This window comes from Ictidomys tridecemlineatus, chromosome 3, assembly GCF_052094955.1.
Source record: "Ictidomys tridecemlineatus isolate mIctTri1 chromosome 3, mIctTri1.hap1, whole genome shotgun sequence".
In the NCBI taxonomy this organism is placed as follows: Eukaryota; Metazoa; Chordata; class Mammalia; order Rodentia; family Sciuridae; genus Ictidomys; species Ictidomys tridecemlineatus.
The window spans coordinates 85,430,116-85,574,294 of NC_135479.1; the positions used below are offsets into that span (position 1 = coordinate 85,430,116).

Below are 144,179 nucleotides of genomic sequence, written 5' to 3' on the forward strand. Positions count from 1 at the left end.
ACTGCAGGTGGGGAAGAATGGTTGGACCATTGAGAGTTCTGAGAGTTCTGAGAGTTCTCTGTGAGTTGGGGCTACCTGCTCCTTATGGCTGCACAGCCATGCTGCTGAACTTTAGGCAAGAATGAGGATGGCTTCCCGGTTCCCTGAAGATGGAGAGGACACATCTAAAACATTCAGTCTAGACTTTCATGGATACAGGCTTCTGCATCTGGGGCAGCTGGCTTTCAAGGTAAGGCCTGCTGCCTGGAGCACCAAGGACTACCTTTGGTTCTAATCCCTAGCTCAAGTTTCTCACCACCAAGTGGGCACTGTCTAAAGAACCTTCATGCAGGGGGGTAGTTGTTTGTTTGTTTTTCTTATATAATATATGAAAAGATGTTACATTTATATATATTTATTTTTAAAATTAAATTAAAAAAATTTTAAACTACATGATAGCAGTGGAAAGCATTACAATTCTTATTACACATATAGGGCACAATTTTTCATATCTCTATATATAAAGTATGTTCATGCCAATTTGTGCCTTTTTACTTGTACTTTTTTTTGCATTATAATTATTTTGTTTTAAAGATAAGAGTGAGAGAGGAAGAGAGAGAGGGAGAGAGAGAGAGAGAGAGAGAGAGAGAGAGAGAGAGAGAGAGAATTTTAATATTTTTTTTTTAGTTTTTGGTGGACACAACATCTTTGTATGTGGTGCTGAGGATCGAACCTGGGCCACAAGCATGCCAGGCGATCGCGCTACTGCTTGAGCCACATCCCCAGCCCCTTTGCATTATAATTCTTAATACACATATATACCACAATTTTTGTATCTCTGTTTGTATATAAAGTATGTTGACACCCAATTCAAGTCTTCATACATGTACTTTGTATAATGATGTTATATATATATTTTTAATATCATGTTTTTAAATTCCTTTTTAAAATTTATTGGTTCCAATAAATAAATAAAAAGGAGGGAAGTTTTAGATGTCTAGCTGCCATAAAGTCCAGAGGAATGGAGGGAGAAGGGCAGAGTTCTGTGTTTTGTATTATTGGCCTTTTAAAGAAGATTTTCTGTGTCAAAATAACAAGATAGGATGTGTGTGTGTGTGTTAAAACTTTCAGATAGTAAACAATACACAGCTTGATATGTTTTTACATGTAATGCACCATATAACTGCCATCTAGATCAAGATATGGAATATTTTTGTCATCTCAGGTGGTGCTCTAGTATCTTTCCTGCCCACTGTGTGTCCTCAAAGATAACCCATCTTCTGATTTCTATCATCATAAACTAATGTTGCCTGCTTTGAACTTTATATAAAGGAGTCATATAGCATCTGCTCTTTAGTGTCCAGTTTCTTTTTTCTTTTTGGTACCAGGGATTGAACCCAGGTGCCTTAACCACTGGAACACATCCCAGCCCTTTTTATTTTTATTATTATTATTTTATTTTTTTTAGAGAGAGAGAGAGAGTTTTGAGAGAGAGAGAGAGAGAGTGTTAGTTTTAAGAGAGAGAGAGAGAGAGAGAGAGTGAGTTTTAATATTTATTTTTTAGTTTTCGGCAGACACAACATCTTTGTTGGTATGTGGTGCTGAGGATCGAACCCGGGCCGCACGCATGCCAGGCGAGCGCGCTACCACTTGAGCCACATCCCCAGCCCTATTATTATTATTATTATTTATTTTGAGGCAGAGTCTTGCTAAGTTGCTGAGGCTGGCTTTGAATTTGGGATCTTCCTGCCTCAGCCTTCTGAGTTGCTGGGATTTCAGGTGTGGGCCACCATGCTTGGCTTGTCTGGTTTCTTTTGACAACATGTTTTTTTAACATGGAAAGGTCTTCTTACAAGCTTCAGGCATCCATGTCTTTTCATTGCTGTGTCTTATTCCAGTGTGGGGTATCCACCCACCTGTTGATGGCCATTTGTTTCCGGTTTGGGGACGTCATAAAAAAAGCTTCTGTGAACATTTTTGTACATGTCTTTTGGTGAAAGGTATTTCATTACCTCCAACTATTACTATTGTTGTTGTTATAAACGAACAATAGCTATCCTTCATTAAGCACTTATTTGTCAGGGACTTTACATGCATTATTTCATTTTTACAACTTAAGGGATTGGTACTATTCCCACTTTAACAGATGGGGAAACTGAGGTTTGAAGAAATTTAACAACTTGTCAAAAACCTCCAGCAGCTTGGCTTTGGTTTCCAGAATTTCACCTTTACATAAGAGTTCCTGCATGTCCTTGTAAGACCAGGAAGTCCTTTCTTCCATATGACCAAATCTAGCTGCTTGTTAAGAGGCCCATTTCCTACCTACCGGTGGACTTCTTCAAATACCTTTTCACACCCAGGGATAAGATCTGCACTTAGGCCTACACAGATTCTCTCCTATAGAGAGAATACCCACTATGTATACCCACTGTGAAGAAGTGAGCAAATTTAGTTCGGTGAAAACTTTGAGGTTCTGGGCTCAGCAACCTGATGGCATTCTCAGGATGTTTGCAGGAGAAGATTGGGCCAGTCTGTGGGAGAATCCAGGAGCCTTCCTTTTCTGGGAGAAGGTACTTGGTTCTCCTCCCAGCTGCTGTGCCCAGCCCACGAGTGGCTCCAGGAGTGCCAGCCTCTGCAGTGTTTTGTCCTAGAAGGAGGTCATGACTTGGAGGTGTTGCACCTTGCCCTAAAAAGTGGTGACTGGGGGAGGATGTGTGTGGTCTGAGCAAGGAGAGAGCAGGGAATCTGGGGAACTGCACTTCCAGACAGAGCCCTTGGCTGTACCTATGGGGAATGGTCACTGTGGGCAAGGAGAGCTGGCAGTCTTCTCCACAGGACCACTTGTTACCAATCCCAAATCCCGAGCCTCAGGGCTTGAGTGAGAGGGGTGTGCTACCCTGTGGAGAGAGGTTACATGTGGGCTTTACACTTGGTGCAGCCACCCCTCCTCAGGCCCCTTCATAGACTAATTGAGGCCTTGCTGGGCTCTGGGTTTGTAATTGAAGGTAATTACTGACAGGCTGCTGTGGTGGTACAAGCAGGCTTTTGTTGGGGGAAGCAATAGTCAGTATTTGGGGGCTTTGGGAGGGGACAGTCCAGGATCCTGGTGTACCCTGTTCCAGGTAATTCTTGGACCTGGTCTTTTGCTTAGAGGTAGCACTTCTGGGGAAGGAGGACCGGTAGTACGTTGAACAGAAAGGGATCCTGTCATATGGGTAATGGGAACTTAGGTCCAGAAATAGATGAGGTCAGCTCTAGGCCACGGAGGGAGGTAGTGCCGATGGAATGGAGGTCCTTAGGCCTGGAACTGTTATCTGTGCACATCGCCCACAGGCCGGGAGGCGCCACTGCAGAGCAGTGGACATAGATCTCTGATACCAGCTTGGGAAATTAGGGAAACTTACCTTGCTTCAGAGTTTTAAACTTTTTTTTAAAAATATTTTATTTACATTTTAGTTTTCGGCAGACTCAACATCTTTTTTTTGTATGTGGTGCTGAGGATCGAACCCGGGTCGCATCCATGCCAGGGGAGCGCGCTACCGCTTGAGCCACATCCCCAGCCCCGAGTTTTAAACTTTTATTAGTTCTTTTTCTTTTTTTTTTAAGAGAGAGAGAATTTTTAATATTTATTTTTTAGTTTTCGGAGGACACAACATCTTTGTATGTGGTGCTGAGGATTGAACCCGGGCCGCATGCATGCCAGGTGAGCGCGCTACAGCTTGAGCCACATCCCCAGCCCTATCAGTTCTTTTTTGAATGAGTAATATTTTCACATGAACCAAGATTTAAAAATATAGACTCTTTGCAGTGAAAAGCCTCCCCCCCCACTCTGTCCCTAAGTGTCCCTTCTCATAGGTAGCTGATGACCCTCCTGTATATCATTCCAGACCCATTTTATGCACTTACAAGCAAAAAAGACACACAATCCCCAGCACTCACGGTTTGCACTCGAGCACCAGATGCCCAGTTTTGCCCCTTTGAAATCTTTCCATATTAACACATTCTTTTTTTTTTTTTTTTTAAGAGCTGCATGGTATTTAGGTTGTTTCTAATACTTTGCTTTTTTCCTTTTTTTTTTTTAAATGTGCTGAAGATCGAACCCAGGGCCTCAAGAGCTAGGCAAGCACTCTACCTCTGAGCTACATTCCCAGCCAGCCAAATCCTTTGCTTTTATAAGCAATATTGTAATGTACATTTCTGTATATCTAATTTTGTAGGTATGTACATATATTTGTAAAAAAAAAATTCCTAGAAGTGTAAGAGTGGGTCAAAGGGTATGCACATTTATAACTTTGATGAATTCTACCAAATTATCTTCTCTTTAGATTGACCCAGTGTATGTCATTATCAATCATGAAGGGCATTCCTATGTCCTCACAGCCTTGCCAACACACAGCTAGTTTCCTTATTTCCTTCCTTCCTTCTTTCATATTTTTTTTTGGTACTGGGGATTACACCCAGCAGTGTTTTACCCCTGAGCCACATCCCTAGCCCACCCTGCTGCCCCTTTTTTAAAATTTGGGGACAGGGTCTCACCAAGTTGATGAGGCTGGGTTTGAACTTGCAATCCTCCTGCCTCAGCCTCCTGATTTGCTGGGGTTATAGGCATGCACCACAGTGCCTGGCACACAGCCTTCTTTTTAAGGAATAATCTTACATACATTGTTGAGAACATGTCTGCAGGTACAACAGTTTACTGTATCCATCCTTGATCCCTCTCTGTCCTTCTCTCTCCTGAAGTGATCACCATGGTAAATTTAGTGCTTAGCATCCCCATAACAGTTTGCATACCACTACATGTGAATCCACTTCTAGGCAATACTCAGTAGTGTTATGTTTCTTAACTTTATATAAATGGTATCCTGTTGTTGCAGAAAGGCACGTGCTTGCTTTTTCATTCAACCATATATTTGTGAAAAGTTCCTGGTTGATACACAAAGACAAGCACCATTCATTTTCCCTGGGTTGTACCATTCCATTGTATGAACACACTGTGGTTTATTTATCCATGTTCCTGTTGAGAGGCATTGGATTATTTCCTATTCTTTACTATTTCTAATAGCCCTGCTATGGACTATTTTTTTCCTTCTTTTTGCCATACTGGGGATTGAACCCAGGACCTCATTCATGTTAGGCAAGCACTGCACCACTGAGCTATATCCCCAGCCGTGTGTGTGTGTGTGTGTGTGTGTGTGTATGTGTGTGTGTGTGTTTTACTGGGTTTTTTATTGAACCCGGGGTGCTTAACAACTGGGCCACATTCCCAGCCCTTTTTAATATTTTATTTAAAAGCAAGGTTTCACTGAATTGCTTAGAGCTTCCCTGAGTCTCTGAGGCTGACTTTGAACTCCCAATCCTCCTGCCTCAGTCTCCCAAGCTGTTGGGATTACAGGCATGTGCCGCTGCACCTGGCCCCCAGCCCTTTTAATTTTTTATTTTTTGTGCCAGGGATTGAACTCAGGGGTACTCAATCACTGAGCCACATCCTCAGCCCTTATTTTGTATTTCATTTAGAGAAAAGGTCTCACCGAGTTGCTTAGTGCCCTGCCATTGCTGAGGCTGGCTTTGAACTCGTGATCCTCCTGCCTCAGCCTCCTGAGCCCAGCGCCATAGCACCTGACTAATTATATTTTAATACAGGATCTTGCTAAGTTGCTGAGGCTGGTGGTGAACTTGTGGTCCTCCTGCCTCAGACTCCCAAGTAGATGGGATTACAGGTGTACACCAGTGTTCCCAGATCTTGCTATGGATTTCTGCTAGTGCTCATGTACTACAGTTTACCAGGAAGTAAGATTGCTTCATCAAAGTTTATATGAATTCCTAACTTGACCAGTTATTGCTGAAGAAACTTCATCAACTTCTTCTGTATTGTGGGCATGAAGCCTCTGCCTTGAGAAGACAGTGCTGGTAAGAGGATGGCATTCTGGGAGAAAACTTGGGCTTGAAGTTTTCTCCTGAGCTGAAGCAATTCTCTGTGGGACTAACTTAAATCCTGACTCTGCAATTTATTTTTTGCATGACTTTGGGCTTTTTGTCCAGTTTATGTGCTTCAGTTTTTTCATCTGCAAAATAGGGATGAAAATATCTAGGTTGCTTGAGTAGATTGACTGGAATACTACATGAAAAGATTTAGTAGAGTCTGGCATAAAGGAAGTATTAAAAATCCCCCATTTTTTATTATTTAGTATTTTCTTCTTTTGGGTACTGGGATTAAGCTCAGGAGTGCTTAATCACTGAGCCATATTCCCAGCCCATTTTTATTTTTATATTTTGGGACAGGGTCTCACTAAATTGCTGAGGCTGGATTTAAAGTCACAATCCAGGGCTGGGATTGTGGCTCAGCAGTAGAGTGCTCCCCTAGCACGGGCGGGACCCGGGTTCGATCCTCAGCACCACATAAAAATAAAGGCATTGTGTTGTGTCCATTTACACCTAAAAAATAAATATAAAAAAATAATAAAGTCACAATCCTCCTGCCTCAGCTCTCAAGTTGCTGGAATTACAGGTGTGCACCACTGTGCCTGACTATTCAGTATGTTCATAATGTTACCATTAAGAATATGATGATACTAATAGTATATCAACATTATATTATTAATATATTCTTATGTATATTATATCACACATTAACAATATGTTACTATTATTATATTCTGTGTATATTATCATTCTTTCTCTCTCTGAGACAAGGTCTTGCTATGTTGCTCAGGCTAGCCTTGAACTCCTGAGCTGAAGCAATTCTCCTGCCTCAGCTTCCTGAGTAGCTGGGATTACAGGCATGTCCCAATATGCCTGCTTTCTTCTTTTTTAATCTATTATAGTGGCACATTTCAAACCTATAATATAGGAGAGTGAATAGTACAATGAACCCCCACCTAGTTTCCTATATTGCTCACTATTTCTTTACCCTTTCTCCACTGGGTTATTTTGAAGTCCTTCACAGACATCATATCTATTACTTCATTTATAAATATTTCAGGTTATATCCCTAAAATATAAGCATTAAAAGAAAAAAAACCCCAGTTACCAGGCCTGGGGCTGGGGCTCAGTGGCAGAGTGCTTGCTTAGCACATGTGAGGCACTGGGTTTAATCCTCAGTACCACATAAAAATAAATAAATAAAATAAAGGCATACTGTCCATCTACAACTATAAAAAAAATAAATAAAAAACCAGTTACCATACCATCACCATATCTGAAAAGTGAGAGTGACTTCTTTTTAGAATATTGAATACTAGTGTTCAGCTTTTTCTCAGTTGCCTCAAAAAAGATTTCATAGTTTGAGTTCAATATCCAAAGTCTATATACTACATTACATTTGGTTAATATGGCTCTAAAGTCTCTTTTGTTCTATAGATCACTTTTCTCTCTTTTTTCTCCTTCTTACAGTTAAAGAAAGTGGGTCACTCATCCTATAGTTTCAGACAACTAGGTTTTGCTGATTGCATCCCTGTGGCCTCCTGTAACATGCTCCTCTGTAATTCCTGTGTGTTGGTAGATGCTACTGTCTGGATCTAAGGTGTCCTCCAAAGGCCCATGTGCTGCAAGGCTTGGTCCCTAGCCTGTGGCACTATTGGGTGGTGATGGAACTTTTCGTAGGCGGGGCCTAGTGGAAGGAAGTTAGGTCTTTGGGGATAAACAGCTAGTTTGATAGATGAAGCTGGCCCTTTTATCTCTTTTGGCTTCCATGCTATCATGTGATGTTCAGATCTCCTCTGTCACTCTCCACCATAATAGCTTGTTGCCACAGGCCCCCAGCAACAAGACCTCTGAAACTGTGAGCTGAGCTGAAATAACCCTTTCCTTCTTTTAAGTTGATTTATCCCAGGACCTGTTATAGTGATGGAAAACTGAATGACACAGTGATCCAGAAGCGTGGTTAGACAGAGATTTACTGTTTGGCAAGAACACTTCATTAGTAGTGTTGGATATTTCCATAAGGGGACACTAATGTCTGGATTGTTTTTGTTTTGAAAAAATTTTTTCTTTTTTTGTCCTGAAATTGAGCTCAGGGGTGCTTTACCACTAAGCCACATCCTCATCCCTTTTCTTTCTTTTTTTTTTTTTTTGTACCAGGGATTGAACCCAGTGGTTCTTATCCACTGAGCCACATCCCCATACCCAGGCCTTTTTTATATTTTATTTAGAGACAGGGTCTCACTGGGTTGCTCAGTGCCTTGCTAATCTGCTGAGGCTGGCTTTGAACTTGCTGTTCTCCTACCTCAGCCTTCTAAATTTTTGGGATTACAGATGTGTACCACTGTGTCCAGCTCCTATCCCTTTTTAATTTTTTATCTTGTGCAAGGTCTTACTAGGTAACTTAGGATCTAAGCTGTTGAGGTTAGCCTTGAACTTTTGATCTTCCTGCCTCAGCCTCCTGAGTCACTGGGATTACAGGCATGTGTCACTGTGCCTAGCTTTCTTTTGCATTTTAACAGAAACTAATGAGCACTACCTAGAACCATTATTCATTAGGATCTATAAAATAGTGATATCTTAATGCCATCATTTTCCAGGATTTTTTGAACTATTTTGAAAGAGAAACTTGTGTTTTTGATATATATATATATATGTTTTTTCAGTGCTAAGGATTGAACATAGAGCTCTGTATGTGCTAGGCATGTACTCTACCACCAAGCCATACCCTCAGCCTAAAGAGATACTTTTCAAAATTAGCCATGAAGGACAGGCAAGATTAATAAAGATTCTTTTTTCCTCTCCTCTCCTTTTTCTTTTCTTTCACCCCCAGCCTTTTTGACTCTACCATTAAGCTACATCCCCATCCCCCCCTTTTTTTGGGTACTGGGGATTGAGCTCAGGGGCACTTGACCACTAAGCCACATCCACAGCCCTATTTTGTATTTTTATTTAGAGACAGGGTCTCATTGAGTTGCTTAGAGCCTTGCTTTTGCTGAGGCTGGCTTTGATCTCATGATCCTCCTGCCTCAGCCTCCCGAGTAGCTCAGATTACAGGTATGTGTTACTGCCCCCAGTTGGAATTTTTCTTATATTTATGACATGATAAGGGGACCCCAAATGGTCAACTAGGAAATGGCTGACTTTGTGGGTTCTGAGAGATATTAGTCAAGGTCTTCCACCCAAGGAGAAAGGAAGAAAAACAAGGACAAATGCAACCATTGCCCATCACATCATTCATATCATCACGTGCATTTATTGCACCTTCTGTGCAGTGGCTGCTGTGTGAGATGCAGATAAATAATGCATAACTTCTGGCCACAGGGAGCTCAGGTGACTGGTCCTCAACCAGTACAGATCTCCCCTAGCCCAAGACAGGTACCACAGGAGGAAAGAAGGAAAAAGGAGGGATTTCAGGTTGGGCAATCTGAGAGGGCCTCCCTTGGGGGGTTGAGTCCTCCAGGTGAGGACACAGTAGGTCTGAGTTGCCGACTAATGCCACTGTAGGTGCTACGGACCAGAGAAAAGCATGCCATTCCTATAACCAAGGGACACTTCAGCTGCCTACCTGACAGGTGCCCAGCTATGTGCCAAATGATCTGGAAGATAGAAAAAATGATCTCATTTCTGTCCTTGAAGAGTTTTGTTTGGTCTGGTTCAGAAGAAAACACACATAAAATGACAGTAGACCTTCAGGGATTAGCTGTTATTTAACAAAATTTCCTTAGGTGTTTACTGTGTATCAGAAGGACAGTTGGAGCTGGCCCTGATTCTCAGTGGGCCATCTCAGTAGATCCATATTCTGGCTTCTCTGTCCCTGGACATCCCTCCTTTTGCCCTGGACTAGGGGTGCATCCTGGGCCCTGAGGACCTGCAGGCTGCTCTGCTTGGGCATGGTGCAGATGACTTGCTACCTCATCTCCCAGCTGCTTGCTGTTCCTTCTTCACCTCAAGCATCTCCTCTGGAAGAACTTCCCTGGCTAAAGTTGGAACATCTGCAGGCAAAAATGGCATATTAGGGCTCCTAGAGCACCAGCTCTGTGCTTCCTTTTGTCTCAGCAATGACTACCCTATGCTGTCATTTATGTGTTAATTTGTCTATCTATCTCCCTCCACTAGACTGAACTCCTTGAGGACAGGGGCGGTGTTACTCATCTTTTTAAATTTTGTTTTTCTTTTGAGACAGAGTCTCATTGCTCATGCTGGCCTTGAATACTCAAGGAGCTAATCAAATCTCAGTCTCAAGAAGCTGGGATTACAGATGCCTACCACTATGCTGGACCTCTTACTCAGCTTGAATTCTTAGTACTGGTGTATGTCAGGCAGAAAATGTTTCTTGAACAAACTCATGGGCTTCTACATTCGGAGCTTCTTTCTTTTAGATGAAGACTTCATCTGCGAAAGAGAATAGTCAGTCACTGACATTTTAGTACGAATCCATGCAGATTTGATTCTAGTTCTGTGACAGATGGAAGCTGGGTGGGCGGAAATCCAGGACCGTGTTAGGTCCTCTGTGTGTCCCTGGACAGAGGCTTCAGCATGCAGAGGACAGGAGTTCAGAGTGAGAGCCCTGGTCTCTATGGCGAAAGCTCTAGGCAGCCCCGCCAGGCTCCTGGTGGAGGTCAGAAGGGACAGCTCCCATGTGCCAGGCGGCGCTCGGGGTGTAGGACGCGGCCCTGGCCGGAAGAGGGGCTCGCCCGGGCCACGTTGGGGCCACACCGCTTCCCCCACCCGGACCGGAAGTGGCGGCGCGGGCCAGCGGCATTCTCTCTCCCGGAGGTGGCGGCGCAGGAAGCCCGCGGGGAGGCCGGGCAGCACGCCGGCGTCGCCGCGCAGGCAGCGCGCCCACGCGCACCCACGCGTGCCCACGCGCGCCCAGTCCCTCAGGCTGTCACTGCCACCCTTCGCCCTGCCCTGCCTCGCACGCCGTCTCGGGAAAGGAATAAACCATCTCATTTTCTATGAGAAACTGGTTCCCACGTGTTGTGGCACCGCGCAAGGGCTGCTGGGACATTGGATGGTAAGGGCTGACCTTTTCCTAATCCCAAGAGTGTGTGAATGGAGTAAGGCAATCATGAACCCCGGGTGTGCCCATGCACAGTTGCACAAATGCACTGCACGCTTGGCCTACACAAGTATAGAATGCACACGCAGTTGTACACACAGATACACGGGTGCCCTGGTGGGCACACCAACCCCTCCCTTGTCTTCAGGTTGAGTCTTAGGAAAACTGTCCTTATAGAATGCCCAGGTGTGTACGGCAGCCTACTCAGAACATGAGCTCACTCTAATTTTTGAGTCTGAGAAGGGGATTCTGTTAAGATCTCACCAGATTTGCTTTGGCTTCTGTTTTTTTTTTTTTTTTCTTTTGTACCGGGGATTGAACTCAGGGGCACTCTACCATTGAGCCACATCCCCAGCCCTATTCTGTATTTTATTTAAAGACAGGGTCTCACTGAGTTGCTTAGTGCCTTGCTTTTGCTGAGGCTGGCTTTGAACTCACAATCCTCCTGCCTTGGTTTTGAGGTGACTTGAAACTATACCAGTCACCTGTGAGGAGATTGCTTTTCTGCATAGGTGGGTTTTGGGGACTGGCTGTCCTCCAAAGGCTGCCCTTAGGCACTGCTCCATGGATGTGGCATTGGTCCTTTATGTATTCCAATGGACAGTTTAGGGCCCCTCCTATGTATGGCCCTGAGTAGTGTCTGGGGATCCAGAGAGGAGAAAGGCCTTGTTCTTGCCCTCAGGGAATTGTGGTTCAGTGGGGAGCTGGATGGGAAGCAGACAAAGACAGTTTTCTTTACTGATGAACACCAAGATGGGGGAAGGCTGAAGCTGTGGAGGCAGGGGAAGTCCTTCTGGAGGAAGTGATGCTGGGGCTGAATCTCAAGGGATGAATAAGAGCCAAGGAATCTGTGGGGAAGGCCTTCCAGGAAGAGGAAGCCTATGTGTTGAAGCCTGTGGAGGAGGGAAAGAGTGGGTGTCTGAGGGACCATCTGTGGCCCATTATGGAGGGAGGTGATGGGCAGTAGGCCCTGAGCCTGGACAGCTTGACAAGATCTGCACCCCTGGGGCCTAGTGTGACTTTCTGAGGGCTTTGAGTGTTATCCTGACACCACTGAGGTGTTAGATGGGAGTGAAAGACATGGTTTGTGTGTTGGGGAGATGATTTTGCTGCAGAATGGAGAAGCAGAACCTGGAGCAGGGAGTGCAGGTGAGAGGAGATGGGCTTGTGCTAAGCCAGGAGCGGGGTGGAGAGAAGGACACACCTTGAGACACATGTAGCTGATGGGATCTATGAGATGGGATGATTGATTAGGAGTGGGAGAGTGGGGGGCATCAGAACAGTACTCAGGCTTCCGACTCAGCCAGGTGAGCACAGGAGGCTGAGGCAGGAAGATCAAAAGTTCAAGGCTAACCTCAACAGCTTAGATCCTAAGTTACCTAGTAAGACCTTGCACAAGATAAAAAATTAAAAAGGGATAGGAGCTGGACACAGTGGCACACATCTGTAATCCCAAAAATTTAGAAGGCTGAGGTAGGAGAACAGCAAGTTCATTCCCTGAGACAAAGCAGGCTGGAGGTACAGGATTTGTGGGTGACCTGTTTATCTCTGTGTGGAACAACATGCTTTTGCAATGCTTGAAGGACATGCAGGTGGCAGTGTCTGGCAGGCAGCTGTACATGCAGGTCTGGACTTAGGAGAAAGATTTGGGAATTATTAGCTTAATGAATGGGACAAGAAGAGGTCACCAGAGAAGGTGTGGAGAGACACAGAGGGAATACTAAAGAAAGGAGATGAGCAGAACTGGGAGACTCTTGAGAGTATATCAAGAAGCAGCAGGTGACCAAGAGTGAGTGGGGTCACAAGATGACCAAGTGTGAGTAGGGTCACAAGATGACCAAGTGTGGGATTGAGAAGCCTTGGGAGGAAAGTGGCCAGGGCCTGCTCAGGCCCCTCCCTCATGTTGCTGTGCCCCTTCATGTGGTGATTGGCATTTAAATGGGAGCAGAGTCTCTCTGATGGTGAGAATCTAGGTGCTGCAGGAGATGAGCATCGGTGACTTTAAATAGGTTATTTCATTTGATCTTCTAACAGCTCTCTTCAGATAGATATTTTCACATGAGGAAATTGTGGTTCCAAGAGGGTGAATGTCTCTCCTCAGGTCACATAACTTGTTGGAGATGGGATTGGAATTGGAATTTGTTGCTTTTCATATCTCATTTTTTTTTAACTGCCCTTGGCTTTTTTCTTTAGCACACATTCAGCGGGGTCATCTCCTAGATTGGCATCTGGACCTGGCCAGCCTTGCCTACACCCTCTAGGCCTCCAGGACATGGAGACTTCAGAGGAGGCCTGTCTCCCAGATTAGCCCCAAAGACAACAGGCTCCTGAAGAAGAAAGAGGAGGTGCAGGCACAGCCCAGACCTGGGATGGGATGGGCTTCCCCTGAACCAGTGGGGAACTTCCTCCTGGGAAAGCCATGACAGGGGCAGTTCCTCTCCTGGGCCAGGCGTCAGAGAATCCGGGCCCCAGCTGTTCCTGCCTGGCTGCCCGAAACCCTGAGCACCCACCGGAGACAGGAGGCCCTGCCTGCTCACTGCCCATTGTCCCTGCACCACAGTGCTGCTTCCCATGCGCCTCCTGTTTACACAGGAAGCCCCGCTCTGGGATGCCACCTCCCTCTCCTGATGGCTGGCTCCAAGCTTACATTCCTCACAGCGGCTTCAATGAGTGGGACTAAAGTAAGTTATCACTACTTGGTGGCTTTAAAATTTAGAATAGTAGAGTAGGTAAAAGCATGCCTTTCTTGTCTTTTGACTACCCTGGATTTGAATCAGACCCCCCATGAGCTGTAGGACCACAATGAGTGCAGATTCCCCCTCTGTATTTTTTTTCCCCACTGGCTCATAAGTTTGCTGTAAAGATAAAATATGGAAATAAAGTGCCTTAATATATTATATGCTCAATAAATTCTAGAGCTTACAGTTGCTGTTACTTGTAATTTACCTCCTACTTTTATTTGCACTGAATTTCACCTGTGCTTATGCAGATATAGTTTTAAACTATGACTTCCAAATTCTTAACAGTCTTCCCATTGAGAAGTAGGGTCTCTGTCCCCTTCCCTTGAATCTGGGTGGTCTTGGGACTACTTTGACCAATGAGGAGTTCAAGTGAAGCTATGTGACTTCCCTGTCTTTGTTTTGTTTGCTAGAACACTTGAACCCCAAGCCACATGTAAGACTCTGTCTGTTCTGGAGTTTGACAGGCAATCACAGTTATTAGAGGGGTGGGGATAGTTTTATTTTTCCAGATCAATAACAATTTATTGAGTGTGGTTTTGAAATGGTGTGTTGAACCCAAATTGGAGTCTGCTTCCTTACCAGCAAATGATGGCAAAAATGAAAAAGATAAAAATAAGTATGGAGTTGCAATTAAATTATGAAGGGAGAGTCTTAGCCCAGAAATGATGAAACATTCCTGACATAAAGAAGTAAATAGAATGTGACAGGCATAAGCTGAAATGCTTCTGAGTTGCATGCCCAAAACACATGCCGAATTATGTCTCAGAAGAGGTGCATACAATCAAGAATCCCCATCCAATAAACATTTGTCAAGCACTTATGTGCTAAGCTTTTGTCACTATTATCTGTATATTTTTACAGTCATTGCTTGTTTCCAGTTATCCACATGTTTCCATTTTCTTTGTTCACCCATTCCTTCCTTCTGAGTTCAATTTCCTTCTTCCGGCAGCACATACTTTTCATAGTGCTTTCACTCAGTTCTGTGGGTAGTAACTCTTTGATTGAAAAAAAAATTTAATTTTATTCTTCTTCTTAAATGATAATGTAGCTGAATATAGATCACTGAGGTTTGCAGTTATTTTCCCTCAGCACATGGAAGATACTTGGATTAGTTCGTTATTTTCTGTCATCTGTGGTTGCTGCTGAGAAGTTTGTGGAAATTCTGTTGTTTCTTTGTGGTGATGTGTCTCTTCTTGCTAGTTGCTTATATGATTTTGTTTTGATATTTTACTCTGATGTGTCTAGGTGTAAATCATTTATATTTAATGTACTTAGGTACTGAAATGACTTTTCCTTGTGAGGATTCATGGTTTTCCTTTTTATTGAAAATTCTTGATGACTCTAATCTTTTTTTTTTGTTAAATATTTTTTAGCTGTCAATGGACCTTCATTTTATTTACTTATATACGATGCTGAATTTCAGCTGTGCTTATGCAGATATAGTTTTAAACTATGACTTCCAAATTCCGTAACACTCCTTCCATTGAGAAGCAGGGTCTTGGTCCCCTTCTTTTGAATCTGGATGGTTTTAGGACTACTTTGACCAATGTGGAATTCAAGTGAAGCTATGTGACTTCCCAGTTTTTGTTTTGTTTGCTAGAACACTTGAAACTCAAGCCACCATGTGAAATGAGTCTAGCTCTATCTTTTAATATTATCTTTTCTAATTCTCTGCTCTTTCTTATTACAAATTTTTTGGGCTATTTTATTCCCTTCTTCTTTCAATTATCTTTCATATTTTCTATTGTTTTATCTCTCTGTGCAACCTTGTGGGTAATTTCTACATAGTTGTTTTCTAATTTATAAATTCTCTTTTTAGCTTGATCTAACCTACAAATTTACCCTTTTGTTAAAATTTTAATTTTGATGGTTATATTTTTTAATTTACAGATGTTTTATTAAGCTTTTTAAAAAAGCATTTCCTGTTCCTTCATTATGTTTTTTATTTCTTGTCTTTTTCTCTTTTGTCATTTTACCTATTTTGTAGTCTTTCAGAATGTTCAATTATCAGAAGCTCTTGGGATGTCATATCTTCTGTTTGTTTGTTCTGCAAACTCTTGCTCTTGACACACTTTTTGTATGGTTTGTTGTTTTCTTTGGTGATTTTTTAAAAGGGAATTCTATGCTACCTGAATTTTAGGAATAGCTTTTCAGAGAAGTTTTATTCTGGTTTTGCCAGGTGCCGTGGTGGTTTAGCCTTGGATCTGTTTTTGTTTATTTGTTAATTTTTTAACTTTGGGTTACTGTACAATGTAGGTGGTTTAAGACCAACTCCAAAGTATCCCTTGGTGCAAGCTTAGTGTTTTGATTTCTCATGGGAGACCAGGAAGACACAGCTCTACAGCTATGTCTCTGGAGTTGAAGGTGAGTTTTTCTAGCCCTCTTTCCACTAGGGGTGTAATTCTTCAAAAGTCCTGATTTATTTCCTCCCTCCCTCCCTTCCTTCCTTCCTTCCTTCCTTCCTTCCTTCCTTCCTTCCTTCCTTCCTTCCTTCCGCTGAGGATTGAACTCAGGGCCTCGTACCGCTGAGCTACATTCCTTGGTTACCCCTTGGTTTTAAATATATTTTATTTATTTATTGGTGCTGGAGATCGAACTTGGGGCCTTGTGCATGCTAAGCATTTGCTTTACTACTGAGCTATACCCCCAGCTCCAAAAATTTATTTTATTTTTAATCGTCAACTAATAATTGTAAACATTTATGGGGCCCAATGTGACATTTCAATACATGAATATAATGTGTAGTGAGTGATCAGATCAAGGTAACTGTTTTATATATATATATAACTTCAGACATTTATTATTTATTTGTGTTGAGCACATTAAAATCCTCTCTACTGGTTGTTGTTGTTTTTTAGTACTTAAAGGACTTTTATTTAAAAACGTTTTAAAATTATTTTTGAAGCTTTCTGATATTTACATTCATTAATTTAATTTTACACATTTTATTGGTGCATTATAATTGTATATAGTGGTGGTATTTTTTGTTACGTATTCATGCATGATACCTGCACACTATTTAACAATAGAATTTGGCCAATAACTTTATTATTTAGCTTTTAACCTAGAATTCCTGTGAGTTAGTAATGAGAATCTTTTTTTTTTAGCAGCTTCAGATCCTAATAAACTTTTCTAAGTTCTTTGCATATATTCTTGCATGCCATGCTCACAAGAATCCCAAGACACAGACATTATTTATCATCTTCCCTTCATGTTTTAAGATATTGAGGCTTGGGGAGTTTAAGTCTTATCCCAGATCAGACAGGGGGGAAATGGCCCTATCAAGATTTGAACCCAGTTTTCCCTGATTCCACTATATACAGAATTTAGGGAGTTAATGACAATGACCCCTACCCTTTTATCATAAGAATCTCCAAACATAATACGTACACTAGCCACCATGACTCCAATTATCATTTTGTATATTTATTTTATTATATATCCATTTACCTGTTCTGCTCATTCATCAATCTTAATTTTTGATGTATTTTAATATAAACTACAGACATGATTTTACTTATAAACAGTGCAGCATGCATATCATTTAGCAGAGTTAAATGTATGTTCTATGTCTTTTTTTTTCCTGTAGGTACAGATGAACCAGTCTTTACCATTCTGTGAGTTTTCAATAATGCATATCTGTGTGTAATGTAAATCCCTGTTAATACATAGAATGTCACCGTCTCTGCAGGTAGCTCCCTCCTGCCCCTTTCTGGGTGATCCCTCACAGCCTGGAGGGATCCACTCTTCAGATATATTTATATTTTTTAACCAGGCTAGTTTTGCTTCTTCTAGAAATTTATGCACATGGATTTGATACTGGGGATTGAAACCGGAGGTACTTAACCACTGAGTCACATACCTAGCCCTTTTTATTTTTTATTTTGAGACAGGGTCTCATTGAGTTGCTGAGGCTGACTTTGAAGCTGTGATCCTCCTGCCTCAACCTCCCAAGCTGCTTGGATTATAGGCGTGTGCCACCACACCCAGCTATGCACATGGATTCTTAGCAGGTGTACTCTCTTGGGTAAGGTTTCATTCTTTCGGCATAATGATTTGAAATAGTGATTAATTCATGTCGTGTTTGTGTCAGTAGTTTGTTTGTTTTTATTGCTGAGTAGCATTCCACTGTTTGTAATACAGTTTGTCCATTTCCCGTTGCTACACACCCTAAACTGTTTTTAGTTTTTGGATACATATTATAATGCTGTTACAAACATTTTAATACATAACTAATATGTAAATGTGTGTATAAATACATTTTTTCTTTATTTTTATATTTTTTCCATATATATATTTATTTAATGGAAAATAACATAAATGTGTTTATAGGGGAGGGGGAGGAGGAAGGGGATGGTTGTCCTGGCCTCTGGGGATAGCCCATGGCTATCTCCTCTTGGACCTGTTTCTTAGATCCTCACAGAATCTGAGCACCCTGTGGCTGCTCCTTGATTCTTACTGGAAGAGTCTTGACTCCTGACCTTCCTCTGTCAATCTGAAGTCTGGATGGATGGGGTGGTAGAACCCGGACTGGTCCATCTGTTTAGGCTCTTGATGTTCTGGAGGGACATCAGTGAGGGACACAGTAGTGGCTCCCACTGGGCAGTGGGGAAGAAGCTCTCAACATAACTGGGCCACTCATCATGGAGATGATTAAGACCTCACCTTGGGAGAACCCCTGCGAGTCCTTCCAAGCCTGAGGACGTGTCCTGGAGGATGGTCTGGGGCTGATCCCTCTGTTGTTTTTGCTGAAGCTACTGGAACGGAGCGGAGCTCCTTTGCTGGCAAACCTGTAGGGAGAGTCAGGAGCAGGGGCGGACCCACAGATTGCTTCTGTCCAAGTTTAGATCTCAAGATTATATGTTGAATTGATAAAAGAAAGTCTGATTTTCTAAAATAGCTCTTGCTTGATTGGGTGTGGCAGGAAGATTTGTCCTGCAGATCCTCGTGCTTGTCCTCCTAACCTCCTGTTTTCAGGTGAGGACAGGCTTATTAATCAGTGCCTTTCCTGCTAGACTCTCAAAACAGGGCTTTTGTTACTTTTAAACTCTTTGCTTATTGATTTTAAAAACCAATTTTACTGGGATATAATGTTCACGCAAAAAATGCATCCATTTTAAGTGTACCTTCTGGCAACTTTTGACACATGGAGACACCTAAATGATAAACACCTCAATCAAGATAGAAAAGTCAGGGCTGGGGATGTGGCTCAAGCGGTAGCGCGCTCGCCTGGCATGCATGCGGCCCGGGTTCAATCCTCAGCACCACATACCAACAAAGATGTTGTGTCCGCCGAGAACTAAAAAATAAATATTAAAAAAAAAAGATAGCAAAGTCAATCTCATAGACCAGTCTCAGCCCCAGAAAGTCACTGATTTGCTTTCTTTCATTATAGATTGGACTTGTCTTTCAAGAGTTTCACACAGTGGTACTATGTTTTATTGTATGGAGTCTTTTGCATCTGGCTTCTTTCACAGCATAATATTTTTATTGGATTTGTTTATATAATTCAGTATCCAAAGTTCATCCCTGTTTATTTTAGGAGAGTGTTCAAATGTGCATATTTCTGTTAATTTGTGAACAGGTAATACAGACACATGCTTCAAGATTTAAAAAGCACCCAAGCCTTTCCCACCTCATTTCTTAACCAGTTTCTCCTCTCAGGCACCCACTATTATAACTTCTTGTGTGTTCTTTTATGCATTTAGAAACAGATGTGTATGTGAGATCCTCCAGTCCTTTAGAAACTATGTCTAATTTTGGATGTGTGTGAGTACAATTTTAGAAGTGCCATTGCTGGATTAAAGGGCTGGGATACCGCTCTGCCCAGCTCAGGTCAGGAACTGAGGAAATGCTCTGAACAGAAACATCATTAATCCCAAGCCCCACCCATCACCTGTCAACAAGCAATTGCCGCAAGTCCCTAGGCTATGGGACTGAAAGCAGGTTAACTTGAGATTCTGCCAAATTGCCCTTTGTAATATAGGCCTCCCAAAATGAAAAAAAAAATTTTGGGGAAAAATTTTGAATATCAAAAAACCCTGAAAGAACACTATAATGAGCACTTGCATTGTATAGACTTGATGGTGACCAAAGTCAACTGGTTTGAAGAGGACAGAGATATCAAGTCTGAAGAAAAAAGCAAACCAGCAAGATTGTCACTTTGCCCACAGTGGCTTCACGCCTTATGAACTCTAAGGGAACCTGCTTCCAGTCCCACAGCCTTTGGATCTGTTGCAGGTGCTTGCTGATAGGGGACAAGTTGAGTCTTGGAGTTTATGATGTTTCCATTCAGAGCAGTTTGTAGGTTCCTGACCCAAGCTGGGTGTGGGTCTGGCTCCCAGGAGCCTTGACACTAGCACAGGTAACGGCCTGTCTGACCTGAGCAGTGGTCTATGTGAGTGTATGGTTCTTACATAGCATTAACATTACTACTTGTATTTGCAGATTTCTCTGATTTGTCAATGTCCACCCCTCCTCCTCACCTCTAGCAACATCATGCAGGCAGGGATCACATCTGTTGAGTGCACCATTCTGTTCTAACAGAGGTTGGCCCTTGGTGGGAGCAGCTAAACATCTGTGTAACACATGAGGCACTCTCATAACATAAGTGTGTAGTTTGTAGTTAGAACTGGGAACAAATTCTATTTATGTCTGATGGCTTATTTAACCTCTCTGGGCTGCTTTTATCTGAAAAACAGGTATAACAACGTCACTATCACCTTCTGGAGCTGTCAGGCATCTTTGGAAGGTGCCAAGTGGAGAGGTGGAGAGCAGGTGCCTGAGCCTGGCAACTATCACAGACTCATCTTAGATGTGAAGTGGCTGAACACACTTGATCACGGGCAGCCTGTTGTCCTGGTGACCAACGACAGCTGGCCTCACTCTTTGGGGTCAGGCTGGGCTGGAGGTGAGGGCCCAGTGTCCTCCTGCCCCAGGAGGTGAGGGTGATGCTGGAGCTGGGCGTTGAGGAGGTCACCGTGCCATTTGACAGCTGCCACCAAGACCTTGGGTCGGGGGACAGCTCTAGGGCACCTCAGCTGCTGGTCTCTCCTGGGCAGCAGAGGCAAGCTGTGGGGAGCCATGGGAACAGGGGAGGGTGGGGAGCCAGGTGGTCCTAGGAAGCAGCAGCCTGGCTGGCAGGAGGGAAGGGGACTGAGGAGAATGTCAGGGCTCTGGAGGGGATAGAGTTTCGGCTGCCTCCAGCTGCCCCTAAGCCGCCTCTGCTGTTTTCCAGAGGGACCCAATTACCACCCTCTTGTGGAGCCAGGGCCACTGGAGATCTCGAGGAGATAGGAGGCAGGGCAGCGGGGGGCCTTTGAAGCTCCCCTAACCATACACCTGTTTCTGGTCATCTGAGATTTGAGGCCTTGCTCGGGGAAAACATTAGAACTTCTGATCATAGTCCCTCAAGACTCCAGGGAACCTCAGGCTTTTGAATTACTCTCCTAAGTGCTCTTCATCACCAGCTTGTGAGCTGCCTGGTCAAGGTTTGATGGCTTGTTGGCACAGACAGTGACCCTGATGTCCAGGGAGGAAAGCCAGTTGGCTGTAGTTGCCTGGTTAGTAAATGATCCAGGACTTCTGTATCCACAGCGCCTCTTCCTGTGCCGCTCGATCAGCCAGTCAGTGCACAGCTAGGCTCTCCAGCTTGCCATAGGCCCCACCATGCCCTATTGTGTCCCATCAAGCCTTTATCCCTCATTTACGTGACCTGCCTGGCCCTTGAAAATGTTTGAGTAGCAACCTCTGCCCAGAGTGCCAGCCATGCCTAGCTTTGTCCTGGGTACTATGCAGGTACAGGGGAGGGTGGAGTGTTCTCTGCTCCCCAGAAGCGAATGGCCAGACATATCCTCCAAAAGAGCAGTCTGCAGTGCCGGGTGCACCTTTGAGAGGCCGTGAGATGCCTGGCCTGAGGGTGCTAAGCTGGGCTTTTGGTTGAGGGACCAGAGGACATTCCTGTGGGAGCTTATGATAGAAAGGTTTTTTTCTGCTTCCCAGGAAAAGGAGGAAAGGAGGTCATTGGAGTTTCATGGGATGCAGGGAGGACCTTATTGTGTAGAGGTTAAGGGGCTCGGAATCCATTCGCACCATGAATGTCCACTGAGGACCTGCTAAGTGTCGGAGAACTGCTGGGTACCTGGTGCCCCTTATCTAATTCCATCCTCCTTACGGCCATGAAGGTAGATAGCTCCCCTTTTACAGATGTGCAGATACCTCCCCTTTTACAGATGTGCAGATAACCTCTCCTTTTACAGATGTGCAAGAGTCAGTTTACAGAAGAGGGAGATTGAAGTTAACGACTGGCTTGAGCCCCGTCTGGCTCTGGAGTTCATGCTTTTCCCACACAGAAGACTTCTGAGGAAGAGGGAAGGGTGAGTTGTGGGTTCATCGGGGGACAGATGAGACCTCAGGAGGCACTGGAGGTGGCAGGAACCACACAGACAAAGCCAGGGAGGGAGGATGAGGTGGACTGCACACAGCAGTGAGGGAGGGAGGGGTCTGGTTGATGCAGAACTTCCTGCTCAGGCCCAGCACCTCCCTCAGGGACCATGTTTGGTCCACTCAGTGGCCAAGCAGCCGTCTGACCTGTCTTCCCCAACGTGCTAAACTCGCCTCTAGCTGGCCCTGGCTGTAGACTTCATGCCTTTACCAGGCTCTTTTCTAGGATCCCACCTTGGCTCTTGCTGTCTCCCCTTCCTGTCTGTCATCCTCTATCCTCTCTACCTTTCCAGATTTTGCTCATCCTTTCATTGTCCTGTCCACTGGAAATTTTACCTCCTCCTAGGACCACTCTAGTTTTTGGTTGAGGGTCCCTGGACTCCTTTCCCAATTCTGTCTCATCTCCCTGTTTTTTAAGCTCCTTGTGTTGAAGCCTGGGCCACCAATCCCATCCAATCTGCAGCCTCCCAGGCACCGTGAGCAGTGGTGACTGTTGACGAAGCATTTGCCGTGGCTGAGCAGGGGCCAAGCCCTCCATGTGCATTTCCTGATTTGGACCTCACAGCAGCTGTCCAGGCACCATGGAGGCAACTGTTCCCTTCTCAAGGTGGGACAACTAGCTAGAGTGTGGTGGTGCAGTGGTGCACACCTACAATCCCAGTAGCTTGGGAGGCTGAGACAGGAAGATTGCGAGTTCAAAGCCAGCCTCAGCAAAAGCAAGGCCCTAAGCAACTCAGTGAGACCCTGTCTCTACATAAAAATACAAAATAGGGCTGGGGATGTGCTCAGTGGTTGAGTGCCCCTGAGTTCAATCTTGGTTATCTCCCCATCCCCCTGCAAAAAAAGGTGAGACAACTAGAGACTGAGATGAATAGTCTTCCCAGAGGTGGAGTCCACTGTGGCTTGGTCTCACTCCAGAGCCCATGCTGTCTATCCCTCTGCTGGCCTCTAGCATCTGTGAAGCTAGGGCCAGCCCTGGATCTGGACAGGCCCCAGGTGTAAAGGTGACTCCAACATGGTCCCTGCTCTCAGGTACCCACATTAAGAGATGGGAAAGTGGGGAGTGGCTGACTCTTCCCAGATGCCTATTAGCCCACTCCTCCTGCTTTTCTGTGTGTGTGTGTGTGTGTTTTCCCACAAATCCAGCTCTTCCTTTGATCAGTTTCCACTTGGAGAACGAGTTGGGTGACCATAGCTTGCTGGGGTTCTCACCTTCTGGCCCAACTGGGGGGATGAGGGGCATTTGGGGCTCCTTTGCCAACCCCAGCTGATGATAGCTAAGGTTTGTGGCCCCCACTGAGGCCTTCCACCCCCCACCTGCCTAGGTGGGAGGAAGCAGCCTGGAAAGCAGGGGGCAAGGGAGGAATGCAGCGTCCAGCCAGCTCCTGACAGGGCATCTCTGGAGGCCTCTCAGCTTCTCCAGGCCACAGCTCTGCTGGGGAAGCTGGGGATTAGGAGCCTAATTCCACCGAAAATCCTGTTTTTCTTAGGCTCACACAGACTGCTTTTTAGGAAAGGCCCCTAATCAGCCTGAGTCAACAGCTCCATTTATTTGGACACGTGATGGAATGGAACGGGCTGCTGCCGCTGTGTTTTCACACCGCATATCTGGCCCGCCCTTCCAGGATGGCATCAGGATGGAGGTGCCACCTGGACCTGGGAGTCCAGCCCATGGGGGCTCCCACAGAGCCAGGAGGGAGGCCACAGTTCTGCTGGCCAGGCAGGAGTGGCTCTGTCTCTTGAATTTTGAAACATGAAAGTGACCCCCCCCAAGTGTCCACATGGTCAGCTTCCTCTCCCGTTAGTGTTTTTTTTTGAATCAAAATAAAGAAGGATTAGGGATCCTTTGACCAAACTTTCTCGTCTGTTCCCCATCAGAATCAAAGGAGACTTCTGCAAGGGGCTTTTGATGGTGACAGACCCTTTGCCACATCCATTGGTACCCAGGACATGGAGAGAGAGAGAAAAAAAAAACAATATTTACTATTAAGCATTTGGGGAAGTACTACTTACACTGAGCCCATCATAACACACACACACACTCTCTCTCTCTCTCTCTCTCTCTCTCTCTCTCTCTCTCTCTCTCTCTTTCTCTCTCTCTTTGCGTATTCTCTTTCTCCTGGTATAATGCCATCCTTCTCTGCCTGGTGAAAGTGGGAACCTACCTTCCTGTCTCCTATAATCCATCGCCCCCTTATTCTCTTCCTTCTCCCAACTTTGGTATTTATCTTTCTGTATTTCCATACATTTCTCTAAATATACATTATGTATGATTTTGACTCCCCTCCCAAAAAAAACCCAACCCTTCAAGGAAGGAATTTTTAAAAATATTTATATTTTAGAAGTAGTTGGACACAATACCTTTATTTTATTTATTTATTTTTATGTGGTTGCTGAGGATTGAACCCAGAGCCTCGCATGTGCTAGAGGAGTGCTGTACCATTGTGCCACAATCCCAGTCCCTCAAGGAAGGTATTATTAGGTATCCCCATTTTACAGTTCAGTTTTATGAGGAAACTGAAGCAAAGAGAGACTCAGTAACTTGCCCAGAGTCACACAGTAGGACAGAGTGGAGCTGAGCATGGAATCCAGACTGCAGAGACCAAGGGGCAAACCCTGTCCCTCTGACACCATGCTGACCCCAGCAAGTCCTTGACTTTGGTCTTAATGAAAAAGACCAATGTAATGGGCTTCTCTCCTTCCTTTTACTCATCTCCATATGGTTCTCACTTTCCCCAAGTGGTTCAATCAGGATGGTACTCAATACCTTTGGGCCACAGGGAGCACAGGGACTGGACTTGACCTGGAACATGGCCCATTGTACTTGCTTTACTTAGACCACTTTCTACCTTGGGCACCCCAGAGCCAGATGGAAGTGAGCTCATCAGAGGTGGTGTTGCCATCATTACCCCAGGCCTGGCGGGTCACCAGGCTTCTATGGCCAACCACTGAGCTCTTAACGGAGGGTTCTTTTTTTTTTTTTGTCAAATAAGAGTTTTGGGGACACCCAGCACTCGCAGGAGTCTGAGAAGGCAGCAGTCCTTGTTCACGTGTGTCTGGGAGAGAAGTCCAGTGGGAGGAAGACTGAATGCCTCCCTTTCCATCCTGAGGGTCTTTGACAGGAACTGCTGTGCATGTGTAAAATACTAAAATTAACTCTTGCAATTGTTATAGGCTGGCGAAGGGGAGGATTGAGAGAGGCGGGAGTCAAAGGCATTGCTAGATGGATTGAAAAAACAAATTCCAGTGCTGGGCCTGGAAGCTTCTTAAAAAGGTAATGGGACCTTTCTTCCTGTTGAACTTTCAAACCCTCTGACCCTCTACTTTCTGCTCTGGAGTTTATCAGGGATACCGGGGGCCAGGAGGATAGCGGGACTAAAGTTACTGGGACAAAGCTGGAAGCAGGTCAGCGCTCCACAGGGGAGTCCCAAGGGCCTGCAGGCAGCCACTGCCACCAAGGACTTCTAAGGCCAAGAAAGGGAAGCCTCAAAACCAAACATCGCTGCACAGTCCCAGGCAAATGTGTTCCTCATCAAGGCAGATACAAACAAAGTTTATTAAAAAGCCTTCCAAAGGGACATTCCAAATCACCAGCAGGCCTCCTTGAGGTGACTGTCCATTCTCCTGTGGACTCTTATTCCAGCCTTGTTGGAGCTTTTCAAACACCGAGTCACCAAAGTGTCCAGGAAGGAAAATAAACAGGCAGCTCAGGGTGACCCTGCTCTCAGTGCAAGCCTGCACCTCTGACACCGCAGCCGGGGGGTTGCAAGGAATGACCCAGGGACCAAACACAAACAGGGCAGGGAGGTCTCTTGGCCTGGGGGGTTTGTGCCCCAGCTTCTTTGTGCCCTAATGAGAGCCCACCAGGCAGAGGAAGGGCCCCTGTGGTTGCAAAACTGGTGTCTTGATATAGTAGAGTGAGCTTTGGACTAGAAAAATCCTGTCTTCTGCATTCTGGGAGGAACAGAGGGCCTTGCCTCAGACTAACTGGAAACGCTCTCATCTGTAAAACTGGTGATTTCCTCAGGATCTGGGGGGTGGGTTGCTCTGGCTAGCAGAGGGATTGGGTATCTCAGACTGGCCCATGTGTTTCCCAGAGCATGCTGGGGTACCCTGTGGATCCCTAGGATCTTGAAGAGCACAGTGTAACACTGTCTTCTTGGGGTTTCAACTAAGATTTTGATTTTAAAATAATCTGAGTATCCAAGTGGACCAGTGAGCTAATACAAAGGCAGGAAGTGTTCTGCCTTTAGAGTCAAAGAGGCCTGGGTTGCCGTGGCCTCTTCTGTCACCGTGGGCATCTTCCTGGCCTGAAATCCTAGGTGGCTATGATGACTGTCTCACACTATTGGTGTTAGCATCTGTGTTAAAGCCTAAGTTGTTAGCAGACCTTGACCCGTACACTGTGCTTAATAAGTTGTAGCTACTGTTACTTTTATTGTTGAACTTGTCCTCTGCACCAGTCCAGGGAGGCATAGGGATGTTCAAAAAATAAAGAAGAGAGGAAGGAAAAAAAGAGGGAGCCCTTGGGAGGTAAGAGGACCTTGGGTGCTGATAAAACATTACATCCATAACTGTTTATCCAGAGCTTTCTGTGACCTGGTGTTGCACATGGAGATTACAAGTCCCTCTTGTGATAGTCACACACAACTGCAGGTTAAGGGGAGGGAAATGAAGGCCAGGAAGCTTCAGCAATGGCCCAGGTCCCAAGGCCCGAAAGAGGAGGATCTGAGTCAGAAACTGTCTGATGCCAATATTTGGGCTCTCAGACCCCTTAAGGCCCTCTTCTCAATCCATCCCCTTTTCTCCATCTGCCTCATCCATGCCCAGGGCCCAACTCCAAAATTTCTATTTTTAGCCCAGAAGGCCCCTGGGAACCTCAAACCTACTTGCAAAGTGGCTTACCTGATACTTCCCTTGGATGATGCTGAGACACCCAGGGCTTCACATGCCCAAGACCATACTCATGAACCACCACCACCCCAACCTGGTCCTTCTGGTGAATGGTATCGGGAAGCAAGCTTGATGTCCTTTTCACTCATGCCATGTCCATCACCCTAGCTCTCAGCACCTGTCCTCCTGGTACCATCAAAGACTTGCCCACCTCCATTGCCACCACTCTAGCTAATTTATTCTTTTTATTTTTTGGTAGTTTATTCTTGCTTACATGACTATTTGATTGGTGTCTGCCTCCCCCAATAGCTTCTACTCTGTGTAACGGCAGGGATTAACTTTTATTTTTAATTTTTGTATTTTCAGCAAAATACAAATATTTCCTGGTCCTCAGGAAATATTTGTTGACTCTCTGAGTAGCTAACTTTGTTTAAAACTTTTTATCCATTTTGAGTACTATTGATATGATACAATGACTGTCCCTTATAGGCTGCTGCTTTCTAAGCTGAAATCCAGAGTTGTGTGCTCCAGTGACTGTGCATTCCATGAGGTCTGGGGGCACACAGGTCTTGCCTACGGAGGCTGGACAAAGGATTTGAGAAACACTGGGATGAGACCCAGCCACAGCACAGGACAGGCGAACGCACACACATTTATACCCATTCTTGGTCAGTTCTCACCTGCTTACTTGGCAGATATTATCTTTACTTGGAGACTCAATTGAGAACTCCATCCCTCACTCCTTCTCCTATAATGTAACTAATACAAAGAAAAGCTATTTTGTTGTTGTCTGGTTTTCAGCTAAAAGGAGTGTCAAAATAGCAATTTTATCAGCAGCCCTTTGAAAATGTTTCTCTTGATTGTAGCAATTCACAAGGAGAGACAGGATGAGTCCAATCCCATTCGTGTGTGTATGTGTGTGTGTGTAGCGAGATTGAACTCAGGGGTACTCAACCACTGAGCCACATCCCCAGCCCTATTTTGTATTTTATTTAGAGCAGAGTCTCATTGAGTTGCTTAGCTCCTCGCTGTTGCTGAGGCTGGCTTTGAACTCGCAATCCTCCTGCTTCAGCCTCCCAAACCGCTGGGATTACAGGCATGCACCACTGCACCTGGCTACCCTTGTTCTTGATATGGGCTGTTGCCTGAGGTGACAGATTGTGTTACCTCTGGACCAGGGCATTCATAGGTAGCTGGTAAGATCAAGTCAATGTCACATCATGCTGCCCCTGTCATCAGGACATTGCCCAGTTCTCCCTTATCACCTGTTCTGGTGAAAAGCAGCTAAAATGGTGAGAAGACTTGGCCTTCCCATTCCCCACCCTCACCTGCCTGGGCCTTCATGGGAGCTTAGGATTTCCTTGGTGGGGGGCAAAGATATGAGGAGGAAATTGTTGTAAATGAAGTACTGGGGTCAGAGAGACTAAGCTTACTTCCTAGATCCACTACTGGGCTGAGAACTTAATGCAATATTAAGGAGCCTCAGTTTTCTCACCTGTAACATGGGAATCATAATAGTAGTTCTGTTACTTGCATAAGGTTTTGTGAGGTGGATTCAGTGAGGTAATACATATAGAGCTCTAAGCACAGTGCCTAGCAACAGGAGATGCACACTATAATACCAGCTTATGGAATGAAAGGAGGGTGGAAATGTCCCTGCTCCTGGATCTGGGCTCTGGGGAGACGTTGGCAGACACTGGGTGTAAGTTCTCATGCCTTCCTAGTTCTCCACTCCTTTGGATCCAACTGTGCGAAATACAGACTGCTACCCTTTACTGCCATATTCCTAAATAGAACCTGGATTCAAAACCCCAGGTATTGTGCAGATTAAATCAGAACACCTAACATAGGTCACAATGTCACTCACCTTATTTGCATATGTATCATAAATCACAGTTAATTTTGTTGTGTCTTTTCCTAACCATTTTAAAAAAGTATATTCTTTGGGGCTCTTAATCCACCAGAGAGTCATTTAAAAGTGGGGGTGGTGGTCATAAATTATTCCTGGGCACCACATAGTAAACAAGAGCAGGAGGCCATACTCTTAGGCTCATCCCCAGTGAGGACAGGAAAGCTGTTGCAGCCTCAGCATCAGCTGTGAAGAGGTTCTGGTGTCCAGCTGGTCCCAGGGCCGCTGGTGTGACCATCACTGGGGGGATTCCAGCTGCCTGAGAAGCCCAGGCTAGGCCTGACTTAGAGGAGCTCTGCCCGTGTGTGGCTACTTCTTAGGCTGCCATCTTGTGGCAGTTGCTCTGAGGAGTCCTAACTTCTCCAAAGGCATGGCTCCCCTGTGCGATAGGTAGCACTTGCATATCGTGGCACATGGGGCTCTAAGTCCTAACTCAGATCAGTGAATGAATGAGATGATCTTTGGATGGGGCCTCCTCCAAGTGGGATGCTCAGGCCAGCAGTGTTGGCCGATGTCCTGGTGATATGTCTGGGGCAGTGTGGTGTCAGGGCCTTGGAAAAGGCTGCTGTTTATGGAGGGCTTGCCGTGTGCCCAATGAGGCCATGACCTTCTCATAGATTAATCCATCTAATCCTAACAACTATCTGAGCTGGGCCCTGCTATTGCCCCATTTTGTAGGTGAAGAAACCAAGGGATGGAGAGATTGAGGCACATACCCAAGCTGGGGAGCTACTATGTGGTAGAGCTGGGACTCGGGGTCCTTCTGACCGTAAGGCCCATGGCTAAACCCCCATTTACAGCCCTGGGGGACTGTGGAGCCACAAGGACCTGGGAGCCTGTCCTGGCTTAACCACTTGGGTTACTGGAGCTTGACCACCATTTCCCCATATGCAAAATGGAGCTGCCTCCCAAGGTCATTGCAAAGACCAAGTGAGATCATCACTGCCTGCAGGACAGTGTCTGGCACAGGTGAGGGCTCAGTAATATGCATTTCATCCCCATCTCACCTGGTTTAGGAGGGGGGAATAAATGAGAGCAGCCACAGCCTCCTCCCCTTCCCTTGGGCTCCACTGAACCTTCTATACTAACATCAGGAGGTCCTTGGCCCCTGGCAGTAGGATGCACTTCTCAGTCAATCATCTCGACTGCCTGGGAAAGGCTTATACTCCTGAGTAGAATTTAGACCTTGATTCTAGTCCCAACTCAACTCTGAGACTTGTCTGACTTCTGTCTCTCTGAGCCTCAGTTTCCTCATCAGTAAATTGGTCTGTGTATAGAACTAATGGGCATATGTGGTACATGTGCAGCCGCTTCCCGCTTCTGCACCCACCGTAGACCGTGATTAATCAGTTGCAGCATCTTCGTCAGTGATCCTGAATGTGGCTACAGAGCCCTCCCCCACACATGGAGGCAATCACTGTCAACTGCTTAGAGTTGAAATGCCAATTAGAACCTCTTGGATATTCTTGGAACCATTAGTTGTTCAAGAACACTCTTAGCTCTGCCATTCTGGCTCTAATACCAGAGTCTTCTGTGCCCTTCAGGTAGAGCAAAGAGCATGGGTCTGTAATGAGGGGGAGTTGATCCTAGCACATCAAGCAGCTGTGTGACTTTGGACAGGTTACCTACACTCTCTGAGCCCTATTGGTTAGTTTGTAAAAAGAAAGTCCTACCACATGCTCTTTCTGGGGGCATTGTTGTGAAACTAAAATCACTATAATTTTCTGGCAGGCAGGATCTGGCCTCCTATCAAGACTTCACTCTCTGTGCTTAGAATAGCTCCAGATCAGACCCTCCTTGGATTTTGGTTGAATTGAAGCACAGTTAGAAAATTAAATCTGTATAAATGGAAGGAGATATAACCCAGTGTGATACATCTCTGGAGAAGGGATTCTTTATGTATGCAGCACAGGGCTGGTCAGAGGAGACCTGGCAGCTTCACTCCAGGGAGCAGATCCAGGATGGGTGGCGGGGAGAACCCAGGAATCCCCAACTTTAGGAAGCTCTTTGAAGAATTCTGCTGTAGATGATCTGGCATCCAGTCCGTGGGAAACCTGGCTGCAGGGTCGGGAGGCTGTAAGTGGAGGTCCACATAGACAGAGGCCCCTGTGTGTTGCTGATTGCTCTCCAGGAGTTGGGCCCAGCAGCATTTTGGAGCCTCTGTATCAGGGAGGGAGTCATAGGGAGGGTTGATTGTGCCTTCTGCTCTGTGCCTGGTGAGCTGCCCGAGATCCCAGTCCTCAGGTGACCCATACTCTTAGATTTCTATGCTTTTGACTTGTGAGGCCCAGCTCAGAAAGCAGCCAGGGCAGGGCACACCACCTTGTGCCCCAGGTCGAATGGCAGTGTTGGGACTAGGGTGCCCATGCTGCTCATCCTATGTCCTCTCCCCAGCTCCAACCCTGAGATTCACACCAGGATGTTTGAGGAGGGGCAGCCATGAATAGACTGAGGTAGTGGTTGTTGGTGTGTGTGTGTGGGGTGGGGGGGTGGGGGTGGGGCAGGAGAGATATTAAGATTTCTGATGATTCAACTGTCTACATACTGCTCAAAACAACTGAGTAGAAAATGAAAAACAAATGTAATATTTAGTTTTGTTTTTTTTCCCCCTCTGCATGTTGGGAAACACGGAGATCTTTTCAGTCACCCATGTGTTAGATGGGCATTGAAATGTTTCACCTTAGGCTTTTTTTGATATCGGGGTTTGAACTCGGGGTGCTTAACCACAGAGCCACATCCCCAGTTCTTTTTATTTATTTATTTATTTTTATTTTGAGACAGGGTCTTGCTGAGTTGCTTAGGGCCTCACTAAGTTGCTGAGGCTGGCTTTGAACTTCTAATCCTCCTGCCTCAACCTCCTGAGCAGCTGGGATTACAGAAGTGCACCACCATGTCTGGCCTTACCTTAGGTTTTGATGTTTGATAACACAGCTGGTGACCACTGATGAAGGCCATGTTTGGATGGCATTTTCTTTCTTTTTTTTTTTTTTAAAATTTTTTAGTTGTAGATGGACACAATATCTTTATTTTTATTTATTTATTTTTTTACTTGGTGCTGAGGATTGAACCCAGAGCCTCACATGTGCAAAGCAAGCGCTCTACCACTGAGCTACAACCCCAGCACTTGGATGGTATTTTCATCCAGTTAGTGTTATCGTCATTGTCATCCATTAGCATCATCCAGGCTGAGTTCATGAGCTGTTGAGAGAGAGTTGGATTTTGAATTCACAGTGAAAATTCAAAATAAATCCAAATTTAACAAAAACCAGGGTTCTTTTTTTTCTCCCTTTCATCCCAGGGCCTTTCCCCCATAGCCAACAAGTTCTGTCAAACTCACTGGCTTCTTAGGAGGATTAAATGAGTTAATATGTGAAATGTGCTTACAAGAGTGCTGTAAATTTTTTTTTTATATAAAATAAAGTTCATTCTTTACTACTGCTACTGCTGCTGCTGCTGCTGCTGCTGCTGCTGTTGCTGCTGCTACAATCCTGACAACAAAATTCCAACTGGAGAAACGCCCTAGGTTATCCCAAGATCCTGGAGCATTATATGTTCTATAGGCATTAAAATTCCAGCCAGCTGAATGCTTGTGCTTTATAAGAGGAGACACTTAGCCCCTGTGGGGAGGCATGTGGACTTCCCCATCTTCAGAAACAGAGTTTGACAGGGCACAGCCTGATATTCCCCTGGTTATGAGACCACTCCATGGTCCACAGCCAGGGCTTCCTTATTATTATTATTATTTTTGTTTGTTTTGTAGTACTGGGGATGGAACCCAGGAGCACTTTACCATAGAGCTACATCCCCAGCCTTTTTTTTTTTTTGAGATAGTGTCTCACTCACTAAGTTGCCAAGGCTGGACTCCAACTTTTGATCTTCTGCCTCAGCTGGGATTACAGTTGTGTGCCATGATGCCCAAATGAAGTTTTTTTATTTGTTTGTTTGTTTTTTTGGTACCAGGGATGCTTAACCACTGAGCAACATCCTCAGCTCTTTTTTTTTTTAAGAGAGAGTGAGAGAGGGAGAGAGAGAGAGAGAGAATTTTTTTTAATATTTATTTTTCAGTTTTCGGCGGACACAACATCTTTGTTTGTATGTGGTGCTGAGGATCGAACCCGGGCCGCAAGCATGCCAGGTGAGCGCGCTACCGCTTGAGCCACATCCCCAGGCCCCCAGCTCTTTTTTTATACTTTATTAGAGACAGGGTCTCACTGAGTTGCTTAGGGCCTCGCTGAGTTGCTGAGGCTAACTTTGAACTTGTGATCCTCCTGCCTCAGCCTCTGGAGCCACTGGGATTATAGGCATGCACCACTGAGCCTGGTTGGAGTTCTTTTTTTTAAGAGTTTTCCTTCTCCAATCAGATGGTTAACTATCTCTGCTCCAGAGATTCTTTTGTACTTTACCTTCTAAATTGCTGCACCAAATCCATCAGCAAATCCCATCACCAAATCTCGGCACATACGAGACACTGTTAAACCTGTATAGAAAATAGGAGTAAATACATCCATGCCAGAAGACTACCTTTGCTTAGTCCTAGGCTGTTAGTGATGCTCTGGAGATTCAAGATTGTTGGGCAGATGCCTTCCATAGAAGTGGATATTCTCTGGACATTGCATTCCGGGGGGGATGTGGAAGACCCTCCTGTGCTCAGCCATTCCTGCTTCATACCCAGCCTGTCAGCTCTCCATTAGTCTCCCTTTGGTCTCCTGCTGCCCTGGCCCATGCAGCCTGTCTCACAAGTGAAACCAGATGGCCAGGGTGGGCAGCAAGAGAGACCCACAAAAAGACAAGGAAAACTGAGCTCCTGGACCCACCCTCTGTCCCCAACTGCTTCTGAATCAGATCATCCATGAACAAACCCCAAATTCCTTTTATCTCCCAATCACCAAGAATCCGATCCTTTATTTAGTCCTGAAACTCGGAAACTAATCTTTTATTTATCTCTACTATAATCCCACTTCAGGCTGTGTATGGAATACACCACTTGGGAACAGACTCTAGGATTTCATAAGGACCCTCAGCCGTGGAAGCACAAGGGCTTATGAGGAAAAGTAAAACCAGGCTCAGGATGTTTTGGTTCCATGTGCGAACTGGAGGAAGAATGCGGCTCGTCTGAGCTCCTGTGCTGGAGAATGAGCCACAGGCAAGCTCCCTAATCACCAAACCACAGTAGAGGGTGGGAAAATGGGGGTTGGCGTGATGTTGGGCAGGGCAACAATTTCCCCGACTTCCTTGAATGCCAGCTTGGCCATCTATCCAGGGCAAAGAATTGTTGATGAAGAATCATTGCTGCTTAGAGTATGGGTGTTTCATTCTTTGGGGGATCAGAGCCCAAACTATATGGTCAATGTGGCCAGTGGGTACCAGGTAACACGCTCTGGCTACCTCTGCCATACCCACCCATCCTCAGCAGATGGACTCCTGGTGAAAGGAACACCTTGCCTCTGGAGGGCTTCCAGAATATCACCTCTGTTTTCTTCCACTATGTTTAATGAATTGCTCCTGAGTGTCTACTGTGTCAGGTCCAGGGCTGGTGCTGGCCATTCAGTAGTGAGCAGAGACTGTCCCTGCCCTTGTAGAGGTCATAGATCCAGTGGAGAAAATAACCAGATGCTAAATAAACATGTAACTAAAACTCTGGTGGGAGGAGGGGAAGGATGGCATGGGGCTGTAGGAGTTATGGTTTGGAAGTGAGGTGTCCCCAAAAGCTCATGTGTGAGACAATGCTTCTGGGCTTCAGCTTCATCCTGGGAGGTCTTCTTCATTTGACAGGTGGGGATAATGAGGTCCAAGAGGAGGAGGGATTTTCTCATTGTCACACAGCTTGGGAAACATGATGGCTGGTTATTCCCATTGTCCAGAGTCTCTGGGCCTGGGCCTTTTTCCTCTCTGTAAAGGCTTTTACAAAAGCTTACAGCAGTTCTCTCCTCTGAGTAGGGGGCTAAGGCCCTCCTCTCTGTCACTCAGTATTGCCTGATGGTCTCCGGGAGGGATTTGCAGGGAGTCCCAGTGCCTTTCCACCCTTAGGCAGAGGTGCCTGGCTGGAGTGTGTGTGGGGCTTCAGGGAACTGTCTTTGGGTTGGGTCTCTCTAGGCTGCTTTCTTTTTGGGCCCAAAGAGACACAGAGTTTGTTAATTCACTCAGGGTGGCAAAAAATGTTCGAGACTAGGTGGCTTATAAACAAGTTCACAGTTCTGAAGGCTGGGAAGTCTGAGATCAAAACTCCAAGCAATTCTATGCCTGGGGAGAGCCTGTTTCCTGCTTCCTAGGTGGCTTCTCACTCCATCCTCACATGGCAGAAGCAGCACTCAGGGTCTTCTTCTATAAGGGACTAGACACATTCCTGAGAGTGCCATACCATGATCTAGTCACCTCCCAAGGGCCCTTCTCCCTGTTTCCAACACATATTGTCAGGTTTTTAGCGTATGAATTTGGAGGGATATAAACATTTGGTCCATATCACACAGTGAAACTTCACTATTAGAGCTGTGAGATCCAGAGTACCCCAATGTAACATACTATGAGCCTTGGTTTTGTCACCTGCAACATGGAGATAAGAATAGGGCTAGTGGAAGCTTGAATGAAATCATGTTTGAGAAGGGCCTGGTACATAACAGGTGCCCAGCATCAATTGCTTTCTTGAAGTTCCCCGTTCGGTCCTGGTCCATGTAGTCATCATGGCCAGTGGTCAAAGGCATGGTAGCTTCTGGGGTTCTGTGTTTACAGGCCTGGGAATAAGGGTGGGTCAGGATTAGCTGGTGGGCTAACAAGGCCTCTGGAGAAATAGGTCTTCTCCCTCCCACCTCAGTTCCGTTAAACAGGTTGGCGAAGGAGGAGGTGGGCTTATGGGGCCACAGGCTAGTAAGCCATAATCTTCTGGAGCCTTTGCTAGTTTGATAGGAAGAGGAAGAAGGCTGCAGTAAGTGTCGGAAGCCCCTTCTAATGAGCATGATGGATGCAGGACGCAGTTCCTCAGTCCCAACTGCACTGGGATTGGGCTTCTGTCTCCATGATGCCCAGCAGGCAGGGCTTTGAGCCTATGATGGCATTGGGGTTCAGACCTTGGCTCAAGGAATGGATTAAAGGAACCTGGCTTAGAACAGAGCTCTGGGGGGCTCCCAGCGCTACACAAAATGAAATAAAACAACCCCCCAAACAACAAAACAGAACAGAAACAGTTCTTGTCCCAGCCAGGTCTGTATGGGAAAAGGGGGACAAATGATTGCCTGGCTGGATTTCTGTGGGTACGCACACCAGCTAATGAAGCTACCTAGAGAAGAATGCTCCCTTATAATGCCCCTTTAAAGCAGAGGAAACTAAGGCACAGAGACCTTGATTGACAACCAGTCTGTTAGCAGAGCTGCTTGGATTAGAATCTGTTTATGACCTCATCTTTTCTTCTTTCCTTCCTTTCTTTCTTTTCTTTTCTTTTCTTTTTTTGTGTGTGAAGAATTTGATTTTATTCTAGAAATACCGAGAAGCCATTAATATAAACTGGAGTGTGAGATAATCTGATTTGTACTTAAAAAGTGTTGGTTTTATTGAGATAATAATTCCTATACCATAAAACTTAATGCATTTTAGTTTATTCAGAGGGTTGGATGACTGTTACCACTGTCTAGTCCCAGAACATTCCCATCATCTCTGAAAGAAGCCCACGCACATTAGCAATCAATTTCTTGTTTCTCCCTCTCCCCAGTCCTGGCTACTGTAATCTACATTCCATAGCTATGTCAATTCTGGACTTTTAATATAGATATAATCACTGTGTGTGTATGTTTGCATATGTGTGTGTGTGTGTGTGTGTGTGTATGTGTGTGTGTGTGTATGTGTGGTGTGTGTTGCTGTACTAGGATTTGAACACAGAGCTTTGTACATGTTAGGTAAGCCCTCTACTACTGAGCTAGACCCTCAGCCCCATAAACACATTTTATGTGGGCTTTTGTTTTATTGTTGTTGTTGTTTCTGTATCTGGTTTCTTTAATCAGCATATTTCCAAAGTTCATCCATACTAGAGCATGTATCAGTACTTCATTCACTTTTTCTTGCTTAATAATATTCTGTTCTATGGTTATACCACATTAGGTTTTTCTGTTCATCAGTTGATGGATATTTGGGTTGTTTCCACTTTGGGGCTATTACAAATATTACAAGTATACAGATTTTTTTGAGTGGAGGTATATTTTTATTCCTCTTGGGCATATATCTAGGCATGAAATTGCTGAGTCATGCAATAATCCTGTTTAACATTTTCAGGAACTGCCAAATTGTTTTCTTTATTTCTTTTCTTAAAAATCTTTTTTTATTTTTAACTGACACATAGCAATTGTGCATATTTATGGGATACAATTTGACATTTCAGTAAAAGCATTTAATACATTATGATTAGGTCAGGGTAACTGGCATAGCTATCATTTCAGACATATATAAATTCTTTGTGTTGAAATATGTTCAGCATTTTTTATTTGCTCTTGGTCATTTGTATATCTTCCTTGGGAAACTGTCTATTCAAATCCTTTCCCATTTTTTTAAAATTTATTTTTTGTGTGTGGGGGTGCTGGGGATTGAACCCAGGGCCTTGTGTTTGCGAGGCAAGCACTCTACCAACTGAACTATAACCCCAGTCCACCAAATTGTTTTCTAAAGTGGCCCTACCATTGTACAACTCAACCAGCAATGTGTGAGAGTTCTGCTTTCTCTACATTTTCACCAACACTTATTATTGACTGTCTTTTTGGTTTTAGCCATGCTAGTGGGTATGAAGTGGTATTTTGTATGGTTTAGATTTGCAATTCTGTGATTAGTAATGATGTTGAGCATCTTTGCGTTAGCTTCTTGACCATTCATATGTCTTTAGAGAATTGTCTATTTAAATTCTTTGTCCCCTTTTTGATTGAGTGATTTGTTGGTCTTTTCTGAAGTGTGCTAGTGGATGATTACCTGATCCTGTAGAGCACCAGGGGTTTTCTGTTCAAAGGTCACCACAGGACAGGGACCACTGGCCAGTTTGGTGTTGCCCTCTGGGGCTCTCTAGTACTGGAGAATCTTCAGAACCTCAGGGAGTAAGCTAGGGAAATCAATGTGGGGGAGGCCTTGGTTAAAAGCCAGGAGATTTCAGACTAGTCCTGTGACATCTGCGGGTTTTAATCCAGTTGAATGCACCAAGGTGATACCTGTATAATATCCAGGAAAGAGGCAAGTCTTGAAGCTGTGGGCATCAGGGGCAATTGGAAGAAACATCCGGGATGACATTTCAACTCAGGTCTTCCATCCAAGGCTTTCTGGACAGCCCAGCTGACCCTGGAAAGCCACAGTTGTGCAGGTCTTCCATCTGCCACTGGAAGGACAGGTCCTTTGTCCTACACTGCATCCCAGCTGGCATTCCCTGGCCTGGACTTTGGGTCTCTGGTGAGATCCTGGCCATCTTGAGGCTTCAGATCTTTCTTGCCATCACCTCTGCCCAGCTCATAAGGATTCCCTTTTCTGACTTTCTATACATTGACCTTCCCGGTGACCTGTCCCTTTATCTCCTTAGTGGGAGACGGGTATTTATAACACAAAATCATTAGGTTTTCCCCCTCTAAAATCCTAAAATCATCTCTCCATCCCCACTGGTGGCAACAGCTCCACACTCTGCCAAGCACTGTCCCAGCCTTACCCTTTGGCTACCTCCATCTCCTATGGCCTTTAACCTATTGGATGATGGAGAGGAGCTTCCTCTTCATATCATCTTCCTCACTGCCCCCTGTCCTGCTCCAAGTCCTACCCTCCACCCTTGTGTACCCCAAGTCAGATTATTAGGTCAGTCTTTACAAAGTTATTGTTGAAGTATATTGCAAATCAGAAAGAACAAACCTAACAGAAGGCAGAGAAATAAGTGATTAAAATATCAGAGCTTAGGCTGGAGCGTCACCCTGTCATAAGTCTACAAATATCCCTGAAGACTGTGTTTTGGATCCATGAGTTGATAAGACAGACCACATTCAGTTTACCCCATTTTTGTGCCAAATCCCCAAATATCCAGCAAAGGAAGGTAAATTTCCTTGTCTTCTTCTGAGGATATTCCAGAAAAAATCCAGTGTCTATCTAAAGAACTGGCAGGATCCAGCTGCTTTCTGAATGTGATGTGTCAGATATTTGATTGCTGGAGAGCTACAGATTTCTCAGGATCCAGGTGTTTCTTCCTTAGTAGAACCTGGTGCTAAAAATGATGTACAACAATCTGTCCCTTCCAGGGATGCTGGATGAGTCACATAAAAAGTTAGCAGAAGGCCTTAGATGTTCAAGATTGAGAAAATCTAGAGCTGATGACAGTTTGCTGGAACAGAGCAAGTTGTAGAGGGTAAGCCACATCCATTGCAATTAGGAAGGTACAACAACCACTGATGGACGCTTCTTAGAGAACTCAGAAACCCCAATTTAATTGTTAAATGGGGGAGATGATGCCAGTTGGCATCACCCATGCCTTACCTTGGCCCTTTTTTGAAGGAACAAAGACCACCCAGCCACAATTGTCCTATTGTAAAAGTTTCTGATTTGCTTCGCCTCAAAATATCTATATTCATATTTTGAAACAATTTATTCCCTGAAGTACAGTGCATGCAGAAAAGTGCACAAATAGTTGTATTAGATTCAACCTAGGGACTGTCTCAGGGCCAGCTTCAACGGCCCCTGGCTGCTTCTCCATGTGGCCACCATTATGGCTGTGGCTGATCAAAGCTGTTCAGTCCAACAGGGCTCCCCTGTGGACTCCCTGGATCCTCCTGCCACTAGGAGGACACCATGCCACACAGAGAGTGGTGTCCATATTCCCAAGAGGCTGTCTGTGGGGCCATGTGATTCACTTGAGAGGTGTGGGGAAGGCAGCTTTCCTCAGGGCAAACTTGGGCAAAATCGAGGAAGGGGCTTTCTTTTTCCTTCCTGGACTTCTTACTGTAAGGCATGATTCCCCCATGTATCTGTTTGGAGATGTTCCAAGTGATGGAGCTGAGTGACTAGTACTGTGTCAACTTGTATTATTCTCCACCTTTTTTTAGGCCTAATTTCCCTTTTCTCTCATTTTTACTGCCCTGAAACAGTAATTCACAAATAAAGCACTTAATTCCTCTCTTAGGTTGTTTCCCAGGGAATTCAGGCTCAGGCAGTACTCAGGTAACCACGACTTGGGTCAAGAAAGAGAACATTATTGGCCTTTCAGAGGACCTCCAATCTCCACCCTTTCCTATTGCTCTGAGGTAACCAGTATTCTGAATCTAACATCATAGATTATTTTACCTATTCCAGAAGATATTCTATATATGCAAATAATAAAACATGCACTCACCTTTGTATTTCTGGCTATATTTTACTCAACATTATGTTTGTGAGCTTTATCTGAGTTGTAGTTAAGTTACCTACTAGAAGTTGTCGTTAAGTTACTAGAAGAAGAATAGGGGGAAACAGACAGTAGTCTGGATGAAGATTGTTTGAATTATGTTTTAGTGTCAGATTTAAGAAATCTGCTTTATTTAAAGTTACAAAGATTGCCTTTCATGTTTTATTCTAAGACTTTCAATTTAACATTTTACATTTAGGTCTGTGGTCAATTTGAGTAATTTTTAAAATAATTATGGTGTGCAGTGTGGAAGTGTGGGTCAAAATTCCTTTTTTTTCCCTTCATCATTTGTAAGTTTTTCTTCATTGAATTGTACTTGCAATTAAAAAGGTTTAAAGAAACACAAACTATTTCAGGATTCTTTCTTCTATTCTGTCCCATAGATTTGTCTATTCTTTAACAAATACTATATTTTTGATTATGTTAGCTTAATGATATAATAAGCCTTGAAATCAGGTAAAGGAAGCCTTTAATTTCAGTCTCCTGTTTTGAAATTGTTTCGGCTATTCAGTCTACTTTATTTTCCATATACATTTTAGAATCAGATTATCAATTTCTAAAAAAAATTCTGTAGTATTTTTAAAGAATTTCCATGGAATCTATAGATCATTTGGGGGGAGCACTGACATTAATGACATTGTCTTCCTGTTCATTGACATGGTATGTCTCTCTATTTACTGAGAATTTGTTTGTTACCATCCATTAAAACTTTCTATTTTAAAAGTCTAAATCTGTAATTTTTTTCCTTATTTTTACACCTATATTTTTCATGTTTTTACTACACATGTTATAATAGTTTTCTAAAGATTCTTTGGATTTTACTGTTCAGACAAGCATATCTTTTTATATCTTTGTTTATTAATTTTATTTTTTTATGTGATGCTGAGGATCAAACCAGTGCCTCACACATGCTAGGCAAGTGCTCTGCCACTGAGCTACAGCCCCAGCCCCAGACAAGCATATCTTTTTTAAACAGAGTATTTTATTTCTATATGTTATACACACAATATACTCTTCCACAATATTTTTTTGTTTATATTTTTTATTTCTATATGACAGTGGAATATATTATAATTCTTATTACACATATAGAGCACAAAATTTCATATTTCTGGTTGTATACAAAGTATATTCACACCAATTCGTGTCTTTATACATGTACTTTGGATAATAATGATCACCACATCATTTCTAACCCCATGCCCCCTTCCTTCCCCTCCAACTCCTTTGCCCTATCTAGAGTTCCTCTGTTCCTCCCATGCTCCCGCTCCCTATCCCACTATGAATCTGCCTCCTTATATTAGAGAAAACATTTGTTTTTTTGGGGATTGACTAACTTCACTTAGCATTATCATCTCTATCATTTACCTGCAAATGCTATGATTTTATTCTCTTTTATGGTTGAGTAATATTCCATTATGTATATATGCCACATTTTTTTATCCATTCATTTATTGAAGGGCATCTAGGATGATTCCACAGTTTAGCTATTGTTAATTGTGCTGCTATAAATATTGATGTGGCTGTGTCCCTGTAGTTTGCTGTTTTTAAGTCCTTTGGGTATAGACCAAGGAGAGGGATAGCTGGGTCAAATGGTGGTTCCATTCCCAATTTTCCAAGAAATTTCCATACTGCTTTCCATATTGGCTGCACCAGTTTTCAGTCCTACCAGCAGTGTATGAGTGTGCCTTTTTCCCCACATCCTCGCCAACACTTATTGTTGTTTGTCTTCATGATAGCTGCCATTCTGATTGGAGTGAGTCTTTTAAGCTTTAACTTTGATTTCTTGCCTTATTGTTCTAGCTAGAACCCCCAGTACAATGCTTATCGGAAGGTTTGAAAACAATATCCTCATCTCCTCATCTTGCTTCTAATCTTAGGGGAAAAATATTCAGACTTCTACCATAGTTTTTGTGGACATCCTTATTTAGGTGAGGAAATTCCTTTTTTTTTTTTTTACTTCTAGTTCTCTTGAAATTTTTCTTTTAAAGAAAATCACAAATGGACATTAAATTTTGTTCAGTGCTTTTTCTGAATCTACTGTGATGATATGAATTTTCTTCTTTATGTAGTGAGTTACATTGATTATTGAGTACTGAACCAATCTTGCCTTACTAGGATACAGTCCATTTGGTCATTATCCTTCCTACATTTTACTGATTTTAACTTGTCACTATCTTGTAAGAATTTCTGTGGCTATGTACATGACACTTTTTTTTTTTTTGCTATTTGCTTTACTTTTATGTCTATGCTGGTTTTAGTATCAAGGTGACACTGGCTTTTGTTTTTTTAGAGAGAGAGAGAGAGAGAGAGAGAGAGAGAGAGAGAGAGAGAGAGAGAGAGAGAGGATTTTTTAATATTTATTTTTCAGTTTTCGGTGGACACAACACCTTTGTTTGTATGTGGTGCTGAGGATTGAACCCGGGCCGCACGCATGCCAGGCGAGCATGCTACCTCTTGAGCCACATCCCCAGCCCCTGGCTTTTGTTTTTTATGGGTGAGGAAATTCAGTGGTGTCTTCTGTAACTATAACTTCTCTAACTATAGCTTCTGTAACTACAGCTTCTGTAACTATAGCTTTCTGTAACTATAGCATGCATACCATTTCTTTATGCAGGCACCTATTTTCCCTTACATTGCAGATTGGTTGGTTAGTGGAGTTATATTTGTTTTGATTTTTTTTTTTTGTACTGGGGATTGAACTCAGGAACACTCAACCACTGAGCCACATCCTCAGCCCTATTTTGTATTTTATTTAAAGTCAGGGTCTCACTGAGTTGTTTAGTGCCTCACCATTGCTGAGGCTTGCTTTGAAGTCACAATCTTCCTGCCTTAGCCTCCAGAGTCACTGGGATTACAGGCATGTGCCACTGCACCCTGCTGTTTTGATCTTTATAACAGTACTATAATATTATATATTATTTTGTGACTTCCATCTTTTGCTCAAAATCTTATTTTCTTTCTTTTTCATCAATTTATGCTAGCATTTTTATCTTTCTAATTTGTTTACATTTAATACTGTGATACTGGGTATTAAACTCGGGGCTTTTCAAATTGTAGGCCAGTGCTCTACCACTGAGCTACATTTCCAGCCCTTTTAATTTTTATGTTTATATAATAAATAAGTTGCCCAGACTAAACTGGAACTTGTGATCCTCCTGCCTCAGCCTCTTGAGTAGCTGGGATTACAGGTGTGTTGCACCATACCTGGCTCAATCTAACTTTTTAACATAATTCCTTAGCTTATTGATTTCAGAGATAAATTTCCTTCTTAGAACTATTTTGATTGTATTTCACATGTATTGATATGTAGTATTTTTGTTATTGCATATTCAAAATACTAATTTGCATGTTTTCTTGGAATTATTGGCTATTTAGAAGCATATACCATTTGGCAATTTGTTTATTTTTCTTTTTGTCATTGATTTATCACTTAGTCATATTATAGTCAAAGAATATGCTCCATATGGTTTTTATCCTTTAAAATTTGTTAAGACATGCTTTATGTTTTATGATCTACTGTATATTCAGTTTGTAGACTTTCTGTGTGCATTTGAAAAGAAAAGTATAGAATTTAGGAATCTAAAATTTTCTGTTGGGCCTCTGGTGTTCTAGTCTTAAATATCCTTACACATTTTATTTTATTATTTTTTTTATTTTTTAAAAGGTCCCTGAAGGAGGCTTTATTGAGATTTTGCTTCTGAGCAGGACCCTCAGTCCTTACACATTTTAAAAGTCTTTGATCTTTCAGTTACTGGGTTAGTTATAGTAATGTAATTTATTTGTTTAGCTAATTTTTGTTTTATGTTTCAAGGCATATATATATATATATATATATATATATATCTGGTAAATTTTTTTATCATTTCTAGTGAGTCTCTTTTCTCCTAGCAATGCTCCTTATTTCTCCATATTGTTTATTTTACTTACTATCAACATATTTCTTTTAGTGATTATTGCATTATATATCTTTTCAATTCTTTTATATTCAACATTTCTATAACATTCCCTTATACACAAAATAATATTTGATTTTTAATATGAAATTTCATAATCCTTGTCTTTTAACTGGAGCATTTAGTCCATTTACATTTAAGATAATAGTTGGCATATTTGGGTTTAATGCTACCAATTAATATTGTCCAGTATGTTCTATTTTCTGTATCTTCATGGCCTACTTTGAATGAATTGAATGTCTATTATCCCTCTGTTTTTCCTTAATTAACTTCTATACTAAATCATGCATGTTTTACATATCATAGTCTAGAATTAATGGAGTCTTTAGTTATTCAATGATTTTACCTCCCTCACCCCTCAAGCCATGCAACAATCTGAAAACATTTTATAATCTTTTGCTTAAATGCTACACTTACCATGTGTTTTAATACTATCTTTGATTTGTTTTTATACCCTCAAGACATTATTAATGTTTTATCCAACCACTGTTCCTTTAAATTTACCTACATAAATACTACTCTTTTTTTTGGGGGGGGGGTTACCAGGGATTGAACTCAGGGGCACTAGACCATTGAGCCACATCTTAGTCCTATTTTGTATTTTATTTAGAGACAGGGACTCACTGAGTTGCTAAGTGCCTTACTTGTTGTACAGGCTGGCTTTGAACTTGCTGTCCTCCTGCCTCAGCCTGCGGATGATCAATGATCTTCTGGGATTACAGGTATGCACCACTGCACCTGGCTCTCCTTGTTTTTCATCCCCCCACTCAACCCTCTGCTTTCCAGAACTTCCACTTTGGGATCTCTTTTGTATCATTTAGGATTTCCTTTAGCGAGGGCTTGCTGTTGTAAACTTAGTATTTGCTTATTTCTTTAGTTTGCCCTTATAGGGTGAACATCTGTAATGGACAGAATTGGCATTATAAGTAAGTAGTGAAAGGGTAGATAATTCAATAGTCGATCCTGGGACACTGACTTTCCATCTGAAAGAAAAATATATTCCTATCCTGAACTGTAAAAATAAATAAATAAAATAAAATAAAAAATTAAAAAGGAAAATCCTGACAGATTAAATGTTTAAATTGGAAAAAAAAGAAAAAAATTTGAGATTTGATTAGAGGTGTATGAAATATATGTTATATCCTGGGAAAGATTTCTTAAATTGACACAAAATATAAATTATAAAGAAACTACCTTGAGATTTCAGTTTATGAGAATTATAAAGCCTGTGTATTGAGCAAGTTAAAAGCCAAGGGACACATTGGAAAAAATATTTACAAGATATATAATGAGGGAATCATATCATGAAAAAAAATGTCAAATGAATAAGGAAAAATCTAATAGATGTAACAATAGAAAAAAAATGGTTAAAGGATGTAAATTGACAGCAAACAGAAGATCAGTGAACAGGTTTCTGCTTAGTCATGTAAAGAAAATCTTTATTGGATATACTTTTCATTTTCCATATGGGCCTCTACCTCATAGGTTTGGGGGGTTTAAGCGTGGGGTGGGGAAGAGGGCCACTCTAACATCCCACACAAGTGAATCCCAGACAGGCTGGGTTCTAATTTCTTTCAGATAACATGGCAGCTTGTAGGAAATGCTCCCTGTGTGTGGATGCCCTCCTCCCCTGCTCCTCCTCAAAATGGTGGCTGGGTACATGGTGGATGGAGGCTTTCCTCACCTGAGTATCATCCTTCTTGTCTTTACCAGATTCTTAAATAGGAAGTAAGGCCAAAACACCCTGTCTCTGTCTCTGTCTTTGTCTTTGTCCATCTTTCTCTTTCTCTCTCTCTCTCTCTCTCTCTCTTGCCTTCTTCTCAAATAATATGAAGGATTTTGAGTTACAGAAGCTAGAGTTATGGTGTCTGGGAGTGATGAATGCTTTTTATTTTGTCTGCCTTTTCTTTTCCACATTCTACTTTTTTGGAAAAGACTAGTCTTTTTCTCTTTTAATTCTTACCCAGTTAGATGTTGGTTCTCTTTGCACTGTTTTCTATTAAAACTCTATGTTCAGACCTCCAAACTTAGCTTTTACTATTTAAAATTTGCTTAATAAATTAAGATGTCAATTTTCTGCCTGGGGAAAATTTGATTCTCATGATAATTGCCTAGTAATGGACTAAAAAGGAGCCAGCTGAAAAGTAAGTGCTTTAATCCAGGTTGTACCTGTCCTTCCCACTGAACTTGTGGTAAATTGAAACTGTAAAATTTACAATGTATTAAAGTGCATCAGATTATTTTAAAAGTGATCCCCTTGTACACATTAAAAAATTGCATTATCTTACCAGTAATTAGGAAAGTACAAAATTTAAAACTGAGATACCATTGGAAAACAATTTAAAGTGATATGGTCTGATGAGAGACTTCTGGAGCTGTTCAAATGTTGTAATCACTCTAGAGAACAATTTGGTAAACTCTACTGAAATTATAACCCATTCATATAACCAGGTGTATTTCCTAGAGACACTCTTCCTAGGCACACAGGATGACAAGTTCAAGTTCATTTGTAATAGTAAAAACCGCAATCACTATGAATCTAATGAATAGATAAAATATGGCATCTCAGTGGCTCAGGAGGTTGAGACAGGAGGATTTCGAGTTCAAAGCTAGCTAGCCTCAATAATGGTGAGGTGCTAAGTAATTCAGTGTAACCTTGTCTCTAATAAAATACAAAATTGGGCTGGGGATGTGGCTCAGTGGTTTAGTGCTCCTGAGTTCAATCCCTGATACCCTACACCCCCCAAAAAGAATGGCATATTCATATGATGGAAACTCAAATCTTTAGGAAACATCAACTATATTTGTAAGTCATGATTTAAAAAACAGAGTGAGGGAAAAAAAAACAAATCAAAGAATATGAAGCCAGGTATGAAAATCTAATCACTTACAAAACAACATAAACTTTGCTTACTTCTATCTGTACTTATGTATAATGTATATGTAGTATTTGTATTTTGATTGGAATAATACCAACTTCATGTTATGATAGGAATGTTCTGGGAATGGGAGCGAGGAATGCAGTGAAAGGATATACATCATTTAAAATAATTTCTTTGGGCTGGGGATGTGGCTGAAGCGGTATCGCGCTCGCCTGGCATACGTGCGGCCCAGGTTCGATCCTCAGCACCACATACAAAGATGTTGTGTCCGCCGAAAACTAAAAAATAGGTATTAAAAATTCTCTCTCTCTCTCTTTCTCTCTCTCTCAAAAATAATTTCTTTGAAGTAAAAAAGACACTGAGGAAATAGTACTAAGAATAACTCCAATTCTGGGTGGTGGGCTCATAGGCATTGGGAATGAAAAAATTCTCAAAAATAAATTAGACCTAATGTCTGTGCTTGAAACCAAGTGTATGGTAGTGAGCAGTTGTACTTTTTACCACCCTCAGGTTTTAGAAACATTTCCAAAAGGTCCAGTGCATTACATTTGTGTTTTTTTTCATTTATTTATCTAATATATATTTATCTTGGTTGACCAGATCCAAGAAAAGAAATTAAGGAAAGCAAGAAGAAACAGGAAAAAAAATCATTAATCAGAAGCATCTTATAAGATATTGGAGCAATCCTACATGCAAATTCATAATTACATAAAGAAGGAAAGACAACAACCTTGATCGTAGAGAATGGAGAGATACATATGGAAGTGGTGAAAAATCGGGTAAAATTGAAAAAAAAAGTTGAGATGAGTTTTAAGCAAGAATTAGGATAAAACAGGGAGACAGGAATTGGCAGAGGTGGAAGAAATAGCTCGGCGGCAGAGGCCAGGGAACTGAAAGCCCATGGTGGGTTCTCTGAGGTTACTTATTCACAAAAGTGCCCGCCTTCTTTTCATTTTTGGTGTCTTCACCTGCTACTGATTAAGAAATTCCGCTAAACAAAACAAAAGGAGAGAACAATCTCAAACCAAACCAAAAAGGAAATATGTAGCTGTCCACGGTCCTCGAATGAAGATGTCGCATATCTGGGTGGTTGCTTCTTCTGTGCTTACAATGGGTCTTGCAGATCCACTAATACCCTCAACCAAATGGCGATGAATTATGGAGTCAGTTCACTCCTGGAAGAGGTTTTTGCTGCCACTGAGGTCCTGGACAGCGCTCCGAGTCGCCAGTAGCAAGTACGCGTGAGCACTTGGAAGGAAAGAGCCTAGCGACTCACTTGGAGGGAAGGAGCCCCCAGCCCCTGGCCGGCTGGAGGGTCCATGTCCTCTTTCTCATAGGCTCTTCTTGGCTGGCGATCTCTGGGACAGATTCTTCTGCGAATCCCTGCTCGACGTCCTCCCCGGGGGCGCTCAGGAAAGCGCCCAGTTCCGGCCCATCAGGAGAGTCTCCCTGGCCTCCTGGGCGTTGGTCGGTGGCGCCCACGAGGCCCTCGGGGATCAGGATGAGCGTGTGTCCTTGAAGAGACACTTGCAGGACCGAGGTTGGCGCGGTCTTCAGCACCAGGTCGACGTCGTTCTGGGGTGCCTGTGGATACCCGCGGCCAGGACCACCACAGAGATGAGCGCGGTGGCGTCAGCTGTCCCCGCGGAATCTTGCAGGCTGGGCGCCGCCTGGGGTTCTGCAGGGTCTGCGGGGTCGTCCAGTCGGCGGCGCTTGGCACGGTCGGGTCCTCCGGGCTGTGGTCCCCACCGGGGCGCCGGGCAGGCGCTGGGGCTGCGTGGCCACAAGACCATCATTGCGGCTGCGTTCTCGGGTCCCGGCCGACTGAGTGCGGGGCGCGGATCGAGCAGTCCTGCGCGCGGGCGATGACAGATAGGTCTAGAAGACGGGTTAGGCTAGCTGGGAGGGCGGGCCGCAGTCCGGGCTTCTGGGGAGCCACGCCTATCGCTGGGCTCCGCCCTGGAATAATTGGCTTTCCCTCTGCAGGCGCGGACGACAAGGGCTCAGTTGCTAGCTGGGTTTGTGGAATCACCTGCCAGGGCTCAGCAGAAGCGCTGCCTGGAGACTTTGACGGCTCAGGGCGTGGCCAGCGGGATAGGTGCTGTGTAGTGCAATAGCAGGGAAGGGTTTTAGGAAGGCTTGAAAAGGGAACACCGCCGGGACCAGTGGTCCTTATTGCTCATATTTCTGATTAAAAACAAACCAACCGACTAAAACCCAAAATGCAACCTATAAACGACTTTCTTACTTTAGAAGTAGCCTATGTCTAATGTCTCTTCTAAATTTTCCAGAAGAGAGCTTTATCTCGGCACTCATCACTGCTTTTCCAGCCTATCTACTTAAGGTTCTAGAAATTTCTTTCATTTATGAGAGAAATTAGAAATACCAAAATTTTCTTTGATAAAAGAGCTTTTTAGGAAATAAAGAGAATAGTATTTTGTTGGAAGCCAGGCTCAGAAGAAAAAAATAAGATTTTTTTTTGTATTCAAATCTGATATTTGACCTTTATTAAGTGTAAAAATTAGTTTATCCTCACAAATAGTTAAGAGAAGGAAAGAAAGTTTTACAAAATTAAATGCCTGATTTGTGTTGGACACGGGAATCAAATACACATGTTTATTTGGGTGCAGCTGCTCAAGCTTGTAATACCAGCGGATCATTGAGAGGCTGAGGCAGGAGGATCGCCAGATTCAAAGCCAGCTGCAGGAACTTAGCAAGGCCTTAAGGCAATTTAGAAAGACCCTGTCTCTAAATAAAATATTAAAAAGGACTGGGGATGTGGCTCAGTGGCTCAGTGCTCCTGGGTTCAATCTCATACCAAACAAACACCCCATCCCCCAAAAAACACATGTTTAATTTTATAAGACACAATTTTTTATTTTTTAACCTTTATGATTAGGGCAATTAGATATGAAATTTCTGGGTATTGAGTGGCATCTAAACGATAATAGATAATGCAAACTTTCTACCTGGCTGCCCCAAAGCACCTTTGTGTAAGGGAACACCGCTGGGAGGTTGTGTTCTCTCTGTACCTCATTCTTGCCTGCGCTTAATGAGGTTGGATTTTAAAGCATTTATCAGTCTGTTGGTATGAAATGGTATACCAGGTGTTTTCTATTTCCCTGATTACTCATGACATTGATCATGTTTTCACATATGTATAGGCCATCCATGTAACATCTTCTGTGGAATATCTATGTTGTTTGCCCATATTTTTTTGTTACTGATTTTTGGAACTTGTTTCTTACTTACATATATTGAAATGATCTTTACCCATTTTGTGATTTGTTTTTATTCACCTTATTTATATTAAACAAATGCTTAATTTTAAAATGGTTTCAACTCCATGAGTTTTATTCTTTATGATTGTGATGTTTGTGTATTGTTTCAGAAATACTCCCTATTCCAAGGTCATTCTATATCCCTTCCAATATTTACATCTTCACCTTTCAAAATTTAAACTCTTTATCCAGATGTAGCAGGCTCTTTTGTAATCATGAGATAGTGATCCAGTTTTTCCCCATATGCAAAACCAATTGTCCTGATATTTTTTAATTGAAAAATTCATCTTTCCCCACTGAACTGCATAATTTTCTATTTTAATATATATATATATATATATATACATACATACATACATATATTCATTTAAATGTGGATTTTTTTGATCTTTCTGTTGCATTGATTTTATTGTTTAGCCAGAGATAATTTCATACAGTTGACATTTTAAATTATTACATTTACTTTTTTTTTTTTTTTGATACTGGAGATTGACCTCATAGACTCTTTACCACTGGGCTACATCCCCAGCCTTTTAAATTAATTTTTTAAAAAAAATTGAGACAGGGTCCTTTAAGATCATGTAACAATTTTTTTCTTATTAATAGCTAACAATTATATACAATTATGAGGTAAAATGTGGCGTTTTGATAGATGTACAAGTTGTGGGAAGATTAAATCAAGATAATTAACATACTCACCACTTCATATACTTTTCATTTTTATGGAGCCAACATTTAGAACCTATTTTAGCAGTTTTGAAGTATACAATACATAATTATTAACAATAGCCATCATGCTATACTGTATATCTCAAAACTTATTTTAGTGAAACTGAATCTTTGTATCCCTTGACCAATACCATTCACTGTCTCCCAACCACTAACTACCCTTATACTCTGTTTCTATGATTTTTGACTGTGAGTTCACATAATAAATTAAGAAATGCTTTATTAGTATTTTATTTTTTGTTTTTATTTAACTTTTAATTTGTTCTTTCTAAATATACATGACAGTAGAGTGTATTTTGACATAGTATATATACATGCAGTATAATTTTCCATTCTTATTTTATGCATATCTTAAAAAGATTCTTTCATTTAAGTGAAAAATTCCAGGCCAGAATTTCAGTTGTTTTGTATCAATGCTTTGCAGCTGTTATTCCACTGTTTTTTGTCTTCCGTTTTTTTTTTTTTTTGCTGTTGAGAAATCAGCTTTCCAACACTTTGCCTCTTCATTGTAGTCATCTTCTCTTTGTGCCATCAATCTATCCCCCTTTTCTTTTTGTGGTGCTGATGATTGAACCTAGGACCTCACCTACTCTTTCTATATGTCCTCTCCTTAGGATTTGGTGTTTTGTACCCTTACAATAATCTGTCTAAATGTGTCCTTATTTATGATCTTGAACATCATTGTGCTTCTTTAATGAGGATGCTAAAACTATGCCCAGAACAGGGCGTGTTCTTTCTTCAGCACTGCAAACCCCCACCTCTATTGCTGTAGGATCATGAAGAGTAATCTCATGTGTTTTGTCTGTGTTCAGGGTGAGAATCTCTTTTTATCTCATATGCCAGATGTAAATCTTCAAATACCCTGTACATGACATCTTCTGTCTCCTTCACTTCTCCATCTTTTACACTTTTTACTTGGTATTCTGGAGCTCATAGTCAATAATTCAAAACTGCAAAATCTCCAGCTTCCCTGGCATCTCTTTATCTTTCTACAATTGACCTTGCTTGCTCTGAGTACCATGCTTTCCCTGTAAGCTTCAACACTGGAGAGTGTATTCCACAGCCCTAGTATTTCTAGGGGTTCCACTTGCTCCCAATTGCTGTGTTCTTCTTTTTCTTTGTTTTTATTGCTCCTCATTGCCACTTCCCAACCAGTTCTTTGTCCTTTCTCAATTTAATATTATCAGATTATCAGGGCCCACTTTTTTTTTTTGGTACTTGGGATTGAACCCAGAGGGACTCAACCAATGAGCCACACCCCCAGTCCTTTTTAATAGTTTATTTAGAGACAGGGTCTCACTGAGTTGCATAGGGCCTCACTAAGTTGCTGAGGATGGCTTTGAATTTGTGATCCTCCTGTCTCAACCTTCAGATGTTGAGATGATCTGCTGGGAATATGGGCACCACCACACCCATCCCACCCACTACTCTTTCTTAGTGCAGCCCTCCACTCTCTTTCAAACATTGGGGCTCTTGCTCTTCATTTCTTGAATGCTTTTTACTCTATTCCACATTGATTCTGTCACTCTGTTCCTCATTGATTCAGTCATAATTCCTAATGATTTAAAAATATGCTTGGATGATTCTTCCAAAACACTAGTATGTCTCCATCTTTCAGGATTCTCAAGCAATCCAAACTCCTGTATCTCACTTTATAGTCAATATCTTCACTTAGCTATGTAACGAGCAACTCAAATCATACATATCCAAGACTGAACTAATTTAAAAATCATTTTCTCCTCTCAAAGTCTTTCTGATCTCAGAAAACAATATTTCCATCTTTTTTGGTGTGTTCATGCGTGTGTGTGTGTGTGTGTGTGTGTGTGTGTGTGTATGAGCTCAGGCTCCAAACCTTCAAGTTACCCTAAACCTCCCTCATGTTTCACGTCAACAAATCTTGTTTTTTTCCAATCTTCAAAATATATCTGAGAGCTGGGCTTGGTGGCACACACCAGTAACCCTGTAATCCAATCAACTGTGATCCAATCAGCTCCAGAGGCTGAGGTGAGAGGACCAAAAGCACAAAGCCAGCCTTAGCAAAAAGCAAGGCACTATGCAACTCAGTAAAACTCTGTGTCTAAATGAAATACAAAATGGGGCTGGGGATGTGGCTCTGTGGTTGAGTGCCCCTGAGTTCAATCCCTGGTAACCACCCCTGCCCCCAACCACCAGAAAATATGTCTGAGAAATATCACTTCATATCATTGTTTGTGTTAACTACTTTCATTTAGGGTAGAATCATTTCTTGTGAGAATTATTGCACTCCACAAAGACTGATTTTTAACCAGTTTGTTCTTGGCTGTATTCCCAGGGTTTGGAAAAATATCTGGTACACAGAAGGTACTCAGTACATATTTGTTGAATGAATGAATGAATGAATGAATGATTTTTCTATCAACAATCCAGAGAATCCGCATTCATACTGCTTTCCTATTCTCTGGGTGCTCATCCTCTTCATCTGTGACAGTGATGGTAGATGGCAACCTCTGTCTAAAGTCCGTGAACTTCCCTTGCACGTTTTATATATTTTTACCTCTTCCCCTTAGCTATATGGATGATTTCAGTATATTTCCATTTCCAGTTAGTTCTCTCTATTGTTAACCCATTCCTTATATTCACCACTTCAATGTTTATGTATTTAATTCCTGTAAGTTTCCTTTGGTTCCCCTTTAAAGCTTCCATCTCTCTCAATCAAATTACATTTATTGATTTTTTTTGTGGTTCTGGGGATTGAATTCAGGGCCTTGTGCATGGGAGGCAAGCACTCTACCAACTGAGCTTCATCCCCAGCCAATCAAATTATATTTATTTAAAAATATTTTATAACTGATAATCTGTTGCAACCATTTGAGGGACTGACTCCTTTGTCCCATTTTAGGTCTAATTTTTCTCTTTTGTAGTGTTGTGTTTCCTTATGTATTCTTTAAGTTTGGGTTAAGAGCTTAGAATCACTAGAAGCCTGGGATTTTCTCTTCAATGTTGTGTAAGCACTGAATTTTATTTTCTGTCTACCATAAATAGGCCATTACAACCAAAGTTCTAGCTCACCATAGATTCTTAAGGAGACTTCTTGCTTCAACATCTACTGTCTTCTCTAGATTCATGATTTGTCACCAGTTTTTGGCTTTGAAGGATTTCTCTTACATTTTTATAATATGTGCTATCCCATTAAAAATATTAATTTTTCTCGATGGCTTTGAAGAGAATTGTTTTTAAGGATCTCTTGGAACTGTTCCATTAACATGTGACTGAAAATGGATGTGCTTCGTGTCTAGTTTAGATTAGGAGGCTCTTGTAATAGAAGACACAGTTTTGTAGATAGGGCCACCGACCCACAGAATGAGCAGATAATTCGGTAGAGATTTATGACTGACTAATTGCTGAGCTATTGAGGGAGGAGGAGGGAGGGTTGAGTCATGGTGGGAACTGTGGACAAGACAATAGTAAATACAAAGAGATTTCATCTACTGGAGACACAGCATTGATGTATTAAATCATATTAAAGTAGATATCTACTATCCAAAGGAAGATACAGATTTCTAGGTATCAGAAATGGAGTAGGAAGTTCTATTTCTGAATGCAGAGCTGATATTTTAATGTATTTCTTGTAGTAAGACTAAAATATATAGTGGCATTTGGGATTTCAACTCCTTTTAGGTGTCTGAAAATCAGCCTACTGCCATGGTCAGAGGCTGAGGAGGCACTGACCACTATTTCAAGAGGCCTACAGTGGATCAGGAGAGGCAGGTGGAAATTGAGAATGAACAGCTGTGGGATTGCTTGGGGATAAGACCTGTAATTTTTCAGAGACACAAGTTATAAGAGTTCCAAAGGTCTGTTTCTGAGTTGTGGTCCTTGGTGAACTAGGAAGTGGAAACTGTGGATACTGAAGATGAATTCCCACTGTATTCCCATCAATGATGTCTACTAAGTTTATGAGGCAACCCAATGTGATTAAAAACAATGAGAGATTTTACTTGTAAGGAAATTGAATTAGCCAGAAATGGTGGCGCATGCCTACAATCCCAGTAACTCTGAGGCAGGAGGGTCACAAGTTCAAAGGCAGCCTCAACAACTTAGCGAGGCCCTAAGCAACTCAGTGAGACCCTGTCTCTAAATAAAATACAAAAAAAGGCTGGGGATGTGGCTCAGTGGTCGAGTGCCCCTGAGTTCAATCTCTAGTACAAACACAACAACAACAACAAAAGGAAATTGAAGTAACTGAACTGTTAAGAGTTTAAAAATTTTCAAAACCTAGTATCGAATTAATATCCATGAACATACCTAAATAGGACTTTCTGATACCCAGTGGGAGAAGTTTTAAAACAAGAAGTAGGTAAAAATTGAGGAAAACAAATAAAATCATTGAAACAAAAACTTTCCTACAGAAGCATAAACAAAAGATAGATTGGATAATGCCATTATGTATGTGATTAGATTTTCAACCTGGGGATATGTGAGATATACTGAAATTACAGAGCCTAAGATTTTGTTAAATTCTATCAAGTGATAGTTAAATTCTATCAAGCCAAAGGGCAAGAGAGCCTACCTCTAGACAACATTGCAGGAAGGCTGTAGACACGAAAGGCAAATAAACATTTTTAAAAATACTAAAATGTGATCACCCTCTCCCCCTTTATTTTTCTCTAGCTTCTGCATATGAGAGAAAACATTTCATCTTTGACTTTCTAACTCTGGTTTATTTCACTTACATGATGTTCTCCAGTTCTATCCATTTGCCAGCAAATAACATAGTTTCATTCTTCTTTATGACTGTACACACACACACATACACACATACACACACACACATACACAAACACACATACACAAAATGTGTACATATATACACCATATTTTCTCTCTCCACTCCTCTGTTGATGGGCACCTGAGCTGATTCCATAACTTGACTATTGTGACTTGCATTGCTGTAAACACTGATGTGTCTATATCACTATAGTATGCTGATATTAGTCTTTTGGATAAATATCAAGGGTAGTTGGGTCATATGATGGTTGTGTTCCTGTTGAGACTCAAATCTCCATAGTGCTTTACACAGTGATTCTACTAATTTGTAGTCCCACTAACAATGTTTAAGTGTATTACTTCCTCTACATCCTTGCCAGTATTTTTTATTTTTTTATTCTTGATGATTGCCATTCTAATTGGAGATGAAATCTCAATGTAGTTTTGATGTATATTTCCCTGATTTCTAGGGATGTTGAACATTTTGAACATTTTTTTTTCATGTTTGTTAGTGGTTTGTATTTCTTCTTTTCAGAAGTGTGTTTAATTCTTTTGCCCACTTATTGATTGGTTATTTTGTGATTTTTTTTGGGGATTAAGCTTTTTGAGTTCTTAATATATTCTAAGTATTAATTCTCTGTCAGAAGAGTAGTGGTAAAGATTTTCTCATTCTGTAAGCTCTTTATTCATGCTCTTAATTTTTTCCTTTGGGACATCAGTGGAATGGAAGAAGGGAATTGAGGGAGAAGGAGGAGGGATGGGAAAAGGGTAGAACTGTAGAATGAAATTGATCATATTCTGCTATGTACATATGTGAATATGTCATAGTGCATTTTATCATTATGTATTGTCTATAAAGCAACTGATTAAAAAAGCTAAAAATAAATAGAAGGAAGACTAGTAGAGAGGAAGAGGAACAGGGGAGAGAGGAGGGAAGGGAAAGTGGAAGTACTGGGTATTAAAATGGAACCAATTATATTCTATGCATGTATGAGTGTCCAAAATGAACCCCACTATTATGTATAACTATAATGCAATAATAAAAACATTTAAAAATCAAGGAACACAAAAAGTAAAATAAGACAATTTAAAAATATACTACAATGAGTAGAAAAGTCACATATAAAAGGAATAACAACTTGATTGGCAGACTTTTTATCTTGCAACCACAAAAATGGCAATAGGCGAATATTGTTCAAGCAGTTATATATCATTTTATATTTAAGAATGAATATGTGATAATGGCATTTTTTTCTTTTTAAAATTTATTTTGCATTACAATTCTTAATACACCTCTATACGATAATTTATCCTATCTCTGATTATATATAAGGTGTGTTGACACCAAATTCAAATATTCATACATGAGTAATAATGGCCTTTTCAGGCATACAATACTAAGAGAGTTTATCATACAAAACCATGTTCAAACTTATAGAACCAAGATAGTTTATCACACACAGGACATGGTGGAAATAACTATTAAAGGATATTCTTCAGCCAGATGAAAATTGAGGCTAGACTGAATGAGTAGAATGTTAAGAATAAAAAGGTAGGAAAGAATTGGTAATGTGGGGTTGGAGTTGTAGCTCAGCAGTAGAACCCTTGCCTAGTCCATGGAGGCACTGGGTTCAATCTTCAGCATCACATAAAAAAATAGATGAATAAATAAAATAAAGGTATTCTCTTCAGCTACAACCAAAAATTAAAAATAATAATTAGTAAGGTGCGGTGGTCAATCTGAATAGTTACTGATGTTTTGAAATGAAATGACCCTTTGACTTCAGTTTTGTAATATTTTACTTTATAGAAATGAAGCAAACATGGTAATAAATTAACATTTTAAATGTTACAAGTTTTATTTACATTAGAAAAAAATCAGGGTACAATTTAAATGGTAGAAAACACTGTGGAATAGCAGTAAAGCAAACATTTTCATCAGTCTATTGGTTTAAATCACCAGATGAACATATTTAAAAAATATATCCCAATGCATGCTGACAACATCTTATAAAATTCCACATAAATCTCATTCACATTAAGAAGTAAGATTGAAAAAGAATTTCTTCAACAGGTTAAGAGACTGCTGAGAACAAACACCATACAATCAGATGTAGCAACCTTCATAGTATTTGGCAGTTCACTGGGGGCAGCAGGTGGAAAAACGAACAACTAGACATGCTATGGCTGAATGTCTTCATAAATCCATGGGAAAACACAGAAGGAAACTCACAGCATAAGAAATCCAGTGATTTCTTGGTTTGGGGGAAAAAGAGGGGAGTGGTGATATGAGTTAAAAAGTTCATTTTGAGAGAAAACAAGGTCTACAAAATGCAGGGAAATGGAGTGTGTGTGTTCAGAGAATGATCCTGAAGAAGTCCTCAAAATCTGAAAACAGTTTTTGGTTTCCCTGAAGATTTTCCATTTCCAAGATAAAATGTGGAATCTGCCTTCTCTTCCTGATGTCTTTATTTCCTTACAATCGGGTACAGAAAAAACAATTGTCAGCACAGATTTGCTGACTATTGAGGGGCTCTGGGGATCCAGCAGGCCCCCCAGGAGAGTGTCCAGGAGTTGGGTCCGGTGGTGGGGTGGGGAGAAGTTCCTTTCTTCCTAGAACAGACGTCTGCAGGCTTTGCTCCTAGGGCGTGGAGAGGGCTGAGGACGCACCTGGGGACTTGAAGTTGGAGAGGGAGGTAGAGGTTGCAGCGGTGAGGTGGGGAAGGGCCTCAGAAGGTGGAAATCCACGTCGTAGGCGGGATTAGAAGAGCGCCTCACTGGACTAGGGGTGGGGGCCCAAGCAGGGAGATATGGGATGGGCCCCTGCGGGCCGGCTGGAGGGTCCATCCATTGCTCCACGTACTCTTCCTCCATGGCGTCTTCCTCGAAGGCCTCTATTTTTCTATCGATATCTGGGATAAATTCGCAGAAGAATCCCTGCTCGACGACCATGTTCTCACCGAGGGGTTTCAGGATGGCTCCCAGTTCCGGGTCTTCAGGATAGTCTCCCTGGCCTCCTGGGCGTTGGTCGGTGGCTCCCACGAGGCCCTCAGGGATCAGAATGAGGTTGTGTCCTTGGAGATTCACTTGCAGGACCGAGGTTGGCGCAGGCTCTAGTACCAGGTCGACGTCGTCCATGGGTACGTGTAAGGCGCAGCCCGTGGCCAGAACCACCACGGAGGTGAGCTCGGTGTTGTAGGCTAACCCTAACCCTGCGGAGTCTTGCAGTTTGGGTGCCGCCGGGGGCTCTGCGGGTTCTGCAGGGTCGTCTAGTCGACGGCGTTTGGCAGGACCGGGTCCTCCAGGCTGTGGTCCCTCCGAGGGCGCAGGGCAGGCGCTGGGGCTGCGTGGCCGCATGCCCACCATGTCGACGGCGCTGTGGTGGATGCTCCCGTTTCGGGGCAAAGTGAGTGCGGGGCGCAGGCGGCGCGGTGCTGTGCGCGGTGACAAGTCAGGAGGATAGGTGAGGTGCGCTAAGCTTTCGGGTGGGCTGCAGTCCTGGCTTCTGTGGATCTGCGCCCGCTGCTGTGCTTAGCGTCCCACTTTGGAACCTTGCTCCTTTGCACTGACCCGGATGCGCCCTGGAGGGCCAATTATATTGCCTGCGCATCCCAAGTTCCAGTGTCACGCTAAGCTCCGCCCCTACGGAGCTCCGCCCCTAGATGTGAGGAGTTGGCTGGGTAATTGCTTTTGCTGTGGTGTGTCTCTGTGGGGAAATACCTGTCTGAGCCCTTGGGGGGCAGAATCACTGGTGTTTCTTGGGTGGAGGGATAAAAACAGGCATAGAATTTCAAGATGGCTAATGTTAGAATTCATGTTTTCCAGGATTCTGGGGAAAACACTCAAAAAGACCCCTGCACCTAATAATCCCCAACCACCGACCCACCCAAAGGCTACTTAAAGCCCCCCTTTGTTCTTTCTGGTGCTGGGGATTGAACTCAGGAACTTACACATGCTAAGCAAGCATTCTTCCCCTGAGCTACATTCCCATTCTGAATTTATTATTATTTTTTTTGAGGGGAGGGGGAGGTACTTTGAACTCAGGGGCACTGGATCACTGAGCCACATCCCCAGCTCTTTATGTATTTTCTTTAGAGATAGGGTCTCGCTAGATTGTTCAGTGCCTTACTGTTGCTGAGATTGGCTTTGAACTCCTGATCCTCTTGCCTCAGCCTCCCGAGTTGCTGGGATTGCAGGCTTGCACCACCCATGCCCGGCCTGAAATTCTTTTTAATGTTTGACAATCGTTTTATCTTAAGAATAAATGAAAAATGCAGATTTTTGTGCTTTTTAAATACTAAAATGAAAAGCTTTGTGGCAGTTTTTTCCTGAAGGTTAAGGCCTGTAATAAAATTGTTAATTGCATTATTAAAATTAAAGCAATACAGTTAACTTTTTTCTTTTTTATTGAGCACTTATATGTCCACCATTTTACTGTTTTAAAAAATGATTTTCCTAGGCGTGGTGGTGCACGTCTGTAATCCAGTCGATTTGGCCTGTTGAAACCGGAAGATCCCAAGTTTAAAGCCAGTCTCAACAATTTAAAGAGATCCAAGCAATTCAGAGAGAGCCTGTCTCAAAAAACAAAGGGCTGGGGATGTGGCTCAGTGGTTAAATTGTTACCCCTGAGTTCAATCCCTGGTACTTCCTCACCCTGGTCTCACTAAATATGATCTTTATTTTTTCCTTACGACAGCTTAGGCTCTAAGTGGTAATGCAAAATTATCCAAAATTAAACACTTCATTTGTGTTGGTTATAGAATCAAATGCAATCGTGGCTTTAAATCAAATATACTTAATTTATGTATTTATTGTATACACCTAACAAACACTGATTTGGTACTGTGTGTGCCTTTCAAATTAACATGTGTGCCTACCCTGTTTTATTTCCAGTGGTTTTTTTCTTGGTTTACATTCGTGGGAGCCCAATGTGTTTCAACTTCACTACATTCTTGCAAACATTTATCTCTCATATGCCTGCCTGTCTGCTGGCCTGCCTGCTTTTCTTCCATTCATCAGTGCATATAAAATGTACAGAATAGCAACTTTCACTTGGCTTATTTGTACATACACAAAACCATAATTGGATCAATTTCATTCCCCAGTGCTTCCCCCACTGTTCCTTCTTTTCTCCCCTAGTCCCTTCCCTTTACTCTCCTAGTCTCCCTTCTAATTTCATGGGGTCCTTTTTTTCCCTCCTAGCTTCCACACATGAAAGAAAACACATGGTACTTTTCTCTCTGATCTTGACTTATTCACTCAAAAAAATTATGGTCTCTGGTTTCATCCATTTTTCTGCAAGTGACAATATTTGTTCTTCTTTACAATCTTTCTGAATAAAACTGCATTGTGTGTGCATATATGTGTGCGTGTGTATATATATATATATATATATATATATATATATATATATATAATTTTCTTTAACCATTTATCTGTTGACAGACACCTTGGTTGATCCCATAACTTGGATAATGTGAATTGTGCTGCAATAAATATGGTATGCATGTTATCTGTAAAATGTGCTGTCCTTATTTTTTATTTTTTGATAAATACCCAAAAGTGGTATAGCTGGATCATGTGGCAGATTTATTTTTAGCCTTTTGAAGAACCCCCATACTGATTTCCATAGTGGCTATACTAATTTATATTCCCACCAACAGTGTGTAAGAGTTTCTTACCCCGTCATCCCATCCTCACTAGCATTTATTGTTTGTATTCTTGATGGCTGCATTTCTAAATGAAGTAAGATGGAATCTAAGTATAGGTTTTCTTCTTTTTGTACTGGGGATCGAACCCAGGGGCCTTTAACCACTGAGCCACATCCCCAGGTCTTTTTTTGTATTCTATTTAGAGACAGGGTCTCACTGAGTTGCTAAGGGCCTCACTAAGTTGCTGAGGCTGGATTTGAACTCACAATCCTCCTACCTTAGCCTCCCTAGCAGCTAGGATTACAGGCATGCACCACTGGTCAGTATAGTTTTGATGTGCATTTCCCTTTATTTATTTATTTTTATGTGGTGCTGAGGATCCAACCCAGGGCCTTGCTGGTGCTAGGCAAGTGCTCTGCTGCTGAGCCACAACCCCAACAGTGATGTGCATTTCCCTGATGGCTAAAAATGTTGAACATTTTTCATATAATTGTTGACCCTTTATCCTTCTTTTGAGAAGTGTCTGTACAATTCATTTACCCATTTATCGACTGGGTTACTTGCCTTGCAAACATTTCTTATTGCCGGATTCTTAAATCTTTTCCAACCTGGTAGAGTAAAGTGCTACCCTGTGTTTTTATTTTGCATTTCTGATTACCTGTGAGGACACATCATTTTTTTCATATAATTATTGGCAATTATTTTTTATATTTTCTATAAAATGTTCCTCTCTTCTATTTTTTTTTCACTTTAAAAAACTGGATCTCAGAATACTACACACCAGTTACTTATCAGATGTCTAATCAAGTGTCTATGGCTCTCCTATAGTCTTTGTTGACCTTATTACCTAATTCCCTATTATTCTTACAATTCTACTTCTGGTATACTTTGTGGTTATTTGAATATTCTCATAGACTTTTCCCCAAAAGGTGACCTCTAAATCCTCTTTCCTTTTAACACTTTTGTCCTCCCTCCTGTAAGACTTATATGCTTGACCTTGGATTACTCCTAGTTGGGACCTCTCTATAATCACAATTTCAAACATTTTATTTTCAGAGAGCCACTTATAACCTCCTTTTAAATATCCAAACTCAATCCGTCTCAGGCCTCCTGGGGGGAAAATCCATTTCCCCTATCATATTTTCACTGAAGCTGACACCCTCATGTTCACATTTCCCTCCTTTTCTGGAACTTAGATTCCATGGGCAACATGATAGTCACTGCCATGTTTATAACTTTGTATCCTTTCCCTTTGTCCTGCTTAGCAGGTCAAATCTATCTGCCTCTAATGTGTTGGAGAAAAAAAACCACTCAACTCCATTGAATGATGTCTGTGTAAATATGATGGATTACGTTAGGTGGATTCCTAATGCTGGCTAGTGATTTAACTGTATCACTCAAGTCCAGTCACTTAACTTTCCTCGATGAATGTTGCCTACTTTCTCCTCTTTTCTCAAGCCTCCTCTATTTCATCTCTCATGCTCACTCCTAGATGGTCTCCTTGTTTCCTTTTCACAGAGACAATAAAAGCAATCAGGAGATTTCCCCAAATTGCCATAATCACATCTACCTACCAAGATGCATGGGGAGTATATATTCTGCTTTCTCTGCTTTTCCCTGCCAAATTATCCATGTTCAAGCCAAGGCTATTCCCTTCACCTGTGTAAACTATCTCATTGCATCTTGCCTCCTTGAGAACCTCTCTTCAACAATTCTTCCATCTCTGCCTTTCATTATCACACTTTAGCTTCCTCTTAAAATGCTAGCTATTGAATCAATATCATCAATGTATAATCGAGAGGTAAAGCCTTTCTATCTTAAAACAAACACTCTTCACTAAACTCTTCCAGGCCCTAAGCAACTTAGTGAGACTCTGCCTCAAATAAAAATAAAAAAAGGGAAAGTGGTTCAGTGGTTAAAAGTCTCTGGATTAAAAAAAAAAAGTGTGTGAGTAAACTTAGAACATACAGGCTCTAAATGAAGGCCCAGGATGTGGAATGACTATATCCTTTAATGCAAACATTCCTGCCATCTCTTTTGACTTCTTTGAGATCTCCTCATTCTTCATATATTCTCTTTGAGATCATACTACATAAGTATGAAGTTCTTGGCATATGAAGACAATTAAACTTATAGAAAAAGAATAAACAAAACAAAAAATAGAATCATATGGCTAAAAGGGCACTGTTGATACTGCAATAATTATGAAACTGAATCTCAAAACATGTAGTGGTGTCTGAGATATTAACTTCTTTGAGGTGAGGCTGAAATTCTGCTCCCTGCCTTACAGTCACCGATCAATGCTAATTTTTTAAATATATTTTTTTGCTATTGGACTGTGGCATTTAACCACTAAACCACATCCCCAGCCCTATTTCAAATGTTTTATTCAGAGACAGGGTCTTGCCGAATTGCTTAGGGCCTCTCTGAATTGCTTCAAGCATTGCTAAATTGCTGAGACTGGCTTTGAATTTGTGATCCTCCTGTCTCAGCTTCCTGGGTTGCTGGGATTAGAGGTGTGTGACACCACACCCAGCTCAGTGCTGACCATTTTGAACCAGTTGCCTTTAGAAGTTGTAGTTCGGTTTTATGAGTTGATTACTGCAGAGGTTGTTTGGTATGTAGGGCTGATTGCTATGGTGGTTGTGAATCAGAGTTCTGGCGTAATATGTGAGCTGGTCATTGTCAATTTGTATATTAAATCTCTTAATCCCTTCCCCTACTTTTGAGCATTCTCTTGGAGAGTTGGATCAGTTCAGGGAAATGTAGACACTCCAGTCTTCTCTACTTAGGTTTATTCATTTCCATATTCAAATGGATTATAAGACAGTTGTGATCATTTTGTTACTGTGTCATATTAAACAGGACTGTCATGACACAAGGGTCTATAGAAAAATGAGGAAAAAAATAAAGATAAGCAAGCAGATAAAACAAAGCTGGAATTAGACAGGACTCTTGATTTGATGTCTGTGGCAGAAATCATGGCCATCCAAGGTCATCTGCTTATTCTGAGAGTTTTAGATTAGCTTTGGGCTTTCAAATGGAATTTCTAGAATCTTCAATTTGATGTCACCTACTAGAGTAGGTTTTCAGTTCCATGGAATTCTGAATTGGCTCTGACATGAACACAAGGACAGACTGTCTGCTGAATTTATTGTGAAAAGTACCCGATAAGGTCCTTTCCAGTGAAGTTTAAGAGCAGCTTTTCCTCTGACATCCCTTTCAATAGATGAAATCTCCTGAGTAATGGTCATGAAAAGCCTTTCTAGGAAAGCATTCAAAGGTGGCCTTAACCTGTTGGTAAGGTGTAGGACTTCTTTATATATTCTAGATACTAACCCCTAATTATCATATAATTGGAAGATATTTTCTCTCATTTTGTTGGTTGTCTTTCACTTGATCATGTTCTTGGATGCATAGAAAGTTTTCATTTTCTTGCCATCCAATTAATCTATTTTACTTTTGTTGTACTTTTGGTGTCACATCCAAGAAATCATATCCAAATCCAATGTCATGAAGCTTTTCCTGTTTTTAAGAGTTTTATAGGCTTAGGTCTTGAAATTGGGCTCTAACCTACTTGCACGTGTGGGTGGAGGCCGAGGTGGTGCAAGGTGAATTGCTGGTCTCCCTGATGGAGGTCCATATCCCCAAATGCAGTAGGGTTAACACCCTTCAAGAGAAGACTCTGAACTGTCTTTTGTGAGGATTCTAGAATATTTGGGGGGTAATCTTCAATTTATCAGAGACTGTTATTCATTCCTCAGACAGATCACTCTAAGTAATGAACTAGGATTTGACAAAACATTTATCTTTTGAAACTTTATTGTCTCTATTCTGCTAAGGTTGGAGGCAAGTAAACAATCCTTTTTATAGGCTTCCTTGTTCTCTGAACACCATAGGAGAACATTTGACATGGTGTATTAGAACAGATTGGGAAGAATTTTAGATCTGATCAAGGAACTGGGAAAATCAGAGGGGTCACTGGTGAATTCCTGGGATACTGTCCTCTTTAGGTAGAGGCATAAAGGCATTGACTGTTGTGGTCTAGAAATAAACTGAGAAGAGCAGAGCAGAGATTCACTGCAGGGAAACAAGAGACTTCAGGTAGGACAGATGACAGGCTAGGATTTGGGTCAAGTTCTAGCAGGAAGTGTTGGATCTGGTTGATGACTAGAGTTCTTAAACAAATTGATTGTTTTGTTTCCTTCCTAGCAGGATGAGAATGTGACAAGCACTTCTGCAGAGTATGAGAATGACTTTGTATATAATGCCTTTAGCCACAGGTTTGAGTCCTTCAAGGGACAGTGGACAAGTTTGGGTAATGGCTTGGTAGGTTCAATCTGACCTTTAGTAGTTTCTTTTCCCATTATTTTCCCTATGTTGATGGAAGATATGCATCACATGTAATAGAGAATGCAAAGGTGTATACAGAAGAGACATGCCTTGTGTATAAATAAAAGAGTCCTTTGTAAACTCAAGAAATAGTCCATTGGTGTGCATTTAATATTATAATTCTATGTGCAAAGTAAGACTCTCCCTATTGAATTCTCATGTTATCACAGAGGCATGTTATCACAGAGCCAGGAAGAATATTTTTAGTCAAGGGCCCAAGGGTTCCAGTTATAGGCCGAGGGATAGAGAGAATATGTGTATTATTTGAAACACCCTCCACCCATAGAGTGCATTTCCTCCAGTAAGGAAGCCATACAACTGTAGCAGCATTTCGTATAGAAATTCTAGCACTTGGATTAATTTTTGTTGGAAATGTTTGGGATATGGCTTTTAAGAGACTTGGCTCTACTTTTCAGCCTTTTTTTTAAAAAAATACTGAGAATCAAATCCATGTACCACTCATGTACCAGTGAGCTACATACCCCCCCCCCCGTTCTTTTATTTTTTATTTTTCGATAGATCTTACTAAATTTCTTAGGCTGACTTCAAACTTGTGATCCTCTTGCCTCAGCCTCCCCAGTAGCTAGGATTGTAGGTGTGAGCCACCACACCTGGCTTCAGCTTTTTTTTTAAATTGATTTTTTTAGTTGGACACAATACCTTTATTCATTGATTTTTACGTGGTGTGGAGAATTGATCCTGGGGCCTCTCATGTGCTGGACTAGCGCTCCACCATTGAGCCACAACCCCAGCCCTCAGCGTTTTTTTTGGACCCTCATTTTATTATGGAAAGAGAGACCCATAAATCCTTTTCTGGGTCAGTCCAATCAGCTTTTGCATCCAGGATTTAGCATCTGCGGTTATGACCAATATGTGTATCAACTGATGTGAGTCAGGTAGTTCAGGATCATGCGAAACCACAAAGAAATCTAATTTCTTCCATGAGTGTTTGCTGGTCTTGTCTGTGTTAAGGGACACATTAGCTCTTTTTTTTTTTTTTTTTTTTTTTTTTTTAGAGAGTGAGGGGGAGAGAGAGAGAGAGAGAGAGAGAGAGAGAGAGAGAGAGAGAGAGAGAGAGAGAGAGAGAGATAGATTTTTAATATTTATTTTTTAGTTCTCGGCGGACACAACATCTTTGTTGGTATGTGGTGCTGAGGATCGAACCCGGGTCGCACGCATGCCAGGCGAGCGCGCTACCTCTTGAGCCACATCCCCAGCCCCCACATTAGCTCTTAATTCAGTGCATATCCAAGGTTTAAATTTAACAGTTGCCCGAATCCTTGATTCATGGAACCCATGGATCTTTAGAAGCAATTGGCCTTTTAGGTTCTTGAGAGAGAAAAGGGAAAAGGTTGGAGCCTGGACAAGAAGAATTGATAAAAGGAATTGATAGAGGTACTGAAGGAGGGAGATTGGGAGGAGAAGGGGCAGCGGGAGATCTAAATTTAGGGAGGCAGCTGGAGTTTAAAGGTTAAATATTTATTAGGGATATGAGTCTTGTGTGATATTACCTGTCAAATGGCTCATTAGCTTTGGCTAGAGAATCTTTTAATGAGGGAAATTTTGACTCAGAATTTTGTTTGGAGGCTTCTCTGTGTACCTGAGGAAAAAGTTGTACCCACTGAATCTGAGGAAATCCTATTCCCTTCCTTTTCTAAGGTGTCTCTTGAATTTTGTTCAAGTCAAACATTCCCCACATTAGCCACTGATGGTCCTCATCATCCTTGGTGAAATTGTGCCATTTAGAAAGATACACAAGTTTTAGGATTATAATGAGACACATATAAGAAGCAGGCAGTTTTCCTGCAAGAGGAGAGAATTTAGACTCAGAAGGCCCTCTAAGAGCTGGCAACCGTCAGTAAACATGGTACTGTGCACCTTGTGTAAGAGGTTCCAGCCATCTTGACACTTTTAGATTGTACAATGCAACATGGAAACATAGAAAAGAGCAAAAGGGGATGAAAAGGAATGGCTTGATTCCACCAAGATGGCAAACAAATGGATATGATAACAAAACTTGAGTTTTGAACTGAGAATAAATAAATGAGGAACTCAAAGAGAAAGTTTAGACCCCCGTGCTGATCTAGTGTATTGGGCTGGGTAGACCCTGATTCAATGGGGCCTTCGTGAAGACAGAAAATAAAGGAACCCCATCCAAATGGGAACAAACAGAAGCTATTTATTCAGGTCTTACTATAGCAAGGGAGTCAGCCCTCACCATTTGCTTTAATTTTTTTTATTTGTTCTTTTCAGTTATACATGACAGTAGAATGTATTTTGACATCATACATACATGGGGTATAACTTCCCACTTTTGTGGTTGTACATGATGTGGAGTTAACACTGGTTGTGTATTGATACATAAACACAGGAAAGTTATGTTGGGTTCATTCTACTGTTTTTTTCTATTCCCAACTCCCCTCCATTCCCCTCATTCTTTCTATCCAATCCAGTGAACCTCCACCCTGCACTCCACTTATTGTGAGTCAGCATCTGCATATCAGAGAGAACATTTGGCCTTTGGTTTTTGGGATTGGCTTATTTCACTTAGGATGATAGTCTCCAGTTCCACTCATTTACTGGCAAATGCCATAATTTCCTTGTTCTTTATGGCTGAGTCATATTCCATTGTGTGTAGGTAGCACATTTTCTTTATCCATTCATCTGTTGAAGGTCTTCTAGGTTGGTTCCATAGCTTAGCTATTGTGAATTGAGCTGCTATAAACATTGATCATCATTTGCTTTTTCCAGAGATTTAAAGGCAGCCAGGAGGTCAGGAGAAGTTTGCAATGGACAAAGGGAAGGCTTCAGGTGTGTCTGATTGGAAGTTTTTGGCATGGGAAAGCTGGAGGTGGGCTAATAGAAGTGGACATTCTAAGTGATTGCTATGGTTTTCCATCTCTTAGGAACAGCATATTGAGTGTTCTGTGGTTGGGCCTGTGTTGGAAGTGGGAGAGAAGATTAGGGAATTTGACAGTTAATGATCAAGTTATGGCCATTTTGGGGTCTTAATCTAGAGGTTATGGTTTATCTTCTAGGATAGTTGCTGGAGAGGTTGTGTGTTTGGGTTTTAACGTCAGGTATGATCTGACCGTCATTAATTTCTATTTTCAGTCTCTCAGTTCTTTTTATTAACTTGGCTCACAAGGAGTCCAGCTCTCCAATGCCATCTCCTACCATCACCCTATTCCCCTCGGAGCTTATCAATGATACTGGGTATCTCTAAGTGCATTCCGTTTTTAAAAAATATGTGTTTTAATTAATTACAGATGACAGTCCAATGATCTTGACATATTATACATTTGAATCAGATGGGATATAATTTCTCATTTTCTTGAGTGTACAGGTTGCAGAATCATATTGGTCGTGCAGTCATGTTCCAAGTGCATTCCTATTGCTCTTATTTGCAGTGTCCCTCTAAGTTCTGCTAGACATGGTAGTAGCTGATGCATTTTACTACTTTACCTAGTATATCCACCATATAATACTGTTTCTCTAATTTTTTTTTGTACTGTAGATTGAACCCAGGTGTGCTTAACCACGGAGACACATCCCCAGCCCTTTTTTGTTGTATTTTATTTAGAGTCAGAGCCTCCCTGAGTTGCTTAGGGCCTCACTAATTAGCTGAGGCTGGCTTTGAACTCGAGATCTTCCTGCCTCAGCCTCCAGAGCTGCTGGGATTACAGGTGTGTGACACTGCCTGCGCCCAGCTTTTCTAAACCTTTGCTTGATTTTTCTACAGTCTGCCTTTGCAGTGGTAGCATTTCTCCTTAATGTACTGTGGATCATTCTTTTCTCCAAGCTTCTGAGAGTTGCTTTTCAGAATGTGAGTACTGTCTTAAAAAAGTCCTAGCCAGGGTGTTAAAACTCTCCTGTATTACAGGAGAATTCTTGTAAATTTCCAAACTCTCTCTTTAACAGGCTGATATCCAGCAGCTTCAGTTCTATACTTGATTCCTACTGGTTTATGTTGGGTGAATCCTGCAGAACACACACACACACCTGCACACACACACACACACATGCATGGACACATGCGCACATGCACACATACACACACAACTATGTGCTTTTCTTCTCTCCCCTTCATTGTTTACAGGCCCATATTTCTGGGCTTAACTGTAGTTACTGGCCTAGTGGTGGAGAGGAGTTAAGGGTAGATTTTGAGGTCGCTGCATGTTGCCTTGCCAGGCAGCTGCTTCTGTAACTTAATGCAAGGCAGTATCAACCATTAACAGAGAAGAGCAGGCCAGTTCTCTAGGCTTAGGGTCTGGGAATTCAAGATATTCAAATCTGTCTACCTAGTTGTCTTTACTTCATGTCTCAGAGCCCAATCAGAGCTGTGACTTCACCAGCACAGAGTTGCCTAATTTGAGAATTCAACCTATCTGTTCAGTAAACTGTGGTTCAGGTGCTTAGGTTCCAACCCCTAGCTCCAAGAGATGTAAGACTAATTGTATGAGTTGAAGAGACTGCCTGGATCTCATATTTAGATTTCATTGGTCATTAACCATCCTGCTCATTCCCAAATGCATTGATTATTGTAGAAATGCCCATTCATTCCACACTATTTTTTTTGTTTTTGGTACCAGGGATTGAACCCAGGGAACCTCAACCACTGATCCACACTCCCTGTTCTTTTTTGTAGTTTAGAGACAGGGTCTCACTGAGTTGCTTAGGGCCTCACTAAGTTGCTGAGGATGGCTTTGAACTTGTGACCCTCCTGCCTCAACCTTCAGATGTTGGGATGATCTGCTGGGAATATGGGCGCCACCACACCCATCCTGCCCACTACTCTTTCTTAGTGCAGCTCTCCACTCTCATTCCAATACTGGGGCTCTTGCCCCTCATTTCTTGAATGCTTTTTACTCTATTCCATGTTGATTCTGTCACAATTCCTAATGATTTAAAAATATGTTTGGATGATTCTTCCAATACACTGGTATGACTCCGTCTTTCATGATTCTCAAGCAATCCAAACTCCTGTATCTCACATTTCCCTTATTTCTAGGGATGTTGAACATTTTGAACATTTTTTTTCATGTTTGTTAGTGGTTTGTATTTCTTCTTTTCAGAAGTGTGTTTAGTTCTTTTGCCCACTTATTGATTGGTTATTTTGTGATTTTTTGGGGATTAAGATTTTTGAGTTCTTAATATATTCTTAGTATTAATTCCCTGTCAGAAGAGTAGTGGTAAAGATTTTCTCATTCTGTAAGCTCTTTATTCATGCTCTTAATTTTTTCCTTTGGGACATCAGTGGAATGGAAGAAGGGAGTTGAGGGAGAAGGAGGAGGGAGGGGAAAAGGGAGGAACTGTAGAATGAAATTGATCATATTCTGCTATGTACATATGTGAATATGTCATAGTGCATTTTATCATTATGTATTGTCTATAAAGCAACTGATTAAAAAAGCTAAAAATAAATAGAAGGAAGACTAGTAGAGAGGAAGAGGAACAGGGGAGAGAGGAGGGAAGGGAAAGTGGAAGTACTGGGTATTAAAATGGAACCAATTATATTCTATGCATGTATGAGTGTCCAAAATGAACCCCACTATTATGTATAACTATAATGCAATAATAAAAACATTTAAAAACCAAGGAACACAAAAAGTAAAATAAGACAATTTAAAAATATACTACAATGAGTAGAAAAGTCACATATAAAAGGAATAACAACTTGATTGGCAGACTTTTTATCTTGCAACCACAGAAATGGCAATAGGTGAATATTGTTCAAGCAGTTACATATCATTTTATATTTAAGAATGAATATGTGATAATGGCATTTTTTTCTTTTTAAAATTTATTTTGCATTACAATTCTCAATACACCATTATACAACAATTTATCATATCTCTGATTTTATATAAGGTATGTTGACACCAAATTGAAATGTTCATACATGAGTAATATTGGCCTTTTCAGGCATACAATACTAAGAGCATTTATCATGCAAAACCATGTTCAAACTTATAGAATCAAGATAGTTTACCACACACAGGACATGGTGGAAATAACTATTAAAGGATATTCTTCAGCCAGATGAAAATTGAGGCTAGACTGAATGAGTAGAATGTTAAGAATAAAAAAGGTAGGAAAGAATTGGTAATGTGGGGTTGGAGTTGTAGCTCAGCAGTAGAACCCTTGCCTAGTCCATGGAGGCACTATTCAATCCTCAGCATCACATTAAAAAATAGATGAATAAATAAAATAAAGGTATTCTCTTCAGCTACAACTAAAAATTAAAAATAATAATTAGTAAGGTGCGGTGGTCAATCTGAATACCTACTGATGTTTTGAAATGAAATGACCCTTTGACTTCAATGTTGTAATATTTTACTTTATAGAAATGAAGCAAACATGGTAATAAATTAACATTTCAAATGTTACGTTTTATTTACATTACAAAAATATCAGGGTACAATTTAAATGGTAGAAAACACTGTGGAACAGTAGTAAAGCAAACATTTCCATCAGTCTATTGGTTTAAATCACCAGATGAACTTATTTAAAAAATATGTTCCAGTGCATGCTGACAACATCTGATAAAATTCCACATAAATCTCATTTACATTCAGAAGTAAGACTGGAAAAGAATTTCTTCAACAGGTTAAGAGACTGCTGAGAACAAACACCATACAATCAGATGTAGCAACCGCCATAGTGTTTGGCAGTTCACTGGGGCAGCAGGTGGAAAAACGAACAACTAGACATGCTATGGCTGAATGTCTTCATAAATCCATGGGAAAACACAGAAGGAAACTCACAGCATAAGAAATCCAGTGATTTCTTGGTTTGGGGGAAAAAGAGGGGAGTGGTGATATGAGTTAAAAAGTTCATTTTGAGAGAAAACAAGGTCTACAAAATGCAGGGAAATGGAGTGTGTGTGTTCAGAGAATGATCCTGAAGAAGTCCTCAAAATCTGAAAACAGTTTTTGGTTTCCCTGAAGATTTTCCATTTCCAAGATAAAATGTGGAATCTGCCTTCTCTTCCTGATGTCTTTATTTCCTTACAATCGGGTACAGAAAAAACAATTGTCAGCACAGATTTGCTGACTATTGAGGGGCTCTGGGGATCCAGCAGGCCCCCCAGGAGAGTGTCCAGGAGTTGGGTCCGGTGGTGGGGTGGGGAGAAGTTCCTTTCTTCCTAGAACAGACGTCTGCAGGCTTTGCTCCTAGGGCGTGGAGAGGGCTGAGGACGCACCTGGGGACTTGAAGTTGGAGAGGGAGGTAGAGGTTGCAGCGGTGAGGTGGGGAAGGGCCTCAGAAGGTGGAAATCCACGTCGTAGGCGGGATTAGAAGAGCGCCTCACTGGACTAGGGGTGGGGGCCCAAGCAGGGAGATATGGGATGGGCCCCTGCGGGCCGGCTGGAGGGTCCATCCATTGCTCCTCGAAGGCCTCTATTTTTCTGACGATATCTGGGATAAATTCGCAGAAGAATCCCTGCTCAACGACCATGTTCTCACCGAGGGGTCTCAGGATGGCGCCCAGTTCCGGGTCTTCAGGACAGTCTCCCTGGCCTCCTGGGCGTTGGTCGGTGGCTCCCAGGAGGCCCTCAGGGATCAGAATGAGGTTGTGTCCTTGGAGATTCACTTGCAGGACCGAGGTTGGCGCAGGCTGTAGCACCAGGTCGCCGTCGTCCATGGGTACGTGTAAGGAGCAGCCCGCGGCCAGAACCACCACGGAGGGGAGCGCGGTGGCGTTGGCTGCTGCTGCAGAGTTTTGCAGGTTGGGTGCCGCTGGGGGCTCTGCGGGTTCTGCAGGGTCATCTAGTCGGCGGCGCTTGGCAGGGCCAGGTCCTTCAGGCTGTGGTCCCTCCGAGGGCGCAGGGCAGGCGCTGGGGCTTCGTGGACGAATGCCCACCATGTCGACGGCGCTGTGGTGGATGCTCCGGTTTCGGGGCAAAGTGCGTGCGGGGCGCAGGCGGCGCGGTGCTGCGCGCAGTGACAGGTCCCCAGGATAGGTGAGGTGCGCTAAGCTTTCGGGTGGGCTGCAGTCCTGGCTTCTGTGGATCTGCGCCCGCTGCTGTGCTTAGCGTCCCACTTCGGAGCCTTGCTCTTAAGCACTGACCTGGATGCGCCCTGGAGGGCCAATGATATTGCAAGTGCAATCCAAGTTCCAGTGTCACGCTAAGCTCCGCCCCTACGGAGCTCCGCCCCTAGATGGGAGGAGTCATCTGGGTAATTGCTTTGGCTGTGGTGTGTGTCTGTGGGGAAATACCTGTCTGGGCCATTAGGGGGCAGAATCACTGGTGTTTCTTGGGTGGAGGGATAAAACCAGGCATAGAATTTCAAGATGGCTAATGTTAGAATTCATGTTTTCCAGGTTTCTGGGGAAAACACTCAAAAAGACCCCTGCACCTAGTAATCCCCAACCACCGACCCACCCAAAGGCTACTTAAAGTCCCCCCCCCCCCCTTTGTTCTTTCTGGTGCTGGGGATTGAACTCAGGGATTTACACATGCTAAGGAAGCATTCTACTCCTGAGCTACATTCCCATTCTGAATTTATTATTTTTATTTTGAGGGGAGGGGGAGGTACTTTGAACTCGAGGGCACACGATCACTGAGCCACATCCCCAGCCATCCAATTTATCTATTTTACTTTTGTTGTACTTTTGGTGTCACAGCCAAAAAATCATATCCAAATCCAATGTCATGAAGCTTTTCCTGTTTTTAAGAGTTTTATAGGCTTAGGTCTTGAAATTGGGCTCTAACCCACTTGCACGTGTGGGTGGAGGCCGAGGTGGTGCAAGATGAATTGCTGGTCACCCTGATGGAGGTCCATATCCCAAAATGCAATTGGGTTAACACCCTTCAAGAGAAGACTCTGAACTGTCTTTTGTGAGGGTTCTAGAATATTTGAGGGGTAATCTTCAATTTATCAGAGACTGTTTTTCATTCCTCAGACAGATCACTCTTAAGTAATGAACTAGGATTTGACAAAACATTTATCTTTTGAAACTTTATTGTCTCTATTCTGCTAAGGTTGGAGGCAAGTAAACAATCCTTTTTATAGGCTTCCTTGTTCTCTGAACACTGTAGGAGAACATTTGACATGGTGTATTAGATCGGATTGGCAAGAATTTTAGATCTGATCAAGGAACTGGGAAAATCAGAGGGGTCACTGGTGAATTCCTGGGATACTGTCCTCTTTAGGTAGAGGCATAAAGGCATTGACTGTTGTGGTCTAGAAATAAACTGAGAAGAGCAGAGCAGAGATTCACTGCAGGGAAACAAGAGACTTCAGGTGGGACAGATGACAGGCTAGGATTTGGGTCAAGTTCTAGCAGGAAGTGTTGGATCTGATTGATGACTAGAGTTCTTAAACAAATTGATTGTTTTGTTTCCTTCCTAGCAGGATGAGAATGTGACAAGCACTTCTGCAGAGTATGAGAATGACTTTGTATATAATGCCTTTAGCCACAGGTTTGAGTCCTTCAAGGGACAGTGGACAAGTTTGGGTAATGGCTTGGTAGGTTCAATCTGACCTTTAGTAGTTTCTTTTCCCATTATTTTCCCTATGTTGATGGAAGATATGCATCACATATAATAGAGAATGCAAAGGTGTATACAGAAGAGACATGCCTTGTGTATAAATAAAAGAGTCCTTTGTAAACTCAAGAAATAGTCCATTGGTGTGCATTTAATATTATAATTCTATGTGCAAAGTAAGACTCTCCCTATTGAATTCTCATGTTATCACAGAGGCATGTTATCACAGAGCCAGGAAGAATATTTTTAGTCAAGGGCCCAAGGGTTCCAGTTAAAGGCCGAGGGATAGAGAGAATATGTGTATTATTTGAAACACCCTCCACCCATAGAGTGCATTTCCTCCAGTAAGGAAGCCATACAACTGTAGCAGCAATTTCGTATAGAAATTCTAGCACTTGGATTAATTTTTGTTGGAAATGTTTGGGATATGGCTTTTAAGAGATTTGGCTCTACTTTTCAGCCTTTTTTTTTTTTTTAAAAAAAACAACTGGGAATCAAATCCATGTACCACTCATGTACCAGTGAGCTACATCCCCCCCCCCGTTCTTTTATTTTTTATTTTTCGATAGATCTTACTAAATTTCTTAGGCTGACTTCAAACTTGTGATCCTCTTGCCTCAGCCTCCCCAGTAGCTAGGATTGTAGGTGTGAGCCACCACACCTGGCTTCAGCTTTTTTTTTAAATTGATTTTTTTAGTTGGACAGAATACTTTTATTCGTTGATTTTATGTGGTGCGGAGAATTGATCCTGGGGCCTCTCATGTGCTAGACTAGCGCTCCACCATTGAGCCACAACCCCAGCCCTCAGCGTTTTTTTTGGACCCTCATTTTATTATGGAAAGAGAGACCCATAGATCCTTTTCTGGGTCAGTCCAATCAGCTTTTGCATCCAGGATTTAGCATCTGCGGTTATGACCAATATGTGTATGAACTGATGTGAGTCAGGTAGTTCAGGATCATGCGAAACCACGAAGAAATCTAAATTCTTCTAAAGAAATCTAATTTCTTCCATGAATGTTTGCTGGTCTTGTTTGTGTTAAGGGACACATTAGCTCTTAATTCAGTGCATGTCCAATGTTTAAATTTTACAGTTGCCCGAATCCTTAATTCATGGAACCCATGGATCTTTAGAAGCAATTGGCCTTTTAGGTTCTTGAGACAGAAAAGGGAAAAGGTTGGAGCCTGGACAAGAAGAATTGAAAAAAGGAATTGATAGAGGTACTGAAGGAAGGAGATTGGGAGGAGAAGGGGCAGCGGGAAATCTAAATTTAGGGAGGCAGCTGGAGTTCAAAGGTGAAATATTTATTAGGGATATGAGTCTTGTGTGATATTACCTTTCAAATGGCTTATTAGCTTTGGCTAGAGAATCTTTTAATGAGGGAAATTTTGACTCAGAATTTTGTTTGGAGGCTTCTCTGTGTACCTGAGGAAAAAGTTGTACCCACTGAATCTGAGGAAATCCTATTCCCTTCCTTTTCTAAGGTGTCTCTCAAATTTTGTTCAAGTCAAACATTCTCCACATTAGCCAGTTATGGTCCTCATCATCCTTGGTGAAATTGTGCCATTTAGAAAGAGACACAAGATTTAGGATTATAATGAGACACATATAAGAAGCAGGCAGTTTTCCTGTAAGAGGAGAGAATTTAGACTTGTGGTGGAGGGGAGGTAAGGGTAGATTTTGAGGTCGCTTCATGTTGCCTTGCCAGGCAGCTGCTTCTGTACCTTAATGCAAGGCAGTGTCAACCATTATCAGAGAAAAGCAGGCCATTTCTCCAGGCTTGGGGTCTGGGAATTCTAGATATTCAAATCTCTCCACCTAGTTGTCTTTACCCCATCTCTCAGAGCCCAATCAGAGCTGTGTCCTCACCAGCACAGACTTGCCTAATTTGAGAATTCAACCTATCTGTTCAGTAAACTGTGGGTCAGGTGCTTAGGTTCCTACCCCTAGCTCCAAGAGATGTAAGACTAATTGTATGAGTTGAAGAGACTGCCTGGATCTCATATTTAGATTTTATTGGTAATTAACCATTTTTCTTTTACCCAAATGGATTGATTATTTTAGAAATGGCCATCCAATTCCACACTATTTTTTTTTTTTTTTGGTACCAGGGATTGGACCCAGGGCACTCAACCACTGAGCTACATGCCCAGTCCTTTTTTTTTTTTTTTATTTTGAGATAGGGTTTTGCTAAGTTGCTGAGGCTGACTTTGAACTTGCAATCCTCCTGCCTCAGCCTCCCCAGCTTCTGGGATTACAGACATGGGCCACTGTGCCTGGCACCATTGTACTTTTAAAATATTAGTTCTTATTGTAACTCTGTGCTCTGAATTTATCAGTGCCAATGCTAGTGTATTTTATTCTACTAGGGTCCCAAAGAGATCAATACTGATTAAGATCTTATCTGCTTTGCTTTAGCATACCAGGTGCTCTGCATGCTCTATGATTCAACCCTGAAACCAAGTTTAGTGACTGTGTCCTATGATAAATCCTGGCACCAGGTGTCTTAACTCAAGTTTGGGAATGTTTGAGATGGAGATTTGCATGTAGGAATTTGGGAGTACAAAGAAAATGTGACTGGGCAGGTGGAGGAGGAGTTGAACTGGGTGGGGTGTGGGTGCAACAAATGCTTCTGGCCAACTCACTGAGAGTCCTAGAATTGGATTTGCCCTTTGGCGTGTCAATTTGAAGCATGTAGGCTGTGCCTGTTGCATCATCATTGCAGTGGGGTAACCATGGAGGCTAAGAGAAACTCCTGGAAAACAAACTGTTAGCTGCTAATTCTCCCAGCAGTCTTTTTTTTTTAAAAAATATATATTTTTATTTGTAGATGGACACAATGTCTTTATTTTATTTATTTTTTTATGTGGTGCTGAGGATCGAACCCGTGCCTCATACATGGGAGTTAAGAGTTCTACCAGTGAGCTACAACCCCAGCCCCTCTCCCAGCAGTCTTGAGGGGGTGTGGATACAGAGAACCCACCCTAGTATCATAACTACACTGACTCTCTATGTCCCATAATCTTATAAAAACTTACACTGTGCAATTTTATAGGTGTCCTATAAAATTTTGTAGATTTTTATAGTGTCCTACCTATAGAGGAATGATGGGACTTCACAGTTTAAAATTGGAAATTGGACCATCTGATGTTTGAGGACAAGAACTATGACTTTTGAGTTGCAAATTAAAATGTACTCCATGTTCAACTCTTAGTTTTTGAGTCTTAGAGAACCAGAAAGAGGCAAATACAAAATTCACCTATGCAGCAGAAAATGAATTTTCTTTCAAAATTTCTAAAAACCAAAATGTCTTTGTTCAGGAAGAAATCAGTATTTTGTTAGATGCTACCAAATACTTGGATGATTTTTTTGGCCTTAGGAAATGTAATTACTGAATTTAAAACAAGAATGTGTAAATGTTTCTAGAAGCAAAGGAAATTAACAACCATGAAGCAAAACATTTATGTGACATTGACCAAAAATTGTGAAATGAAAGAAAGTATATTTTAAAGACTCATTAATTAGAAGCCTTGAAAATTATAAATGCAGTATTTGAAATGAGGACTGTCTTATAAAGAAACAGAATTTTGAAAACAGACAATAAAACAGTTAAATATAAGAGAAAAAGTACACTATGATAAAAGAGAATAATAATATAGATAATAAGAGACATGGAGGAGTACACTGATCTGTGGCACCAGAATTTTTCTATTAGGATTTCCAAGGATGGGAGAGGGTTCAAAGGTTCAAGAGATATGGACTCATTTGTAAAAGTGAGACTTTAAGAAAGGATGAGTTTTCCAGACTTAGAAACTCACTGTGTCGAAGCAGGCAAAGTGTATACAATTAAGCATATCAGGTTGAAACTGTAGAACATCAAAGTCAAGAAAAATACTAAAGTGAAAACAGCTTATTCTATACAAAAGAATGACAATACTAATTGAGGGATAAAGCTGGGCATGGTGGCACACCCAGTAATCCCAGTGGCTCAGGAGGCTGAGGCAGGAGGATCATGAGTTTAAAGCCAGCCTCAGCAATTTAATGAAGCCCTAAGCAACTTAATCCTGTCTCTAAATAAAATACAGAAAAGAGTTGGGGATATGGCTCAGTGGTTAATCACCCCTGGGTTCAATCCCTGTAACAAAAAAACAAAAAGCCCTAAAACAAAACCAGTATGGTGGTGCACATCTGTAGCCCCAGCTACTCAGAAGGCTGAGGTGAGAGGCTCAGTTGAGCTCACAAGTCAGAGACCAGCCTGGGCAACATAATGAGACCATGTCTCAAAAAAAAAAAAAAAAGTATACCGTAGTAAGAAGACAAAAGATGACAGTTTAGAATAGACTGAAGGCAAGCAATGCAAGAATAGAATATGAGTAAAGAAAAAATATTTTGCTAAATATTGGTAAAATATTTTGTTAAATCTAAATAATAATTATTAATGATGAACAGGAAAAAAAACTCCTAGAATCTTGTTGACTTTAGCTTTATTCAGTAGTAGTTTATTTGGTTTTAACCATATGAAGAAAACTTGACAAAATTATGGACATTTTAATATTAGGAGTGGTGTGCATAAACCAAACCAAACCAACCAAGCAAACAAAAGGAATCCCCCCGCCCCTACAAAAAAGAAAAAGAACCCAGAGTGAGATTACAGTCTTACAAAATTACATGGAAGAGCAGAACTGCAAAAATACATAGTCATTAAAAATTCTATCAGTATAAATCACCACAGGAATTTATTTAAAAAGACACTACAAACTTATGTATACAGGAAAAAAAAATTGTTAATACTTAACATTTAAGACCTAAAATGACCCTGCAGTCACTTTCTTCTTTCACTCCTCTCTTCTTAAGTCTTCCCAAGGGCATCCAATTTGTTAAATCCTTGAAGTCCCAACCCTGGTCTCATGTGTTCTCTTGCCAAGTTTTTGTGAGTCTCCAATGACCTGAAGGTTCCATGTAACTATTATATACTTGAAAAAATAATTAATTTAAAAAAATCAATTCATTTAAATCCAACATTTAAAATAATTTGACAAAGTTTCTGTAGTCACTTAGCCAAAACCCAAACAGAAATCCAACATTTTTTTCTTGATCAGAAAGATTGAAAACTAACTTCTTCAATAGGATAAGGGCTACAGACCAATCATGTACAGTAAAGATAATACTTTATAAGGAAATTTATAAATGTCAACAAAAACATAAGACTGGAATGCCCCTATCAGACATACTGTTCACCCTGGATATAAATTAATATCCAATACAAAAGATTAAGGAAAAATAAGATATAAAGGCTTGTGAAAAGAGAAAACAGTCTCTTATTTAGAGATATTGTTGTTCTTCTCAACCATCCTAGACAATCTACTGTTAAATCATTAATGAAATTAAGTAATCTTGTTAGATACCAGATCAACCAAAAATAAATTATTTCTATACACTATTAACAATATACAACATAAATTGGAATCTTATAACTATAAAAATGCAGAATGTTAGAATTATGAACTTTTTCGGAACAGTAAAATTATATTAAAAATACATAAGAGAAATAAATGGAAAAAAAACTGGTTCTTTGGGAAAGAAACAAAGCACAACAGAGTTAAATTATTTGCTAACCTAATCATTAAAAAAAAAAATGAGGGTGCATGATCATCTTTCCCAGTTCTGTGTCTGGTTTCGTAAAGAACAAACATTTGTCTAAGTACAACTTTCTAGAGTCCTCAAAGTGGGTGGGGGCCTCCTCAAGGAAAAATCTTGGTGAGAAGGTAGCTGAGGACCCAACCCAGTTAAACAAAAAAAATTTACTAATGAATTTGGGAGAAAAGGAATGCAGCTTTCAGTGCTGCCTCAAGAATGGATTCCTAGAGAAAAGTGCTAAAAGCTGAGTTTTGAAGCAAAACTAGCCGAGGTGGAACGAATTGTTGATGACTTCTTTATGGCAAAGGACCCAAGTAACAATCTTTGGATCCGAAAGTACACTGTATTTCAAGAAGAACATTTCTTTTTTGGCCAAGGTGATCTTTCTTCTGGACTTTCTAGTCGGCCATTGATCCACAATTCTGCAGTGCCGCCTACATTAAAAAAAAAAAAAATCTGTCCATTATCTAACCTTGTAGACTGTGCAGGGTACACCCAAAGACTTGGGAAGACCCTCACCTGGACCCCAGTAAGGTGGCGAAGGATCCTGGAAGTCAGTTCATTCCTGGAACAGGCGTCTGCAGGCTTTGCTCCGAGGACCTGGAGAACGCTCCGGAAGTGCCTGGGGACTTGAATTTGGACTTGGAGAGGGAGGTAGAGGTTGCAGTGGTGAGCTGGGGAAAGGCCTCAGAAGGTGGAAATCCAGGTCTAAGTCGGGGCGAGGCGAGCTTCTTTCCAAATTAAGGGTGGGGGCGAGAGGAGACAGTCTGGATACTCTTCCAGTGGAGGGGAGGAGCCCAGCAGCTGAGCCGGCTGGAGGGTCCATCCATGACCCCAGGGACTCAGGATCTGCGTCTTCCTCATAGGCCTCTTCTTGGCTGGCGATCTCTGGGACAGACTCGCAAAAGAATCCCTGCTCCACAACCACGTCCTCCCCGGGGGCGCTCAGGAAGGCGCCCAGTTCCGGGTCATCAGGATAGTCTCCCTGGCCTCCTGGGCGTTGGTCAGTGGCGCCCACGAGGCCCTCAGGGATCAGAATGAGGGTGTGTCCTTGGAGAGACACTTGCAAGACCGAGGTTGGCGCGGGCTCTAGCACCAGGTCGACGTCGTCCAGGGGTACCTGTAAGGCGCAGCCCGCGGCCAGAACCACCACGGAGGTGAGCGCGGTGGCGTCGGCTGCTCCTGCGGAGTCTTGCAGGGTGGGTGCCGCCGGGGGCTCTGCGGGTTCTGCAGGGTCGTCTAATCGGCGGCGCTTGGCAGGGCCAGGTCCTCCAGGCTGTGGTCCCCACCAGGGCGCAGAGCAGGCACTGGGGCTGCGTGGCCGCATGCCCATCATGTCGACGGCGCTGTGGTGGATGCTCCCGTTTCGGGGCAAAGAGAGTGCGTGGCGCAGGCGGCGCGGTCCTGCGCGCGGTGACAGACAGGTCCGGAGGATAGGTGAGGTGGGCTGAGCTTTTGGATGGGCCGCAGTCCTGGCTTCTGTGGATCTGCGCCCGCTGCTGGGCTCGGCCTCGCACCTTAGAACCTTAGGCCTTCTTTACACAGACCCGGATGCGCCCTAGACGGCCAATTGTATTGCAAGCGACGCAGCGCAAGCCAAGTCGCAAAGTGTCACGCTAAGCCCCGCCCCTACGGAGCTCCGCCCCAGATGGGAGGTGTCTGCTGGCCAATAGCTTTGGCTGTGATTGGTGGGTCTCTGTGGGGAAATACCTCTATGGGCCCTTAGGGGGCAGAGCAAAAGAGTTGTTCTAGGTCTCGGCTTCCGGTGTCCAGTTCTCGGCTTTCCTCGCGTTTACCTCAGATGCCCAGTGAAGACCTATTAGGGTTCAAGTCTCGCGAGTGGAATGCCAAATCAGCACCCCCAGGTGTAAGATCCGCCTCCACTCAGGCCCCACCCCGGAAGTGCCCTCGTGCTACCCTAGGCCCAATAGTGGTGCGAGTGTTTTCGGGGGACACCCCTAGGTCTCTATTAGCCTCAGTTGTAGATGACCAGTCTCACCTTTCTGGGGTGTTAGGAGGAGAGTGAAGCTAGCGTCATTCTGATGATGCGGCTTCTGCATTTTCTGTTTATGGTGGGAGAGTCAGTGCTGTAGTAATTATTATGCTACCACCAGCTGAAGTGGAGTTTATCTACGGTGACCGCATTACATATCCGAGGTGCATCTGTTTTTAGTTCAATTTACAGATATGGAAAATGTCATCTGGAAGGATGAATAATTCGTCCAGGAGCCGGGAATTAGCAGAGTTGGTTCTGGCATTTCAAGCCCCACTGAAGATGATAGGCATCAGGGGTTTTTAAACTGAGTGTCAGCTTAGTGGCACATCTGCATCTGCATGGTGTGTTGAGGTGGCAAAAATGAAGGTGTGGCTCGGTTCCTCATCTAGTGTTAACAGGAGAAGACACTCAAACACTGATTTAGGAATAGGCAATATTTCTAAACCATTGGAGAGGACCTCAGCATTTCCTCCCATCCCTGTCCCTTAACCATGTGATTCCTTACTTTCTATGTAACGTTATAATTTCTCATTCCAGAATATTTTGTGCATTTAAAAGCAAATTACAGGGCTGAGGTAGATGACTTGCCTAGCATGTGTGAGGCACTCCGTTGGTCCTCAACACCACATAAAAAATAAATGTTAAATTCTTTTAAAAAAGCAAATTACATGCATACTTTACCTGCCCTTTAAATAGGATCTCCCTTTATAGGGCTGTATGGTGTGCCTTTATATGATCTTTAAATTTAAATCAGGTCTTAATGGACATTTAAGCTAGTATTTTGTCATTCTAATGGCATAGGAATCCCCTCACAGGCTCATGAAAAAATACAGATTATGGACTGTGGCTGTGGCTCAGTGGTAGAGTGCTTGCCTAGCATGTGTGAGGTACTGGGTTCTATCCTCAGCACCACATAAAAACAAAATAAATGTATTGTGTCCACCTACAACTAAAAAAATACATATTAAAAATACAGATTATTTGCTTCATCCCAGAGCCACTGAATCTGAATGATTGGAGACAGGATCTAGGAATTCCCTGTAAGCACCTTCCCAAGATCCTGTTTTAAGCGGAAGTTCAACATTGCTGATCTTGTTTTCACTGAGCAGTTGAGGTATCAGGTGGAAGGTGATTTATGGAGTGATGGTGGCCCTGTTTCTTCCTTTTAATGATGTGGATGGGATTCAAGTGTTTGGGTTGCCTTCAGAATTTTTCTCGGCACAACTGGCCTGCAGTAAGGGATCCTCTCCTCTGGCGGAATTTCATGTGTTCTTGATTGAGAGCTGGAAATTTTCCCCTGTGCTGGTGGGAGACCTGGGCTGGGGCAGGACTCGGGTTGAAGTACTTGAAATGAAAGTGAAAAAGTGAGAGAGGAGAGAGTGAGAAATGAAGGACTGAGACCAGGCAGAGATCCACAAAAAGGTTTATTTGTCAAAGGTGACAACTAAAGGCCATCTCTCTGTAGAGAGGAGGCGCCTGAGATATTCAGGTGTTCAGCTTTTATGGGCAGGGGTTTGGAGTTGTTGTTGTGCAGTGGCCCCTCGAGGCTCTCCAGAGTCAAGGGGTTGTGTCCTTCTGGGATTGACTTAGGGTTATTATACCATGGGGTAGGTCACTAACAGGGGATGAGGGAAGTTAGGTAGGAGGAAGTGCAGAAAAACGAAACTTATCTCATAAGATGGCGGTTAGCATTTAAGATGGCTGCTCAAATGTTAAATCAATACCTTATATTACTAGTATGGGCTTCTAGGATTTTGAAGGCCTTGCCCAGAGCCTGAGGTCTCTGCATGCTCCTCCTTCAGGAGAACTTGTGTGCTGAGCACTGGGCTTCCCGGCAGAGGGTAGGGGTGGTGGTGAAGCTTCAAGGAAACAACCTGCTTTGGCCCTGGAGAGACCTGTCTGTGACCATCTGTGCCATGAGAAAGAGAGGGAGCAGGAGCAGATGGGGAACATAAGGTAGGTGGGCACACAGGGAGGGGCTCAGAACACCTGGCTAGGCTTGCAGCTCTGAGTGGATGGCACCTGCCCCTGGCTAGTGCCAACTTGAGTCTGCTGCATGCTTGGTCTGAGCGTGCTCACCTGCAACCTCATCAGTCCTTGACCCTGTGATTTATTCCAGCTTTACTCAGAATCTCTGTGAGCTCTCCTTCCAAGGAAATGTGTTCCTGCTCCAAGGCAGAAGCACTCAGAAGCAACCTGGAACACACACACCTGGATTCCTCTCCTGGTCTGCTGCTTTCCTGTGGAGTAATTGTTGGCAAGTCACTTCACTTCTTTTAAGCCTTAGTTTTCTTATGTGTAAAATGGAGAGAACGCCTTCTACTGGGCAGGGCGGTTATGAGAGAGTATGCACAGTTTCTGGAACATAGTAAGTACTTACCAAATGTAGCTATTTACTATTTATTATGCTTATAATCACTTGACAGTTTCAGTTTGTTCCCCAACCACATATAGCAGGTTCTCAGAGAATGATAAAGAAATCATCATCCTAAAAAGAGGTCAGACCTGTAAGGAAGTACTCTCCAGGTGTTTTCATGGCACAATGTCTGCATAGTGCAGGAATGGCTGGGCTGGCTTCCACTCAGACAGTCTTTCATCCTGCTTGATTTTTCTTTCTTTTTAAAACAGCCCAGACAAAGGCTGTGGGGTGGACTATCATGCCTGCTCTCTGGGCTGTCTTGGTATCAACCAATACTACCCAGCTAGGCACCATGAAATGCATGAGCTTCTATGTGGACTCATTTGGAAAAAATGACTTTAGACTTCAGGGTCTGGACAGGCAATCTGGTGGCCACAGGTGAGTCCCACTGGGAGAAGAAAGTGTAAGGACCTTGGGTACAGGATCTTGGGTACAAGGTGGACATTATTGAATGGTGCTCAAGAGTTTCCTGAGGAGCCTTGTTTGAGCACTGGGAATCCTTGTTGTTACATATGAGATGCCAATGGCTTGGGACTCCTATAGTGCTCTTGGCATTGGTTGAAATGAAGACTGTTCTATTACCCCTTTAATACAGAAGGAAGTGGGTAAAACATTTCTATTTATTTATTTTTCACCCAAGGAGTAACATCTAAGATTGACTAGTGGTACATCTGTTTTCAAAAAACAACCCAAACAGTGTAGAAAAGGTCAGTCTCTCAACTGCCCACCTAACGTTGATGTGTGATAAGATCCTATCCTCTGTATTTACAAACATAACGTGAGGTTTTCCTTTTCTTTCTGGAACGGCAACATGTTGTGTGTATTTTTCTGCCATATGTTAGAGCTACCTGCTGTTTGCTATTGTTTGCAATCACCAAATATTAACAAGTGCATTATCGCTTCTCTTTTTTATTTGAGAGATGATTTTCAACATGCTATGTTGGTTTCTCTATCTTATTTGAATGTTTTGTGTAAATACAAGAAAAATACAGCTTTGAAAACCCATTGTACAGCAACTTCTTTGCCCTTAAAAAAAATGAAAACTATGGCTTGTTCTCTCTTTGCTTATCTCATAGTAATTCTGGTAATTGTGGTATAATATGCTGTGTTGTTCTTACTTCCAGAAAACAACTGAGGGAGGAATGGCCTTGTATTACTGATGCTGTTACAAAGATTAGCTGTGATGATGGCAAAGACATTGAAGGTAGTTATTTGGTTACCTGTCCTTTAAAGACTGAGGCTGAAGCTAAATAGCAGATTTTTGCCAAATGCTTAGACAAAAGTCAAACTACAGCACTTTTCTATTATACCTGAAAGCTATTGATTTCTGTATATTGGTTTTGTATTCAGATGTCTTACAGAATCCTGACCCCTGCCCAGTTTTCTAGATTTTAGAATCATATGGTCTGCAATGGTGATGTTTCCCCTCTTTTTGAAGTTTTACACCTGTAAGGTCTTGCTCTAGTTTATTCTGTTGACTGGCACCTCCAGTACAAGTTAAATAATGGTGAGAAAGTGGTGATTTTTTTTCTCACCTCAGGCTTTGTTGAGAATGCCACTCATGTTTGCCCATTAAGATGGTGCTCCCATTGTTCAGGAATAACATGTTAAAAAAGTGTCAGTCTGTTTTATTGATTTTTAAAATTTTAAATTCTTTATTTTGAATTAATTCCCAACTCACAGAAACTTTGCAAGAATAGTACAAAGTTGTCCCACTTATCCTTTGTCAACTTTCAACCCTTTGCCACATTTGCTTTATCATTCTTTATCTCTCAGAAAGATAGTACAGTATCTACTTACTGACCTACTTACCTACCTACCTACCTACCTACCTACCTATTTATCATCAATTTCTCTCTCTACTTGCTGGGCCATTTGAGAGGAAGTTATATATATCAGGTCCCTTTATCCCATGACATTTCAGTGCATATTTCCTAGGAATAAGAATATTTGCTCTCTCTGCTTCCTGACCCTTATGCAAGCTGCTTTTCTCTGCCACGCTCTTCTGCCTTGATGTTCTGCCTCACCTTGAGCCCCAGGGAATGGAGGCTGCTGTCCTTTGACTGAGACCTCTGAAACTTTTGCCAGCGACCCAGACATGGGTGAAAGGAAAACCCTTCACATCAGAATTTAGAGCTAACTTCTGGAAGCCGAGATCTGGATGGTGCATGTGACCTGTGCTGCAGCTGTGGATCTACGAAAGACCCGGTACCCAAGCAATGAACAGCATTGATGAGCCTGCTTCATTGCTTCTCCATTGTTGCCACATGACACACACCTACCAGAGCTGTGATGAAAATAATAGATGTGCCAAGGAGAGGATGAGTAATTGTGAATCCGCCATGAGCCACATGATGTCTGCACCAGGGAACAGAGCGCGACGGACAGAAGTAGCAATTAACTGAAATACAGCTGTTTTGAAGTTGATTGGGAGGAAACATATCACCAAAATACATTCTGGGATGGGAAACCTCCCCCTAATTTATTTTAAAATTATGATTTTTTCCCCCTTAGCCCAAAAGGGAATATATGCTAATTTTAGAGATAAAATGAAATATTGACAAGTAAAATATCATTACCTATAATTCCAACCCTCAGTCTTATAGAGGATTAAAGAATGATTGGGTATAGGAGCAAACTACTGATTAAAAACCTAATACATTTTGGTATATGTCTCTTTCATGCTTTACTTCATCCAGAGCTACAGCTTCTCACCAAAATTGAGTCAAATGATATTTGGAATTTTATCCTTCTTTTTCACTTAATATATTGCAATTGCATATGGATAGCACTGTAAAACATTTATGAACCAAATTTTAATAGCTGCAAAAACCTTTATATAATTTTTTTTTTATCTGCTGATTTTGGATTTGTAGATTACCTGTCTTGTAACTATTCTTATTCAGAAATCTTTGCCACATGAATTATTTCCTTAGGATAAATGGCTAGAATTTAAATTGATAGGTCAAAGTTTATGTATATTTGGTGGAAATTAATATTTTTGACAAATTGTTCTGAGGAAAGTTTCTGTCAATTTATGGTCCCACTAGTTGTGTTTAAGAATGTCTTTCGGGGCTGGGGTTGTAGCTCAGTGGTAGAGTGCTTGCCTTGCATGGGTGAGGCCCTGGGTTCAATCCTCAGCACCACATAAAAGTGAATAAATAAAAATCTACAACTAAAAAAAACCAAAAAAAAAATTAAAAAAAAGAATATTTGCTTATATATCTTTAGTTATAAAATTAAAAGAAATTTAACATTGACGCCATACTTTAATCTAGCCCATTTTCCAATTATACCATTAAAGTCTTAAAATAGCTCTACTTCCCCCCTCTCCTGAAGCAAGACAGAGCAATGTTGTGTCTTGTTTTCAGATGTCTGTCTCTAATCACCTTTTATTTGGAATAGTTTCTTAGACCATTGTATTTTCATGTCATTAATATTTTTGAAAGATATAGGTAGGTATTTTATAGAATAATTTGGCATTCTTTGATGTTTTATGGTAAGGTTAAAGCTATACATTTTGGGGTTTGAATACTAAAAAATGATCCTGTGTTCTTCTCTGAAGGCACATCATATCCATTTGTTCCTGATTGGTGACATGAGTTTTATTTTTAACTTAATGGTTATTCGTAAATTTATGGAGTTGTGAAACTATCACTACAATGAAGTTTTAGAACATTTTCATTACTTCAAAAAGTTCTTTCATACCTCTTTGCATTTCATCCCTGCTCAAGACCCAGACCTAGGCACTTACTGCCTCTCTTTACAAATTTGTCTCTTACTAGATATTTCATATCAGTGCAGTTATAGAATATGTAACTTCCATTGTTGTGTTCCACTCGACAAAAACACTCAGGGTCACTCCAGGGGAACTAGGCTGCACGAAATAATCACACAAGAGACAGAGATACCTGTTTCTTTGGGTCCTGTGATGGCTCTTCTGACCTTAAGGGTCTGCTGAAACAGCCAGAGAGCATGTACTGAACCCTTTTATTGCAGAGATGCCATTCAAATGAAGCAAGGGGTCAGGTTTCAGGGGGTTGAGTCTAGCTTGGTGATGACTGCTGTCAGCAGGTTGACTGACATCTAGGAAGGCCACACCCAAAGGCAGAGCAAGAGAAGGGGACACACAAAGGGACCATGGAACATTCTATCCCAAACAGGGCGAAGGGGCAATATCACAAAGGAACAGGTAAGTGTAGTTAACTCCTTGGGTGACATGACTACATCTGAAGATACACCCTCAACTTCCTGGACTGGGACAACGTCCAGGTCACTATGTAGTGATTGGTCAAAGCCTGTAGCACCAGGATGGAAGGCGTGAATCATTCAGAGTGGCTCCCCACACTCCATGTTTGCTTCTTTCCATTTTTGAGGTTTACTTTGGTTGTAGCAGTTGTTAACCATGTTGCATCATGTTGTATGAGTATTTCATTCATTTTAATTTATTACTAGTATCTAGTTGCATGGTCATAAAACATTTTGTTTAGTAAGCAATTGATGGACATTTGGAGTATTCCCAATTTTTGTCTGAGTAAGGCTGCTATGAATGTTCATGTACATGCCTTTATGTAGACATATGTTTTCATGCCTTTTGGACAGAATCCAAGGAGTAGAATTTCTGGGTCAAATAGCAAGTTTATGCTTCACTTAAAAAAATCTCTGCTAAATAAAATTTAAAAGCTTTTGCATAGCTAGCTAGATGTGGTGGTAAAAATCTGTGATCCTGGTGACTTAGGAGACTGAGGTAGGAGGATTACAAGTTTGAGGCCAGCTTGGGCAAATCCCCAGTATTGAAAAAGGAAAAGAAAAAGAAAGAAAAGAAAAAAGAAGCTTCTGCCCAGAAAAAGTAACAACAGAGCGAGCAAAAATCTGACAAAATCTTTTCCAGAAACTCTTCCAACAGAGATTAATATCCAGAATATAAAAAGAACTCAAAAAATGTAACACCAAAAACCCAGATAACTCAGTCAATAAATGGGCAGATGAACTGAACAGACCCTTCTCAAAAGAAGTACATATGGCCAACAATTATATGAAAAAAATGTTCAACATCTTTACCCATCAGGTAAATGCAATCCAAAACTACATTGAGATTCCATTTCACCCCAGTCAGAATGGCAATCTGACTGGCATCAAGAACACAAATAACAATAAATGCTGGTGAGGATGTGGTGGGGCAGGAGGTTGAATACACTGCTGATGGGAATAAATTGGTTACAGCCACTATGGACATCAGATGGAGGTTCCTCAAATACTAAAAATAGATCTACCATATTATCCAGCTATACTGCTCCTTGACATTTATCTGAAAAAATTAAAGTCAGCATACTTCAGAGATAACTGCAGACCCATGTTTGTCTCAGCATAATTCACAATAAATAGTCAAGTTTAAGGAATCAACTTAGATGTCTATCAACAGATGAATGGATAAAGAAAAAGTGATATATATATGTATATATATGTGTTTATATATATATAACTATATATAGTTTATATATATAGTTATATATATAAAAAGTTTATATATATAAACTATATATATGTATATATATATATGGTTTTATTCAGCCATGAAAAAGAACAAAAATTATCATTTGCAGAAAAATGGATGGAATTGGAGAGTATCACATGAAGTGAAATAAATCAGATTCAGAAAGACAAGTATCATATGTTTTTCCTCATATGTGGAGGCTAGAGCAATAAAAAGAAAAAAAAGATGTCATGAGTAGAAGATAGATCATTGGTATAGAGAAAAGGGATCAGGAGAGGGAGAATGGAAGGATAATGGGAAGTACGGGGGAGTGAAATTGATTGTATATGCATATATGAATGTGTCACAATGAAACCAATTATTCTGTATGATCAATATGCACCAATGTGGGGAAAACACAAAAATTCTGCCAAATGTTTTTTCAAAATGATTGTGCCATTTTATATTCCCACCAGCAATGCATGAGAGTTTTCAGTCCATCTACCATTATCATCAACATTTGTACTGTCTGTCTTTTTATTACAGCTATTCTATAAGAGCATAATATAGAAAAGTATGGGTATGTTATAGCTTTGATTTCTCAAATGACTAATGATGTTGAACATCTCATGAGCTTATTAGCCATGCTAATATTCTATGATGCAATGTTTATTAAAATATTATGTTTTAAAATTCAAGTTTTTGTCTTATTATCAAACTAAAGAGAATCAGTTAACTAATTTTTTCCCTCTGTGCTGGGGATTGAACCCAGGGCTTCACAGGTTAGGCAGGTGTTGTAGCACTGAGCCACATTGCCAGCCCTTCATCCAACTGATTCTTAACAAAGGCATCAAAAGCATATGTTGTCAGCTCCCTCATTTTCATGAATATTGTGTGTGAGAATTGCCATTATATTTCTAAATAGATATCCAATTGTATCTACACCATTGTTGAACATTACAATATTTTTCTCTCTCTCTCTCTCTCTTTCTCTCTCTCTCTCTATTTGATGCTGGGGATTGAGCCCAGGCCTCACTTATGCTAATAAGCACACTTTACCATTGAGCTACACCCCCAGTCCTATTTCTTTATTCATTTGAATTGTCACCTTCACTTTATACATATTTTTTTTTGTATTTATTGGTCTATTTTGGAGCTCTTTGTTATGTTACTATATGTTTTTGTTTTAAAAACTCAATGATTATTACTTATTTTTGATGTCTAGGAGAACAGATTTGTTTATTCTCTCTCTCTCTCTACACACACACACACACACACAAAATACCTTTCTCCCTCCCTCCCCCTTCCTTCCTTCCTTCCTTCCTTCCTTCCTTCCTTCCTTCCTTCCTTCCTTCCTTCCTTCCTTCCTTCCTTCCTTCCTTCCTTCCTTCCTTCCTTCCTTCCTTCCTTCCTTCCTTCCTTCCTTCTGAGGATCAAACCCAGTGCCTCACATGTGCTAGGCAAGCACTCTACCACTGAGCTACGACCCCACGCCCTATTAGTCTTTTCTTTTTAAGTTATCACGACTCTTCCTGCACATGTTTTCTTCTGGATGAATTTATTGTCAAAGCTTTTTAAGTTCCTTATAAAAACCTAATAATATTTTGTGTAGAATTGCATTGGGTTGTAGATTGATTTGAGGGTTTTTTGATATTGTATAGTCTCACATCTTCCTGGCCAGGAGCAGCAAATCTGTTATATATTCTGGTTTTCTTTATACAGAGTATTAAAGTTTTCTCTATATAGATCTTGTGAATTTCTTCTTAGATTAATTCTTATGGTGTTTATCATTTTGTTGCTCTTGTGAATAGCATATATATTTTTTTGGATTAAATTTTCTGATTACTTGTTTGCAGGTATAAAGAAAAGGCTTCTCTTCCCTCTCCTCCTGTTTCTGGCTTTTCTTTCCAGGTATTCAGTGATAGCACCGAATTCATGATTTATTTTCTTGTTTATTCTGCTGAATTTGCTTGATATTGCAGTGTCAGCACCTGCACACTGGCACAGTTTGGTCCCCTCTGCATTGTTGAAAGCCTCTGCCACCCAGTTGAATGACAATGCTGATGGCAGGTATTATTGGCTAGGCCTTGAATATTGGAAATGTCCCTAAAGTTTCCTCCCCGAATTGGATTTTGAAGTAGTTCTTTTCTAGATTATCAACTGCTAGAATTGTTCTTCAGCCATATGTCAGGAGAATTTTTTCTTAAAAAAAAATGAAAAAATCACTGAGACAGGATGTTTAAATTGATCATATATATTTGCTTTAGGATTTTTATGTTTACATTTATAAATGTGGTTGGCATATAATTTTTTGTTTGTTTCCTCATGATCTCCCTACTATTGGCGTTTGCTGGCATTGTGAGATGAGTTATAGCTATCTGTTTTTTTCCGTGCCCTGAAACAGTTTCTATAACCTGGGACTTATCTTTTCTTTGAAGCTTTGGCAGCATTTGCTCATTAGTTTCCTTAAAAGTGAGGAAACTTTTTTTTTTTCTATATTTTTGTGTTTATTGGTCTGTAAGGAAAAACTTGATTTCAACTTCCTTCAACACTCCTTGACCCACTTCAATGAAAGCATTTAAACATACAAATCTTCTGAGTTCCTTGCTGGTTGTGTCCACATGTTTGTAATTTATATTTATTCCTAACTGATAATTTCTATTTTGATTTCTTCTTTGACTTATGAATGATAGAAATTAGAGTTTCTAATATATAGGTATGTTAAGCATCTCATTTTTATTTTTAATACTATGGCATTGTGTCAGTGGACATAGACTATATAAGATTTCCTTTGTGACCCAGTAGTCAATGCTTTGGAGCATTTGATGAAAATGTGTATTCTTTGTTGGGTGCAGCTTTCTGTGTTCTATAGTTAGGTCCAGTTTATTAACTGTATTATTTAAACTCTTTGAGCAGAATACAACAGAACTTTCTGAGATAATAGGAATGTTTGATATCTGTGTGTTCAGTGAAGTAGCTATTGGCCACATACGACTATCAGGCACTTAAAGATGTGTGTTTTGTAATTGAGGAACTAAATTTTAAATTCTTTTTGATTGTTACTATTTTAAATTTGTATCTAAATATCCATGTTAAATAGGCTACTATGTGGGACAGTAGTGCTGTATATAATTTAAGTAATTTTTTTTTTTTTGGTACTGGGAATTGTACTCAGGGGCACTCGACCACTGAGTTACATCCCCAGCCCTATTCTGTATTTTATTTAGAGACAGGGTCTCACTGAGTTGCTTAGCACCTCACCATTGCTGAGGCTGGCTTTGAACTTGCGATCCTCCTGCCTCAGCCTCTCCAGCCACTGGGATTATAGGCATTCGCCACTGCACCATGCAATAATTAAGTAATTTTAAACTTGATCACTTAATTTCCAAGAGGTATTTTAAAGTCTCCCCCTGTGCTTGGTGTGGAGGCACATGCCTGTAGTCCCAGTTATTCAGTTGGCTGAGGTGGGAGAATCAGTTGAGCTCATGAGTTTAAGAAGAGCATAGGTAAAAAAGGGAGACCTTGCCTCAATCAATCAATAAAGTCTACCACCGTGACTGTGGATTTGTTGCTTTCACTTTTCTTGGCACTCACTCTGTGAAATCTTTTCAGTCTCAGAATTTGTGTCTGTCTTGAACTCTGGGAGCTTTTTCTCCTGTGAGTTGAGTTTATTCTATCTTCTCTAATCCCTCTGATATTCTGTTTTTTTAATTTCTTAGATTTTCATTTCTCCTAATTCTTCTCCTCCCCCCTCTCTCTCTTGCATTCCAGTAAAGGAGGATTCCTTGACTCAATCTTTAATTTCCTTGATTTACTCTTACCTTGTCTTTTATTCAGCTTTTATTTTATTCTTTTGTTCAGCTCTGATGTTATGATAAAAATTTAAAATCTTAGTTTTCTTACTGTAATTTTCTTTTTTTTAGTAGAGGTTCAGAAAATCTTTAAAAATCTTCTATTTTTTTTATTTTTTGCCTGTAATTTTCTCTTATACCTGTCTGTAGGTACTGATTATGCTTACATTGTTTATAGTATTGTCTCCTTCATTGAGTGTTCTTATCTGTTTAAGTGTGTGTATCTATGCTGCTCTTTTTCATGGTGTTAGTTTCTTCAACTGTTTGGTGAATGTTGGTTGGGATTCTCTTTGCAATGGAGAGTCTAAGTTAGTCTGTGGATACTGAATTTGCTAACTGTTGTCTGTGATTAAATTATTTAGAGAGAGGGTACTGCTTGTGGGGTGTCACTGGTAAATCTCCTGATAGGAGCCAGTTCTTTTTGGGCATGTTCAGACATTCTGCATGCTGTCCTCCTGTGTTTTCCTTCATTAATTTCTAATGAGCTAAATATTACTGCCTGATTCTAGTAGGCAAGGCATGACAAAGAGGATAATCCAGTTGGTGACTCTACCCATGATTTCCCTGACCAGTTACCTATGTGATTGTTTCATGTTAAGAAGTGTGATAGTCTGAGATTTTACACTTCTTATAGGTGAGTATGTTAACCTGTGAGTTTCTTGGGTGCTAGAAGAAGACATGAGACTCTTAGGTCAGAGACAAAGGATTTCATTACTCATGGTTCATCAAATATTATGTGCTTCATTGTCATGTCATTTTCTCTGGCCTCTTCCCTGCTCTAGTTTCCATGGGGCAGCATCCAGTTGGCTCAAGTGGGTGCCATATATGTAATGAGTTGCTGTCAAAGCTGTGGGACCTTATGCATGAGAAACCCCAATCTTTCTTAATGGCCTCTGAACCAACTTACCTATTTCCCCCCAGAAGATGATATTGTTAGGGGGGCAATAGCTAATCTTACCTTTTGCTTCTGAAAGGAGACACTATATCTCTCTTTTAAGACTATTCTCTATTCAAATGTCCTTGAAAGGATAGTCTAGAACAAAAACTGTCAGTGCCTTTTAAAAAAGATTGAAACATGGTAGATTCATGGAGAATTCTGCCCCAATGCTCCACCCCCAGAATCTACCACTTCAGAGCTTTCAGTAGCCTTGAGGTCTTGCCTTCCTTTATATACGAAGTTCTTCTTAAAATTTGGCTATGATTTTCTCTTTGAAACCAGTTATTTTTCAATAATCCTGAATTTCTGGATTATTGAGACCACTTTGCCTATTGTTATAGTACTTTTAAAGTGGGAATAGTGACCCTAGAAACCAGAGAGGGTGACAGTAGGGTTTTTGTGATCTCAGACATCCCTCCTGTTTTAGTTGGTCAGCCAGCCATGTTGATTGTTGTTTTAGAACCTTTTCTTAAGTCCAGTCTGCTTCTCTTTGTAGCCATCACCTCATTCACACCTTGTTACCTCTCAGTGGGATTATTCCACTATAATGCCAGTTCCAGGAGGTAGGAAGTTATGTCAGTTTTGTTCTGTTTCCTTACTGCATAGAACAGTGTCTGGAGACTTTGCTGTGTGAATGCCTTTTCTTTTTAAATACTAGCTTCATTGAGATATAATCACATACCATAATTCACTCTTTTAAAATATACAATTCAGGGATCTTTAGTCTTTTCAAAAAGTCATGTATCAATTACCATTACAAAATTTAGAATATTTTTATTTCCCTCCCACTGAACCTCATTCCTGTTAGCTGTATTAGTAATTAATCCTCTTTCTAATCCTAATCCTCTTTCTCCCTAGAAATAATTAATCTACTTTGTGTTTCTATGGATTTGTCTTGTTTGGAAATTTCATGTAAATGGATCACATACGATATGTGGATCTTTCGTGATTAGTCTTTTTCACTTAGGATAATGCTTTCAGGGTTCATCCATGTGTAGCATGTATCAGTATTTTATTCCTTTTTTATGGCTGAATAATATCCCATTGTATGGATATATCACCTTTATTTATCTATTGTGTTAGTCAGCTTTTCATTGTTGTGATCAAAAATACCTGGCACAAGCAACTTAAGGAGGAAAAGGTCTTTTTGGATCATGGTTTCAGAGCTTTCAGTCCATGATTAGATAGATCCATTGTGTTGGGCCTGAGATAAGGCAGAGTATCATGGCAATGGTGTGGTGGAGGAAAGCTTCTTGGCTCATGGCAGCCGGGAGGCAGAAATGGGGGACTGGTTTTCTCAATTTTTTTCTTTTAGTGTTCTGTAGTTTTCATCATAGAGATCTATCACCTCTTTTGTTAGATTGATTCCCAAATATTTTATTTTCTTTGAAGCTATTTTGAATGGTATAGTTTTCCTAACTTCTTTTTTTAACAATATCAATGATTAAATATAAATGATCTAGATATTGTAATCAAAAGGTATAAATGTTCAACATGTGTAAAAAGCAAACAATAACTATATGTTCTATACATATGTCACATCTTAAATATTAATACACCAATAGGCTAAAAGCAAAAGAAGGTGAAAATAAATATGAAATAGAGCTATTAATATAAAATAAATTTTTTTTAAAAAAGTATTTTCAGAGATAAAGGGGAACATTTCATAATCATAATAGGGTAACTTCTTCAAGAAAGTATAACATGTGTATGTACCTAATAACCAAATGTATATGTACTTAATAACCAAACTTGTACCTAAATGTATATGAACCTAATAACCTAAACTTGTACCTAAATGTGTATGTACCTAATAACCAAACTTCAAAATACATGAAGTAAAGATTAATAAAACTGGAAAGTATAAATCCACAATCATATTTGGAGATTTTAAACTCTGACGCTTTGCTGGAAGGAGTAATAATATAGAAGGCTTAACAACATTATCAGTCACCTTGACCTACGTTTTATTTATAGAGAACTATGACAAATAGAAAATTAATAGGGGTAGACTATATTCTGTCATAAAATAAGCTTTGAGAAATTTTAAAAATTAGAAATCATGTAAACTGTGTTTCCTGCATGATTTATTACATTAGAAAACAATCCCCTTAAGATATATAGAACCCCATCCCCACATCTTCAAAATTAAATAGCACACTTATAAATATCTCATAGGTCAAAGAATAAAGCACAATGAAAGTAAATAAAAAGTGCTTTGAACTAAATGACAATAAAAGCTTAAAATATCAGAATTCCTGGGACAAAATAGTACTCATACACGCTAGCAACTTAAAGCATTTGTTTCAGAAAAAAGATATACAAATTATTTTCAAATTAGGTAGTAGGAAGGAGCAGAATATGTGAAGTAGAAAAGTAATAATACAGCCAAAAGTTGATAAAAATCTAACAAGTTTAATCAAGAAAAAAATATCAATGGAAAGGGAGCTATCAAAACAACCCTAAGATGCTAAAAATGTATCAAGGTGATATCACAATTGTATAATTACAATTAGATAGTTTACATAACTTGGTTTATTTTAGAGAATAAAAACCCCTGCTTGTGTTGTGGTACATGTGAGTAATTTGTTTTTTCCCATCCTTTCACCTTCAGCCTGTGGATGTCTTTGCCTATGAGATAAATCTCTTGGAGATAGCATATTGTTGGGTCTTGTTTTTTAATCCAATCTGCTGGTCTGTGTCTTTTGATTGATGAGTTTAGGCCATTAATGTTCAAGACTATTATTGAGATAGGATTTGTGTTCCCAGTCATTTTGGTTTATTTCTATTTTTAATTTAAACTAGTTTCTCTTTTGATTGAGTAGTCCATTAGTGTAGTTCCTTCCTTCATTGATTTTTATTTATTTATTTTCATTTCATCTTCATGAAATATTTTGTTGAGAATACTTTGAAGTGCAGGCTTTCATTTTTCTGTTTATTGTGGAAGGTTTTAATTTCATCTTCAAATATGAAGTTTCTGGCCTGCTTGTGGCAGCAACTCTGCTGCTGGGGATTTCTTCCTTATTTTATTATATCCAACCTCCTGTGTCCCCGGTCTGCTTTGAATATCCAGTTTTAAGTTCCAATATAGTCTCTCCCTTTTTTTTGTTCACCCACCTTGTGGAGAAGCTGCCTGTCTGCTTTCTTAGTTTCACATCACAGAGCAGCCAGGAAAGTGGCCGCCTCTACTTCGCCATCTTGGATCTTTCACACCCATCTTTTAATGCTTTTGTATGTGATTTGCCAGTATTTTATTAAGAATTTTTGCCTCTATGTTCATCAGGGATATTTTGGTCTGAAGTTTTCTTTCCTTGATGTGTCTTTGGTTTTGGTGTCAGGGTGATACTAGAATCATAGAATGAGTCTGGGAGGGTTCCCTCCTTTTCTATTTCATGGAATACTTTGGGGAGGATTGGTGTTAGCTCTTCTTTTTGAAGGTCTGGTAAAACTTAGCTGATAATTCATCTGGTCCTGGGCTTTCTTTTTTGGTAGGCTTTTGATGGCATCTTCAATTTCATTGCTTGAAATTGACCTGTTTAAATTTTCTATGTCCTCCAGATTCAATCTGGGTAGGTCATATGTCTTTAGAAATTTGTCAATGTCTTCAAGAAATTTCTACTTTATTAGGGTATGAATTTTAAAATTAGTTTCTGATTATCATCTGTATTTCAGTAATATCTGTTGTAATATTTTCTTTTTCTTCATGAATTTTAGTAATTTGAGTTTTCTCTTTCTCTTCATCAGCTTGGCCAAGGGTTTATCAATTTTATTTATTTTTTCAAATTACCAACTTTTTGTTTCATCAGTCTTGAATTTTGTGTGTGTGTGTGTGTATGTGTGTGTGTTTCAATTTCATTGGTTTCAGCTCTGATTTTAATTATCTCCTGTCTTCTATTGCTTTTAGTATTGACTTGCTCTTCTTTTTCTAGGGCTTTGAGATGTAATGTTAGGTTATTTATTTGGTGACTTTCTATCCTTTTAATAATGAGCTCAATGCAATGAACTTTCCTCTTAGAACTGCCTTCACAGTGTCCCAGAGATTTTAATATGTAGCATGGCTATTCTCATTTACCTCTAAATATTTTTAAAATTTCATCCCTGATTTCTTCTGCTATCCATTGGTCATTCAATAGCATACTATTTAGTTTCCAGAACATATGCGTCTCTTTTAAAAGTTTGTTTTTATTTTATTATTTTTTATTAGTGCATGATAATTATAATAGTGGAGTTCATTGTGACATATTCATACATGTATATAATGTAATTTGCTCCTTTTCATTCCCCAATATTTCCCTTTTCCATTCCTTCCTCCCTCCTCTTAATCCCTTTCCTTTATTCTGCTGATTTCCCTTCTATTTATTCATGTTAAGTTGGTATATTACAGTTATACACAATGTGGGGTTTATTGTGATATATTCACACATGCACATAGTGTAGTTAGTTACTTTCATTTCCTGATACCTCCCCTTGCCCTTCCTACCTTTCCATCAATCCCCTTCTTCTCCTCTACTGTTTTCCTGTCTCTTTTCAATACATAAGTCTTTGGGGTGCTTCATACCCAAACCATAACATCCATACATCAATTGATACACATTTGGATTGTTTCCACTTTTTGGCTATCTTGAATAATGTTGCTGTGAACATTCATGAGTAGGTTTTTGTGTAGACCTCTACTTTCAATTCTTTTGGGGGAAATGAAATGGAATGCAACTATATACAATTCTATGTTTAGCTTTTTTGAGGACCTGACAAACTGTTTTTCAGGTGACTGCACCATTATCCATTCCCACCATCAATTTTTCCATATCTTCACCAATACTTGTTATTGTCTGTGTTTTTGGTTATAGCCCTGGTGAATGTGAAATGGAATCTCATTGTGGTTTTGATTTGTATTTCCCTGTAATCATGATGTGGAGCATCTTTTTATGTGCTTATTGAACTTTTTTACTTTTTCCTTAGAGACATATCTGTTCAAAGCCTTTGCACAGTTTTTATTTGGGTTGCATTTTATTGTTGAGTTGAAACAGTTCTTTTTGTGTATACAGGATGCAAGTTTCTTAACAGCTACTTGATTTGTAAGTATTTTCTACTGTTCTATGATTTGTGCTTCTGCTTTCTTGATATTGTGCTTTGAAGTACAAAAGTTTTTAATTTGATGGAGTTCAATGTGTCTATTCTTTTATGCTTTTTTGAATGTCGTATCTAAGCTGAATGAATGTTGGAACCAATTCTTAACTACTTCCCTCCCTCTGCATCTGTCTTTCTCATTATAACCAAAGTCAGCATTCTAAAAAAAATTATTAGTCACTTCCTATTTTAAAAACCTGGGTTGGCTTTTGGAGCTTCCCACTGCTTTCAAGAGAAGTCCAAGTACTATTTCATTGCTACAAGCACTCTCTAATGTGAACTTGCCTGTCCTGCGTGCTAGTGCCCTGCACATAATTGGATCAATGCTGCTTGTTCATGTTACATTCTCTTTTTCTTTTCCTTTCTCATCAGGACTTACGACTCTGTATATATGAAAGAGTAACTTTGTGGAGAGATGAAATTACATAGGACTCTGACAGCATGAAAAAATGTCTTAAAAATGGACTTTGTGTAATCGAAATAATATTCAATCCTGGAAATCCCAAGTGTGTGCTAATAAGGAATGAGTTTATTTCAAAGGCAGAACCTGCCTTAGATGGTGATCCGAATGACTCCTTATCAACTTGAATGCCTTTTCCTGTGCAGTGTGCAGTTACTCTCAGGGTGAACACTTCTGAACTCCCTGGGAGAGCTGAAGGCTTCTCTGGTTTCAGTGTAATTCAATTTAAGCAGTGCTGTCATAGCATCTGCAGCCTGAAGCCGTTTCCCACCCAGATATCTCAGTTCAGGGTAGACTTGGAGGAGGCAGGGAGAGGACTCGTACAGCACACATCCCCAGCTGTTCTCCATGGGAGGTGGGGGAATAGGAAAAGGGAATTAAGAGCATCTACTGTCTGCTAGGTAACATGCCGGTTACTTTTTGTTTATTATAGCATTTAATCCTCAGCATTCTAGTAGGGTACATATTATTATGCCCATTTATCCAGATGCCTGTTGCTTTGCTCTCATTGACCATTAGTTGCCCTGAGAATATTGCCAGCACTCCATCATGGCCCCATACCCCTCAGGTCTAAGATGCTCTCATAAACATGCTTCACCACTGGGGCACAACTTGGGAAGGCGAGGCCGAGGCTCTTGTCTTGGGATGACTTCCAGGACTTCTCTGTAATCTTCTGGAATATTTCTCTTTCTATTTCTTGGTTCCCATCCCCACTGTGTGATGCTGGCCCACCTTGTGATTCACGGTGTCTGTATTGCTCTATAGCTTCTCTGGAGCCCCAGGGTCCAGTCCTAGGGAGTTGCTGGTAGGGTGGTAGGAGAGTCTCTGTCTCTGTTACCTCTGTGCCAAGCACATACTGGGCATCTGCTGGGTGGGAGGCCCCGACAGTGCTAGGATATTGGTGGTGAAGATGAGAAACCCAGTTCCTGCTCTCAGGGAGCTCGCCCTCTCACCGGAAGACCACGAACCAACAAGTACACAAACATCAGTGCCATCGTTGCAGATTCTGTTAAGAGTTATGAGAAAAACAGGTGGTGGTGGGGAAGGTACTTTCGACTGAGTGGCTGGGGACTGGTCTTCCAGTCGAGGTGAAGGGGAGTCAGTTGGGGTTCCTTGGGTTGCAGCAGCAAAGAGCTCCTTGTTGGAGGAGCTGAAAGACAACTTGTGTGGGGTGTGGAAAAGCAGATGCAAGATGGCTGTGTATGTAGAAAGAGTAACATTGGAGAGATGAAATTACATAGGACTCTGACAACATGGAAAAATATCCTAAAAATGAGTTGCAGTGGGTGGGAGCCAGATTATGAGCAGCCTGTCAGAAGAGGAAAGGAGTTGGGATTTTAGTCCTTCCTTATGCTTAATGCTTCCTGCGTTTTATCTAATTGCATCCTCACAGTGGCTACATGAGATAGGGGCAGTTTTGTGGAGATGAGGAAACTGAGGCTTGGGGCCCATTGGCCAACATGGTTCTCTTCCTGAAAGACATTCTGTCATGTGTTTTGAAGTAACATGGTTTCCTTCCACTGTGCCCTGGAATCAGATAAGATAATGTATTTAAGTCATCTAATTCATTAAATCAAAGTCGCTCAATTAAGGTTAATTCTTTGTAAATCGAAAAAACGACAACAATAAAAGAAACCAAATATGAAGACTATAACCACCTAATTCTAACAATCATACCAGTTGCTCTTAGAACAGGGCAGAAAATAAACAACTACAAAAAAAAGTGGTGGTGGGGGGGCTTCATCGATGCCTTAGCTCTACACATCTTTGCAGTGGGGATGCAAAGAAGACAGTCTGAAGGGCTTTGCTCCCGGCCCAGCCCTCCAGTGACAGTCAGCACTTGGGGGACATTTGGCATTGAGCTGAGCTCTGTGCTCTCATTTAATCCTGAGAACAGTCTCGTGGAGCAGACAATTTTCCTTTCAGATTAATTTCCCAAGGCCAAAGAGTGATAGTGGGTTGTCCCCCACAGGCTCTGCTGAGAGGGTCTGATGGGTTTTTCTAATGCTCACCTACCCCTGCACCTGAGCTAGTGCAGAGGCTGGAGCTGGGCTGATTTGAGGAGCTGCTCTGGCTGCTGCCAGGTGAATGGGCATAGAGGCAGAGGATCTGTTGCCCTGACCCCACTGCTCCAGGAATGGGCAAGCCAGTGGACAGTCTCTTGTGAATTCAGGGCCCACAGAGAACAGGGTTTTTGATTGCATCTCTGAGCTGTCCAATGCTAGAGAGCCCTATACTACCTAGTGGACCTGGTGCATAACTGTCCCAGTGCCAAGGTGGCTTTGGACTTGGAGGTGAAGTTCCTTGTGGGAGGCAAGCTAGCCCACACACCTGCTCCTACACAAGCTCCCACAGCCTGCTGGGCTTCCATTGCTCACAGCACTGCTGCTGCTGTATCGCAGTCAGCACACTATCCTTCCCATCTCTAAGGCCGCAGGATCCTGTGGGGTAGAGGGCAAGTGTCAATCAAGCTGGCATGGGGCCTGAAATTGGCTAGGTCCATGTTTCTCCATGGCTTGAATGACACTTGCATCTAGTTCCTTTGTCTTGAAGATTCTTTAGATTCCCAGGCTGGCCTTGCACTTGGGGAGGTTTTATCTGAGCACTCGGACTCTACCCACTGCCCCCTCACCCCCACTGTAAGTTCAGCATTGCCTGCTGTGTCCCTAGGACTTGGACAGATTCTGCTCTGTCAGCTTGCATGCAGCTCTCTGGCCCCAACCTGCCTCACAGCTCTTTTCGCTCACCTGCTTTTGAAAGCCCAATTGGGTAAAGCCAGGCTCTTCTCAATCTCTTCAGTTTTTACTAGTTGTTAAATTACTAGCCACTCTTGGTCTGATCAGTACCCATCCTGGTATGATCAACTGGGACTGGGCTGGTGGGAACACATGGCCCATACTGTGGCCACCGAGGCATCAGAGAGTCTGGCAGGCAGAGTCCCTCAGAAGGGAGAGGGTGTGGACAGCTCAGTAACCTGCATCTGTAGCCCATGGATAGCTCTCAGCAGGTGGACTCAGGGCTTGACCCACAGCAGACAGGCTGCCTGAGAACCTGGCCGTGATGTGGGTGCAGATTCCCCAGCCAGCTCCTCTAAGACCCGGATTGTTGCTTAAGGCAGAAGAGTCTGCTTTTGATAGTGTCCACCTGATGACAAGCAGTCCCGGATCCAGTTATGGTCTGCAGAGCTGGAGCCTGAGCAGTTTCTAGAAGTATTCAAGTGGCAGCTTTTGCTCAGGAAGTTCTCCCTGTCTGAATATTGCAAAGCATTCCCAGATCTCCTGGTTCCTGCCCTGCCAGTGACTGCATGAGGAGCTCAGAGATGAGAGCAGCGACCGTGTGCCTCCAGCCCTGGGTCTCCGTCACAGACCACCTTTCTCAAAGATCTCACAGGAACTACCCCAGGGACTGCCTACCCAAAGAGAAAGGAGTGAATCTGCTGTTCCCTGGATGTAGCCAGTTCCAGGCCCCATGCCAGGGTGACTGACACTTGATAGTGTTGCCCCCCACCCCTCATCACCCCTCCTGCAGCCAGCACAATGGGAGTTTGTGGGGAGACCTCCCAAGCACCCACAACTGCTCCCTGGGCAGTACTTACCTAACAGAGTCCCTCACAGGTGGGCCTGGGTGAGACTGGAGGAGTCGCAGGGGGAGGGGTCTCTGCTGCTGCAGCATCTCATCCTCAGGCTCTGAAGCTGCTGGGGTTTGCTGTAATCCCTTCCAAGGGTGTCCAGGTGGAGCGGGTGGCCTGGTGGAGTGAAAGGTCAGAACAATCAGGACGGGAACCTGGGCTCTGGCAGGCTGGAGCACGCCCCTCTCGAGCCTCAGCTTTTCCCCGTAAGACTCTCTATCCTGAGGACACAGAGGTGTTTTAAGTCCTGTAAGGTTCTGTCCCAGGGTAGAGTGGAGGTGGCCCACCCTGTGCTCTCGGGTTGGAGGTCAGTAAATGAAGCAGAGGAGAAATGGGAGGGGCCTTCCTTTTGGGAAAATGAAGGGAGCCCTTTCTGAATCTCTTCAGTCAAACAGTGAATTCTCCCCCAGTTTGGGTGTGGTCCTCTGTGGGGTCCTGACTGGGAGACACAGGAGTGTGGGGTCCAGTGCAGATCAGCAGGTGCTCTGGAAGCCCCACTGTGGGCCTGGCCCCTTCTGGGTTACAGCCTCCAGGACTTCCAGGTGAATCCTGCAAGCAGAAATAGATCCCAGTAATGTAAAATCAGACCAATGCAAAAGTACACATCATCAACATGCACACATAGGGCACTTACTGTATGCAGCTGGGGAGAATGTCATTACGGAAACAGGCTGAGCACATGTGAAAAGCTATGAACTATCTGGGATAGCAGATGGGGGTGGGTGGGTACAGGAGGATTCACAGCAGGGGAGGGGCAGTGTGTGTGTGTGTGTGTGTGTGTGTAAGGTGCCACAGTAGGGGGGCTCATCAGAAGCTGGTTGGTGTGGGGGCCTTAGGGAGGGGCAAGAAGCTAGAATGTCAGGGTCAGGTGGGTGCTTGCCATGACCCAAGAGCCAGTGGGAGAGAGCTGGACCAGGTTGCAGCGGTGGGGAAGAGGAGGTGAGAGGACAGCAAGGAATTTGAGAACAGGAAGCTGGTCACGGTTGTCTGAGCAGAGCAGGAGCAAAGGTGAGGACAGTTAAAGGAAAATTCCCAGATGTTGTGTCTGGTGTCAGGAGAGGGGCAGAGCTGACAGGAGCAGGGGGGCTCCCTGGTTCTGTCTGGAAGGCACCAAAGGGCTTGCTCATGGGTCAGAGCACTGGGCTCATCTCAGTGCTGCTCACAGGGCTGAGCAAGTGGAAACAGAGTCCCTGTGGGTGGGGGTACAGTGTGGCAGAGCAGAACCCCTGTGGCTTTGGCCTAGCATCACCATGCCTCATTAGCTGTGTGACCTGAAGAGCAATCCTTAACCTTTCTGAGCCTGACTAAATCAGCTGCCTGCTTCTGATATTGAGATGGTCACTGTAGCTATTGTAGATCAGTTTACCAAAAGAGGGCAGATAGGCCTGAGTCCTGGGTGGCAGCCCCATTTCATAGGCTGCAGAACTGAGGCCCTGGAAAGCCTTCCCTTTCCCAGCTGGCCTCTGGGCCGGCTCTGTCCCAGCTTGCCGATCCTCCACCAGGATCTACGTGCTCGGCTGTGGTATCTGAGGTGCCTGGCGGCCTTGTGGTGGCTGATCCCCTCCCTGCTATCAACTGTTGACATACAAGTTCCCTGGTGAGGAAAATATTTTCATTCTGTAACAGCGTTCTCAGTCCTGCTTAATCATATTTTTCTTTGTTTTTAAAAACAAGCTCCTGTGTGGTTTTCTATCTTCTTGCAGCTCTTCTAAGGACATTCTAGAACTGAGCAATGCTATTTGATACTTCATGTCTTTTCATTATGTCACTGTCGACTGGGGTGAGGGTTGGCAGTTGCTGAGCCCCCTCCTCCAACAGCCTCAGACCTCATTGTCAACCCCACTTCTTACTCTGGGACAAAGGTGCCATCACATTTTGCAGAAGAAACATGTTTAGAGAGGTTAAGTGTCTTGTCCCAGGTCACACGGGCTTGGGAAAGCCAGGGCTTGAAATGGGAATTCAAGCTAATTTGATCTTTAAAACGGGGTGTCTCTCTCTTATACCATGGTCCTGTCTCTGGTACCAGACCATGGTGGTGACTTTAAGCAAGGCCCTCAGAGTCTTGTGGTCCTCTTTATATCCTCTGGGTGTGACATCTGTTGTGAAAAATGAGCAAAGGAGGATAATGTGACTGTTGTCTGAGCCAAAAATTGGTTCTTTGAAGGCCTACTGTGTACCCACTGATGCTGTTTTCTCCCGAGCTAGATCGTTGATGACTTGGTCCAAAGAGGGACTTACCAGAGACCCGCATGTCGATGTGTCTGAAGCCTATGGGAGAATCGCTGTGGAGGTGTTTGTGGAAGCTCAGGGATGGTGTGGGTGGGGGGAGGAGATCCTTCCCTCCTGGAGAGGGAGAGGAAGGCACATTCCTGAGTGTGCATTGCGTGGCCTGGGAGTCCTCTCCACAGACCTTTGAGGCAGGCACTGTTACAGGCCCCCGCTTTAAAGATGAAGAAACATCTAAGGTGACTTAAGGGCAGAGAGCTGGCAGGCGTGGACTCTGACTTTAATGCAGGTCTGTATACCAGAGTGGGTCCCTCTCTGCCCGTCCATTTCTTCTCTGTCACTGTCTGAGCAGTACTGGGTGAGATGCTGAGGGACTCATGGGAATCCAGCTTCTGGTCCGTGACTATGTCTGTGAAAGGTGGAGGAGGTGGCATCACAGGCTTTTGGGGGTGAGGAGGAGGCACATCCTCTGACTGCTCAAACCCCACCTTCGGCCTGGTTCTACCTGCTGGATTTGCAGGATATAGACTTAGGATACCACCAGACAGACAGAAACACAACTTGCAGAGCCCCGTGTGGAGGAACCCAGCCCCACAGCAGCCCTCCCTAACTCTGTGGCCTGGAGCAAAGTCCCTCCTTGTCTGACCTTGGTTTCCCCAGGGGTAAAATGTGGGATCTGGCTGTGCTGTCGAGTTCTTGGGTTGATTTCTCTGACCTCCAGATTCATCTCTGAGCATGTACCAGCTGTCCCCAAATACTGACAGCCCCTCTAGGAGCCCAGGCCTGGCCTTTCTCCATACCCCCCATCAAACACACCTGTATGAGAGCACCACCCTGTTCTGCTGCTGCCCCTATGCCAGGGTCACCTTCATGAGGCTGCTGGGGTTGGGAGAGAGGCAGGTGTCTCATGAGGAAGTTGAGGGTAAGAGGTGGATTTTGCTCTATGAAGTGCCTTCCCTGTTGACCAATGAGCTCCCAGGCTCTACCCTTCACTTTGGGGTCTTTTCTTGCCTCTGGACCCTTGGTTTTTACAGGGCTCATGACTAGTTCTGACTACCATCATGAGCTGGGAAGAATGGTTGGCAAAAAGTGTGTGAATTATTTTCTTCACCTCTACCCCTCTTCTCAAGGTCTTTTGATTGTGAAGCAAGGCCCAGGGCCTTGACTGGCAAGATTAGCATGGGAGGTGGTGGCTCCCTCCCGCTCTTTGTGGTAAAGCCAAGCATACTTTCCTTCAGCCAATGTCAGAAGCTGCACTGTAGCCTGAGATTACTGATGAAAATCCCCCCCACCTGCATACAGAGTTGGAACAGGGCCTGCCATGGAAAAAACCAAACAGCCAAACGAATTTCTGCCAGCATGAATAACTGGTAATATCCTAGAGCTTAACTTCCCCATGGGGATTTATATCTTAAAATAATTAAAACAAAAACCAACAACTTTGTTTTCCCAACTTTTGGGTTCATCACAGAGTAGGTGCTCAGTAGTGCTGGCTAATTGAATAAAGGAGAAGCCATAAGGAAAAATGTTCTAATAGTGAAATTTTGGTCATGTGTTCATGCATTTGCCCTCTCTGTAGACATCTGTGTGTCTTAGACACTGGGGACATGTTGGTGAACAAAACAGCGCCAGTCCTTGCCTTCGTGGACTCTTAGTGTAGAGGGGATATCAGATAATTAGCAAACAAATGTATCGCTGTTTATAAATTCCTTGAATAAAATAATATAGCAGGTGCTATGATACTGTGTAATAAGGGATCCTAACTAAACTTAGGGATCCTTATTCCACTTAGAGGTAGGATTTGGGAAGACCTTTCAGGGAGCTAAGCTAAGAAGAGAGGAGTCAGGGCTGGCAGGGTGGATGTCCAGGCTTGGAGCCTTCCTCAGGCTCTGTGAAACTCCCTCACAGGCCCCCAGCCTCTTCCTGGGAGTCCTAAGAGTTTATACCTTGGTCCACGTCTGCAGGCTCCAGGGGCTAATGCCATCTGCCTCCCAGAGATAAGTACAGTGGCACCCCTGGGCAGGCCTCCCAGACCTCCAGGCAGCACTCTCCACCCTGGCCTGCCTGTGACCTGCCCGGCAGATGTCCATGAGGCTTCAGAGGAAGAACTGGTTGTCCTCCACCCGCCCAAGGGCTTTGTAAGCACTTGCAATGTCTGGCTTTGATTGCTTGCTGTTCTAGATAGTCAGATTCCACTTAGAGATCAAACTTCATTCCAGCCCAAGTGGAGGCATTTGAGACAACAGATCGTTACTTGAGAATGTATGACATCTTTGCAGCCTTCTTAGCATTGAGCTGGGATCTCCAAGGCCATCTCTCCCAGTGCTTGGGCTCAGGCTGCCTACTGCGTCTTCACTCTCCTCCAGGAGATCTTCTAGAATCTTCTCTGTAGGCTCCTCTTTGTGGAGGCACCACTCACATAGTTCACTGTCTCTTTCCCAAGTGTTCGATAGTCCTTGGATGAGAGCTTGGGATTTGAAGCCAGGTCTGGGTTTGAATCCTCTTCTGATCACTCGATAGCTTTGCAGATGGTCAACAGGGATCTTACTCAGTTTTCCATTATTGGAGCAAGTACCTGAGATCATCAGCTTAGAAAAGGTTGCTTTTAGGTCATGGTTCCAGAGGTTTCAGCCCATGATCCAGTGGACCTGTTGATTTTGGACCTCTGGTGGATGGCAGGGGGCAGCGCATTGTGGTGGGGAGTGTGTAGCTGAGCAAAGCTCTCTCCTCACTGCTGGAGAGATAAAAAGAAGAGGAGAGGGTCCCAATGTCCCCTTCAAGGGCATGTGACCAGTGACCAGGCCCTCCTGCTAGGCCCCACTTCTTGAATAGCATCAAGCTAGGCACTAAGTCTTTAACACATGGGTCTTTCGGGAGACATTTAAAATCCAAACTATAGCACAAAGTGACCATATAAATGATCCCAAATGGAACTCCTTGGAGAGTGGACTAAGCAGAGATTGGAGGGCAGCCAGGGCTATTCTAAGTCCTGGGCATCTGTTCACCCTTCATTATGTACATGATGGGCAGCACTTCCCTGAGAGGTTTTTTTTTTTTTTTTTTTTTTTTTTTTTGGTACCAGGGAGAGAACTCAGGGGTGCTCAGCCACTAAGCCTCATCCCCAGCCCTATTTTGTATTTTATTTAGAGACAGGGTGTCACTGAGTTATTTAGGGCCTTGCTTTTGCTGAGGCTGGCTTTGAACCCACGATCCTCCTGCCTCAGCCTCCCTATCCTGGAATTACAGGCGTGCGCCACTGTGCCCTTCCCCCCCCTCCCCCAGAGATTTTGATGGGGCAGAAGCTGGTCTGGACTAGTCTAGCTCATGTTCCTTTCCCAATGTGCTGTGCTGGTCACTGCGCCTCTGAGCTGAATGGGACTGGGCCCCTGCCCTATTGTTCTTCACTCTGTGTGGTGGAATCTAGTGGTGCTCACCTGAGACAGAGTAGAAGGTAAAGGAGCTGGGCGAGCAGGCTCTCCTAGGGAAGCCAGCGTGGTAGGCAGCCTGGATGAGCTCCCCCAGTGCCCAGGGGATGAGTGGAAGGATAACAGCTGTGTTAACAGACAAGCCAGGGGGATCTGGTAGAGGGGGACTGTGTGCTGCGGCAGGAACCTGGAGGCTCACAGAGTCCAGAAGCTGGAGGTATGCTCTGCGTGGTGTGGGCCACATGGAGCAGAAGGCTTTGAGCTTTTCCAGTGAAAGCTAGGCCAACCCTGCTCCCTGGCCCTAGGGATCTGAAATGGAAGTACCCATCCACTGAAGCAGGGAGTCGTGAGGATTTCTAGTCCAGAGGAGTGATATTTCCAAGGACGAGAGGGAGCAGTCTGGGTCTCAGTCTGGGTTTCAACCTGCCTAGCATCTGGGGTCTGTGCCCAAGGCCCAGGGCTCGCTCTGACCCCAGTGTTCCAAGGCAGGACGGATTGAGCCTGATCTCAGAGAGTTATCAACAGGAGAAACTGTCACACAAGATTGTGGTGGGGACCAGAAGTGGGGGAGAGGGAGGTGAGACCAGCCGGCACCTTTCAAGTTTTCAGATACTGTGTGGTCTCTGTCAGGTGGCATTCAGATCTGAAGGATTCTCAGAGACGAGGAAAAACCAAAGAATGAAATTGGGAGGCTAAGACTTCATTTTTTTTCCTGCATCATTAAATTTTTTAATTAGTGCATTATAGTTGCACATAATTGTGGGGTTCATTTTGGCATATTGATAAATGTATATGACATAATTTGCTTCATTTCAGTCCCCGGTAATATCCCCTCCCCCCACCTCCTTCCTCTACTCATTGGTCTTCCTTCTATTAATTAATTTTTTAATTGGTGCATTGTAGTTATATATAAATGTAGAATTCATTGTGATGTATTTATAAATGTTCACAAGAGTTTGGTCAGTTTTATTCTGCGGTTACTCCATTTTTCCATCCTATCTCCCTCCCCTCCATCCCCTTCTTCTATTCCACTCTTCTCCCTTCTATTTTCATGAGACACCTCCCGCCAACGCACTTTTTAATTCCTTATTTCTCTCTAATTTCCACATATGAGAGAGAAGATTTGACCTTTGACTTTCTGAGTCAATGTCACTCATTTATTAGCAAATGGTATAATTTTATTCTTTATGACTGAGTAAAACTCCATTGTGTATATATAACATATTTACTTTATCCAATTTTCTGTTGAGGGACACCTTGTCTGGCTCCATAACTTGTCTATTGTGAATTGCACTGCTATAAACATTGATCTGCCTATATCACTATATTTACTACGCTGATTTTAGTTTCAATTGGATAAATACCAAGGAGTGAGATAGCTGGGTCACATGGTGGTTCCATTCCCAGTCTTTTGAAGACTCTCTATACTGCTTTCCAAAGTGGTTGTACTAATTTACAGTCCCACCAGCAATGTCTGAGTGTCCCTTTCCCCTCACATCCTCACCAGCACTTGATATTTGCATGCTTGATGATTGCCATTCTAACTGAAGTGAGATGAAATCTCAGTGTAGTTTTGCCTTTCCTTGTTGCTAGGAATATGGAACATTTTTTCCATATATTTGTTGGCCATTGCATTTCTTACTTTGAGAAATATCTGTCTAGTTCATTTGCCCATTTATTGATTATTGTTATTATTATTTTTTGCTTTTAAGTTTTGTGAATTTGATATGTATCCTGGATATTAATCTCCTGTTGGAAGAGTAGCTGGAAAAGGTTCTGTAGGCTCTCTCTTGGTGCGCTTAACTATTTCTTTTGCCATACAGAAGCTTTTTAATTTGAAGCTGTCCCCCTGGTTAATTCTTAGTTTTATTTATTTATTTTTCCAAAAGGTTTCAGTTTATTTTTTGAGCTGGGAAAAGAACGACCAGGATAAAAAAAAAAAAAGAGGGAGGCGGCAGATTGCAAACATAGAATAAATGTCCATCTCGTCCTTGAGGGAGGGGACTCGCTGTGGCGGGGGCAAAGAAGGAGCTTGGTTTTATTTCTTGAGCTGTAGGAGTCTTATGAAGCAAGTCAGTGCCTGTGCCAATATGTCGGAGTGTTGATCCTGTGTTTTCTTCTCACAGTCACAGTGTTTCTGGTCGAATTCCTTGGTCTCTGATCCATTTTGAGTTGATCTTTGTGTTAGGTGTAAGATAGGGATCTAGTTTCATTTTCCCCATATGGATAACCAGTTTTCCCAGCAACATTTGTGAAAGATGCTATCTTTTCTCCAATGGATATTTTTGGCACCTCTGTCAAGGATCGGATGACTGTATCTATGTGAATTTGTGAGACTTGACTTATTTCTGCTCCTCTCCAAGGCAAGCCCTTTGTCCTTGTTGTCTGTCCCTGAACACGTGGTGTTCATCCTCCCTCATGTTAGCACGATCTGTACCACCTGCCTGGAATGCTTTCCCCTCTCTGTTCCCCCTTCAAGAGCCTACTCCAGGCCTGCCTCAGGGAGGATGCCATTTCCAGCCCACTGAGACCTTTTTTCTACTCGGAGTGCCATCTGGGATTGTGATCAGATGACAGTCTTCAGATCCATGTCCTGTGCAGGTCCCTCACCATTTTGTGAAAGTCCAGAGTCACAACCAGGTGAGAACTTCCTGCAGCACTGAGACGGGTACCTCTAGCAGTGAGCAGGGCCCAGACCCAGTGCTGGGGACAGGCGTGCAGGAAGCCCCGGAATCAGGCAGAGCTTCGAGCTGGGTTCCTGTCACGTGGGAACTCTCGTAGGTGCCTACACAACTTCAGTCTGCAGCACTTGGAGGTGCCAGATTGCTTTTATTCTACTTGGCATATGTCACACAACCAGTTGGTTCATCAGGGTGGGTACCAAACACCATCCTATTTTACTCAGTACACCAAAGAATAAACCCACCCTTTATCAGTCTCCAGAGGGGCCATTTGTCCTTTTGGCACTATGTACTACCCCCCTATGGTGTCGGGGCATCAAGGCCAGCTTCACTGACCTTGAGACACCATCAGGCCACAGGAACAAAGAGCACTTTTGGAGAGTGATGCTCTGATTGTTTTTTTTTTTTTTTGTAGGTTCTTGACATAATTCAAGAAATTAGATTGTCTTATATAGGACAAGTAAATGCATATTCTTTTTCTTTTTCTTTTTTTGGCACTTATCAGCTGCCTCTTATTCATTGCCTTGATTTCTTTCCAAAAGCAAATACACTTATTCCAAAATTCCAAGTGGGGCCCAACATATCAGTGCTCTGCCCTGTGCCAGGCCATATGCCTGAGTCTGATCACTCAACAGGCCATCCTGTGATGTCCAGCAGGTGAAACCACCAGAATTCTGATGAGCTCTTGGAGCTTCTCATCTTGGAGCATGAAACGTGCTCACTGAGCGGTGCTTGGTGGAGGAACAGCTCTCTGCAGGCTACAAAGTGGTTCCTCACTGAAGCATTTCTGTGCACCTGGGCGTCAGACTGTTCTGATCTTTAACTCTCTCCCCACCATGGTGATGGTCCCTCTACAGTCTGCCTTGAGTGTCCAAATATGCCAGGCAAGCAAGAAATCAGGCCTGATCCACCAGGGCATGGTCTTTTCTCCGGGCCTCACTTTGGAGCAGTAAATTGTGGTGATGGACGTGCCCATTTGAAAAGCCAGCCAGAGGAGTGATTGTGTTCTGTCTTCCCCAGGAATGCCCCCAGAGTATTCTTACTTTCATTACTCACACACCCCAGCCTAATTAGAGGAATATTGTCCACCGCTTTTGAAAAAGGGGGAGAGAAACACATTCCAAAGGACAAATGCCTCTCTTGATATCAGAGTTTCTCCAGTGGAAGGTTACCTTGGTTAGATTTCAGTTGCAAAGTCGAAGACATTTCACTCTACAATGTTGTAAAGGCTTTAAAGAATTCTGCTGTGGTATGTTTCTAATTTAAGATTGAAAAAATATTTCTATTGTGCCATATATGGAGTAACCTAAAACCTAATAAAAGCTCTGAATTAAGGTTGGACAGAATGGTTTGAATTAAGTTCAGGTAGAAGTGAGGACAACTTCTCTGTATGCTGAGGCTGCTGGCTAATGGGCCAAAGGCAGGTTCTAACTGGGAGACTGGACCTGCTGAGTCCAGGGAGGAGCTCTCTTGCAGATTCCAGTGTTCTTGGCCACTGGCCCACAGGCCCGATACCGTTGGCACCTGCCCCCAACCCAGGAAGGGCCTAATCCTTGCTATTCATGTCATCCTGGTTGCTTTGCAGGTTTCTCATAGAGACTGAGTTTATTTGATTTGCTGGTTATTTATTTACTTATTACCTTTTCTTGCCAGCCTTTGGCTGGCTGTAGGGCTTGCCTTTGAGCTTCTTTTTCTTTTTTTTCTTTCTTTCTTTTTTTTTTTTTTGTGGTACTGGGATTACACCCAGGACCTTGCACATGCTAGGCAAGTACTGAGCTACATCCCCAGTCTAGAGCTTACCTTTGAGGAACTGCTGTGGCCTATGTGTCTTCCCATGCAGTGACTGAATGAGCCTTTAACTGAGCTTCGATCTTACTTACTTGCCTCAGTAAGTTCCTTTCAGAGATTGGAAAGCAGTATGTACTTTGAGAACAAAGAGAGAATTAACACATTTGAAGAAACCAGTAAGAAACATGATTTTTTTGGAAAAATTTTTTATACCTTTATTTTATTTATTTTTACATGGTGCTGAGGATCAAACCCAGCACCTCGAATGTGCTAGGCAATCACTCTATCGCTGAGCCACAACCCCAGCCCCAAGAAACATGATTTTTTTAATTGTTATTTTAAATAATGCTGCATGGAACATCTTTGCATTTCTGTATAAAAGGTATAGAGCACATTCCCCCAGTCTCTACTCCCTTCTCACACCCACACTCCGGTTGCCTTGATGAGGGTACATGACCCAATCCTAACCACCCTCCCCATAGCTGATTGGATGAAGAAGCTCACCTGACTCCAGAGGGCCCCAGCCATAGGCTAGTTTAAACCAGCTAGACTCTTGAGATTTAACTTAACAGAGAAAAGCTGTGGAGCTGAGATAGATTCTACCTGAGCAGAAGGGGTTGTAAGTTGAGAGGGAGGGGAGGGGAAGCAAGAAGGAGTAGGGGAGGGAGAGGAGAAGGAGGAAAGGAGAAGAAGAAAAAGGAAAAGGGGAGGGGAGGAAGGAACACCTCTAGGGTCCCAGAGATATGGCCAGATGTGACCTTAGTTCTGTGAGACCTTTCTACCTTCAGATGCCATGAGATACCCCGGTATCTTCCCCTCCCCCTCCTCCAACAACAAAACAACCTCTCCTTTTGGCGTCCTTTCCTGTGATACAGGCTTTCCTCCTCCTACAGGGCTGCTTCCCAGAGGGCTGGCTGATGCTGGGTGTCCTCACTGTCTCACAGGACAGAGGTGGTCCTATGTGAGCTGGGTGGGGTGGGGAAGAGGTTGGGCATGATCTGCACTGTGACCCTCTCCTGGCCGCCCTACCTCCTGTCCTGGCAGGTCAACAAGGGCATCACTGCCCATTCTCACTGCCCGTCTCAGCCTGGGGACAGTCCCCAATCCAGTGCCTGACTGCATGCCAGCATGTCTCAGTGACGGCTCTCCTTCACCTGAAGGCACCTCACTGTCAAACCGAGGCTCCAGCCCAGACCACTCCCTGTTCAGAGTGGGTCTCATGTTAGGGGCAGTGCAGGGGCTGATACCTGGGTCCCAGGCAGGCTCCTCTGCTCCTGGGCAGCCTCAGCCCTAACCTCTGTGGTCTCGAGGGCCCTCCAGTGAGTCTCAGACCCTGGCTCACAGCCCATGATGCCATTTAAACAGTGTGTAGGTCAAGTGGTCAGCACCTCCCGCGCCCTGCAGCCCACCTCCTCCTGCTCTCCTCTCTGTCGGATGCTCGTGTGATGCCACCCTCTCTCTTCCCTTTGGTGGCTCCTCATGTCCATTTCCCCAGTTTTCATCTTGGCTGGTACTGTTCTGGTGACCTCCCACTTGGGCCCCTGTGCTCTTGCCTCCCCCGACTGGAGTCAGAGCCTGGGACCCAAGAATGGGGGGAATGTGGAGGAGGGAAGTAGATGGGGAACAAGAGGCAGGAGCCCAGGTGGGCCATGTGGGGACTTGATGGGGCTGCCCATCACTGGGGTGAGGGAGGCCGCTGAGAAGGGGCATTACCTTTTAGCCAAGTGCAAGGAGCAGGAGGGTGGAGGATGTGTGTGTGTGTGAAGTTGGTGACCGGGGAGTGGCTTAGTTGATAGAGCAGCTGTGGGTCCAGAGGCTGGGGTCTTGGAGACCGGAGAGGGCAAGGGCCTGACAGGGATTGACAGGCCCTTGTGAATAAGCTCTCAGGCCTGGGTGAGTATGGAGCTTCAGCAGACCTGGCCTCTAAGCTCTCCCACTCTCTCCACGTGTACTCGTGGAGTACTGAAACCCAGAGAAGGAAAGGGGCTCTCCCTTTCGTGCAGGTCATTTTGGATATCCTGAGACTTTAAGAATGGCCAGGGTTTCATTTCCTCTGGGGTGAGGCTCCATGGCCAGGTGTCTTATTCTGGGGCCTGGGTGTCCTCCTCCTCAGACTGGGGCCTCAGGAACATGCTCCCATCTCTTTCTGTCCAACTGTGGCAGCTTCCTGAGCTCTAGGGCCTCCTCGTCCCTTCGGCATCCTCACAGAAGCCCTCGGTGCCTGGCTGGTCTTCGGGTGTGGAGGAAACCCCCTTTCTGGGGAGGCATTGATGGTGACACGTCCAGTGACATTATTTCTGTTCTGTTGCACTGGCTGGAACATCTGAACCTGAGCTCAGTAAGCTGCAGCAGGTTTCCCACAAGTCTCTAATTCATACTGAATTATTTAAAGTGCTGGGATCTTCACTCTACTGGGGAGGGATGGAAGAGTTCCTGATGGGGCAGAGAGACTTTCTGGGTGACACCTCCCTTGACCTCTATCAAAAGGCCTTCCTGACCACCCTGGAGCCACAACCTTCCTGGGTGCTGTTAATGGATAGAGATTCTCTGATAGGCTGTTTATCTCTTATAGAACATTCTTCACCCATTATGCAGAAGGGTAAACTGAGGTTTGGATGTAAGAAACAGAAAAAGTGGGGGACAGGTGATCCAGAATCTAAGGCCAGCAGTATGCATCTGAGTGAGAGACTGAATAGAGGGCCTGCAATAGGACCTCAGGGGCTAGGCGTTACAAGACTGAAGCTGAAAGCAGACATTTGGGTTAGTGTTGTGGCTATATGCAGGTGGGCACTGAGCAGGGTGGCTGGAGACCTCAAGGTAGGTACAGCTTCATTCATCACTTCCTTTGAATCTATCTCCGTGAGAAACAGCCATGACCTTCAGTCTCTAAATGTTTAAAATTCTTTCTCTGGGGCTCCATGGAAAACCTGTACGGGCAGGACTTCTCCTGGCTCCCACTAGATGGCGCTGCTGCAGGCCATTTTCACCCAGGAGCCCTTCCTGGGATGTGTGTGTCCCTGTGCATGTGTGGGTACCTGAGCTTGCTGGGGAGCCTGGGTGTGACCTTGCATGGTGTGTGTATGTACAGGGGGGGACAATCCTGGCTTGGGTTTTGCAAAGCCTTAGTTCACCTTTTTGTGCCTCTGCTTCTCTGAAGTTGCCCCTTATCATAAGAGATTGCTTCTGAGAAATCAGGCTTTCTGAGGGCGCTGCTGTGTGGAGACCAGATGCCAGAGGATTATAGAATGACCAGAGAAGGTCCAGCTCTCCTGATGGCCTAGCCATCTGTGGAAGGCTGTCAAGTCCTGCTTGAAATCCAGCCTCAGTGTCTGAAGAGCCTCAGGATTTCCCAGATTCTGCGTGGGCAGTATTGGGGATTTTGACTGAGGCAAGCTTTCAGAACTTTGATGTTTCCAATTTGAATACATTTTATTCTGTGTGCTAATTCTGGTTGTAGTGGCTATAGGAGGCACTGCTGAGGAATCTTCTGAGCCTGGATCTGTCTCAAAAGGAAAGACTTGCTTTGCATTTGATTGCATTGATGTCTGTCAGAGGCCCCAGGGCCAGAGTAGCACCCAAGATACCTGCTTCTTTTCTGATGTGAGTGGTTGCATTTATGAGGATGGATCTCTGTGTTAGAAAATCCTAGTTATTTAGGACTTTGAAAATCATCAACTCCATCGCTTCTTGGCTTTTTGGCTAAGATCAAGTGAAATTTTCAACTTGTTCATTTATTCTGTAGATGGAGAAACTGGGGTACACAGAGAATAAGTTGCCCAAGGCCACTTGACTGTAGGGAGAGAAGACTGGAAGGCAGGTCTCTGACCACCAGTGCCCATGTCTTTCTGCACATACCCCGCCTCTCCCACTGATCCAGTTCCATGTTTAAGCAAGGTCCCAGTGAAATCTTTTGTCTATTGGTTGTGGTGGTGGGGTCTTTCCATATGGCTGTCAAGAGAAAGCTTCCAGTTAAAGCTTCTCTTTGTATCTTTGTTGTCTTTCAGGAAGATTCTGGCTAGAGCAGATTGTAAGACTGAATCTTAGGAAATCAGAGAGAAGATAGGACAGAAACCAAGTTCTGTATGTTTGGAAGAGGACACAAGGGCAGCCACATAGACATGGTCAAGCCCAAAGAAGGGGGCTTAGTGAGAGCGGGGAAGGTCCCAGGTTAGAGGTAAGAGAGACTTTCCTGGTGGTGCATGGCCTGCCCTGCCTGTTGCCTCAGGGTCTGCATGGGCCACCTCGCCTGTCCACCTGATGGACACGATAGGAGACGGCAGAGCCCTGCTGAGTTGAGCAGGAGGTGGAGCCGGCAGCTGTAGGTCCTTGCCTAGTCCATCCCCAGCTAAGCGGGTCACATGCTGGCCCTATGCCTTGCTTTCCCCACCTGCCCTATGGGATTAGATACCTAGTACCTTGCAGTGAGTGAGAATCAAAGCTAATGATTTTCAGTTTGTGTGAGATAACGAGTTAAAATAAAAAAGGACCCCGTAAGTAGGTATAGTGTCAATTAAAAGTAAAGAAGAAAAGAGAGGAACAAGGGTGGGATCTTTTCCTGAGGATTCCATGAAGAGAACCAGGAGCCCTGCTTCATAATCCTCATGGGTGTGACTTCGAGGGTCTGCCGTGGATATGTTCTGTAAACGAGAATAACATTAAATTATTGGAATTGTCCTATCTGGAGCAGCTGGAGCTGTGTGAGGCACTCTATCTTGTTTCATTCTCCCAATAATCCTACAAGACAGGTACTATTATTATCCCCATTTTCCAGAAAAAAACTGAGGCTCAGAGATCAAGGGCATTTGTTGGATCAACCAAGCAGCAAAAGCGCATTAATGCAAAGCCCAGAGGAAACTTCTGGGTGTTGGCATGACCTGGAGCCTTTCCTCCCACAAAGGTTAATAGCACTTGGGATTTATAGTTCTGGGATGACTTCTTCCAGAATATTCTCCAGCCTTTCCTGTCAGTGGCTGTATGTCCACTTGAGTTCCAGTGGGCGTTAACCTGGATGTTATGGTTATAGCCTTGTGAAGATAACTGGGTTCCTGTGGGCAGGAAGGGGACACTGAGGAGTAAGAGTAGCTTAGCCTGGGTGCCTCTGGGCAACAGGGAGCCCCTGAAAACTTAGCTGCTTAACCCAGTTCAGTTTCTTTGTTCTCTGAGCCCAGTGAAGACAGGCCAGAGCAAACCGACGACATGACCAACCTTTGGTCTCCTCCATATGGAAGAGACCAGCGCATCCCACTAGTTATCTGGTACAGGGAGGGTCCCCCCAGCCACCCGGAGCTCAACTCATGACAGGAGGATTTGGAGGCATAGGGAGCCCTGACAACACAGAAGGGAGGCAGGTAGTACAACTCAGGGAGGCAGGGAAGGATGTATGAGAAGAAGGTGACGTCATCGGGTGTAACTGTGCATGGGTGGGTGCTGGGCATCCTTGGATAGGCTCTGAAGCAAGATAGAGCATGGCTCAATTAAGCCTTTTGAGTGTTCCAAGTGGTGGGAACTTCAAGTTGTAGAGCAGAGAGGCAGAGGGGGCAGGACAGAGAGGCAGGCTCTTAGCCTTGCAGCACACAGGGAAGGCTTGGGCAGGGGTTAAGTTTAGACCCTGTCCTGTGTGCAGCCTTATGGAAAGCTTGAAGGCTTGGAGGCTGATAGTAGATGGGGTGAGCTGGAGACCATTGGTTATGAGGAGGCTGTGGTGGTCACCCAAGCGAGAGAGGAGGACTGTGGCCTTGGAGGTGGAGGGACTGGGCACGTAGCAGCATGGGAAGGCATGAGGGTCAAGGGTGCAGGAAGCTGGTCTTTGGCTAGGGAGTCAATGGCAGGATGGTGCCCCTCTCATGTAAGGGTGTTGCTTTTGAAGGTGTTGGGCCCCCCTTTCCTGGGGCTCCTGTCCTGATCCCTTGAGCCTCTTTGCTTTTATGGACCATCACAGAAACTTGAATTTGCCTGGGGCTCCGGGTACCATTGTTAGCTCCTTGGCATGCAGTCCCAAGATCTGCTTGGATTGGGGGATTGGCTCGGAGGTGGGGGGAGTGGGTAAGATCATGGTGCAGGGCAAGTTCCACTGTGGCTCTCTGTCTCTGCCAGGGGCCAGGGCCAGATGCCAACTGCCTGTCTGGAGGCTCACACCCTTCTCTTGTTCCCTGATTCTGGTATTCTAAGGATTGCCATATCTCCCAGGCTAGCTGTTTTCAGACATCATTTCTAAGTTTTTCCTAGTGGCCAGAAAGTCTTGGGGTTGGCAGGGAATCTGCATGGAGTGCTCACTATGTCCCCAGCTCTGCTGGCTCTGTGTGGAGGGGGAGTGAGCAGGCTCTCAAGGAGACCTGGTTCTCAGGCAGGATGTACCAGGAGACCAACAGCTGATATCCAGTAGTCAGAAGTGGATTTGGTTGGCACCTTAGGGAAGGGAGAGAGCAGTGAGGACCAGAGGGTGGGAAAGGCCTCAGGTAGGAGGGAAGTCTGCTCCAATATTCTGATCAAGGAAGGGAAGGAAAGGGCTTCTCAGGCTGGGGGGTTCTCAGCAAGCGAAAGGCACACTCCAGGGGGCGTGGCAGGGGAAAGACTGGCTTTGGGGTTGAGCGAGTGTGTATGAATTTGAGTATATGAATTGTACAAATCTGGCATTGTTTTTAAAATGTGCTTTCATAAGTCTACAATGCACAAATTATACATTTCTGGTTCTAAGGGAGTGGAGGGACAACTGGGCCTGCTTTCCCTGTTGGATCACAGTTGGGGCAACCTGGTTTAGTTCTCGTGGGCCCTGAGCCACTCTTCTCAGAGGAGAGCAGGATGGAAAGGGCATGGAGGACCTCACCAGCCGATGGCAGCTGCCTATTCCTCCCTCAGGACTCAGTCACCTGATACTGTCCCTAAGGTCTCTCAGCCTAGGCCAGGCCAGGCCAGGCCAGAAGTGCTCCTTTGTCATTCTGGCAACGCTCTAGGATCTGGGTAGCTTTAGGGACCTTGGAGGAGGGCTGAAGTCATTAGATGTCTGGTCATGAAGGTAGACACCAGGGAACTGGTTTCCAACACTGAATCCACAGGTGGGGCATCCAGCTGCAGAGCATGGACAGCTTTGCAGCTTTGCACTGTGGACAGCACTTCTGTGGTCTGTCCCTCAGGAGAGAGGCTGACAACTGAGAGGGCAGAGTGTCACTATGTGGTGCAGGTGGGAGGAGACCAAGGAGGGTCCAGGGTCGTTTCCAAGATGGTGGAAGACCTGGCCTGGACCTGGCAGGGTGGGTAGTTCTGCCAGCTGAGGGGCAGTGTTGGCCAGAGGTTGCTCAGCCTGTGCTGCTTCCTGAGTCTATTTTGAGCTCCTCACCCAGAGAAACCACCTAGAGAAAGGGCTTGGGCAGCTAGGCTGGCTCAGGGCTGGGCTCACAGGACCTCAGGGAGAACCTGCTTCGTGAGGGAGGACAAGGAAGGGTAGTGGCATGTCCAGCTTGCCTTGCAGGTAACCTGATTCCTGGACATGAGAGTCTCTTAATTTGTCAAATTGGTTTTCCCTTCCAGCTCTGGAGCGAGGACAAACCTGGCCCAGCTGTCAGCAGGCCACCAGGCTGCCCTCCTCCCTGGCTGGCCGCCTCTGCCTTCCCTGTGAGTCTCACCTGTCCTGGCTGTTTTTCCTCATGCATGTCGGAGCCATCTTCCTGAGCCCACACCTGCATTGTGAGCTCCTTAGGACCACAGCCAATGACCTGGTCTTGTACATGGCCCCCACCCCATCACCTTGTCAGCTCTGAGCCTTTGTTCTTTCTGTCCCATCTGCCTGGAAACTTTACCCATCACTGCTCTGTCTCCTGCTGCAGGAAGCCATCCACCATCTCTCCCTGGTGTTCCTCAGGCATCACACACACACACACACCTCCCATTACACTGAGGTGCTCCTGTACTTGTATTTCCTGTCTATCAGGGTGTTATTCTTGAGAGCATCAGCTTAGGAGTTTTGTGAACCAAACCCATCATGCTTGGGACCAAGGAGGGCCGGGGAAAATCCTCTGGTAGATGGCAATTGCTGAGCAGACTGAGGAGAGCATCCTTTTATCTCAGCCTTTTGCTTCCAGAGACTCTTGGACAGGTGTGCCACTGAAGGGCCACTACAACCTCCCACTGAGGTGGGAAGGCAGGTGGTAATGCTAATAAGCTTCCATACAGAACACCTCCAAGATGCCTGTGCTGTTGTCCAATGTGGGCACATCTCATATCTGACCCTCACTGAGCCTGTGAGGTAAATAGTATGGCAAACATTCCTCCCATGAAGAAAATGAGGTTCAGAGAGGTGACGGTACTTGTCCAGGGTCCCACAGCTGGTAAGAGTTGGAACAGAGTTTAGAACCCACATTGATCTCCTCTTGAAGCCCATTTCTTTCCATGACTCTACTCTGGTTCCCTGTGAGTCTGGCCTGTGGGAACAAGTTCTCTCCAGAAAGATCTATGCAGCCTGAGGAGCATGTGCTGCTTGTTTCTTCCTGAGCATTCTGTCAGGGTCCCTGGCATGAGCCCCTGACAACTTATGTAAACTCTTACGGGCGTGAGCCCTGACGTCAGGGCCGGGCTCCTCCTCTGTTAGTGTTTGCTAATTGGTATTCGCCCAGCAGCGGCTTTAGTCATCGACACTGATGAAAAAAACTTTTAATTACATAATGAAATATTCTCCGAGGAACAGGCCGTGGTGTCATGGCTCAGCCATGTGTGGGGCAGAGAGCCGGCTGAAGGGGAGCGTTGGGGATGAGTTGACATGCGTCCCCCCACAGCGCGCCTCTGCATTTTTCCACGGTGACTACAAGATGGATTTGGGGACTTGAATGGCCCGTGGGGATAACACAGGAATCTGTGGGCCACAGGGAAACAGCTGCGCCATTTTGTTCCTAGTGGACCAGAGAAAGGCGAGGGCGTAAGAAGCCTTGTTTTGAAATGTGTTTTCAAAATAAAGGTTTCATAACAGCCACGACAGCAGGAACAGCTGCCCATGGGAACGACTTCCTGGAAAGCAGAGGCCTCCATGACAGTTGGGCTCTAAAAGGCCAGGCCACCTTGCAAAACAGAGTTGACTTAGTCAGAGCTTACCCCTGCTCTACACACACACACAGACACACACACACACACACACACACACAGACACAGCCTCCCTCAGGCTGAGGTTTCATTTTCCATTTTTAGCTTCTGATGCTCTTCACTGGGCCTTTATTTCAAGATTTGGGACCACACAGGGGGTAGTGTGGCCACACTGATTGGATCAGCCATTGAAGCCCAGTCGGAGGGAGCTTCTGGTGGGTGGGTGAGTGGTCTGCTGCAGGATGCTGTCCAACAGGGACTCAAGATTTGGTATTCAGCCAGATCCTCTCCTCAGTGGTACCCATGAGGGACAAGTATAAGCAGGCAGGGAAAAGGCAGAAGTCAGGAGAATTCTAAAAGCCACAGGCCATAGGGATGATTGAGAGGGCATCTGAAAGCAACAGGAGGAGAGAGAGGAGGACACCGTCATGAGAACATCAGAACCACAGAGAAAGCAGAGCCCTTGAAGGTGACTCCTGTTCCTGGGGCCTAGCTGAGCACCTACATGTGGCCATTCATCTCTGTGTCCCTGGAAAGCCTCTGAATTCATGTAGCTTCCGGGCCCCTGCTGGAACCTACCCAGCCTAAGTCCTTGCCCCTTGGTGGGTCTGCTGGGCATCACAGATGGGCAAGGAGAAGATTCTGCTGATGGGCACGGCCAGCTTTGGTCCTGTCTCCCTCCCACACTTTCTTGGGCTTTTAGGTCTGGGACAGTGGCCTTGGGACTCTCTGCTTCTCTGTCAGAAGGAAGTGGGGGGGTGTACTCTGCTGGGACTTGGCAGCCCCAGGAGACCTCGTTTCCAAACCAGAGTTTCCCACAGAGGTGGAAGGACACGGTTCTGCTTTGGATTTGGACAGGGTCTTGCTGCATTTTTCCAATGTTGGTTCAACGAAACTCAAAACTTTATCCTGACGCTTTCTTCCCCTCGTTTTTAAGTTACTCTGTATGTGCAGGGGAAGGCAGGACATGTGCTTTTGATTCCTTTACCCTGAAATCATCACCCTTTCTCCCTTGAGAAGCCCTTGAGTCTCAGAAACCTTTGGAGACACTTAAGCCCTTTCACTCCCTCTTTACACCAGGACCCTGCATGCTGCTGAAAGCAAATGAATGCGGAGGGTTTCAATCAAGACAAAAGGCATTCTTCCCCCCTCCCCATCCCACGTGGTCCAGGGCAACCTAAGCAGCAGCCGAGTTCTCAGGAAGGCAGGCCTTGGAAAAATCAGCACCTGGGTTCAGACAGCATAGGCTAAAAAGAAGAGCAACGGGGTGTCAAGTTGTAAATGATTGTCAAGGGCTGACTTGGGCATCGGGGGCCCTTCAGCGGCAACAGACTGACTTCAGTCTCCTCTGCCCTGGGGACTGGAGGCTCACACCTTGCATACTGGCCCCAGCACCCTCCCTGCCCTGTGTCTTGAGGCAGCAGCTCCTCCCAGGCAGTGTGACGATGTGACATGATGTGGCAAGCAGCAGGCTCTGCACTTGAACTGTAAGAAACTCATTTTGGACCAGCTGTAGGGCAAGTAGAAGAGTATGTGGCAAGAATCAGCAGAGCCGTGCTCCTGAGAGGAGGTGCGGTGTGGGGTTAGCGCAAGGGCTGAAGGAGTCCAAGTCCCAGCTCGGCCTTGGCCAGCTACAGGCTCTGGGACAAGTTGATTTCATTTCTGTGCCCACTTCACTATGGTTCTGGGGAACCGTGGGGTGTGTGGGTGTGTGTGTGTGTGTGCATGTGCATGTGCACCATGGCTTTACCTGCCTGGCGTCTATCGAACAGTCTTCACATGTTTGCTGATCCCAAGAATGTTGTGTACATGAGTGAAGTGATGTGGTGTCCCTGATTTGCTTTAAAACAATAGGGGAGTTGGGGAAATGTGTGGGATACAAAAGAATCCAGATTGGCTGTGGGTTGACAGTTGTCGAACTTGGGTGATGAGTACAGAGGGGTTCATTGTATGGTTTCTTTCTATTTTTGTCTTTGAATTTTTTCCATGAGAAAAAGAAAAAATTTCCATAACAAAGTTATATATGTGTGCATACATATATATTAAATATAAATACACACGCATACATGAGAATGATGTTAAAATGGTATGTAGTATGCCACATACAAGCAGATTTTAAGTGGCATACAGATGAACTTCTGAATGTAATAATGATGTATTTAAAATATGACGACTTATAGCAAGTGACTGTGGGCCACGATAGTGCAAACTATTTCCTTTTAAAATAAAGTGAAAAAGTGAGTTAATTTGGTGGAAGGTATTAGAAGACCATCTGAGCAGAAGAGACGTGTGGCACATGTTGTGGTAGAAATTGAATGGCTGAAGCTTTGGAAGTGTTGCTGAGGTACTTATGGGAAAGGGCTCGAATTCGTCACTCTGAATGCACACCATGTCAGCTTCACGGGTTATTTATCTAGATCAATGTGGAGGGTGCAGAAGCAAGAGGCAGGAGTGGGACTGGGAGCTTTGTGGGGGACACAGACCTTGACTCAACTTTTGACTCTGCTGCACAATACCCTTGTGACATGCGGGCATTCACTTGCTGCCCTGCTTCGTTTCCTCGTCTGTCAATCTGGGATGTCACTACCCATGTTACAGTGCCCTTCTGAGAATTAAGGGAAATACTGTGTGTAGTGCACCTGGCACAGTGCCTGGTACGTATCAGATGCCTAATGGATGCTCATGCACATGAGGAGGAGGGAGAGAAGGCAAGATGGGACCTCTAGTCCAAGGGGGTCTGGGCATGATCCTCACAGATCCAGACCTTCCATCAGAGCAATGTTGCTTGCACTTTTGGCACAATTGAATGAGTGTGTTTTCTGTTTGTTTTGCTCTTTTCTCAGTCTGTAGCTTCTGAGATATGGACAGGAGATGGGAGGGGGCATATTGAGCAGACAGCAGGGGGAACTTGTCAACTGATGTAGTCAACATGTCATTAGCTATAAGACATGTATGTTGTGTTTGGCTTGTTCCAGTAACACCACTGGTTGGGGAATTCTGTTGCTTGAAACAGCTCTCACCCAATCAAATCAAATCTGCTGTCCATAATGCACTGATAGTTTTTATTGAGTGTTTGCCATGGGTCGGGGACAGTGCTAAGGATTTCATGTTAATTTTCTGATTTAACCATCTTGACAGCCCTCCAAGGAAGGTGTACCTGTTCCCATGTCACAGCTGAAGAAGTTGAAAGGAAGTTGTGATTTCCCAAGGGCCCCCTAGCAAGCAGGTGACAGGACCATGAGAGAGAACTGGGTGATTTCAAAACCCATATGCTAGGCTATAGCCTCCCCCAGCTCTCTATCCAGTGAGCCTATATATCTCTCAAGGGCCCTGATATTCCTCAGAACCAGCACAACCCTCCTCCACATGTGTAGCCCTGCTCCTGGGTTGGTGGCATGAGGCTCTCGTGGGGCCGGCTTGTGAGGCAGTAATCTGGTGGCCTGCCTCATCCTGGCCGAGCTATGGCTTCTCCAGTCTGGAGACCCTTTAGACATTTGCACTTAAAAGTACAAGCTCTGCTCATCTTCAGAGGGGAAGTAATGACAAGCAGTCTTTGAACATTTGCAAATTATATTTTTAGGTCGAAAGGACCTTCCTTTTTTATGTGTGTTGGGGTGTAGGGATGGAAAACATATGCCTTGGTTTCTGTCACTTGTGCCCGGAATCCCAAAGATAATGGTTGAGTTTCACGGTAGTCTGTTAACAGATTTTCAAATAATTTTCCACTAATCCAGCAGTTCTCTGTAGATCCTCCATAGGCATGTGAACTTTCCAAAGAGAAAAAAATAGCCATGGTTTATACGTTGTAATTTTAATTAAGTGAATTAATGTAACTTCTGAAGGGGTCTCCTCCTGAACAGAAAAACAGAAACAAACCCCAAAAGACCTTGGCAGTCACATCAGGGGATATTTAGTGAGTATGCACTACTGCTATGGGTAGAGGGCAGATGCCAGCCAGCGTTTACATGTTGTCTTTTTTCAAGTGGTTCCCAGGCTCTTCACATATTCCAGAGACATTGTCATTACTCCATGCTTCTGGGTGGTTTCTCCTAAGTCTCTGCCTTAGACCTTATTATACATTCATGTCAGTGCCTTTAATTGAGGCAATTCTTTGTTCTCAGGGGCGCATTTGGCCTTCAGAAATTCCCCAAACAGAAAAGGTACACTCATACATTGCTGGTGGGACAGCAAATTGGTACAACCACTCTGGAAAGCAGTGTGTTTTCTCAAAAAACTTGGAATGGAACCACCATTTGACCCAGTTATCCCACTCCTTGGTTTATACCCAAAGGACTTAAAATTAGCACACTTGTAGTGACACAGTCCATCAATGTTTATAGCAGTTCAATTCACAATAGCTAAGCTATAGAACCAACCTAGGTACCCTTCAACAAATGAATGAATAAAGAATTTGTAGTATATATACACAATGGAATATTATTCAGCCCTAAAAACCCAACTTTATGACTTTGCTGGTAAATGGATGGAACTAGAGACTGTCAAGCTAAGTGAAATAAGCCAATCCCCCAAAACCAAAGGCAGAATGTTCTTTTTGATATGTGGATGCTAACACACAATAAGGGACGGGGAGAAGGAACAAGAAGACATTCATTGGATTAGACAAAGGGGCATGAAGGGAATTGAGGGGGCATGGGAATGGGAAAGACAGTAGAATGAATTGGACATAACTGTCCTATGTTCATATATGAATACACAACCAGTGTAACTCCACATTGTGTATACCCAAAAGAACGGGAAGTTATGTTCCCATGTATGTATAATATCAAAATATATTCTACTATCATGTATATCAAAAAGAATAATAAAAAAAGAAAACTCAGATCAATGGAGTTTATGTGTGGGTAATTGAATCAGCTATCAATGGTCACAGCATTGCTGCAAAAGAAACAACATCCAAAACCCTGGGGACACATCATAACATTATTTAGTCCACGAGTCTTCAAGGCTTCAGCTGGTCTGGGCTGGGCTTACTCAGGCATCTGCTGTCCGCTGGCCTCTGCTGAGTTTGCTGAGATATCTAGGGTGCTGTTGGATGGCGATGGAAGCTCCCACCCCGACTCTACATGAGGATTCGACTCAGGAGCGGGGGCCTTGTATCTGTTCAGCGGCCTCTTAGGGATCAGTTCCTGAAGTCCCACCAATTCCTAGACCAAGTGCCTGTAGATGAATAAATGAACACACAGCGGTGTGAAATCACTTCCTATTGGTGGTTTCCTGTCTACTTGTTCATGCAGTAGTTGTTGAGGACACTCGACTACCCCACCCCTCACTGGCTGAAAACTGAGGCTGGATCTTTATTTGGTCTTCCCCAGAGCATTGAGCACCTACACATGGCAGAGCATATGTTAGGTGCTCAGGAAAGCATTTGAATGAATAGTGAAAGTTACCTCCTATCCTCAGTAAACCTTCTGATAGTCCCCAGGGCACACTCGATTTGGCCGTGGCTTTTTGAAATACTTCACAGCCTGATCTTCACATGGGTGGTTGTCTTTGAGCCCATATACCCAGCCTGGCTGCCTCTCTGAAGGTCAAGCATGTGTCTGGTAGTAGTGGGGCGGGGGGGGGGGGGGTAAGTGCACTGGTCAGCCCTAGAAGAATTCCTGTAGCGTCTGTGCTCTGCCCAGCAGTGGAGCTTGGGTCTGGAGATGCTGCACCTGCTACTTGTGCTGCTCCTCTTTAAGTGACCTGAGGTCTTGGATTGTGAATCTAAAAGAGCTGTTCACCTGTCTGCTGCCTGTCTTGGGGGCAGCTCCGTACCTTGTAACCACTGCCTTCCTCATAGATCTCGCTGGTCCTCTGCAGATACCAGGTCCCATCCATATTCACAGAGATAAAGCCAGGGGAGCAGCTGTTCCGTTCCCCAGGGCCTGGTGTTCTAAGGAGAAAAACTGACTATTCACAAGTGTGCTTAACTGAGCTGAGAAGTGCCCACAGTGCCTGGACTTCATGTTCCTGGACATCTTTACTTATCTCTCTGTGTATTGCAAGACCAAATTCCACACTCTCTAGTTTCAGTCTAGGATTTGAGGGGAGAGTTGGAAACCTAGTTCAAGGTGAATTGTTGAAGCATCAAAGTTGTAGCGACCCTTGGGTCCCTCTGCTCCTATGGTTGGGCCCTTTTCCTACACCCCTTCCCCTCCTCCTCCTCTGGATGCCCAGAGCCAAATGGAGCTCAGAAGGGTGCTCAGCAACACCTGTTGGTACAACAGAAGGGTGGCAGTTTAGTGATGCCTCCTAGGTCATCCCACCCGCACAGGTTCCATCAATCAGCCAAAGTGGAGAAGAACTTGGTTAGGCCAGTGTAGCCAGGGAAATGAGTTATTGGGAGAGACCCAGCCTTCATTGATCAAAAGGCTTGGCTGCTGCAGAGAAAAATAAAAATCCATTTACTCATGTAAAACCAGTTTATTGTTTGAAGGATACAAGGTCAGATTTTTCAATGCAAATTTAGTTCAACCCGATAAGCCCAAGATGGGACACTTAGCCCTTGATCTGAAAGGACGCTGTCCTGCCCAGTAGTTACCTTTGAGGCCACACCCTTCTGCTGAAAGATGCTGCTGTTGCTCATGGATCATTTGGAATTGTCTGCTCTAGACCACTATCTGGAATGCTAATCTGGGACAGTTCACTGATCATTCACAAGATCATGGTGAGGGTTTTGAGGTCACAACACCCATTGGAACAACCACACAAAGAGTCCCATAATTTATTCAGTGTGGTAGGTAACCCCCAAAGTCACAATTCTTCCTTCTCTCCTCTGCCCTTTACCATGTGGGTGTCTTGGCAAGTGGGATGATGGCAGAAATGAGGCATGGGCTGCAGTCGACTTGCACACAGGGTTTATTTCCATCTGTGTCTCTGCCTTAAGCACAGGCCCCAGCTCGCCTGCCAGCAGGTGAGACGTGACTTCAATAGCCTTGATTCCCCCAGATGTCCTAGTTGAACAGAAGCCTCCACTGCTCCGCCCTTTGGAGGCTGCCTGTCTTCCCCACAGCAGGCGCCTACCTTACAGTAGATGGGCAGATTTCACTGAGGCTCAGCCTCTCAGCCCGATTCTGCTTTCTTCCCTCCCTTCCTGGTGTCTTCCTCAATAGCACCCCCAGGAGGGCTTCTGCACCCGATTCTGTCTACCTCAGAGACTTTCCAGGGAACTCAGCCTTAATGGTTGGTACCCAGCATGGTTCTGGGAATCAGACTCTAAAGTGTGATCACTGAGGACCCCGTCACTTGGGGAGGCAGATGTGGAGGTGCAGGAAACCTCACCACGGTGAGCTGGGGTGTGATGCTGCGGGGAGGTATTTGGGGCTCAGGTAGTATTTCTGGATTTGAAAGGAATGTGGGAAATAAGTAACTGTGATAATTGTAAAATCAGGTGGCTGTTGCCGAACACCATTGGTTTGTTGAAAAGGGATAATGGTGGGCTCTGGGTAACTAATCACTAATTTAAAGAAAAATAGGAAAGCCAGAACACCTTTTTGGTAACATTTAGGTCTTATGCAGGTAGAAGGTAGACAGAGTGGAAGATTCTACTTACTCACAAAAGTAAAAATTTCAGAAGTTGAGCTCTCAGAAAACCTTGCATAACAAGCGTAGGGCTTGAGATGTGGGTGTTGGGGGTAGATACAGTGGTGAACTTCCACCTTCCCCTAAAGCTGCTGAGCAGAAGTGGCCCCTTCCCACTAGTAAACAACATTTATCCTTCCTCCCTAGTCCCCCACTCATCTCTCCCCTTGTTTAAAAGTCATGTGGAGGCATCAATTTAAATGGTGCATGTCCTTCATAAAACAATACTTAAACCCCTCAGGATTTAGCCTCACTTCTTCTGACTACCAGACCAATAACAAGGGCCTAATACCAGGACAGCCTGAATATAGAGATGCTGGGACACCCAAGGGCTCTATATGGATGGAGAGCCTAAATTTTTTTTTAAAAAAATTTCACTGACACATTAAAATTATACATATTTTGGGGTATCATGTGATATACATACATGGTATATCTATTTGGTGCATAATGCTCAATAAGGTCTGTCTCCTCATATCATGTTTTTTTTTGAGAGAGAGAGAATTTTTTAATATTTATTTTTCAGTTTTCGGTGGACACAACATCTTTATTTTATCTTTATGTGGTGCTGAGGATAGAACCCAGCGCCCCGTGCATGCCAGGCGAGCGCGTTACCGCTTGAGCCACATCCCCAACCCCCATATAATGTTTTTTTACGGTGAAACTTTCAAAATCCTTTCTTCTAGCTTCTTTGAAATGTTCAGTACATTATTATTGTCTGCAGTTCCTTACTGGCAATAGTGCCCAGAACCTCTTGCCCTCATTTAACTGTAACTTAGTATCTATTGATCAACCTTTCCCTGTCCCTCCTGCCCTCTATGCTCCCCAGCCCCAAGTAACGACCATTCCCCTTTTAATTCTTATAAGATCAGCTTTTTCAGATTTCACATATGAGTGAGATTATGTGGTACTTGTCTTTCTGTGCCTGGCTTACTTCACTTAACATACAACCTCCAATTCCATTCATGTTGTTATAAAATGACAAGATTTCATTTTTTTTATATTGGCTGAGTAGTATGGCATTGTGTCCATATGCCACATTTCTTTAGCCATTCATCCATAGTGGACACTTGAGTTGTTCCATTTCTTGGCTATTGTGCGTAAATGTACAATAAATGTGGGAGTGCAGATGTCTCTTCAACATATAGGTTTCCTTTTCTTTTCCTTTGGATATATACCCAATAATAGGATTTCTGGATAATACAGTAATTCTATTTTTGGTTCTTTTGGAGGAAACTCCATACTTTTTCCCATAAAGGTTGTTCTAATTTACACCCACATCAATAGTGTGCAGGGGCTCCCATTTCTCCATTTCCTCACTGGCACATGTTATCTTCTTGATAATGGTCATTCTAATAGGAGTGAGGTGGTGTTCTCATTGTAGTTTTGATTTGCATAATGATTAATGATGTTGAACTTTTAAAAAAATATACCTGTTGGCATTTGTATGTCATCTTTTGAGAAATATCTATTTAGGTCCATCGTCAATTTTTAATTTTTATTTTTCTGTGGGACCGACCTACTGTTTAAGATCCATGTGTATTCTGATATTAACCCCTTGTCAGATATATAGTTTGCAAATATGTTTCTCTGTTACTTCACTCTGTTGATTGTTTCCTTTGCTATGAAGAAGATTTGGGTTTGATATTTATAAAACAATGCTTAAACCCCTCAGGATTTTTTTCCTAGTTCTGTAAAGAATGCCATTATCTATTTTTGATTTTGTTTACTGTGTTTTTCAGGGTTTATTAAAAAAATTCTTTCCTATTCTAAAGTCTTGAAGCATTTCCCCTATATTCTGGTAATTTTCTAGTTTTAGGTCTTACATTTTTAAGTCTTTAATACATTTTGAGTTTTGCATGTGGTGAGAGGTGAGAGATAGGTAAGAGTCTCATTCAGTGCATGTGCACCTCCAATTTTCCCAGCACCAATGCATGTTCTTAGCACCCTTGTTGAAGGTCAGTTGGCTGTAGATGCTGTGTTGACTTCCAGTCTCTGTGTTCTGTCCACTGGCCTGTCTCTTTTTAATTTTTAATTTTTTTAAGTTGTAGATAGACACAATACTTTTATTTTTATGTGGTGCTGAGAATCAAACCCAATGCCTTACATGTGAGAGGCAAGCGCTCCACCACTGAGCTACAACCCCAGCCTCTTTTTATGCCAGTCCCATGTTGTTCTGATGGCTGTAGCTTTGTAATATATTTTGAAGCCAGGTAGTATAGCGCCTCTTGCTTTGCTCTTCTTGCTCAGTATTTTTTTTTTTTTTGCTTGATGAGAATTTTTTTCTTATGTGTGTTTCCATGGGAATTTTACAGTTTTTTTCTAGTTCTGTAAAGAATGCCATTGGTGGGAATTGCATCGAGTCTGTTGGCTACTTGTCATGTGAGTGGCAGGCCCAAGGAGCGCATGTATGGGATCAGATCAGGGTGCTGTGTCGAGAGAGGCTGAATATGAAGTTAGATGGGGAGAGTTTATTTACAGGGTAGCACGTGTCCTGGCAAGAACCCTAGGACATGGTGCTAATATGCTGTGAGGATGGCTTTTGGAAACTTGGCACAAGTGACAACCCACACTGAGTGAAGTAGACCAGGGGTTTCAAGGCTTAGAGAACAGAGTGGATGTACTTCGTTAGATTGGAAAAAGTTGGCTGTGCTCTGTGGGTAGGTCCAGCGGGACATTGTGTTTACCAAGGTGGTGGGAATGTGCTAAGAGGGGCATTAGCATCATTGATAAGCCCAGTGGACCAGGTCTGATGCTAAGAGATTCTGGTCCAGTGTAGAACTCCTTCATGGCAAATGATGGAGTGAATGATGGCATCCCAAATGCTAGTAGCCAGATGGCAGTGCCTGATTATCAGAAGCATGGTGGGTGGTGGGTATGACTGCAGCTATGCACAGCAAAGTCTAAGTGGTAGCAAGAGGTCCCTACCTGTGCATTACTATACAGGTGATTAAAGGACCATGTTCTGTCTCACAAGGCAGGTAGTCTACACAAGCATTGGTTAATATGTATATATATATATATATATATATATATATATTAAAAATAATTGGTGATGATTGTTTGGGAGGCTGAAGGCAACTGACCCACTAAAAAGTTGTAATCTTTGCCCATTTTCCAGACCTGAGCTAGTTCTCAGAAGGAAAGGCTAGGTTCCTTATTAGGAAGAACTGCAATTGTGAAGGGACTTTACTCAGTAGTAGACACCCCCAGAAGTTTCCCAAAGTGGCTTACAGCTATTTATTTAGGTAACCATGCACTAAGAAGAATACTCAGACTTTTAAAAAATCTGAAAAATTTTCATCAGACTTTTCCTTGTCTGAGCTGACATTGATACCCAGGGACTCAAGGCACCATAATGGTTCCTTACCAGTGGGGAGAAATGAAGTCCATGAAATATATGGAGTCCTGGCTCATAGTGTGTCCACTGGATACGTGGATCCACCCAACAGTCATTTCCCTAGACCCCAAATGTACAACTGGAGAAGACTTGCTTGGTTGTTTGTAAAACCCTTACTTTAACTCCTTGAACTGTTGGGTAATAAATGTTATAGTGAGAAAAAGCAAGAGAAACTAAAACTACTCTCATATCTGGCCAGCATATTACATAAAAAACAATATTTCATTTTAGAGGATTGGTCAGGGTTTGTGCTAACCTGAAAGACCTACGAGGTATCACTCCCTGTCTTATTCCAGCCTGGCAATACCTTGTTGGATTCTAAGGATAATAGTTGACTACCACATATTTAACCAGTCATAAATTCTGGGCTGGCACCTCACCTTTTGAAACAAGTCAGATCTTGTTGGATGACATAATCCTAACTCAGTATGTCAAGGCCACCTGGATATCATATTCCCAAGCAGGAACTACAGGTCCTCACCAGAGCCATCTGACTGCCCTGGTTCTGAAGTATTCAGCTTTTGCACACCATGGACCATTCCTAAAGCTTCCCCAACAGAAAGACTCAATATCACTAGTTAGTCAACATCGCTTGAGAGTTTGCTTTCCTGTTGTGGGGCAGTTCTATTGGTTGTCTTTGACATATCTTCCCTATTTCTCTTCTCTTGCATCTTATCTCCAAGAATTCACCTAGAATTTGTACAGAATCAGTTTTTTTTGGCAGGAAAAATCAGTCTGTATTTTATTTCAACATAAAATATAGCTCCCTCTGAAGCTGCTAAGCCCTATGTGCTATCCTTGGTGGCGGAACACTGACATAGTTTCCCGAAGGTGACACATGAACACCTTTGCTCCAGGATGATGTTATTTCTCTTACCTTATATTACAGTGTATTCCTAAGAGACCCAGACATTCTGAAGAACATCACCTTGGTTTTCTATATTGATGACAACATGCTAATTGAACTGAATGAACAAAACAAAGGGCAAGTGGATTAGAGGTGTTAGTGTGAGATATGTTCTCCAGATGACTGGAGGTAAATCCTATGAAGATGCAGGGGTTGCCTATATCTGTGACATTTTTAGGGATTTGGTGATCAGAAGCATGGTGGAATATGCCTTCCAAAGAACAATGATTTGTCTTGCACCTTCTAGCAAAGCAGTATAATGCTTGGCAGGCTTTCATAAGTTCTGGAGGTAGAATATGCCACATCTGAGAATTCTAACTTGATCCAGTTAAGGAGAATAACCTTTTAGTGGGGCTTAGAAGCAGGTCCCAGCCATGGTGCAGGCAGCCTGCCAGTTAGATCATTTGACCTTGTAGATCCTATGGAGCTAGCAATTGGCAACTGGCTGATGCAGAATGGCCAAGTAATTCTACCACTTGCCTGTTGAATACTTCTTTGGTATCCTGGTCTTGTCGCCACCATGAGCTAGGGCACCTGGCTTGGGAGAAAGAGCTCCAGCCTCATCCCAGATCCCACTCGCCATCTTGTTCAGATGCTCTTGGGAAGCATACCACCTACACATAATTGTGTCTTTGGAAAACAAAGTGTTCAGAGCCTTCTAGTAGTGGTTCACAAGCCCTCTGTGAGGTAGCTCCGGCAGGAATCTGCTTTCATATTTGGTAGGTAAGAAAACTCAACATGAAATATAGCTCCCACTGAAGCTGCTAAGCCCCATGTGCTATCCTTGGTGGCAGAACACTGACTACATCACAGGGACTACATCCAGTGAGTCTTTCATTTCTGCATTCACCAGTGGTTTATTGAACTTTTCTGGAATGAAATTCTCTCTGTCACCAGAGTATCCTGGCAAACTAGATGTGGTTCCTGTCCTTAAAGAACTCATGGTTTGAAGTAGATGTAGGAGAAAGGGAAAGTGGGAGACAGTGTACACATAATTTTGACACTGTGGGATAAATGGTAGCAGAAGGGTAAATATAGGGTGCTGGGTGAACTTGGAGGAGGCTCACCTGATCCAGGAGAGACATACACCCAGGGCAGACCAGGGAAACTTGATGTGGTTCTGAGTGGCAGAGTCAGGGTCAGGGACATAAAGGGAGGTTGGTTGGGAGAACTGTCCTTGGGTCCCAGACTCCTTTCTTGTTAGTGTTCCTGCTCCCAGGGCAGCTGTCCCTTGAGCTACAGCAGCGGGTGAGGCCCTGGCCCATTTCATTATGGAGGTTTGTTTCCAGATTCATCTCCTAAGCCCTATTAAGTCTCTTACTTAGTGGGGAAGCAGCAAATCAAGATGACATTTCAAAAGCGGTGGCCCAGCCTGTTCCTGGAGGAACAGCTAAATCCTCACCCATATTAAATACCTTCTCAACAGCAACGGCTGGGCCATTTAGGAAAATTAAAAGGAAAGAGAGGAATGGAGGGTGGGGAGATTAAAAACAAGTGTAATAGTGTTTCCAGTCCTGTGGCAATTAAGAGACCTCAGATCTAGCCTTTTCACTTTATCCTTCTCCTGGCTTATCCTGCATCTGCATCCAGTCAGAGGGCTGGTCATTAGGAAAGTGGTTTTGCAATGAGGTACTCAGGTTTCCAGTTCTCTCTCATTAGGCCAGCCAGGTACTGTGCTCACGGCTGGCCCAAGACTGCGTGTCCCATAGCACGTGTGCGCTGGAGGCTTTGTACTGAGAAAAATCACTGTTTAAAGAGATATCTATAAGGCAACAGATTTCAAGGTCTGTCTTTACTCAAGTAAAGACAATGCCCAGTAAAGGAACCGGCTGATATACACAGGGAAGACAGTTGTCTTTGCCAAATTTTCACTGTTGATCCAATGGTGCTGAAATAAAAGAACAGCGTGATACCATTTTTAACCCATTGGATTAAAGGGCTAAGGGAAGAGAACACTTAACTACTCTAAAGACGTAGTAGTCAGATGAGCATGCTGGTGGAAGTGCAGAATGATGTCAATTTTTTGGATTGCACTCAGGCCAAGTGCGTCAAGATTTTTAATATATGTTAAGAATTCAAAAAATGTTGCCGCCGTTAGTATAACTCTACTCTTCTTCTTCTTCTTCCTCTTCTTCCCCTTGTCCTCCTCCTCCTCCTTCATTTTTTGTGTACCAGGGATTGAACCCACTGAATCACATCCTCAGTCCTTTTTTATATTTTGATTTTAGAGACAGGTTCTCTCTGAGTTGCTAAGGCTGGCTTTGAACTCTTGATCCTCCTGCCTCAGTCTACCGAGCCACTGGGATTGGAGGCATGTGCCACCACACTTGGCTAGTATAATTCTACTTGTAAAAATAGGTCCTAAAGCGAATATCAGAGTTGTGGACAGAGAATTGGGTAGGAATATATTAATTCTTATAATATCTAGGATTAAAATAGAGAAGGAATTTCAATGCCTAGCATTAAGGGATTAGTAGTATTAAAGGTGGTATGTAAGAATAAATGGTAGTCAGTTGTCTTGAATGATCTTTATGATAGATAAGAATAGGCCAAAAACATTGAGTTAAAAAGGGAACAAACCGGGGGCGCCATCCAACCCCTTCCATCCTGTGGTCTCCCAGGCTAGAAGGGGCATAGCAGGGCAAGCTCCTTCATCACAATGGAGGTGGGTTTCCTCTGGAAAGGGAGATGTCACTGTGCTGCAGGATATCAGAGGTGGGGGTGCTAGTGAGCACTTCTGGGGCATCTGCAGGTCTCCTCAGCTGGCAGGACCTGAGCAGCTGCAGATCTGGTGAAGTGGAGGCCTCCTCCCAGGGAGGAGGTCAACCTACCTCAAGGACCTTGTGATCACATTTAGGAACTAATGCTGATAGTCTTTTGCTCTTAGATTTAATTTGTAAACTAAGAGCACTGTAATTTCTATTTGCAAACTTTTGTTAACTTACTGTTCAACCCCACCCTATTATTGGTACTGGGGGTTGAGACCAGGAGAACTGCCCTGAGCCTTTCTTACCAAGTTGCTCAGGCTGGTGATGAACTTGTGATCCTGCCTCAGCTCCCAGAGCTGCTGTGACTCCAGGCCTGGGGAAAACTGAGCTGCTATTGCTACTTTAAATAAAGTTAGAGTAAATTTAAAAAAAAAGGAACAAAATGCTTTATACAATATGAATTCTTACTACTGTCTCTTACCTTTCTCCCACTCCACCCCACATATACATACCCATGTGGTACATCTGTTTTAGTAGATCTCCATTTAACTGACCAGTTGTTGAACTGGCTATTGACTGACACTCACCATCTCTTCTATAAACAAAGCAGCCGATGCCCAGGACACTGGAAAAGTTATGGCACACCAGCTTCACACTTCTGTGTCTTCCAGCTCAGCTATCTGCTGAGCCTATTGTTTATTGTTTTCTTACCCTGTTGCCAAATTCAATTAGAAGAGTATATTATAGAGAATTTCTGCTTCTGTATTCAAAAGTGTGGTTAGCCTGTTTTTTTTTTTTTTTAATGTGCCTTGCCTATGTGGGAAGATTTGGTATAAAAGTTAAATCTAGTTTTGAGAAAGATACTGAGGAACTTTTTTCACTGTGCTCTGATGCTCTGATTGATAAAGACTGTCTCAGCCTATGTCTTCTACTTCTTTTTGTTTTTTGAGGGAGGGAAGAACAAAATTCATTTTTTCTTTAGCATCAACTGATATCAGCCTATTAATGTTTTGGATACTTTCCTGAGCTAACATTGTAGTTACATTTTTCAAGAAAAACATAATATTCTTTGTTTCCTTTAGGTTTTATTTTGTAATTACATTATTGTACACACTCTCCCATGGTTGTTTGTGCTCACTGTTGGAAATTAGTAATAATGATAGTTACTTTTAATAGGCACTCGCTGGGTGTCTGACATTGTGCTTGGTGGTTTAAAGGCATGTTCTTATTTGTTCCTCACAACAGCCTAGGGGTATAAGAACTCCTATCATTCCTACTTTCCAAAAGAGAAAAATGTAAATAATAATTGTTTCAGACCATGCAATGTGTAGTTGGTGGAGCTGGGATTTGGGCCAACATTTGTTTGATTCTGAACCTGTATTATTATTATCCATGCAGCTATGCTTTGTTTATTTTTCTCCCCATGCAGCTCTGCTCTGGAGAAAAAAAAAGACAAGCAGAGAGTGAGCAAACAAAAATTACATGATATAGTGTGATCACTCCGCTTTTTAGGAATCTGCTCTTACTGCAGCCCAAGCTCAGGACATTTTGCATAGTCTTTTCCTGGCCTGTTTCCTGAACAGGAGCTGATTGGGAATTTATTCTAGCTACAATCTTACATGGATGCTTCATGTTTCTACCCTGATTTAGGCAAAATTTATTTCCAGGGAAATGAATCTTACTCCTGAAAACACCAAAATATTTAGCCATTTTTGATGAAAGTTAAAAAACAATACTTGGCGAATAAAAGCTGTATGTTTATGGCATGCAACATGGTATTTCAAAACATGTACAAGATGAGTCTGTCTGTCTTCTGGTGGTATAACAGAATACTGCAGACTGGGAAAATTATGAACAATAGAAGTTTATTTGGCTCATGGTTCTGGAGGCTGGGGAAGTTCAGGAGCATGGTGCCAGCCTCTGGTGAGGGCCTTCTTGATTTATCATAAAACACTGGCAGGGCAAGTGAGCACCTGTGAGACAGGGAGAAAAGTAGACAACACTCATCATTTTCCTTTGGAACCCACACAACAATAAAGCACTCCCTAGATAATCACATTACCCACCTCCTCAGGGTGGAATCCTCATGACCTGATCACGTCTTAAAGGCTCGGCCGCTTACTTCTGATACAGTGGCAATTTACTTGCACTGTGATGGAGGGGCATTGAAACCATAGTACACAGTGGACATTGTGGAATCATGAACTTGAGCTAATTATGTACACATGTGACATACTTTCAATTTTTTTTTTGTGGTGAGAATACTCAAAATCTACTTTTTTTATTGATTTTCAAGTATATACTAAAATTCAATTGTTGTGTTGTACATAGATCTTTTGTACTTATTCCTTCTATTTACTTGGAATTTTGTATCCTTTGACCAAAATCTCCCCAGGCTCTGGTAATCACTGTTCTGCTCACTGCACCAATGAGTTTGATTTTTTTCCACTGGAAAAAAATTTTTATTATTATTTTTTGGTACTAGAGATTGAATTTAGGGGCACTCAACAATGGAGCCACATCCCCAGCCCTATTTTGAATTTTATTTAGAAACAGGGTCTCACTGAGTTGCTTAGTGCCTCCCTCTTGCTGAGGCTGGCTTTGAACTAGCAATCCTCCTGCCTTAGCCTCCCAAATCGCTGGGATTATAGGTGTGTGTCACTGCGCCCAGCTCCACTGGAAAATTTTGAAAATATTTGAAATAATTCTTAATTTTCTTTTTGAAGTTCAGAATATGATTTAACTTGTTCTATTTTTTTTTTAAGATGGTGTTTTGCTTTGTTGCCCAGGCTGACTTCAAACTCTTGCCTCTATTTTCTGAATCACTGGGACTACAGGCATGTGCCACCTCACTGGGCCAACTTCCTGTTTTTAAACTGAAATATGATTGAGATAATTATAGATTTACACATAGTAAGAAATAGTAAGGGGAGAGCTGCAGCATGCTTCGTCTGGTTTCCCTCACTTTGTAAAGCTGTGATATAATATCACCATTGACATCAAGACAATCTGTCAATGTTATTCAAATTTCCTGGGTTTTATCTGAATTCACCTGTGCATGCCCACACATTTGTATCAGGCTGTACTCAGTTTTCTCACCTGCACATTTCCAACATCACAAGCATCCCTCATTTCCTGTTTACCACCACGTCACATTTCTTCTGCTCCCTCTGTGTTTCTGAAGTACGCAAATATACACAAATCTGATTTGTAGTCAGCCAAGGAACAGGATTATGCAATTATCTGATGGTCAGCGGGCTGACGCCTGAGTCAGTGGTGACGTTCCTGTCACCCTAACAGCACACTGGGCGCACACGACACATGGGCACACACTCGTGGTCGTCTGGAGGAAGCATCCCGGCGTGGTAGAGGACACCTCCCCTTGTTAAGTCCTAGTCATGGTCATGTAAAAGAGAGTGCTCCAGTGTCCAATACCTTTGGGAAGTTGTGCTATGGCCTCTTCTTGGAGATCACAAGGTACATAGTGCAATAAAACCTATAAAGTCCTACAGTGAGAATCTTACTTTGTTTTTGTAGCATTTCTCAAACTTATATGACCAGAGATCTTTTGGTTATAGAACTCTTGTTTCATCTTTAAAGTTTCCTACTGAACAAAATCTCAGGAACAGTAGAATAGGGGTATGTCTCGGCATTGGAAGACCCAGGTCTGACTCCCATTTATTAGCCACGTGACCCTGGCAAGTGACTTTAGGACATATCTTCAAACATAAACTGAAGCAAGAGGTAATAGCATCTCCTGAAGCTATCTCAGCAGTAAAATGAAGTCAGGAAAAGAATGGTCTTTGTAAAACACTGTGCACAACATTTGCAGAATATATATTATTTTCAAATGCACATAAGAAATTTGTAAAGATTGCATTCGCTGAGGCTTAAAGAGGTCTGAAGACATTTAAAAGGAATAAAATCCCTCAGAGAATTTTTTTTACCACAATATAATTAAGCTAGATAGTAATAGTAAAAGTATATTTTATGTTTGTAAATTAATATTATTTTAAATAAAACAAAATACACATGGGAATATGCAAAGTATCTTGAACTGAGTGAGGAAAACATTTGTACTTTTCTTGTTCTTATACAGAAGTCTATCACTAGAAGTATATAAAGATTGAAATTAGTGAACTCGGCATCCACCTTAAAAAATTAGGAAAACATCATTTTCAATAACAAATAGACCTAAGGAAGTAGGAAAAATAAAAAACTTGTATGGTAAAGATAAAATAATGAAAGAAAAACCAACCATACAGTATAAGGAATTGGCAAAGTCAAATTTGGTTTATTTAAAAATACAAATAAAATTATTGATGTCTTGGTTTTTAAGAAGATGTAAATAATGTGAGGAATGAAAAAAGAGAACAAAATCTTCAGAGCAACAGACATGGGGGGAGGGATAAATGGGAAAAAGGATAATGAAAATTTTATGACAAAATGTTCAAAGTTTAGATAGAATGGATGAATTCTTCTAAGAACACACTTTCTAAAATGGATATAAAAATAGAAATTCTAGTAGTTCTATAATTATTAAAATTACTGAATCCAAAACAAAAAATATTGCACAAATAAAACATCACAAATAAGTTAACTTCTACAAACTAAGTAAGACATTACATTAACCTTCCATAAACTCTTCCAGAGATATAAAAAGAAGGGACTCCCCAACTCATTTTAATCAAGCTAGTATAACCTTGATTGTAAAATCTGACATGAACAGCATGAAAATGGAAATAGCAGGCCAGTTCCAATCGTGAACATAAATCAAAAGACACAAGATGCAGTAAACTGAATTAAAAAATGTATAGCATGCACAAAAATTCTTGAGAGAGTTGGATTTATTTAAAAAATGTAAGATTAATTAAAACTTTGAGAAACAGTCAATGTAATTCATCAAACTAATGGGATGAAGAAAACCATATGATTATCTCAATAGGTACAATGTTTGATAACATTCCATTGGTGATTTTTTAATAAAAGGCTTCAGGAAACTAGGAATAGAATGGAGCTCAATCAGGTGAGAGACATTTACACAAACTACGATCAGCCTCATATTTCATGGTGAAATACTGAATTCTTTCATGACCCTCTTCCCAAAGAGGTGGGAAGGTTCACTCTCCCCACTTGTATTTAACATTGTCCTGGAAGTCCTAGCCCAAGCAATAGGGTAAGAAAATAAATAAAATTTAGGAAAGAAATAAATAAAAGTCTCAATATTTGAAAAGAGCAAGATTATATATTGAGAATATCAAAAGCATTTACAGATAAAATGTTAGACTTCACAATAGGGCTTAGCTGAATATAAAGATGATTGAATGGTTTGAAAGTATCCCCCAAAAGCTACATGTTAAAGGCTTGGTCACTAGCCTATGGCACTACTGGGAAGTGGTGGAGCCTTGAAGAGGTTGG

At 42.8% G+C, this 144,179-nt stretch overlaps 3 protein-coding genes and 1 long non-coding RNA gene across 6 annotated transcripts; 1 reads left to right on the forward strand and 3 right to left on the reverse strand.

Moving 5' to 3' along the window:
• Nucleotides 1-17,596: 17,596 nt before the first annotated feature.
• Nucleotides 17,597-34,592, forward strand: LOC120884314 (uncharacterized). 3 transcript variants are annotated; one of them, XR_005726707.2, is made up of 7 exons: nucleotides 17,597-17,728; nucleotides 20,403-20,642; nucleotides 21,960-22,076; nucleotides 22,562-22,750; nucleotides 25,318-25,417; nucleotides 33,011-33,080; nucleotides 33,909-34,592. It is a non-coding gene; the product is annotated as an uncharacterized LOC120884314 (long non-coding RNA). The 3 variants fall into 3 exon arrangements; XR_013436538.1 differs by having other exon boundaries at nucleotides 20,403-20,611; XR_005726708.2 differs by lacking the exon at nucleotides 22,562-22,750.
• A 23,210-nt stretch (nucleotides 34,593-57,802) lies between these two features.
• Nucleotides 57,803-59,410, reverse strand: LOC144375849 (proline-rich protein 23C-like). Its single transcript, XM_078041295.1, has one exon. It carries the CDS (start codon nucleotides 59,277-59,279, stop codon nucleotides 58,527-58,529), a length of 753 nt encoding a protein of 250 aa, XP_077897421.1. The 5' UTR covers nucleotides 59,280-59,410; the 3' UTR covers nucleotides 57,803-58,526.
• Nucleotides 59,411-73,103: 13,693 nt separating this feature from the next.
• On the reverse strand, nucleotides 73,104-73,823 carry LOC144375686 (proline-rich protein 23C-like). The gene has a single exon (XM_078041134.1). The coding sequence runs from the start codon at nucleotides 73,821-73,823 to the stop codon at nucleotides 73,104-73,106; it is 720 nt and encodes a 239-aa protein (XP_077897260.1).
• A 7,070-nt stretch (nucleotides 73,824-80,893) lies between these two features.
• Nucleotides 80,894-82,701, reverse strand: LOC101960490 (proline-rich protein 23C). The gene has a single exon (XM_078041296.1). It carries the CDS (start codon nucleotides 82,419-82,421, stop codon nucleotides 81,645-81,647), a length of 777 nt encoding a protein of 258 aa, XP_077897422.1. The 5' UTR covers nucleotides 82,422-82,701; the 3' UTR covers nucleotides 80,894-81,644.
• Nucleotides 82,702-144,179: the final 61,478 nt, after the last annotated feature.

Coding starts and splice junctions, on each gene's coding strand:
- LOC144375849 (XM_078041295.1), bottom strand. CDS start 59,279: ATGGTGGGCATGCGGCCACGCAGCCCCAGCGCCTGCCCTGCGCCCTCG.
- LOC144375686 (XM_078041134.1), bottom strand. CDS start 73,823: ATGGTGGGCATTCGTCCACGAAGCCCCAGCGCCTGCCCTGCGCCCTCG.
- LOC101960490 (XM_078041296.1), bottom strand. CDS start 82,421: ATGATGGGCATGCGGCCACGCAGCCCCAGTGCCTGCTCTGCGCCCTGG.